Source organism: Hydra vulgaris, chromosome 08, assembly GCF_038396675.1.
Source record: "Hydra vulgaris chromosome 08, alternate assembly HydraT2T_AEP".
Taxonomy (NCBI): Eukaryota; Metazoa; Cnidaria; class Hydrozoa; order Anthoathecata; family Hydridae; genus Hydra; species Hydra vulgaris.
Genome location: NC_088927.1, coordinates 31,476,950 through 31,617,500, shown reverse-complemented (window position 1 = coordinate 31,617,500; position 140,551 = coordinate 31,476,950). Strand labels below are relative to the sequence as shown.

At 28.8% G+C, this 140,551-nt stretch overlaps 6 protein-coding genes, 1 long non-coding RNA gene and 2 other non-coding genes across 10 annotated transcripts in view; 5 read left to right on the top strand and 4 right to left on the bottom strand.

The window, feature by feature from the left end:
* The window catches only part of LOC100210037 (H(+)/Cl(-) exchange transporter 7), a 56,333-nt gene extending 54,034 nt beyond the window's left edge, over positions 1-2,299 (top strand). For both annotated transcript variants that reach the window (XM_065803416.1, XM_065803415.1), the window contains exons 21-23: positions 1,226-1,309; positions 1,398-1,478; positions 1,552-2,299. In XM_065803416.1, coding sequence (XP_065659488.1) covers positions 1,226-1,309; positions 1,398-1,478; positions 1,552-1,665 — 279 coding nt within the window. In that variant the 3' untranslated portion in view covers positions 1,666-2,299. The remainder of the gene's footprint in view (positions 1-1,225; positions 1,310-1,397; positions 1,479-1,551) is intronic.
* A 3,882-nt stretch (positions 2,300-6,181) lies between these two features.
* Positions 6,182-6,253, bottom strand: trnae-cuc (transfer RNA glutamic acid (anticodon CUC)). Its single transcript has one exon. It is a non-coding gene; the product is annotated as a tRNA-Glu (tRNA).
* Positions 6,254-15,007: 8,754 nt separating this feature from the next.
* On the bottom strand, positions 15,008-15,079 carry trnae-cuc (transfer RNA glutamic acid (anticodon CUC)). The gene has a single exon. It is a non-coding gene; the product is annotated as a tRNA-Glu (tRNA).
* Positions 15,080-23,408: 8,329 nt separating this feature from the next.
* On the bottom strand, positions 23,409-25,047 carry LOC100206582 (heat shock factor protein 2). The gene is made up of 2 exons (XM_065803414.1): positions 24,895-25,047; positions 23,409-24,680 (listed from the first exon to the last, which is right to left on the bottom strand). Exon 2 carries the CDS (start codon positions 24,633-24,635, stop codon positions 23,646-23,648), a length of 990 nt encoding a protein of 329 aa, XP_065659486.1. The 5' UTR covers positions 24,636-24,680; positions 24,895-25,047; the 3' UTR covers positions 23,409-23,645.
* Positions 25,048-33,018: 7,971 nt separating this feature from the next.
* On the top strand, positions 33,019-33,502 carry LOC136083250 (peroxynitrite isomerase THAP4-like). Its single transcript, XM_065802651.1, has 2 exons — positions 33,019-33,220; positions 33,366-33,502. The coding sequence occupies exons 1-2, from the start codon at positions 33,019-33,021 to the stop codon at positions 33,500-33,502; spliced, it is 339 nt and encodes a 112-aa protein (XP_065658723.1).
* A 407-nt stretch (positions 33,503-33,909) lies between these two features.
* Positions 33,910-34,668, top strand: LOC136083249 (uncharacterized). The gene has a single exon (XM_065802650.1). The coding sequence runs from the start codon at positions 33,910-33,912 to the stop codon at positions 34,666-34,668; it is 759 nt and encodes a 252-aa protein (XP_065658722.1).
* A 1,269-nt stretch (positions 34,669-35,937) lies between these two features.
* LOC136084291 (uncharacterized) lies at positions 35,938-36,614 on the bottom strand. The gene is made up of 3 exons (XR_010640455.1): positions 36,407-36,614; positions 36,156-36,265; positions 35,938-36,063 (listed from the first exon to the last, which is right to left on the bottom strand). It is a non-coding gene; the product is annotated as an uncharacterized LOC136084291 (long non-coding RNA).
* A 15,648-nt stretch (positions 36,615-52,262) lies between these two features.
* LOC136083756 (uncharacterized) lies at positions 52,263-53,926 on the top strand. The gene is made up of 2 exons (XM_065803413.1): positions 52,263-52,837; positions 53,366-53,926. Exons 1-2 carry the CDS (start codon positions 52,280-52,282, stop codon positions 53,840-53,842), a joined length of 1,035 nt encoding a protein of 344 aa, XP_065659485.1. The 5' UTR covers positions 52,263-52,279; the 3' UTR covers positions 53,843-53,926.
* Positions 53,927-54,453: 527 nt separating this feature from the next.
* Positions 54,454-116,508, top strand: LOC100206070 (tRNA-dihydrouridine(16/17) synthase [NAD(P)(+)]-like). The gene is made up of 13 exons (XM_065803412.1): positions 54,454-54,581; positions 55,525-55,787; positions 67,151-67,259; positions 75,266-75,316; positions 86,726-86,838; positions 92,698-92,884; positions 93,347-93,491; positions 96,279-96,375; positions 96,677-96,768; positions 96,886-97,013; positions 110,785-110,834; positions 115,884-115,959; positions 116,032-116,508. The coding sequence occupies exons 2-13, from the start codon at positions 55,551-55,553 to the stop codon at positions 116,187-116,189; spliced, it is 1,443 nt and encodes a 480-aa protein (XP_065659484.1). The 5' UTR covers positions 54,454-54,581; positions 55,525-55,550; the 3' UTR covers positions 116,190-116,508.
* The last annotated feature ends 24,043 nt before the right edge of the window (positions 116,509-140,551 follow it).

Here is a 140,551-nt window from a genome sequence, read left to right as displayed (position 1 = left end):
GATAATTGAAAAAATGTCACAAATGCTTAAGATGGTGGCATAAAAGATGCATCTCTATGTGAGTTTATGTTAAGATAAACTTTACTTGTGTTGACAAAAACTTTTATAAATATTCCAAGAACTACTTTTAAACTTTATTCAATATAATGATATATTGGAACTTTATATCCTTCTTTTACTTTCGAAATTTTTATTTCATATCTTCTTTCTTTTATCATCAAACTTTTTTATTTTATTAATAATTATTACATTGTTGTTGATTTTTGTTTTGAATTTTACTGTAAAATGGAAAATGAAATTTTTTGAACAACTAATAAAAATATAGTAACTTATCACTTTATAAACATATCAATTTTTATTTAAAAAAAATTTAGAAATAAATATTCTTTAGGAGGAAGTTTCTTTTTTGAGTGATATATTCTCATTTCATTGAAAAAAGATGTTTTAAAAATGTTTAAACAAGGCGGCTCTCAGCGCCCTCAACACACAATAAGATCTCATAAATTTGTTTTTTAACAAAAGTGATCAACCTCCTTGATTGTAATGGCTTTCTTGACCTTTGGGAGGGGAATACATTTAAAAAACAAAAAAAGACTGTTATAAACTTGGTGCATAACTATTGCTGTTTTGAATCAATCTGAGTTGTGATTTCCTTAAGTATGTCATATTTTAAAATCATTGTGACAATTTGTTGCACAATTTGTGCTAAAATGAAAGATTTTAGGTAATTTGAATGTTATTTAGTCAAGCTTGAATATATTCAGGATCAAAATTAAACTGAAAAAAAAGATATGTTTGCAATTTAAAAAATGAATTTTAAGAATTATCTAAATTGACCAGTATTGCATCTATACTATCTTGTTACATATCTTGTTTAAAATTAACAATAAGCTTCACGCTAAATTATTATACAAGGCCTTTTTATTATTCTCTTCGAAATCTAATTATAATTTGCTTAACTTGTTGAAGATAATTTGACCATTGCGAATCTGAAATTTAGGCATCAATACATTAAGGGGACTGAACTCTAAAATCATATGGATCGCCTAATTCACAGTAATGATGTATTTATTGATAATTTGAGCGTATGATTGGTCGGCTATTGATAATCTAAACGTATGATTGGTCGGTTATGACTTTATATTTTTACTATAGCTGTCTATATATGATTTTTTTTTAATTATTAAAATTTACTTTTAAGAAATTTTTTTCTTTTTCTTTTTAGAATATAAATATCTCTCAAAGAGAGCGTGACTGTTATATTGATTTACGATCTTTTATGAATCCGGCTCCTTATTCTATACAGGAGGTGATTTATTTTTTATTTTTAATCTGAATTTTTTTTTGATCGAAAATTTTTTATCGAAATTTAAAAAAAAAAATTTTCTTCTCTACAGAAATCATCATTAAACAGAGGTTTTCGACTGTTTCGCGCATTAGGCCTCAGACATTTGGTTGTTGTTAACGATAACAATCAGGTATCATTTTTATTTTTTGACTTTTAGAGTTTTTGAGATAAACATGAAACTGCAAAATTTTTATATTTAAAAGGTGATCGGCATTGTTACACGTAAAGATCTTGCAGGGTATTGCACTTGGGCTCTACGTGGTCAAGGAAATGAAGAACTTCTAGTCATGCGAAATCCTCACCAACAACCTGTTTAAAGAGTGTTGTTTCAAAAATGTTACACTTGAAGTATGTCCACATCTAATGATATGTGGATTGAAATAAAGTGCATTCAAAGCTTAATTTCGACGTTACATTGCATTATTATTTAGCACATTACTTGCATTATTAATCTCGCTCATTTCATTATTCATCTCGTTCACTTTATACATCAATATATCACATATCCATATTTAAATATATTTAATTTATAAAGAATATTGGGCTTATAGTTCTTTTTTAATTCTTTTTTTTATTTTTATCTTTTTTTATTTTACAAACGCACATTCTAATTAAACTGCGTGTTTATTAGTTTGCGCACACAAGCATTTTTAATCTAATTTTTTTGTTTTTATTTTGTATCTACTTTTTGTTGACAGTAGTTTTGTTCATTCCAGAGTTTAAATATTTTCTAAACAAAAATAGAAAAAAACTTGTGTTAACATACTGTAAAATGCTCCTCCATTTCAGCGTACCGTGAGCAAACAGCATCGTTTTATCTGTAATGCAGAATTTTAACCCCACTGACAGCTTTTTTATATATAACGGAAAAAAGACAGAATTTATCATTTATTTAGTTAAAAGATTACCAAATATTTTGTATTCTTTTTTAATAAAATTTTTTTATGTTTATTGTGCTTGTGTTTTTACATAAACAATGGCTCGCTAACTTCATTAAATAAGTTCTGTTCGTTACGAAACGGACTACAATAAAGTTTTTTGAATAGCGGATGTTTTTTCGTTTTGTTTTTAAAGTTCGAACTTTTTATCGAAGTTTAAAAGAATTTTTCGTTTATTTTATATAAAACAATCGAAAAAACTAAAGTATTTTTAATTCAAAATTTGTTTTTTTGAAAACAAGTAAACAATAACAGAAATTATTAATCAAATATAAAAAAAAAAATTTTAATAATTTTTCGCTTTTAAAAATATTTAATTTTGAAAAATTTAACTGTGTTATAAAAAAAATTCTCTTACTTGGCGGTACTGTTTGAATAAATTTTTCAAATTTTTGTAGCGTTTCGCATAGTAATACTAAAACTTGAATCTACTAATTTAATCTAAAAAAAACTTTCCAATAAGGGGAAATTGATTTCAGATGTCTTACTGAAACCTAAATTGTTTTCAATCGTCACTTCTTTGAGCTATATCAGCTTGGAGTAAATTACGGAGTACACAAACATTAGTTGAGGTTTTTGGTTTTTTAATTTAAAAAAGTTCTTCAAATTTTTTATTTTATTCAATGTTTGAAATTCGACTCAAATAACATCAAAATCAAATTCGACTCAAATCATCACAAATGACATCAAAAAGTATGCTTTTGATATGGAAAATATGCACAAAAGTACTAAATGGAAATTACAGGTTGAGATTGATCAAAAATGTTGTCCTTAAACAGAAGTAAATGTGAAGAAATAAGCTACAAAATCAAGTCACTTTTACCGAATGAAAATGCTAAAAAGGCTGCTGTAGTCAAATTAACGTTGCACAAAAATAGAATCAAATATTTTTTTTACCAAGAAAAGAAAATATAGAGTATTCAACTGCTGCCATGTTTTTTAAAACTTGATGCAGTTTTTGCCCTTTCCAAACATTCTGTATATGAAATAATTTACATGAGGTAACAACAGGATTTTATTTTTTGCACCCATGATATTAAAAAAAGATCTAGAAAGTTTCAACACATAGGGTAGACTAGGGTAATTCCATCCCCGGGGTAATTCCACCTCCTTAAAAAATGTGAAAATAATAAACTAAAAAACTTGAACCAGCTTTAATTCGTGTTTTTGATTGCCAACTTTCTGTTTCTCACAAAGTATATGCTTCCTGTATGCATACTGTTTTAGAATTTTGTTTACAAAACTTTTTGGAAATCCAAAATCATCTTGCCTCAAAATATCTCATTTCAACATATTCGTTGTATAGGTTGGTTTGGCGTTAAGTCATCCATATGTGCTTTAAAATATACTTTTAAAAATGTTTTCATATTCATAAATTCATAAATTTCATCATTTATTTTTTGGATGTGTTTAATCTGTATTTTTATTTCGTTTTACAAGTGCATTTAAGCTTGTAAAGAAATATTTTTCCATTCTTAAATGTGTTAACGGAAAACAACCTACTTCAGAAACCGCAAAACATTTGGAATATAGATGAGACTGGGATGCAGTTTGATTATTGCCCTGGAAAAATAGTTGCTAAACAAAGAGTTAAGTATCTACAATGTCGTCAATCAGGTAACCGGGAAACAATCAGAGTAATAGCTTGTGTCAATGCAATGGGTAACTCTTTCCCACCACATTTCATATTTATAGAAAAAACTACTCTCTCTCTCAAGTTTTTAATTTGAAAATGTCCCAGAAGAAAGTACATGGAGTGATTCAGACAGTGGTTGAAAAAGCAAGGCATTGCATTTCTATGGTTTACAAAAACATTTCTTTCCGGAAATTTGGATTTTTTTAAATGTATATAAATTTGTTTACTCTTACAATATAAAAAAGCTCTCGTTCTTTAACCAAAATTTATTTTTTTGGTTTTTACAGAAATTTCATTGCCTTTGACCCAATTGCCCCAAATGGGGCAAACTAGCACTGGCATTCTTACATATACTTTGTGTTTTTATAAATGTGTATGAACTTGTTTACTCTGATAATATGAAAAAGCACTTGTTCTTTAACTAAAGTTAATTTTTATTATTTTACAGAGCCTTAATTGTTCCCGACCCAATCGCCTCGATTCAGGGAATTAGACCTGAAATTTTTACAAATTTTTTTGATGTTTATAAATATAAATGAATTTGTTCACTCTAACAGTTTGAAAAATCTTTTTATCTTTAACTAAAGTTAATTTTACGGTTTTAACAGAGCTTTTTGTACACTTGGCCCAATTCGCCCAAAAATGGGAAGTGGGCTCTGTGTATTTTTACATATTTTCCTAATAATCATAAATAAAATAAATTTGTTCATTCTGAAAGTTTAAAAAAGCTCTTTTTTTTAACTAAAATTAATTTTTATTGTTTTTACAGAGCTTTGATTGTTCTTGGCTCAATTGCCCTGAATGGGGGAAATAAGCTCTAAGATTTTTACGTATTTTCTTGATATTTATAAATGCAAATGAATTTGTTCACTCTGACAGTTTGAAAAAGCTCTTTTTCTTTATCTAAAGTTAATTTTTACGGTTTTAACAAAGCTTTTATAGCTTTTGATCCAAATCCCCCAAATGGGGCAAACGAGCAGTGGGATCCTTACCTAGGGGCCCCTAATATGAGAATAATAATTCCTAAAACTGAGTGCTTTGATTCTTTAGTAAAAAAGAAAACAATAAAAATAACTTATCATAAAAACTTCAATGAAACTCTTTCTCATTGATGGCATTTGAAAAATAAATTTATTATCAAAATTTGATGCCATAAATTCTTAAGGAAAACTCAACAAATCTTGACGCAAAATAGGCGTTATTGAGCCCAACATAAATTGTCATAACTTGGAAACCAGTAATACAAATTTAAAAAACGAACTCATTCTGAAAACGTCTTTATTATCCGTGTACTTTAGTACTAATTATAGCCTGAGATAAAAATAATAGTAAAATCGTGTGAAGTGCCTAATTGTAGGCAATGCTAACATAAAATGAAAAAATGCTTTCTCAGGGATCCCCGCTAACATAACATGAAAAAATGCTTTCTCAGGAATCCTTTATGTATGTTTATGAATATTGTTATTTTCAGGACATTTTGGTTCAAATTTTGTTTTTAATTATTATTTATATCATTATTTATCATGTTTACATCATTTCATGTAAAAATTTATACCAAATTAAATAAAAATGCATTTAAAACTTTTTTTTTTAAATTGCCTTGATTTTGAACATATAAAAAATTTTTAAAAAATGTTGAATTTTTTTGATTTGTTTTTTAAAATTTTAATTTTATATTAACGGTTTGCTTAAATGTGTAAATAAAAGTAATTCTTGTACTATTTTCTTGTTTTTAATTTTATATAATAGTTTTTAAGCATTTTTTTGAAGTAGGGGGTGGAATAACCCCAGTTTACCCTACCATAAAGGACACGGGAGAAAATTCAAACCAAGTTTGGCACATTTTTGCTTAATTATATATAAAAACAAACTGCTACAATAAATAAAGAACTTTGGTTAGTAATTAATGCCCAGTGAAAAAAAAAGCGCTAGTTCCACATGGGTTCCCATGAATCCCACATAGAACCCACATAAAACCCATGTGAGACAAGCGACTTTTTTTTACTGGGTTCGGCGGACAAAACAAAAATTACGCAAATAATATTTTTCACGAATTATTATCCAATTAGGAGTTTTTTACCCTGTGATCAGGACTTTGATTAACAAGCAAAGACGAACAATGTCATCGACATTTAATTCGTAATGACTTTAAAAGTTTAAAACAAAAAAAAATTCCGACGAGACATCTGAAAAAGGTTTCTACGAGAGAATTCTGAATTCTCCCGTAAAGGTGTTGTAAATTCTCCCGTAAAAAGCATTCTCCCGTGCGGGGAATCGAACCCCGGCCACGGCGGTGAGAGCGCCGGATCCTAGCCACTAGACCACACGGGAATATACAGATGTAAAATCATTTTATAATATATAAATAAATTATTATAATTTAATAAGTATTGCATAGAGTATGTGATAAGTTTACTAATATAGATTTTTGTTTTACTAAATACTTTATCAATATATTTATGTTTTTTTTTTATGAGAAAATCTTTGGCAACAAAAGTTTTTTTTTTTTAAATTTAAAGTTGGACGATAAAGATTTAAAAAACAAAAAAAACAAGTTTTTAACAGAATAAAATAAATAGGTTTTATAAATTTTACATTACTACATTTGTCTTATAACTTTTTTGTAGAAGTGACGGATTAAAATCAAAGCGTCAAGGGCTTCTTCGCTCAATTTATTTCTTATTTTTACGGCAAATAATCCTATGACTTAAAAACCTCATTGAGTTTGTTATATTATTTAAAAAACCTTTTTAAAACGTTTAAAAACTTTTTTATGACTTTCAAGCATGGCACGGGTTCAAATAAATTCATCTTTCTTTTCGTAATTTTAAATTCAATCTTGTTAGCGGGTTAGCTTCACGCTCTGACTCTTGATTAAATGAAGAGAATTCTTCCTAAAGAGATTTTACGTTTTAAATTTTAATATATAATTTGCTGCAAATGCAACCCTTTGAATCTATGGATTTTCGTGACGATTGACCCTTTTTTGTATATATATATATATATATATATATATATATATATATATATATATATATATATATATATATATCACGGCCTACTTAATAACAGGCCTGAAAGACGCGCAAAAAAAAAAAAAAACTGTAGGCGGATATTTTGTAAACAAATATGTCGATTTAAACAATTTTGTAAACAAATAAGTTGAGTTAAAATTTAAAATTCGCTACACTAGCTGCTAAATTGCTTGTTTTCAAATTTTGAGAGCTGTTTATTTTAAAAACCTTTTACAATAAGATAACATTTTTTAATCGATTACTAAAAAAAACAACACTTTTCTTTAATAATATCTTTTCAAATTTCACAAACCCTACAACTTCACAAAACATATTTTACATACATTTACATTTCTGCTCCGCAATGATCATTTTTGTGACAATTTAAGTACTTTTAAAGCTGGTTCTTTTGTCGATCGAGGTGAGTAAAGCTTGCTATAGTTGTTAAATAATATGTTAGATAGTATTTTTCCATGAAACTTATCTATGTTTTCAAATCCATAAAATTCTGCTACCATCATTGTTATATTTATAAAACTTGTCCTACAAACTGATGACATGATGTGATGAAAAAATACATAGCAATAAATCACCCATTGACACATATTGTCTCCAGGTATCTTCAAGCCTCCTCTGTTGATTTCTTTAGTAAATTCTCCAAATTCGTTGTAATAGAACTGCGTATCATATTCATCTACATCATTTCTACTGATGTATCCTGCAATATAAACTAAAGCCATTTTTACAGACTTAGACAAGGCTAACTCCATATTTGAAAGATTATGAAACACATTGAAGGTATTGTCATCATTTAGCAAAAATCCACATTTCAAACAAGCATGTTCACAACATGTTTGAATTCCATCAAAATCTGTGTTTAAATCAAGGAGAAGCTTTGTTTTCTTAATGTTTACTTTTTGTAAAACTTGTTGAACATTAATAAAATATGTTCCACCAGAACCTTGACGTAGCTTACTGAACATTTTTTCAATGGGATCACTAGAAAAATTTCCTAGACATACATATTCGTGTGAAGTGCTGAGGAGATGCTTAGTTAACTCAACCAGTCCTCTACTCGTGTATGCAAGAGCAAGAGCAGTATCTTTGGTAAGTTGTTTTACTCTTTGTCCTTGTTTTTTAGGAACCATTTTTTCAAACATACTTGCTATATCAAGTAAAAAATCTAATCGTTGATCGTTAGGGTTATCAAAGACAGCCCTTTTTAAGTCTTTAGTTTTAACGTCTTCGAACTGACTTTTTACATTTAGGATTTTGAAAAAGTCTACAATTTTTTCTATAAAATCAACAGTTCCACCTGAATCCTGAATTTCTGGATGAATTTTTAATGCAGTTAACGTTTCAACACAAAAAATCTTAAGACATAAAGCAACATTCTGTCGTTCTATAGGTTTTGGACAGATAGAAATTTCATTAAGCTTTGATAGTTTCACAATAGAATTATTTTCTAACTCAACCAGCTTCTTCAAGTCAACCCACTTTGCAGTTTTTTCAAGGCCGCAGTCAGAATACTTTAACTCTTGCATTTTTTCAGTTAACCAATTGTTTCTGATAGATTTGATTAGATGTACATAATCATAGAGCAAAAAAATGTTTTCAGTTGTGCGCCATGGAGAAATCAAATTGAATTTTTTAAAGAATGATTGATTTACTTTATTATTATCACATAAAATTGCAACAGTAATGCCATTACATGAACGAATCAAATTTAACATATTTACAACTTGTTCATATTGAAAATCAGCACTTAAACGATACACTGGCAGTGCTTTGTACAAAAACCTCTTTCCTCCTAATAATGAGCAAATCATAAAACTCAAAACAGTGGTTGCAAAATGTTCTGGATTATTTACTGCTTTTCCAAATAAGTTACCTCCTTGATACGTTAGTTGTGGTTTTACATAAACTTCATCGATTATAATAATTACATTTTTTTGACGAGGATCTTCTAGTTGCATAAAATATTTGTTGAGGAAATCAAAATCCTCTAGCTTACTAACCTTAGATATAAGTTTACCAAGTGTTACAATACTTGGCATTTCATAGTCATCTCTAATACGACTGTAAAGAGATCTTGAAATTGAAAAATACTCAAAAGCCCTACTTAGAATTTCTGGAGAATATTTTTTATTACCAACAAATGTTAATGCATGCATGCTAACAACTTGTTGTAGGATAATGTTTTTTTTATGATCCATTTCAACGGAATGTAAATATCTAATAGCTTCTAAAATTTGTAAGAAAGATGTAATTTTATGTATTCGATTACTGCACAGTGGTATAATAGAGCATCTAGATCCAAAATGAAAACCTTCAAATCGCATATCAATTTTAACTTTTAAAAGAAACTGTGGAATAGCAGAGGTATCAATATAATCCTTACTTTGGATTATTAAACCATCATCCACTGTAAAAGATGTTACTGGAAATGGAATAACTTCTTTGCTTACTTTTAGGCAAAGATCATCAAAACAACTAATTTCATACAAATCCAAGTGAGCTGAAATTTCATCAGGTTTCATGTTACGCGTAGATGGTAGTGATTTTGTTGTTGTTCTTTTTGTTGGTGGAGGTGTAGGAATTTGACTTTGAAATACACAGATGAAAATAGTTGGTGGATTTAAGGGACGAATTTTACCATGAATTTGACAAGTTTCATAATTAACTGGCCAATGATTTTCACAAATGAATGTATTTGGACTATTTGGAATGTTTTCTCTTGGAATAGATCTAATCCATCTTTCTCTTTCTTGAGGATTACGGTTTTTGTTTGGTAATCGAAAAAGTTTAACTTTATGTTCTTTATCATAGTTTCCTCTACAACCAGTCACACAACATTTAAAAGGCATGATATAGTAATTTTTGTTTTGAAAGATTACTAAATACATAAAATACAAATAAAATAATATTGACTATCAAATAATTATAAGCAATTGATTTTAAATATATATTGTGTAGTATATCATATTATGTAAATACATTACTGCATTATATCTATATACATGACTGAATATATATATATATATATATATATATATATATATATATATATATATATATATATATATATATATATATATATATATATATATATATATATATATATATATATATATATATATATATATATATATATATATATATATATATATATATATATATATATATATATATATATAAACACTAAAAATATAACTAAAAAAACCACAAAACTTTCGCCATTTTTGTTTTGACAAACATCCGCCTACAGTTTTTTTTTTTTTTTGCGCGTCTTTCAGGCCTGTTATTAAGTAGGCCGTGATATATATATATATATATATATATATATATATATATATATATATATATATATATATATATATATATATATTTATATATATATATATATATATATATATATATATATATATAAATAAAAGTAAGATGAAAAAAAACAACTTTTTTACGGTACTTAAAGTTTCATGCCGTTTGCGGCACTCATCAGCCATATATTTAAATCAAGAAAAAACCGTTCAAAAATACAATTAAAAAACCGTTACAAAATTAAAAAAAACAATCGAATGAGTTCTGACGTCAAATAATAATAATAATAGTAATAATAATGACAATAATAATAATAATAAATATAATGATAATATGGAAAAACATCTTTTTTAATCGCCAGTGTCATATTGGGAAAGAAGGAATCTGTTTCTATGTCTACACTTAGAAACAATCACACTCCTTTTATTCAATAAATTAGTATTTTTATAATATAGAATTCATTTCTGTAATTTGTTTTGGATGATTAGATGTTTTTAATCCGTAGTTATAATAATCAATGGAAAAACACTCGAAATGTTATCGATTGGTTTAAGGCCATAAAAGATAAACACCTTTATAAATTTTTAGTTTTTGATATTATCGACTTCTACCCTTCTATCAGTGAACCACTTCTTAAAAACTCTATCAATTTTGCGAAGCAACACCTAACATTAAATAAAGAAAACATATCACTAATTTTTCATGCAAGAAAGTCTTTGCTTTTTTATAATGATCAAGTTTGGATAAAGCAATCAAGTGGTTTGTTTGATGTTTCCATGAGAGCGTTCGATGGTGCAGAGGTTTGTGAGCTGGTAGGAATATTTCTTCTTTTTCAAATTTCAAAATTTTATAACAAGCTTGAGGTTGGTTTATACCGTGACGATGGCTTGGCAGTTTTTAGTAATAAAAGCGGCCCTCAAATGGAAAAAATAAAAAAGCATATTGTCGAAATATTTAAATTCAATGGCTTACGGATTTCTATACAATATATATATCTGATAATACAATAATATATCTGATAATACATTAAATTACATCCATGCTGATTCAAATCACCCGCCGAATATATTAAAACAAATACCACGTTCGATTGAACTTAGATTGTCTACAAATTTATCAAACAAAGAAATATTTCAAAATCATCCAAAACAAATTACAGAAATGAATTCTATATTATAAAAATACTAATTTATTGAATAAAAGGAGTGTGATAGTTTCTAAGTGTAGACATAGAAACAGATTCCTTCTTTCCCAATATGACACTGGCGATTAAATAAGATGTTTTTCCATATTATCATTATATTTATTATTATTATTGTCATTATTATTACTATTATTATTATTTGACGTCAGAACTCATTCGATTGTTTTTTTTAATTTTGTAACGGTTTTTTAATTGTATTTTTGAACGGTTTTTTCTTGATTTAAATTATATGGCTGATGAGTGCCGCAAACTTCATGAAACTTTAAGTACCGTAAAAAAGTTGTTTTTTTCATCTTACTTTTTTATTTATTTTTTGATCTATTTTGTGATTATTTCACTTTATATTGATCACTCTCAAATCGAAAAAATTGATTACACAGGTCAACAAAAAAAAAAATTTTTTCTGGTGCCGAGCAAACAATTTGTTTTTTGTATAGCATTTCTCATTTTGATTTCAAATATGCAACTCTTTTTTTACCATCAGCTCAAGTTGTAAAGTTATTTAGGTTCAAATCTTAAGTATTTAGGGTAAAGTCCCTATTGTCAAAAAAAAAGTTATTCAAAAGTATATCAACCTGGGTCTCAAAAGAAGCGTATTTTCATAGAGATAATAGAAAACATAAATATTTTTTCTTAAAATTTATTGACAAAAAAAATATGTGAAAAAATGATAAAGACTCTTAAAAAATTTCAACAGAATGATATTCAGCAATAATACAAAAAATACTTATTTTTATTACAAATAAATAACATTTTTAAAATCTCTATGAACATACGCTTCTTTTGAGACCCAGGTTGACATACTTTTGAATAACTTTTTTTTTGACAATATTAGGGAGAAAAAAAATTTTTTTGTTGGCCTGTGTTATTTATACATAATCAAAACCTTTATTATCCATCAACACACTTGATTAAATACAAATAGATTAATTTTAGATTTCTGAATACAAATTCAAATACAAATATATACAAGTAGAATAGAATGGCAAGTAAGAACACGAAGCTGTTTAAATCATATAACAATTTCTTAGATCATTCTGTCAAGGGACAAAAAAGATTTCCCTTCTCAGTTCATTTACATGTGAAAATGCAGCATCATGTGATTTTTCCCTTCCCCCTCTGTTTCTTTTTTTTTCATTAATGAATTGTGATAATGCTCATATTATTTCAAATTTCTTTACTTTTCATAAACTGCTTTATTAACTAATTGGTATCTATTATCTGTTAAAAATAACTTTAAAGCTTCTAGCTTGTTATCATTTTTATGTATGTTCAATTTTTTTGTTTTGAGGTAGATCTGTGTATCATTTGTTTCTCGAAAGACTCCAACAATCCGAGAAAGCACAAAAACAAAAATGATTACCATGCGACCAACAGCAATTAACTTCACAAGTTAATTGCTTCACAGCATTTTTAATTTTTTTTAGTAATTTTTTATATAATACTAACTTCATTTCTCTTTACACTCCAATGTGTTTCCATTATGCGTTAACACTCTGGCTAGTAACGGAAGTCAAAACATCCCAGAGTTGAGTCAGGAAAAAGAAAAATGTAAATAACTGCTTTATAGTTCTAAAAATTTATCAGAATCTGCTAAATTTAGTGAATGGTTTGTACATGCGACAAATTCTACTTTGCCGTTGATATCTTTAACGCGCATCTGGACACCAGTTAGGTGACCAGATATCGCACCAATTAGGTGACCAGATAACATTATCGTATGCTTGTCCTCTACAATTTTTCATATCAATTCCATCACTTTCTAATTTTTCAAATATCATAGTTGAAATAGACTAAACATTTTTCTTTTTTGTGTCAGCGAAATCAACAAAAGATTTGACAACATACAGTTGGTGACAACATACAGTTTCCATTAATCCTAACGTAGCATAAAACTTGGCTGATATAATCCTCATGAGAAGTATCAAGGATGCTGTCAAACACCAATACTAAGTTTCTAATAACTGTTCAATAACTTTACTTATAAGTTTTTTCCCCAAAATTTCAATAAACTCGTTTTGAATGGTAGGTGACAAGTAAGATAAAGAATTTTTTCCCACTTTGATTCTTAGAATGTGTTCACGCAGTACGGGGTCATACTTTGCCAAAAAATGAACTATTTCTTAAAAATTTCCTCTATTTCTAGTAGTCTTGTTTTGATCTCATTTTAAAATCTATTTTGTAACCTTTACGAGAAAAATTTTCTTTGAGACAATTTTTCTTGAAAAGGTTGAAGAAAACATGCGCAATTTACGAAGTCACAGCAGTTGAAAATATAAATTGAAGATTTCGCGTTAAAATAGCTAGTTCGATGCTTTTTAAAACAAACATCAAATATTGTGTTATGGTATTTGGGTTGGGATGCGAATGAAATAAGTTTTAGAAATTTTAAAAATAAATTTTCCGCCTATAAAACAGTACCCCCGAAGGCAGCTCGCTACCACCGCTCCCCCCTTCCTACGCTACTGGAAAAAAATACATAGATCTTTTTAATACAATATTAATTAAATGGTATACTAAATAAAAGTATAAAAACAAGTCTTTTAACAAATATCCCTTAAAAATAAGTTTTTAACTTAATTTAGTGTCAAAATCGAAAAAAAAACATATCTCTTGGTATTTCCCAAAAAAAAAAAATACTAGTTTACCAAGCTTACGGAATTATAAATACATTTCAATCAAATACAAATACGAATTCAAAGATTTAAAAAATTTTTTAATCAAATATTTTTTTAATACAAATACGCTATTTTGGTTATAGCTACCCATAACTACCAAATAAAAAATACAAATGCGTATTTAACCCCAACCTTGTCCATCAAAAGTATCCCTAAAAGTCAAAGTTTTTCATTGATATTTATACATCTGAGGAATAAGCAGATATTGAATGGAGTATAGAATCTAAGATCTAAAATTGCTACTTTATCTTCTTTGCAACATAAAATCTCTGTCGCATTTTAATAAGATTACTCCATCGCGTTTTGCAATCGAAAATCTTTTTTTCCAAAGAACTATATAGTTTGAGGTTGAAGATAGTGATATTCTTGACCAAAGACTTTTTCACAGTTTTACGAAACTTAGCATCAGTTGCACCAATATCTGAAACAAGGTTTGAATCGCTGTTAGATATATCATATAAAACGGGTTTGACAAAGGTGGGTTTGTCAAAACTAATAGAAAAACAACTTCCTTCATTTTGAATCTTTTGCATTCCTTGTTCAATAATGATCCTTGACATTTGTGGACTATTTGTGGACTCGATAGATATAGGTGGCGACCTCATCCAAAGACGCAAAACCGAATCACTTATCCAAGGAACGCACTACCAAACGAAATTGTAAGTGCTATTAGTGTCAACTGCTCCAAAGCAAACTTAGATCAGTTATCACCAATACTACCATAGCGAATCATCTTCTGTGCTAGTTGTAAATGGATACGTCCATTAGTGTGTAATTTAACTATCTAAATTCGTCCCATTTGACCCATGGCAATGGGTTAGATGCATTTAAAAAAATAGCTGATAAATACTTTTTGGCGCAAAATTATCTCCCGTGCGGGGAATCGAACCCCGGCCACGGCGGTGAGAGCGCCGGATCCTAGCCACTAGACCACACGGGATACTAAAATCCTTAAAAACAAAGTTATATATTTTTAAAATACCAATATCAGTTTAGGACTGTTACCAATTATATATATTTTCATTGTTCATATACAGTTGTGGCCAAAAGTCTGTTGTATGCTCAAATATAACTGCATTTTGCGTCATTTTGCTGTTTTAAGCTAGTTGAAAGCCTAGAAATTAACCAAAAAGCTGTTTGTTTTATTGATTGAACTAATTGAGATTATCTTTTATTTTAAAAAATGAAATAGTTTTATTTCTTATTTGTTTACGTTGTGTTCTTTGTTTACTTTAGATCAATAATTTTATACCAAAAATGGAATTTTCACATAAAAAACGTGGTCAGATTGTTACATTAGTTAACTCGGGTTTAACACAAGCAGCTGTGGCACAACATCTTATTGTTTCCCAGCAAGTTGTGTTATTGACAATGAAACGTTGGCGAGAGACAGGTGATGTGAAATCAAAATGTCAAACCGGACGCTCTAAGGTTACAACTCCTGCTACAGTCAAGCGATAAAACAAACAAGAATCCAATGATATCATCCTTTGCCGTAGCAACTCAACTGCCACACAGAGTTAGTGCAAGAACCATTCGACGACATTTAAGTGACACTTTTAATCTAAAAGCGTACCAAACTGCACGAAAACCGCTGTTATCGAAGAAGAATGTTCGTGATAGATTACTTTTTTGCAGGAAATTCAAACATTACACTAGTGAAATGTGGAATGAAGTAATGTTTAGTGACGAAAGTAACATAAAGTTGTTTTCTGCAGCACCAAGATATGTTCGCCGTCCTGCCAATAAAAGATTTGATTCAAAGTTTTGCATTCGAAGTGTTAAACATTCACCATACTTGATGGTATGGGGCAGCTTCTCAGCGTCTGGCCGAGGCTCCCTCTACTTTCTTCCACAAAATACCACATGAGTGCACAGAAATATATTACCATACTGGATGAAAAGGTTTTGACAGTTATGCAGATTCACAACTGCAAACTGTTTATGCATGACAGTGCTCCCTGTCATCAAGCAGCTTTAGCGAAAAACTGGCTTCGGGATCATGGGGTTGAGGTTCTAGGTCCTTGGCCGGGGCAGAGCCCAGACCTTAACCCCATCGAAAACTTGTGGCATATAATGAAACTAAAGATTGACAAAGAGAAACCATCAAATTTAGATGAAGATGTTGATGTTTGTAAAAATCTCGTAAATTCTATGCCTGCGAGAATTGCTGAAGTAATTAATATAAGGGACAGTGTAGCAGATATTAGTGAGATGTAAAACTAAACTATATTACTGTTATGTAACTTTAAATAATGTTTTGATAAACTGTGAGGTGTGTTAGAGACACTGTCTCTATTTAAACTTTGAATTTGTTGAAAAAACACGAATACAACAGACTTTTGGCCGCGACTCTAAGTAACGAACGAAATAGAGGAAGAGGGATTTAAATTTTTTTGACACCTCTTGACAAAGGAAGGGAGGTGCTTGAGAAAAGTTGACGCCAAAAATGTTTTAAAAAAATAATTTCTCAAATTATTTAAAAAAAAAAAAAGAAAAATTTGATATTTTTTTTCCATTACAACTTTCTTTGGGGGAAGGGTAATCAAATGTTGACGTAATTGTAAGGTAATAAAAAGGGGAGGAGGGCGGTGATGTAAAAATTGCCAAAAAATTGTTGACATTTAATGGACAGCCCCATATTAAGCTAATTAACACTAAAAAGATCGCTAAACAAAAAAATTTCAATTAAGAAAAGAAAGTCTTTCAATTAAGAACTTTAATTAAGAAAACAAAGCCTTTCAATTAAATATTTCAATTAAGAATTAAGAGTTATTTAGTTTTAAGAGCTTTAGTTTGCCAATTATTATTGATAAAAATGAAACTACAAAATACATTTTTAAAGACAAAAAATTCTTAAAGAACTTTTAAAAAACGTACATACAGACAGAGCTGTGGCTAGGCTACACCACACCTTCAGATGGGGTGGGGGCAGCAATTTTTTAAATCTAATTAATAAAGTATTCCATGATCTAGGAACTCTAATGACAATAAAGAATTTGGAAGCCTAATATTTTTATTATGCTCATAGTTTTTTTTTAATTTGTTTTTTGTGATTAATTTTGTGTTTAAAAATGAAATTTGTGTCATTAAAATTGAGTAATAAAAATTGTGTAATTAAAACTGTGTAATTAAAGTTGTGTAATTGTGTAAAAAGTTGTGTAAAAAGTTGTGTAATTAAAAGTGTGTTTTTTGTGATTAATTTTGTTGCAAAATTTATTTTATATATTTGGAAATTTTAACATAAGAATTTGTTTGTCTGAAAAATATTATCTGTGTGATATTTCTAAAAAGTTGCTTAGTATGCATGAACCAACCTACATTTAAATGGTAATACCCGAGGCCCCTCGGGACGGCCCTGAGCATACCTTATTTGAAAAAACCTATATTGAAAATAGGAATAGTTTACAAAAAAATTTATAATAGTAATATTTCAGCACTTGTTTCGAAACTGCAACAAAGTTAATGTAAGCAGAAGCTATACATTAAATACCTAAAATCGAAATCAGAAAAATATTTACAAAATTATAAAACTTATAAAAACTTATTTTAAAAGCTTAGCAAAAATCCCCAAAATTTCTACTCAAACTTGTCGAATAAATGAAAGGACAACTCAAAACGCGTCTGGCAAGTCATGAAGAAAGTGCCTGGAGAACTTAAACCAAGTACAAATTCATTCCTAAATTTTATACAAGTAGACAACAATAATGACTCAAATGATATTGCATTTGAATTAAACAGGTTTTTCACCACATTCGGGACAAATTTAAGCAATAGTATTTCATAAATTAAAGATAAATCTGTTAATAAGTTTGGAAAAACGATAAGCTCTAACCTAAATTTTATTGAGTAAACTTTTAATGAATTTAAAGTTGAAATTAATTCATTAAAACGAAACAAAAGCAACTGGATATGATGATATTAACAAAAGTATTGTAATTCATTCCTACAATGTTACAAAAGATATTTTTTATAAAATCTTCGAGATTTTATAAAGAATATCTTTCATTCATTGCATTAGGGTCTTTTCCAGATAAACTAAAAATAGCAAAAATTACTCCAAGCTTTTATACTCAGTTTTTCGGGTTTTTTAAAAGTTTAGAAAAAGTTATGTATAACCGAATCTACTTCCCTCTTATTGAAAATAAAACACTAAACGAAAGCCAATGCGGTTTTAAAGAAAATAATTCAACCGAGCATGCAATTTTTTAACTTACGCGCAATATAACTAAATCTTTTACAGACTCTTATTTTACAGAAGTGTTGTTTATTGATTCATCCAAAGCATTTGATACCGTCAATCATTAAATCCTGTTAAAAAAGCTAATATCATATGGTATTAAAGATTCAATGTTGTTATAGTTCAAAAGTTATTTTATTAACCTTAACCAGTTTGTTTACAATAAATATTATATATCTCATCTATTAATGAATATAACATCTGGTGATCGACGAGGATCCACACTTGATTCACTCTTTTTTTTTTAAATATATAAATGATCTTCATAAATCATCAAACTCAACAACAATAAATTTTGGAGATGACAAATTTGTTTTTGTCTCACTCGTCATCGCCAGTGATATCGAGTCTCACTTGTAAGGAGTCTAATTAGAAGTTTATGAAGTAAAAAATATCAAAATCTTAGGAATAAAGTAAGGCCCTAACACTCATTATTTTTAGGGCATTGTAAATAGTACTGTACAGCTGTGTAAGTTTCAAAAAGAGGTCTGATTGTTCATTCAAACAAAAACTTAAAAAAATTATATAATTAATTGAAAATGTCTTAATTTATTTTTAATCGTTTTTTTTTTGTGTATATATATATATATATATATATATATATATATATATATATATACTACATCAATATAGACATTTTAAGTTGAATGTCATGGTAATGCAAAAATATTTGGCAAACTAATAAACCTGACAAGTTAAATGTCAACATGACAAGGAAATAACTGAAAACAAAATATATAAACCGCATCTTCTTGGGAGATTTTCTATTGAAACACCCTATAAAAGGGTGTTTATTATGGTGCATATAGGGTGTACACATAATAGTGTATACACTAGTATAGTGTTAAACAAATATTCATTGTATAAACCGTGTGTATACAATCGTTTATGTCACATTAATATTTTTCATGTTTAATACATATATATGTACTTATGCATTTTAACATGGGTACTTTAATAAAAAACATCGATATTTGAGTTTATAATCTTAATGTTTAGTTTAAATAAATTTGACAAGAGCTAAATGTTATTCAGAACATCAAAAAGGGACATGCTTCTGTTGCCTAAATAAGACAGAAAATCTATTTTACTTAAATCTATTTTATTTATTTTGAAGAAAAGTCAGAATTGATAAAGTTGGTGACACAGTTTGTGGATCATGGTTTTAATATAGAAATGAATTCTGGTATTAATTCTGGTTTTAAAAGTTTGTATTTAAAGAAGGCAAGTATAGTTACTAAGGTTTTATAAATTTGTAACGCACTTTTAAGCTTAACATAAAATTACTTAAAAGTTTGTAATTTTATAAACTTTATAGAAAGATTTAAGTATTAGTAAATCAGTGGATGTGTCCTGGAAAAAAAGTACATTTGTTTTACAAAAACTGGGAAGAATAGTTGTTGCAGATCGGTCATTGTGAGAATGTCCGATTTGCAGGATTGGGCGAGATACAAGAAGCCACAAAAAATTAAACCTACCAGTATTTATAAACGAAACGTTAATTGAACGTTAACAAAAAGTGGGGAAGGGTATCAGACATCCATGTCGACAGAGAGATAAAATTTGAAATCTACAGTAATTCATGCAATCGGAAGATTCAAAGATTTCCAAGAGAGTTGTACCTTCTGTATTAAAGGAATCGGTTGCAAAAGAGGGAAACAAAACACTAAATCTTACAAAAAGTACGTTTCATTTTAAACTTGGTTAAGTAAATTTTTAAGTTTACTTATTATTATAAAATTTATTTTCTGAATAGGTTGTATTTCAATGAAAGTAAATTTGTATCCAAAACAGGCACCACTGAAGGAAATTTCTACCAAGACGTCAACATAAAAAGGAAAACAGATCTCCCAATGACAGCTATAGATTGTATGATGACTGAGATTAGGAAAGGTATTTAGTCAAATACATAAAAATATTGACAAATCATTAAAGAAAAGCCTTTCTTTCTTGAAAATTATCACAATTATTATCACAATTATTATCACAATTAGACTATTTGATTTCAGTGCAGTTATAAGGTAGCCACTAAATAATTTAAACATTGCTTCAAGTATTATAAATATTCTCTCTTATAATATATCTTTTGAAAAATAGTTAGGTTCTTTAGGTTGCTAAAAAGAAGACTATTGAACTAATTTCAAAAGATATCGTGTATGTTCGTGAAACATGGAAACGACTAGAAGAAATAAGCATTAAAAGAGATCTGAATCCATTCCGTTGCATCATACAGGTTGGGAATCGAAGGTGGTCTAGGGTCTTTGAAAAGTTTAACGAACATTTTTGATCTAGAGTTTTTAGCAGACCACCAAATCTTTAAGCTCACTGGCGTCAATAAAGTACAAATTTTTGCCATTGCACGTGGCGTTCAAGAGAGCAATTACAACTTACAAAGATTAATTGAGATGACAAAATTAAATGAACTAAAATATTTATGTGGCAGCAGATCACAAGTTAATCACAAGTATGTTGGGTCTTCAGTAAGTATTTTATTAGAAACCATAATAATTAATTTATGTATAAGCATTTTAAATTTAAATAAAATTCATCAAAAATATTATTGAATTTTTATTTTTAGGGGCATGGCGGAAAGTTTGCCTGTTGCTATTGTGAAGGAACGAAGTTTATAAATGTGTTAATGGCTGATAAGTTTGCTAAAAACTATTTGCTTTTAAAACAGTTATTAGATATGGATGTTATGGAGAAGGGTATGATGGATCTAACTGTCACAAAGTCCTGTTACACCCCCCATTAAAACATTAAGGAAGTTTAGAACAGGTAGTTTTTATTTGAGGGTAAAATGTATACAAAAAAAACCCACCTATATCTAACTTTTAAATCTTTTCATTTAGCCACTAAGGGCTGTTTTGGAATGGAGCTTTTGCCAGATTTTGAGAATCACCGAAATTACTTTATCAGCCTGGGCTTGAAATTCCACTCAACACAAGCCCATCTTGCTTCTTTTATTGAAAGAAAACAATGACCCTTGGGTGTTTTCAGTGAACAAACCTCTGAGTCTGTACACTTAAACATAAATAAAATAATGAAGAGGTTTGCAACGTCAGAATTGAATAAATCACACGGAGAAAAATTGATGAAAATGACATTCACATACTCAAGTATGAGAATTTAGAGAGTCAATTCAAACATTTTCCAATAAAAAAAGAACAAGTATATGATATTTATATTTATATATTTAACTACATACAATAATAATAACTAATTAAATTTTTAATTCTTGCTAATTTGTTATTAAAGATGTATGTCAATTTTGTCTTACTATTTTTTGTTGATTATTAAGATATAAAACTTTCTGAAACTGTTATTTATTAAACATGAATAGATCAAAGTTACATTTACAATTGCACAAACTAATATGTTTGCAATGAATACTCATACTACACATACCAGTGCATACACCCTGCATACACACCATTTTAAACACTCTTTTGCAGGGTGTTTCACTAAAAAATCATATCAATATAAAAAATAAAAAATCATAAAAAAATCATAATATAAATAAATCATACATAAAACATAAAAAAATCATACATAAAACATACATAAAACATACAAAAATCATACATAAAAAATCATACAAAAAACATACAAAAATCATACATAAAACATACAAAAATCATACATAAAACATAAAAAAATCATAAATCGATAATAAAAATCAAAAAAAAAATCATCCTAAGACGATGCGGTTTTTATTTTGTATTCAGCTTAATCCTTGTCAGGTTGACATAGTCTAATAGTTTGCCAAATATATTTACATTACCATGATATTCAACCTAAAACGTCTATATTGATGCAGTGTGTGTGTTTATATATATATATATATATATATATATATATATATATATATATATATATATATATATTTAGTATATATATATATTTATTATATATATATATATATATATATATATATATATATATATATATATATTTAGTTTATAGAAATCCTTATCTTCTTTACTCAACCATTTGCTTTTCTACTAAGTCACATTAAACAGTACGTTTAAAAAAATTAAACTAAATAGTTTGCAATTAAGTTTTTTAAAATCCACAAATCCACCAATCCTCACTTTTCATTTTTTTGGCAATGAATTCAATAAGTCTAAAACGTCCAATGACGTGATATTTCTGAGGCAAGCAACTTTTCTTGTAAAATATTGTGCCCACAATTATAATATAGTATTTTAGATATAAAATTTAATAATTATCAAAAAAGTTCAAAATAAACCAACATATAAATTTTTCATTTTTAAATCAACTTTTGAAAACGCTTATTTAATAAGAAACATTTTTTGTCAATATTTACGGTTGACACCAATAAAAAACTTCTATTATATTTGTTCTAATGTTAGTCTACTAGACTAGTGATACTAAATCTCTGCTCAGAATCTAAAGGTTCATGGTTCATATACACACTACGCTTCTAAATATACCGCGCAAGGCTATGTTTAACAAGATCCGTGTTTCTAAGTTTAGGGCTGAAAGAAAAAGAGTTATAAATAAAATTTATAGAAAGAAAAAAAAAAGTTTAGTCTCCTTGAAGTTGTTTTTTTAGAGTCTTGGAGAGGTGATACTAATTTTATTTTTCAGCAAGAAAAATATAATTTTTTTTACAGCTTTAAAACTATTTACTAAAATTTAGTTAGCAGTTGTAAAGTATTTTCATGTAATATTAGTTCGAATGACACTTATTGTTTTCACAATAAATTACTTGAGACTGTATTATGGTTGATCAACCAATCAATATTATGGTTGATCAACCAATCAATATTATGGTTGATCAACCAATCAATATTATGGTTGATCAACCAATCAATATTATGGTTGATCAACCCATCAATATTATGGTTGATCAACCCATCAATATTATGAATGATCAATCTATATTATGGTTGATCAACCAATCAATATTATGGGCAATCGAAGGTACAACGTAGAAATAAGAAAGTTTTTTAAACATTAAATTTTTTTTATAAATAATAAATTACTACAACTTAATTATATAAATTATTATGTACATATCAATATTATAGTTGTTATTATGTACAAATGTATACAGGTTTAAAAAATTAGATTATTTTCATAACGAAAAAAAAATTATATATTGTAAAAGTTTGCAACAATAGTGTAATAAAATTTTAATAAGATTGCAACAAAATTGATAAAAACATTAAATACTACAACTAAAAGTACAACAGCTTGTAATTCAACCAAGTTCTCATTTAAATTTCTTAACCCCAGCCTAACTATACTTAATTTCCTGATTTTTAAAATAGGGTAATTCATCAGCGATTGATGTCTCGTTATGCGGTAGTTTCAAAGAAACATCAGCTAGTGTACTTAAAGCATCCCATTTTGTTTTAGAAGAAATAGATCGAGAGTATTTTAAACTCAGTAGAGACTGGACAACCTCTTTTTCTTCATTAAAGTTGCGATTAAGAAAGGCATATGTTAATTTTTCGTCAACAATAATATCAGCGCTAGTTAAATCCTGATTAGACACATCAGAAGAGCTACCAGAAATGGCATAGTCGTGCTCCTTGTATACCTTATGAAATACGCTTGTAGGTTTAACTGTAAAGCTATCGTTTAAAGTTTTTGTATAATTGAACTCTTTTTTTTTTTTGCAATTTTCTTCTAACAAAATATTTTTAATCGGTGTCTCAAAAAATATATCTTTAATTTCATGTTCGTTGTTGTAATAAGATGTATAAAAAGGAGCTTGTTGGTTTAAAAAATGATTTGATTTTACTGCTGACTCAATGCTTTTTTTAGAAAGAGTTTCGTGGCACGCTTGAGTGTTTTTTAATGTTATTCCAATATCAGAACGTCGTCTTGATGGTAAACATGTCCGATGTACAAGATGCATTAAGTCAGGTTGCTCCCTTCGAAAATAAAGATGTTCAAACTTCATATTCTTCATTGGGTCACATTTTCCATTACTTGGTATTTTACGAAAACCATACAAATTCAGTTGCCTAACAAACGATGTAAAGTTATTGGTTTTGAACATTTCTTCTTCGTTTTCAAGAATACTTTGCCTAAAAGACTCAATATCAGTGACAACAATATAGCAACCATCTTCAGACCAATGTATAGCGTGTCGATACTTTGGGTTGTTTAGAAGAAAACGAAGTTTAGAAACAAAAGGACTTAGTGGTTTATTTTTCTTGGAAAAATGGCGCAAGTGAAACGACAACAAGTTTTCTTTGTTATCGTTTAAATTTGACATAATGCATTCAGTTAAAAATAAGATGAAATTACTATGTTCTCACACCTAAAAGAAACTGTTTAGTTGAAAAAACCTGGTCATAAAAAATTTAGTCTACTCTACTCAGTTAATGTTGTTATCGCAATTTTTTTTCCGAAATAAAAGCAAAAATACGTCATTAAAAATATAAATAACAACAGCCCAATAAACTCAAAATTCAAATGAATAAGTTATAGTAAATAAAAAATGAATGCAAAGTTACTTTTAAAACTAAACTTACTTAAAGGAAACTTTTGTTTATTTTATACAGAAACTTTTAATCCATGAGCCATTAAATTTTGTTTGTTTAGAATAAAAACGAGAACCATATTTTGGAATATTATTTCGAAATTCGAAACAGTCACGGTTCGAATGCAAAATTTTTTAGGTAGTTTGATTGATCTTGCGTTTCATATATGTAAACAGTAATTTCTTTGTATAAAAAGGAATTGATTCGAATATTTTAGTAGTAAAAAAGATGCTAACCTTGAATTTTTATGCAGCTAACATTTTATGAGACTAAACGACTTGCGTTTTTGAATATTTAGTCAAAGTTCTTTAGATTAAAAGCAATATTTTTTTAAGAACATAGACACATAAAACCGAAGTATACATTCTTACCATTTCAGAAACTATGGCATAGTCAAACCAAAAAATTCACGAAAAACTTACGCCAAGAATGGGTTAACAACACGTTTTCTTTGAGCTTATTTATGATTTTATTATACAACTTTTTCTGACTCAGAATATATATCCTGTAAGTAATAAAAGTAAAGTATTTATTGTTTAGTGTGCGAACGGGAGTATTTTATAGATGTCAGCTCTGTGAATTGATCATATTTTGTATCATTTTTTCTAGGATAAATATGACGTACGCCGTTTTTTGCTTTTTTGTTGATGACCCTGCTTAAGTGCAACAACGATTCAAATCAGAACAATTTTATATGTTTTTTTAAATAAAGATAGATTGATCTTTTTAAGATGAGAGGAAAACGTTCCTTTTACACATTTTATTAAATAAATTAGAGCAATTCTTATTTCATCACTAGTAAAATACAATACACACTGCATCAAAAAGATTTTGATATGTGTGCATTAATTTACCAAAATTATCAACCCTATATTTTTATAAAATGAATAATAATTATTATCAAGTTCATCAAATATAAAAAAAAATATGGCTAAAGAATAACTTTAGTCATATTTTTTTAAATAATAAACTAACGCAGTTTTTCTCCTTTTTTTTCACCACATATATGTAAACCTGAATATTGATATTTTTTAACAACTTGGGGAGTAATTGATTGAATCTACAATTTTCTTGTTACTTCCCTCACTACCTTCCACATCCACAACAAATTATTTCTAAAACTGTACAAAACGAGCACCATATTTACTCAATATTGCCATTATGTAAATAAGTATTAGTCAAATTAAAAGACCTGATGCTTTCATAATTATAAATGCATACTCTATGTCCCCTATTAATTAGTCTGTTTTGGAAAAGTAACAACTCGGAATATTTATTGTTGATGATTCATTTCACTATGTTTCACATATCATTACATATGTGGTTGTTTAACATCAATATCAAATAATAATTCATCAAGCTTGTTGTTTGGCAAGTTGCATTAGTATATCAGCTAGACAGATGATAATATTTTCTTGTCAATTTACTTGATGCAGATTTTGCAGACTCTAATTCCTCAAATACCATATGAAAAGGGCTTGTTGATTGTTCTTTCTATAGCAAGTTTTCGGTTGCATTTGTTTTTGTCGAAAACTAGATTTTTCTTTTGTTTCCTTTCGGTCTCAGTTTGATCCAGATTAATGTATACTTTTTGAAAATTATTCAATGTCTTAAGCTTTATTTCAGCTTTCAAAACTTCTACTCGGTTTGTTTTGTTGGTTTATATACTTATATAATTATACTAAAACAGGACTGCTTAGTGCATCACTCCTGGGTTTGAAATGAAAAACTCTTTTGATTATATTTTTATTAACGATTATTTTTCTAAATAAATCATTAACCAATTTGAAGTCTTATTCTTTATAGATTTTAGTATCAATCTCCTTTCTCCTTTGTGACATTCCAAAGACAATAAGGGTGAAATGCAAGAAGGGAACTTGAGTCAAGTTCGACTTGAACTTTACATTGTAACCAATAGCGGCAGAGTATGGATCTTCCCCTCAAAAAATACTCTGCCGCTATTGGTTACAATGTAAAGTTCAATTCGAACTTGACTCAAGTTCGCTTCTTGCATTCCACCCTAAAATTACTTTCTCACTTCCCAATATCCTTATTAAAGATAAGAATTGCTATTATGCCTTGAAACTCTGGTTTGAACTAATCCTCTCTTCACAATTGAGGCCCAATTTTTCAAGTTACTTTTAGGTTTATTTTCTTTATCTAAAACAGCAAGACGATTAATCAGATTATTGTTGTTATATACATATATATATGTATATATATATATATATATATATATATATATATATATATATATATATATATATATATGTATATATGCATATATATATATATATATATATATATATATATATATATATATGTATGTATATGTATATATATACATATATATATATATATATATATATATATATATTTATATATGTATATATATATATATATATATATACATATATATGTATATATATATATGTATATATATATATTTATATATACATATATATATATATATATATATATATATATATATATATATATATATATATATATATATATATATATATATATACATATTTTATGTCAAAATTGCTTTGAAGAAAAAGCTAAAACTATCCTTTGAAACATAAAATAAATAAACAAGGAATGTTAAAATAATTAAATAAAACTTAAAAACATTTACATTATATTACTAAAAAAAATGTATTAAACTATAATATCATAAAATAATCTAATATTATTAATATTTCATATTATAAATATAAACTTTTAGAACAAAAGTGTTGTTATTACTTTTATCAATGCAATGAAAACTCAATAACCAATATATCTCACACAAAAAAAGTATTGTTTACAATATTGCAAAAAAATGCAAATAATAAAAATCAAATTCAAAGCAGAGACTTTGTAATTGAATTAAAAAAAAAAGTTTTTAAACATTAAAAGAGAAAAAAAATAAACACACTTATATATAAACAAATTACTAAAAGTCCATTACATATCATATCGAGGTATTTTGTGTATCCATATAAAAGTGTATTCAGCATTTATGTTTAATTTATGTTATGTTAAATAGAAAGATAAATAAGTGTTAGCTCAATTTCATTAGAGTCTCACAACTTTAAAAATTCTAATTGAGTCCCTAATAAATATAATGATAAATTAGGGTAAATATAAAAGTAAACACACCTAAGCTTTGTTAAGGTTTTATTGCTGCTTCCACCATACAACTCTTTAAATATTTGTATTTTTCACCAACCTTTAATTTGCCTAATAATCACAACTCCACAATAATCTGAAGTTACCTTTTTCACTCAATTGCTTTTTTATTGCGCGTGTTTGATAAAAAGTCTTCTTGTGAATATGGAGAAACAATGTTTTTTTTTATGTTTATGTCGCTAGATTACCTTTGTATGTACTTCTTGTAAGTTAGCGAACTGACATAAGTGCGAATCAGTTACAAAAACTAATGTCAGTTTTTGTAACTGGTTCGCACTTATGTCAGTTCGCACTCATGCCAATGTTAGCAAATTTATTCGGCGCACTTATGCCAGTTCGCACTTGTGCCAGTTTTTGAAACTGCTTCGGACTTATTCAGTTCACAATTATGGATTTCGCGCTTACTCCACCTCCCGAAATGTAACTGTTGCTTTTTCATATATTTTAGAGGAGCTATTCACATGCTAAATGAAACTGGACCAATATGGGCAAGGATTTTTTTTAGAATTAAAAAACCATGAAGTTAATCATAACAGATTGTAATTCAGTTCATTAGGAAGCACTAACACTTCCATAAACTTATAAACAGGTTTCAACTTTAGCTTTAACAAACCATTATTAACTATCTATTTAAAGGATTTATATTAAAACCAACTTGATTTGCGATATCTGATGCTCATTTTTGTTTTTCTAGACGCTTTTTTTAGAATTAGTAAAAGAGATGCTTTAGATAAATGTGAAATTGAAATAAATCCCATGCCGTGAAAGGTACCTTTCCTGTTTTAGAGTTATTATATAATGATTATCATTATCGGCAAAATTTTGTCTAAAACCTATTTTATTAGAGTATTTATCTGAATTAACATTATTGATTTCCATTGCGGATTGCTTGAATAGCAATACTTCGTCTGATAAAATACAAAATTTTGATAGATGACCATTTTGAGGCTAAAGACTTGTCTGTATCAACTCCTATCCCAAAAGGTATAGAAGCAATTATTGATCTTGGTCTAGATGCTTGTTCAATACAATGCCCAATTTCGACTACTTTTAGATCTGAAGATGTGATATGACCTAAAAATAGAAGAAGGCTGTCCGGCACCCATTTTTTTCCATACTCACGTTTTCTAACTTATTTAGTGAAGAGTACTCGTTTTTTCGTAAGATAATTCCCTTATATTGCTTTTTATAATCTTTGCTGCGGTGGAAATAATCTCAATGGGGTTATTGAATGATTTTAGAAAAATGAAGCCATATCTTTAAAGCAAGGAATGTTTGATTTACCGGGAGGTTTTCCATAATACAAATGTTCCTTGAACAATTCTTTTAATTGTTTTTTAAAGACGTGATTGTGTAGCAGGGATTACACTCACATAACTCTGACATTTTATGATGAACTTCTGCTAATGTATAAAGTTTTCCATCGGCTTCTTCTTCCAGTCACTTACATATTCGTTCAAAATTTCAGTCATCAATCTATCAGTTGGTCTAGCTCATTTTTTTTACTTAATTCGTTTACCCTAAAAGCAGTTATGCATGTTATGTGGTACATGCTTCTTCTGCTACAAGATCGTTGCAGTCTTCAAATCTTCCTTAAATTTCTTCTCCCCATATATCATTCCGTCTCCGACGGAATGATACATAAGAAGTAACTAAATTATCAAACTAAATATCTAACTAAATTATAAATAAATAACTAAATTATCAAACTAACTTATCAAAATATTTAACGGTAATTTACTGACTTTAGAAACAGTAATTTACTGACTTTAGAAACAGTAATTTACTGACTTTAGAAACAGTAGAGTATTTCTTTTCAGCTTTCTTGTTACATAAAAAAAAGTTATATTTTCAATTGAATACATAAAACGTTCTAAGTCATTTTAAAGTATACAAAAACGTTCTAAGTCATTTTTTTTAATATTTGACTTTTTGATGAAAATTTGTTCTTTGAAGACAGTTCCACCATTGTATAGTAAAACATTCTAAATCAGACCTCTCCGTACACGTTCAATAGAGAGCTGAAATATTGTCTGTAAACTAAAAGGTTTTTGGTCAATGACTTAGAAGGTTTTTGTTGGCAGCACTGAGAAAACCAGCTGTGTTCTGCTGGTAGCTTTCAGATGTTTTTAATCCAATTTTTGTTTTGTTTTGGTTACGAGTTTGAGGTTATTTGGGCTTATTTTATTATTCATGTAGTTTTCTCGCAGTGAACACAATGTTTCGATTTCAGATCTTTTTTATTCATTAAAAATAGTGCCTCGACAAAAATTCCTCGTTCAAATTATACTTTAAAAAACACCTCAAATATGCTCATAAAAAAACCGTTTAGACTATATTTATATTTCCACAAGGAAACTACGTCAGTCAAATCCGCCCTACGAGGTTTCTCCCACGCAATTTAATAATTAAATTGCGTGATGAATTGTAATTATTACAACTCATCTCGTTGTTTTAATGAAAAAGACTTATAATGGAAGAACCTAGTACTAGCAATGGAAGAAAGGTTAAAAATGAGTCTATGTGGAAAAGGAATGTTGGTAAAGAAGCTAGAGTGAAAGGTAAAGAGTACATTGACTACAAAGGAAGAACTGTACCTGCTACTACTGTTGGAACTGATTGCATGTGAGATTTGTATTGCAATTTTGATACCCAATTAGCCTTTTAATAATTTGTTTAGGTCTATCATACCATACCATGCAACATGTTTTCATAAAAACGTCTTAGACAAAACTAATCCAACACGTTCCATATCGTTCCATTTAATTGTCTGTAGGCCACTTATTGATGGGCTGATGGTCCAAACTTACAAGATGTCTCAAGTCGTTGATTGCATCGTCGAGTTTCCGCAAAATGTGTGCTACCCATTAGGTAATGTTTCAATAAAAAGAGTGAAACTGCAGGATACTAGGAAGCTAATGCAATATGTTCCGGATGAGTTCAATGGTTTTTATGATGAACTCATGAGCTGGCCAACAACCGACGAGACGAATGGCGGGGAAGAGGAACACGATGTCCAGTGAGGTGTCTGACAAAGGCTTTGTAATCGGTCCTTTTATACATTGTGTGATTTAACATGTGTAATAGTTTGAACTTTGATTTTTAATAGTTTTTTGTACAAAAAATGAATAAATATATAATAGACAAGCTTTTTGTTATTATCCTTAACAAATGTAAACAAAAAGGTTCTAAGTCAGACAACTTTAACTATGTATAACACATATATATATCACAAATTTTGATATATATTTTAACAAATCTAATATTTAAAGATGTCAAAAAGCACCCAGAATTTTTTTTGAATTTATTAAAGTAATAATTTTGGGTTTAATAAGTTTTTTCTCTTTCCCCGAAAAAATAGTTTTTATGACTTAGAACGTTTTTGTATACATCGAGTCAATTGAAACCTGCATCATTTGATCGTAACCATTTAGGTGGGATAGATATATAGCTTTGCCTGGAGTCAACAAATTTTCTTCTACAATTATGATGAACTAATACATTTCCGATGCGTTTTTTTACTCAAAAGTGCCTTGAGGTATCTGGAAAAAACTTATTTAAAATAACAAGTTCCAAAAACTCATTTTGCTTTTGGTTTTCAAATTATTAATTTATTAGTTAAATAAATTTTATTACCGCATTTATTTATTACGATAATATACTACTATCATATATGTATCATCATATATAGAGAGAGTTTATATTACCATCATATATATATAAAATTGTAAATACGATGTGGTTTCATTTGTTGTTAAAAATGCTATTATAACAGCAGCTTTTAAAAAAAATTATTATAATAAATAAAAGTTAATAGTATTTAAATGTAATGTAACAAGTTACTAAATATTTGTTTAAAATACATGTAAGTACATATTTACCTTTGCAAATCAATTAATTCTTTATCTTTAATTATTTTCACTAAAGCTGTGAGCCCCTTGCCGCACAGTTACCAATGCGTAACTCCATAAATACATTCTCCATTCTTAAAGTATATTTCAACAAAAATTGTTGATAAAAATAACAGTACACAAACAATTTCAGCAATATTTAACTTTACGATATTAAAAATGTAACTTTTTAAAAATTACTTTTCTTTAAACACTAAAAATACTTCATTGCGATGCAATCAAATTTTATCGAATCGTGAGACTTCACAATAAAAAAGTAAAAACGTTTTCCCAAGATAATTCGAAAGAAGTTAATTTTTTAAGCATGTTGTTTAAATAATTGCTATTGAGAATTCATTGATCTTTCCGATAATATATTAAGAGTTATTTTTGATAAAATTAATTTTTTACCTATGTGCCCTGTTTTATGCCCATATTTGTTTCCCGTGACCCAAATTACGGGGCTCTTTGGTAATTCTTGACATGATTTTGGATCTCTGTACCAAAGTTTAGCTTTATTAAATTTTTAATGGGTTATTCCTTATTTCCACTTTACTTTTCCATAAAGTAAGTAAATCAGATAAAATTTCTCTTAAATTACGAAATCTTATAATTAATAATACTTATATTAAAATGGAAACAAGCGTAAATTTTTTAGGAGTAAAACTGGATAAAAATTTACAGTGTTATTCACATATAAATAGCATTGAAACACCACTCTTAAAAAATATCGCAATAATATTTAAGGCTAGACTTTTTATAAACCTAACATCCCTTTACAGTTATTTGTCTTACTTTTATACTGTGAGGGCTAGTACTAGCCATACAAAACTAAAGAAATTTACAGCAAACAAAATCAGGCATGCAGAATAGTGTTTGGAACCTATAGATGAATTTCAATGTTTACATTTCCGTCGCATGCGCACTAGGTGGCAGGAATTCAAAAACCGATTTGCAAACAGTGAACGTTTATTGAACAAATATTTATGTAAATAATCTGCATTGTAACTTAATAAGATTAAAGTTTTTTAAAAACTCCTAAAATATAATGCCTGACAGTTGTTGTGCTGTAGGGTGTATGAATAAAAGGATAAAAGGCGATAAAAGCTTGAGTTTTTACCGAATTCCTTTTGGAAATACAGAAGAATCAAATAACAGAAGAGTTTTGTGGTTGCAAGCTTTAAAACGTGAAAACTGGTCAACAAGTATGATTGACAACGCAAGATTATGTAGTAAACATTTTATTTCAGGTAATTAATTAATTTTTTTGATAACTAGAAGTTTTTATAATGTTATTATTATCTTTGTTTCAAACAATGTTTGTATTTAATTTAACATAACTTCTTTTATTTTGATAAAACAAAAGAAGTTTGCATTTTTATTTTCTCTATTTAGGAAAAAAATCGTACAATCCTAATTTTCCTGATTATGTTCCATCTGTTTTTTTATACAGACAGCAATCTTTTTCAAAAAAACATCAAAGTATTGAAAGATTTGAAAGAAGCTGTAAAAGAACAAAAAAAAAATACTGAAGATAATTTATCTCAAACAAGAGCTGAAAATGAACAGATGCCAGTTAACATGGATGCAGTGACATCTGTTGACCCTTTCAAATTAAATCAAGGTAAATAAGTTGTAATTTAATTTTAAGAAGTTACTTGCGTTCTTTGATAAAATAAGTGGTTACATGTTTATTTTTTTAGAATCTCAGACTGATGATGTTAATTTTGTTGCTGAGCTACATTCCAAAGTCAAAACTTTGAGTAAAAACAATGTTGAATTAAAGATTACCTTAAACAAAGCCATAACATATGTTTCTCAGTATATTTCATTTGAAAAACTAAAAGATGATAATTCACTTTTATCTTTTTATACTGGTTTGCCAAATGCAAATTTATTTTTGTGGTATTTATCATTATTTAATGATTTTGTAAAACCAATGATAAATATACCAATGGAAGACCATTTATTGTTAATATTAATGAAAATCAAACTTGGATTTTTAAATAAAGACTTGAGCTTTAGATTTGGGTTTTCTGAGTCAACAGTTACTAGAATATATAGAACTTATCTTCCAATTATTGCTGAAAATGTAAAGTTTTTAATTGTTTGGCCAGAAAAGCATGTTTTGAGAAGATATTTGCCAACAAGTTTTCGCAAAAAGTTTTATAATTGCGTTGCAGTAATTGATTGTATGGAAATATTTATTGAAAGACCTTTTAGTCTTCATGCTCGAGCCCAAACTTGGTCAAATTATAAAAACAACAGCACTATTAAATATCTCATTGGTATAACTCCCTCAGGTGCTGTAAGTTTTTTATCACCTGGATGGGGTGGCAGAGTGTCAGATAAAGAAATTACAATTAAATCCGGATTTTTAGAAAAAATAACCCATGGGGATTGTGTACTTGCTGATAGAGGATTTACCCTTGTTGAAGAATTTGCTACACAGGGAGGGATTTTAAAATTACTAAAATTCACCAAAGGAAAAAAGCAAATGTCTTCTGCTGAAGTCGATGAATCACGTCAAATTGCACATGTAAGAATTTATGTTGAAAGGGTAATTGGACGGTTAAGAAAATTTCGAATTATTCAGAGCATTATCCCAATAACTCAAGTTGATTTACTTGACAATGTAATGGTAATGATAACATCATTAGTAAATATTAACAGTAGTGTTGTTACTCCAAGCTCATAGGAGTGAAAAACCTTTTTTTCTTAAAAAAATTTTATAAATATAATATATCCTTCAGTTTATTTGTATGCATTCCTTGCAGAACCATTTACCTTTAGGGGCATTTTTTATTTCAATACAACTGTAATGAAACCATCCTATTTTGCAGTTTTTTCCATCGCATCCAATCATTGGGGTAAAAATTGGGCGTTTGCAAATGCAGTATGTTTGATCGGTCAAAAGGTTATTTGGATCATTTTTTCTAGACACTATTTCAGGTAGTAAGAATTTAAAAAATATTGTTGTCAACTTTGTTTCCAGTTTTTCACAAAAAACCTTATCAATTGGAACATTAATTAACATTGTATCGTTTTCATTTTTACCTTCGGTCCAAATGTAAAAATGGCAGTATGTAGTATTAGTAACATACATTTCTTGCTGCACTTGAAAGTAATATTGTCAAAATTTACAGGAAAATCCGTATCAGTTTTCCAATTTTCTAACTCTTTTCTATATTTATATGGGCACTTAATTTCCACTACCCCTGAACCATGACAATCACAACACACCATACTATCAGGTGAAGCACCAAGGCATGGATTTTTGTGAAGAACATGCAATCCAGTTTCTGTAACAACTATATTTGTATGCGTTTTCGCGACTAGTTGCTTGTAAGAATTTATGGCTTTAGTCTCCATTTTTTTACCATAACTCGTAGGTTTTGTAATGATTTCTGTACTGTATTGCATCACTGTGTTTATAAACGACTTTGGGTATTTATCAACGTTTATGTTATAAGCAATTTTCGATAACGATGCGGTTATTCTACCTGCCCTGTGCAACTTCCAGATTCTGCTAGCGCTTTGAATCTTTGTAACTTGAAGTAAATTGCTGTTCATGTTAAAACTCTGAGTGATTTTGTACTCTTCGTATGATTCTGCGCAATATTTTGTTAAGGTGGAATATTCAAAATTAATTGCTGCAGGCAAATATAGTGAAGTAAGTGGTTCCGGCAAATTATATTCATTGTAACTGTCATCCTCTTCTGCAGTATCTGTATCACTACAATGTTCTTTGCTTTCATTTTTAATGTCTACAGACTGAAGAATAGCAGCATTCTTATACAATTTTTTGAGTTCTAACAACTTTTTTTTTTTACTATCTGAAGTTGGTATAGGATCCTTAAAGCTATAAGGTCTTTCATCCTGTGAGTTTTCATTGTCACTAATATTTGGAAGAGTTTCATGCTTCTTTGGTCGGGAAAAATTGATTTTTTTAAGTGTAGCTGGCGTTGCTGATTTACGCGATTTTTTCCAACTGCACAATTTGCTTGTGCAAGATATTTTATTTATACCAAGCTGTGCACATGCAACAAGCTTAAATAACAAAGCACCGATGTGACTACACACAGAGCCCAATCTATAATTTAAAAAAATATATGATCGATTCAACTTCTTAAAACACTTGTTTTGAGAAAAATTAGAATTAAATTATTTAACTAATGCGCTCACCCTGCCATGCATTTGCAATTTGCTGTTAAAATCCAGCCATTAACTTTATTTATTGCTACCCACACATCGTAACATTTCTGCTTCTTTCCTTGTCTTTGACTTGGAAGCACCTAAGACAAATTAAACGTCGATTAAATAAAAAAAAGATAAATCATATTACATTTCACTCAAAATGAATTTTATGGTTTTAACTTTTCAAACATTTTTTTTTTTGTCAGTTTCACTGTAGACTTTGTAATATGCAACGATACCTCAGATTTAATGAAACAAAATTGATTCTTTTCTTCAATTAAATTATAGTATACATCCTGAACATGCCCACAAATGTAAAAGTTGTACGATTCCAATGATTTATAGGCTTTCATTGAATCGTGTGTAAAGTTACTTGGCGAGTTAATAAGATAATTGTACATGTCACCCCATGTAATGTCGGGCATCATTGAAACGTCATTCTTCCAATTTACAAGTACCTAAGGGTCGGGAAGTAACATTCCACTTGACAAAGTTAATTTTTTTTTATATGCATCTTTATTCTTTTCTTCTAACGTTGAAAAGTATTCAGATTCACTCCACATTTTCTCTTGCGTGTTTTCTTTCTATCCTGCCAGTGTCCTTCGCGTCCGAAAAAATGTAAACGCGCTACGTCACTTTGAAATTCATCTATAGAATCCTTGCAAACCACTTTTATATGCGCTCGGTGCTTTAAATGTGTGTAAATTTAATTTACACCAAGTTTTTGAAAAGGTATTGTTCCTGAAAATCTTTCAAACTTATACTGATAAAGTATATTATAAGTATTAAACAAAGTTTTCAAATAACAACTTTGTTCTTTTTGTCACTTTTTGTTCTTCTCAATCAAATAAGCTCAATCAAATAAAAACAGATTTATTCATATCAATAAATTTCAAGTGATGATGTTAAAAACTCATCTTGGGATTATGTTAATTGTAAAATTTTATTATATTATAATTTTTTTTATTCAAGAGTTTTTCTTTATATTACATTTCTTAAACATTTTAGCAAATGTAAGCATTTTAATACTTCTTAATTATTTGTTATTTTGAGTTTTTTTATTATCTTAAGTTATTTCTGTTTTGTTTCTAATATATATTGTTATATATATTTGTATGTTACGGTTAAGCAGAATTTTTTTATATGGGGTTCGGCGGTGAGGCAAAACGTGCTTACTTCTTGCTCCAGCCATTAAGTTTATTTATATATAAATATATACAATGTAAACATTCTCGGCGAAATAAACTACACAAAAAAATTTATATTTATGTCGCGCCATCGGTAATGAAGAATCGACATTCAAAAAGCTTTTAGATAAGGATAACTCTGTCTTAGTACAAAAAAAATTTGCAATGTTTAGCTATAGAAATGTTCAAAATTAAAAATGATTCTAACGAAAGCTCACCAAGTGACATTATATTCGTTAATAAGAAAACGCTCAATACACGAAGTAATACTTACTTTAGTACCCCTCGAATTAAACTTAAAGAGTTTTTAAATATTATAAATTACACGCTCGACGTCATAGCTCTTTCAGAGACTTGGCATGATTTTGAAAATTCTCTTGAATTAAATTCTACTTTTAATTTGCCATCTTATAAAGTTATTAGTCAAACAAGAGGAAGCGGAAAAAAAGGTGGAGGGTTACGGCATTAAGTCTCAAAAATTCATGATTTTAAAGTAATAAACATACTATTCTTCTCAAACGATAATTATGAAAGCCTTTTCATTGAAATTATAAATAAAAAATTTCGAAATATTTTAATTGGATGCGTTTATCGTCCACCAAGTGGTAAAATCAAATCATTTCAAACTTTTATTCTTAAATTTACTGTCTTGTCAGCAATTAATAAGCCAACGCGAGTGTTGAAAAACTCGGCAACGGCAATAGACAATATTATAATTAATAATTACCTGGAAATTGAATTTGAAACCGGGATATTTATGACTGATTTAAGCATTCACTTTCCGATATTTATAAAAGTAAGAAATTTAAAAGCCATGTCTGATTGTGAACCAAAAGTTATAAATTTGAAATAACGCAATCTTAAAACAAGTAATACTAATGAATTATCAATTAGACTAAAACAAGAAACGTGGTCCAACGTATATAGATGTCATGACGCTAACGAAGCTTTTAATAATTTTTTTAGATATATTCCTTGATTGCTTTAATAAAACCTGTCCTCAAGAAAACATACAAATTAAGACAAAACCAGCTGCCAATCCGCGGATGGATAAATCACTGATAAAATGCTCAAAAAAGAAGCAAAAACTCTATCATAAATTAAAAAAAAGAAAAAAACACTGAAAAGAGATAAATCAAAAAATTATAAATATTTTTACCAAAATCTTATCAAAAAGACTAAAAATAAATACTGCAGTAATCAAATCATTAAATGCAATCCGATAATAAGAAAACGTGGTCCATCATTTATGAGATAATGGGAAGGAAAAAAAATAAATTCAACGTCTTTACCAAAAAGAATTAATATTAACAACACTTACATATTCGGTAAAAAACAAATCTCGGAAAAATTTAACAAATATTTTATAAATATTGGTCCTAATCTCGCAAAATAAAATAAGTTCAACATCTGATTCATTTAAAAACTACCTAAAACCCGCAACGCTATCACGTATGATAATGAATTCAACTATAAAGAATTCGAAGCATTTTCCTCTTTTAAAAAAGAAAGCACCAGGGTTTGATGAAATAACTAGCGATTTAGTTATCTTCAATAAAATCAGTCTAAGCAGACCTCTGATCCATATACGTAAGTTAAGTTCTAAATAACATCGGGGGTTTTCCCTGATGTACTTAAATTAGCAAAAGTAATTCCTATTTTTAAATGCAATGAACATTCAGACATAACCAATTATAGACCTATATCAATACTTTCTGTATTTTCAAAACTTTTTGAAGGTGTAATTTATAATAGAATCTATAATTACTTCACTAAAAACAAATTATTTTACCCAAACCAGTTTGGATTTCAAAAAACCTCTCAACAGAGCATGTAACCATTGAATTAGTAAATCAAATAACTGATGGGTTTAAACAAAACAAATTTTCTCTTGGAGTATTTATTGACTTATCAAAAGCTTTTGACACAATTGACCATTGCATCCTATTAGATAAACTAAAGTACTATGGCAGTGGTCAGCACCATATTTCCGAAGGGGCCCACTTGCAAAATTCTTATTTTAGTTGCGGCCCACAGCAATAAATAAATTATATATAAAATAGGTTATATTACCTATATAACAGAATATAGTATAGAATTAGATTATAGAACTAATAATTGTATCAATACAAAATACATACTTAAGAAAAAAAACACATAAAACACAATTAAAAATTTGGTGAGTATTTTGTTGTTGCAGCTAGCACAAGGTCATTCAAATGAGTGTCAGTCAGTCTTGTTCTGTAAACATTTTTTATTATTTTCATGGCTGAGAATGTTTGTTCGCATCGGTAACTAGTGCCATACATACAGATAAGTCTATTTGCATGTTTTTTAAGAACTGGAAAACGTTCCTTCATGACAACATGCCAGAAAATAATTAAATTTCCACCAAAAGTGCCATCTTCATCTTTTTTTGGTGCCTTTCTTCTCAACTCGTCGTCACATTGAAAGTTAATTAGTTCATCCTCTGCTTTTAAAATATCAGCTTCTTCAAAGTCCTTTAGAATACTAATATCATTCATATCAAAGTCAAATGGATAACACAAAAAAACCATATGCTTTTTTAAGTCTTCAAATTCATTAAATCTGTTTTCAAATTGATCATACAGAGCAGTCACTATTAATGAAAATGACGATAACATTTCCCTTGATGGTTGACATTCATTTAAAGTAGGAAAATGAGTACAACTACCAGATGCAAATTGAGTTTTGTACAAATTAAGTTTTGTCTTCATCACAGTGGTGTGGTTGATCAAATTACAAACCAGCACACGACGGCCTTGTAATCTCTTATTCAGAACATTGAATTGTGCTGTGATGTCGCAAAAGAAAGCCAGTTTACACATAAACTCTTCAATAGACATTGTAATGAATGAAAATTTTTGAGTTACCATGAACTGCAGTACACTCCCAAAATCTGTTAAGAATATTTCCTCTTGATAGCCACCTAACCTGCAAAAAAATAGACAAACATTTATTTTTGATTGTAATGGTAAATTATTTATTTTTTGTCTATATACCTCTGAATGAAGAAGAAGATCACCATGTTCATCTTCATTTTGTTCCATTAGCGCACGAAATAACGCCGTTTGAGTGCATTGGAACGTATATGATACGCAACTTCAGCACACAGTGCTTCCTGGTGTATCACACAGTGATATGACATAAATTTGTTAGGAAACTCACCACTATTTCTCAGCAAAGTAACAACCTCCTCGAACAACAAACTCCTCGAATTCTTTCAATCATAGCAGGAGCGCTATCTGTGACAACTGAAGATATTTTTTGAAGAAGCACTTTCCTATTTTTTAATATTTTGAACAATTTGTCATAAATGTCTTGTCCAGTTGTAGTTGTTTCCAGTGGTTCAATTCCAAGCAGTTCTTCAAATAAACAACAATTCGTAGTGATAAAACGTGCATAAACACAGAGTTGTGCTTTACCGACAAGGTCAGTAGACTCATCGAGAGCGATACTCACAAATTCAGCTTCTGACAGATTGTTTGACAATTGTTCATAAACATTAACAACCATTTTCTCAATTTTTCGAGTAACTGTACGCGCGGACAAGTGCATACTTTGAAATTTGTCATGAATTTTTTTATCATTCGGGAAAAGAAATTTTGATGCTTCAATCATGTATTCTTTGATTATTTCACCATCAGTAAATGGTTTCAGGTTTTTTGCTAATATCCATGACACCATATTAGAGGCACGAGTTTCACAATCAACACTGCAAGACATTTGTTGAAACAAATTTTTCCGTTTTTCTAAACAGCTTTTCAATGAGTCGTATTTTATTTTTCTGGTTGTTGAATCAAGAGGATATTTAGTATTGTACAATTCATGTTTTGATACGAAATGACGTTCAAGCTTGGTTCCTTTCAGTTCACTAACAGTCTCATTACATATTAAACATAGAGCATTGTTACTTGGTCCCTCAGTGAAGAAATAAATCAGCTCCCATTTTTCATTCCACTGATGTGCATAATTACGCTTCGCTTCATGTTTGCCTGGGATATCTTTGCAAGTTAATGTGTGTATGTATCAGAGTTGCAACTTCTGAGTAAAGCATCCAAACTCGATAACCGGTTACTCGATATTTGGTTATACTTGAGTTATTTTTGGTTATTCAATTTCCAAATATTGCGTCTTAAAAAACCGGTTATTTAAAACATTAAAGATTTGCCGACAATTTCTTTTATAATACTTATTTCGTAAAAAATCTAAACAATGTAGTATTTTTATTCAAGAAAAGTACGAAAAACATTCTAAAGACGATAACTTTTACCACTGGTATATTTGATATGAAATAGTTTTTACAGCGTTAAATTAATTAAATTGTTGTTTGAGTTACTTCATCGGAACAAATTCGAATGTTCTAATTATTTTTGACGTGCTTTTCGAATGTTTTTATTTTTGCAGAGTAATTTTTTAGCTTGATTTAACTTTTAAGTATAAGGATCTTATTAGAAGTCTTAAAGTGCTACAGTGTAAGAGTGCATTAAAATTATTTTTTTACTATGTCTAAAATGACAAGAGATGGTGTTAGGGTGTATTTTATAAGGAGGCTTTATAATTTTTACAGCCTGAAAAACAACTAAAAGGCCCACAACTACACTACTTTGTATATTATGCAGTTAGGTGGCTTGGGACCCACAAATGATGTAGCAAAGGCCCACAATTGGGCCGCGGCCCACAATTTGCCGACCTCTGTACTATGGTATAATTAATAAAACTTACAATTGGATTAAAAGTTATCTTACCAATAGAAAACAATACGTGTGTAATATACAATTTGGAGTTTTAAATGTTTTATGTAGAGTCCCGCAAAGATCTATCCTTGGTCCACTCCTATTTTTAATTTATATAAATGATTCTTGCAATGCATCTTTAAAACTTAATTCAGTCATGTTTGCTGATGATACAAATATATTTCTTATTAACAATGATATCAAGAAATTATGCTTAGATATGAATGTTAAACTAAATAAAGTAAATAATTGGTTTAGGGCTCTCACTTAACTCAGAGAAAACAAGCTATATATTATTCCATAAAAAAACAAGAAGAAAACCTTCCTCTTATGTTGCCTGACCTTATCTTAAATGATATCTTAATTAAAAAACAAGCCAGTTTAGATTCTTAGGAGTTTTTGTTGATGAGAATTTATCCTGGCTTCCTCAAATAAGATATATTCAATCTAAAATCACTAATATAATTGGTATGATGTATCGAGTTCGCTCATATATCAATAAACAAAGTCTCAAACTAATATATTTTGGACAAATTCGTTGTTTCATCAGCTATGCAAAGAAAACATAGGCGAGTACGCAACCATCAAAACTTAAAAAAATTTGTAGTCTACAAAAACATGCTAGCAGAATTATTTACTCTAAAAATAAGCGTGAACACGCGAAACCTATAATGAAAGATATGAAAATGATGGATGCTTTTGAAATAAATATCTATCAACATTTAATTTTTATGTATCGATTCAATAATAATCTCTCTCCAGTTTGAAATAAACATAAATAAAAAATATTATCAAAGAGCAAATATAAGTAACTCATATAAACTTCCTCAAAACTTTAATAAATATGCTGAATATAGAATTGCATATCGAGGACAAAATATATGGAATAGTTATCAAAAAGGATTCAAATGTATGGCCAAGTCATTAAGTTTATTTAAGTTTCCAACAAAAAAGAAAATTTTTAAAATTTGAGAATCATTTGTGCTTAAAGGGATCACCAAGTAATTTTAATTATTTTAGTATTTATTTTATTTGATCTTTTTTTGATTTACTGATTAGCGCAGCAGTTTTATGCCCATTAGAGTTTTTAATTCACGTTGCTATCTAGGACCATTAATTTGAAGCTTGATCCCAGCAGACATTTCTTTATCAACCAATATTATAAGTTTTGAGAAAAAAACTGGAATGTGTAAAGCAATTAAATACCCATGCAAAATATGTCATGAACAAAAAAAAAAAAAAAAAAAAAGCTATTATAATTAGATTAAATTTACATGTGGTAACATCATTTTTTTTATAGAGTTCAGTATTTTACTGTGACTTAGTTTATATAATATATTTATAAAATCTAACAATGTTAAATAAAGTTATATTTAAAAAAAAAATTGTTGATGTCCAATTCCAAAAAGATTCCAACAAAACAAGTTTTCACCACGCTAACTCAAAACAGACTTCAAAAAACAATGCACACAGTTTGTAGATTTTTGACCTAACCCCAACGAAAACACCCGGAAAAATCCTTTTGAGGGATGATATTACATACCAATAGGAGTTCATAGCAATAAATCTTAAAATCAGGGATTACCGTCCGTGGGACTTTTTTGCGTTTAAAGTTCTAAACTAGAGTGAAAGTTAGTTTTCTTTATTTTCCGAATTCAATAATTAGTTTTATAAAAAACTTTATAAAACAAAAAATGTTCTACATAAAATTCTAAACAACTCTTATCTCATTCATATTTTCCAAAATTTGATTAGTTTTCCTTGAAAAAACATTTTTCTATAAGTTCAAATATTCTTCTTCAACTTCATTGGGTTTGGCTCGTTCTCACTTGATTCTTTGACATTTTTGTTCTTACTTGTTACCTTTCCTTTAGTTCTAGAGGAAACTGAAAAAGCTTCGGATTATTCTTTGAAATCATTTTTGATCTGGGTTTTCCCCCAAATTTACGTTTTTTTTTAAGATGCAACTTAGCAATCTGTAGCTATAACTTACCATTGACTTGCTGAGACTAGATTTTTTTGCTATTGTATTCAATGACACAAGAGAGGAGATGCTTGGAATAATCAGGATTCTCTGGATTTCTTTTGTATCTGTCCCAGAAGGGCTCGAAATTTGAGTGAAGAGCCTCAGTTGCTTGTTCGCTGAAAAGTCCTAGTCCCATATTTTTTCTCTTGATGAACTGAGAAACATGATGAAAGACAGCATGTACTTTGGGAGTAATAGAGACTGGAAGATTTTTTTTTTTTTTTTTTTTTTTTTTAGTAAGTTTTTGTTTACATTTGACGTAATATATATAAATTACATATTTTTTTCAAATACAAACAAGGCTTCTAAAAGAAGATCAAATGATCTTATCGTCAGGAGCCTTTTACAAAACAGAGTACATAAAGTATTATAAAAACGCCTTTTTACAATAAGAGAACGTAAAAAATTAACATAAAAATATTAAAATAGTACTTAGATAAATAGAAACAAATTGTCAACAAGTATAAAACAAAGATTGAACATACATTTCAAAATTATTATATATCATAAGACAAATTAAAATATTCTAAGATATTTTCAATAGAGAGAATGAGATCTTTTAATTTAATTTTAAAAACAGAATAAGTTAGGGGTAAGCCGAAGTTAGGCAAAATAATTTTGTTCCAGAGATGAGCTGCACGATAAGTGATACAGAATTGATTGAACTTTGTTCGACAGAGTGGTTTATTTAAATAGTTATTATTCCTCATGTTAAACTTGCTTAGAGGTTTCAAAATAAAAAGGTCTTTAAAAATTAAAGGAGATAAATCATACTTCCACATATAAACAAAAGATAAATTTTTATATACGTTTAGTTTATAAACATTGAGGATTTTCATTTGATTGAAAAATATTGAGGAATTTGAGAACCGATCCGCAAAATTAATTACACGGATCGCATGTTTCTGACGGCGATGGAGACATTGTAACTTACTTTGATCAGTACTACCCCAGGCAATAATTCCATAACTTATATAACTATGAATAAAAGAATAATAAAGTTTAGTTAAATTATTTTTATCTAAATGAGTACGCGCCTTATATAGAATTCCAATACTTTTTGAAACTTTCGAGCAGACATAGTTAATATGATGTTTCCATGTGATGTTCTCGTCAATGAAAACCCCCAGGTATTTAGTTACAGAATCTCTTTTTATTTCATTATGGTCAATAAAAATTTTTGGTAAATTTTGGGGTAGAGAACGTTTTTTGGAGAGCGGGTGGAAAAAAATCCATTTTGTTTTGTTTACATTTAATGTTAATTTGTTACTTTTAAACCATTTAGATATGTTTTGAAGTTCTTTGTTCATAACGGAGAATAGTAGGTAGATGTCACTGTTAGATAGAAATAAGTTTATGTCATCAGCAAACATAATACTTAGAAGATTTGATGCTTTATGCAAGTCGTTGATATATATTAAGAACAAAAGAGGGCCTAAGATGGAACCTTGCGGAACACCACAGGAAACATTTAAAAACTGTGTATGATTAAGATCATTACAAGAAACAAATTGTTTTCTGTTGGATAAATAACTTTGAAACCATTTACTAACTCTTTCATTTATTCCGTAATAATTAAGTTTATAAAGTATTATAAGATTAACGTAGCTCTGTTTAAAGCTTTCAATTTTTGCTTCAAAATCAGGATCCAAAGTGGTTCCAAAACAAGATGTAACAACATCTTTGAACAGAGACAAAGTTTGAATAAATCCATCGGCCTGTTTGTAGTGCTTTTGCTCTGCAATTTGCTTCAAATGGCCCCCATTGAATGATTGAATAGAAAGGTGCAGTGTGGTTGGCCATTGCTTTGCATCTGGCCAAAGATCGCAGAGGTTTTTGAAGATCTCTTTGTTGACCACACCAAGAAGTAGATGAAGCTCCATAGGTGGGATGGCTTCCAGCACAAGCATGTCATCATGAAAATCAAGCAAGGGCAGATGAACAACATTTTTGAAATCTCTCGACTTGCGAATGTCACCGCCTGATTTCATGAACTCTGCGAATTGCTTCCGAATTTGACCGAAGGTTCTTGGATGGCCACATCTGATGAGGTTTGTGTTCTCTACCTCACACCAGCAGCAAGGGTGTTTGCTACTATGTGATTGAATTCCACAGAGAATGTTAGCAAGCTTCAAATCACAGGAAATAACCAAAGAGTCTAGCAAAGACTTCTCATGGATTTTGATGAGACCAAAAATCTGCTTGACATTCTGGTAAGTTTCCGGTGTGTCTTGAGAAAGAGCAACAAACATTTGCTGCTTGACACTTGTTGCTTTGGCTGAAAGTGGAGAAGTTAGTTTCATGTTTTTTTGAACAGGACTTTGTGGCTCCAACTCATTCTTTTCCAGTTCAATGTGAGTGAAACTGACCTTCAAAATTGATCCACCTCCATCTATTCCCAGCTTCAAGATGACTGAATCTCCCAAGTTTCGTGAAACTTGTACGTTGACACTGAGGTCAATGGGACTATGGCAGTGCACAACTTCCCTGGTCTGGTTGTCTTCTGACAGGTTCATACTGCTAATTGTAAAGTGGTCTGATACTTTTTGTCCTGCCTGAGCAAATTTCAGTTGAAAGTTGGGTTCTACCAACCGTAAAGGACTGATTTGATTCAAAGTGGAGCCAAGCTTTCGCATACCATTATTGGAGAGTCTAGTGTTTTGCTGAATGTGAACCATATCCTGAGTAGAAAGCGGGGTTTTGAACAGCTGTTGTGCTACTGATGCCCTATACTGATTCAAAGTGGAATGGCTTTGCCTCCAGCTTGTTGAGTTAGTTGAATTGTTTCATTAGGAGATGAATCTTTTGAAGCAATAACTGCTGAAGCTACTAGTTCTGCGCCCTTTCCATCAGCTTCAGCAATTTTTTTCAAATTTTCATGGCGAGTCCCGGTGTGCAGTTGTGAGGGAGTCCACGACCAATTAATGAAAGACATTTGGTGCATCTCTTTTCAACGCTCTGGTTTTCAGACTTGATTGATTTTTCAGAGGAGTCTTCTAGTTTGTTCAGAGGATGTTGCTCCTTTCCTCTCAGTTTACCTATTTGGCAGATCAAACAATCATAAATAATTGATGAGCGAGTTGAAGGCTTTTTTGAGATGTTCTGAAAGCGTTTTTGTCAAAATATGAATAAGATAAGAGTTGTTTAGAATTTTATGTAGAACATTTTTTGTTTTATAAAGTTTTTTGTAAAACTAATTATTGAATTCGGAAAATAAAGAAAACTAACTTTCACTCTAATTTAGAACTTTAAACGCAAAAAAGTCCCACAGACGGTAATCCCTGATTTTAAAATTTATTGCTATGAACTCCTATTGGTATGTAATATCATCCCTCAAAAGGATTTTTCCGGGTGTTTTCGTTGGGGTTAGGTCAAGAATCTACGAACTGAGTGCACAGAATTTTGTCAGTGTTCTTTGTGTCCCTACGTGTTAAAGTAATTTTCTACTTTCTTTAGGTTAAAACTAAAAAGAAAAAACTTGTTCTTTAGGTTAAAACTAAGAACAAAAAAATAGGTGCCAAAAATTTTTACATTTGGGGCAGGGACCCGTGACGTCAAACTTATTACAGTCAAAAAAAAAATTGTCGTAAATTTAAAAAATATTTATATTATACAAAAGAGCCATATACTGAAAACTTTTCCATCCCAAGATATAACACCTTACAGAGTATATTACAGACCCAGATTTTACAGAACGGCACAAGAAGACGAAATAAAATAGATTTTTTCGTTCTAATTTTGTTATATATCCAGATGAGTTTTACTTAGAGAAGTTTTGTGTATAAGTTTACAATTTCAAATGTAAATTTATGTTCAAAGCAATTATCTATTAAATATATCCATGAAGGATTGTTTTAATGGAATTTGAAGTTGTTTAATTCGTTTGATTTTTCATATTGACAAATGTCATTTTAAATGCTTTTTATTTAAAAGGTCAAAATTTAAATCTTTTTTTAAAAAAGGCTCGGGACTGTATTGGCATGTATAACACTATGGCATTACTTGTCAGAAGTGGTTTTTCTTTAAAGAAAAGTCATATCCCCCTCCCCCTTCCCTATTCAGGCAAAAAGTAGTTTGAAAGAATCCGTCTAGTAAAACAAAAGGTATTTAACCATTTTTACGACTTATTAGGTATAAATAAAACTATATTTTTTATAAAAAGATCATTTAAATAACAGAATGCAGAATTAGTGACAAGTAAAACTAGTAGAATTTGATATATATAAACTTATAAATACAAATATTAGTCTTCCATATTTGATATATAAACTTATAAATATAAATATTAGCCTTCTATATCGGTTGTATCAGATTTTATCTCCAACTTCTCGTCACTGCAACTGTGAACATCGATGTTTATAAACTCAGTGGATTTACACATATCCGTACAGACAAACTCGTTTTTACTACACTTGCATCTCTTTGTAGTGCAATCACCACTACATCCAAAAACATTCAATTCAATTAAACCCAATGGACCAGGAAGACAATCTGTTAATATTAGGTCAAGGAATTCACCATTCATCTCCCTGCCAAAGCCTTCAGGAGAAGGAAAATTTTGTAAAGACTTGTGAGATCTTCTTAAAACTAGACATACAAAGTGAGTTCTAAATATTTTGTATTTTAGAGCACTCATGGTAAATGGTAACTGCACAGCATCTTTTAGAAGAGAAACCACCTTAGCTTCACCAAGGTTGATATGTTATTGGGCATATTTTTAAATCCATATGTGTTGACTAAAATACGCTCAATAACTTGAAGAGTAACTTGCTTCGACAATGACTCAGTATCGTCTGACATCGGTAATGCATACAAAGTCTTGTCATCTGCAACCATAAATGCCTTCCACCATGTTAATTTGGATTTTCCATAGAAGCTGCCGGTCTCTTCGCATCCTTTTAACACATGGAAACCCAATAAACATTTGAACGTATGGAACCAAGCGCCTCAAACAATAATTTTTTGATACTGAAGTCGCGTTCTTCTGATCCTTTTGCAGTAAGTATATTGTTAGATATTCACAGAAAAATATTAGCAACAAAAGTATGTCTGTATCTGGGGAGAAAACGTTCTGAAAACGGATTGCATCTTACAATATCAATGGCATGGAGCACAATAAAAGTGTCCACCTCTTCGTAATCATGACTTAGCTACTTTATATCAAATTTGACGATTTTTGTAGCTTTTTATAATTCATATGAAATTGAAAAATATATTCTTTGACTTTATAGTGCATCATAAGTATACCTTGATTGGTTTATAGTTATGTCGCACTTAGTTTCTGCATTAGATAACAAATGCTTTAAAGACAGTCTTTTCATGTGAGTCTGTAAATTCTGGGCCTGTGTTTTATACATTCTTAAAAGAGCTATATCTTGGAAAGAAAACCTTTTCAGCATAAGATTTTTACACATTTTTTGTTCCAGTTGACTAGCTTTATTGTTTGAAACTAAAAAAATATTCTCCAAAACGACAATAGAAATGCCTTCATAACCCATGTAAAATAGTTTATCCTCAATAAAAGTAATAAATGAACTATCATTTTTGCAATCGCTCCCTTTTAGTTATTCTCTATAACTAAATTTTTTAATAAAATAAAAGTATAAAACTCATAAATAAAAATATAAAACCCATAAAATAGAAATAAAAATATAAAACTTATAAAATAAAAATAAAGATATAAAAAAATAAAAATAAAAATCTGAAAATCTAAAAATAAAACATAAAACATATATAAATATTCATTTAGTCTCAATCAAATACCCTCATTTTCATCATCTTGTAAAGTTTATATGGCTCTAAAACTTGTGGCATTGTTATTAAACCATGTAACAAGTAATAAATAAAAAATCAGGAAGAGTTCAGGAAGAACTCTTCCTAATGATCCAACTTGAAGTTTCACCATTGCTGGATCATCAGGAAGAGTTCAGGAAGAACTCTTCCTGATGATCCAGCAATGGTGAAACTTCAAGTTGAAGAATAAGTTAGATAAGTGTTTTTTACTAATTTATTATTGCTCTGTTCTTTAAGAACATTGAGCACTCTATTTGTAAAATACACTAACATAATTTACATTATTATTACTGTTATTTTATTATCATTATTATTATTTTGTTATTATTACTGTTATTTTACTATCATTATTAGAGGCGATTTTAGGGGTGTGTGTGGGGGTTAGGGGGAGGGGGTGTAACATCTCCCTAAGAAGGTGATTTTCCTGACATAGTCGGTGTTTTCACGAATTTAGTCGGCCAGTTGGGTTTATGACACAACTCAATCGGTTAAATTTTCGTTTTGAGGACCTTTTTTTTTTCTTTTTTTAAGAAGCCAGTCGGTACTTTTTGAGAATTTATCCCCCCCCCTCATTTTATTTGTAGAATCGCCTCTGATCATTACGATATTGTTATTATTATTTTTATTGTTATTAATATTAATATTATGCTATAAGTTATACCATTATAGGTCTTTACACATCATATATTTTGTCTTTACACATCATATATTTTGACTTTAATAATAACTGTATATATATATATATATATATATATATATATATATATATATATATTTATATATATATATATATATATATATTTATATATATATATATATATATATATATATTTATATATATATATATATATATATATATACAGTTATTATTAAAGTCAAAATATAATGATTTTGATTAAACCACACACTAAAAAAGTTGAACTACTTTAGTTTCTAAAAATAATCACAGTGGATATCAAATTCTGAAAAGTTTTGCAACAAAATAAGTTTTCACCACGCTAACTCAAAACAGACTTCAAAAAACGTGGCACAGGATTTTAGCTCAAATTCGGGGGTAGATACAAATTCGGGTCGATTACGACCCGCATTACGATTCCGCATATCTATATAGTTTGGAACGAAACTATAGTTATTTGCACCCTTAATTTAGGCCTTAAAAGTGTAATATTCAGTCTTAATACTATATTTGTTTACTTATTTGGGATATATTTTGCTAATAACTTACTGAGTGATAGACACAAACTGTTAATTGCTAATTGAATTAGCAACGAAAGCAGACTCAATTTGATCAGTTGATGTTGTGCTTTTTAAACTTTCATTCCTAAAAAATTTAAATTATATGCTACAATGTTAATAAGTAAAAGTGATTTTCAAAAAGCTAAGCAATTATCATTTTTAGGGAAAAAAAAAGCATAAATAAAAAATTATAAAATAGTTAACAACCTGGTCAACATAGGCCTAGCAAAATAACCAGTTGATACATTTATTCTTGTTGATTTACCAGACTGACAATCCAATAATGTCTTTTTTTGTGGAAATACTTGAGAATTATTTTTTAACAGTCAAGTATTTTTGCCTAAAGCAACTGCAACATGTACAGTATTAAAATTAATTGCCAAAAATCAAGTGCCTTTCACAGATATTAATCTTAGGTTTGGAATTAAATTCAAATTTAAATGTGGAAAAAAGATTTGGAAATTTGATGCTCAATCATATCGATTTTGAAACATAAGTTCAGCAGTTTTTTACTCTAATTATTGCAGATGCTTATTATTTTTATCTCCTTTATTCATTGCTAAATCCTACGAGATATGTTAACTTTATTTTGATAAGTTACTGCTGAAGTTATTTGTATACAAAAAGGTATCACCATTGATCAGCTGTTGATTAAGTTTATAACTGGTGTAGTTAAATGGGCTGAGTGAAATATAAGATTCTTTTTTTATTCAATAAACAGATGTTAGTATTGTCGCATTATCAAGCACATATAAGCTGTAGGTTTAGTATAAGTAACCAATAATAGTATAATTGAACTATTTTTTAACAATAAGAAAGAAAGGTCTTTAAAAACTTAAAAAATGATCAAGATACTGAGCTAATAAATTTAAATAAGAAGATTACTAGTTGTTATTTGCAAATTTATACATTTGATAATGCCTTACTTCAGCTCAGATCTGATGCAGATCAGTTTTTGCATTTTAGATAAAAAAGATGAAAAAATAGAAATTATAGATAATATATATATATATATATATATATATATATATATATATATATATATATATATATATATATATATATATATATATATATATATGCATTTGTGTGTATTTTTTTAGAAACAATTAAATGGCATTTTTAAAAAGAACTTCAAGACTGCATCTTTATAAATCATATTTCAAGTTAATGAGTCAGCAAAGAAATAAAGTAACTGCAAAAGATTTAAGAAAAGTCAATGAAAATATAGATGCAATAAATTTTATGGAGTATGTTGAAAATGAAAATACTGTTAACTTTAAAAATGTCAAGGTGATTACACCAAATAAATTTGAAAGCCATTTTCTAAATAGTTTTAAATTAAAATTTGTCAGCATAGATGAAGGCAATGCCAAGCCTGGAATTGAGTTGATAAGAAATGTTGCTGCTAATTATGACTATTGGATTATAAGAAAAAACCAATCAAATTTGCTATATTATCGTGTGGAACTCTTTTTGCAGCGCTTAAAATATTTGAAGTCAGTTGGACTTACTCCTCGCCAGAAGTTAAAACATATTCAGAAGTTTCCTCCCTTACTTTTATTTACCTTTACAGATAGTACATTTAATGGTAAATTGATATACCTGCGGGGGCTAATTCCTAAAGAACAAACTGATTACGTTCATTTTTTTTATCCAATAACAAGTGAGGTAAAAAATTTTTTTATCTAGTGACAAAAAAGCTTTGATGATGTTTATCTTTTTTATATAAACCCTTTTTTAATTCTTATATTTTAAATTTATTTACAATAGTGATAATGATGATAGTTATTGTAAATAAATTAAAAATTTATGATTGCTGAATAACATGAAATTGAAAGTTTCTTAAGAAGCTATTATTGTCATCATCATTATTGTCATCATTATCATTATCATATAGATTTGAATTACAAGCAATCATGAACAAGTTTTATAGTGAAATCAACTAAAAAAAATTTAAAATAGCTTTTAAAATATGCATGTGGTTTGTATCAAATTGCAATAAAAATATATTTTTTTAAATTTTCAATTAAAGAAAATAATTTCTTTTTTTTTTTATCTTAGAATATTTATTGTTATAGATTTAGTATTTAAAATTCGGGTATTTTTTGTTTCCATTAAAATGTAAATAGTTTAATAAGTTATGATGCATTTTTTGTGTGTACAAGAATTAAATGTTTTTTTTTTAATTATGTCTAGGTAACTCTCAATCGACAAGATATTGAACAACGTATAAAATCTGTGGAAGAACATTTAGAGATTCAGCAAATTTCTGCTCTTAGAGAATGTCTAAACATGCCATGTTTTTTTATGGAACCATCATTACTAGCAAATTTAGATCACCTTATTCTTCATAAGCACTCTATGCCCTGGAATTATTCTGTAGATAAATATACTTCAAATGTTTTACCTCCAATATGTAATTTGCCAGGACTTGGATTAACTTCAGATATTCATTTTAGCAATAAGGCTACAAATTCCACAATATCTCAATTGCCCTCATACTCGCTTGATCAGATTTTGTGTTATAAATATTCTCGTGACAATGGTGTAGGCACTCCAGAATGTCTTTCTACATTTTTAACAAAAGCTGAGCTAGAGGAGGAAAAAGATCGTACTGGCGGACAACCCGTCAAAGGAATACGGGGTTTTAATGTTCCAAAGAGACAATATTAACAATATTACTAAACTATTTATATATATTCCCAAAGCTTCAAGCTTTTATTTTTACTAAAAAAATGTGTTTATAAAATCTTTAAACGTCAGGTCATATCCCCTAAATTCCCAACTTTGAAAGCTCTAGGTATGGTTTGCATACCTATAAAGTATGATTTGTATATATATTTTTAGACCAACCATGTCATGGTTGAAATTTAATGTTCAATAATTAAATACTCAGCTATAATTCAAAAGTTTATTCAATACTAGTTATTTTTCTGAATTGCTGTAATATGGCATGTTAATGCCAACATAATTGAATTCAAAATCTATATTATATACAATAAATGAATATATATATGTGTGTGTGTGTGTGTGTGTGTGTGTGTGTGTGTGTGTGTGTGTGTTTGTTTGTGAGTGTGTGTGTATACACTAGGGTGGCTCTTAAAACAACATTTTTGTGAAATGTCTACTTTCCCCTCTCACAAATGTGTTTTATATAATAAAATAACAACAACCCATTAAGCACAAGATATGTTTAACATGTCTAAAATATGAATTAAGATGTTTTAATACATTTTTTGATGTATTAAACACATCGTAAAAGTTTTCTTTTTTAAATTATTTTTAGGAGTTGTCTTAAAAATTAGATGAGTCTTAAATATTATTATTATTAATATCAAACTACAACGACAAGTTATTAGAAATGGCTATATAAAGACCATATACGGCTATATAAAGACCATTTATAGTAGTTGTAAGTTTTCATTTTATTTTTCATTTGTCCTAATTGCTTGTAAAAATGTTTATTGTTTTTGAGTTTTGGCAGTTTATTGGCTGTTGATTCCATTTTTTGACTATCCTGTTTAAGAAGAAGTTGTCTTCTTTTGTTTGTATTTCTTCCAGTGTTGTAAGTCCAAGGCAACGGATTCTATCATTGAAGATAGGTTTTGCAAATATCATCCATTAAAAAATTTTTAAGTTAACTTGGGTTTATGCAATAAATTCTAAAATAACAATCTGTAAATGAATTTTTACATGATGTACTTTTAAAGATTTTTTTTTTTATAATTATAAATTTTTATATATATATTAGTCTTCTCTATTTAGCCAGTGCTTTCGCGCTCAAGTCTTTTCGCACTTGCAAAAACTTTGGCGAGCTCATAATATTTTTGTTCATTTGTTCAACTTTTATGAAAAATGCTTTTTTTACCAGTTTTTTTTTTGACAATAGTTAGTTGCAATGCATAACTTGATATTGTGCCCTTAATAAATTCATAGCTATCATTACTGTTAAGTCATTTTATCAAGTATTTATTTAAAGCATTCTTTCTGCTATTTATATTTTAATTTAGTTAGTAGAAAAAAATGAATTTATTAAATTGCTTGTGCTAACTTATAAATTAATATCCTGCCAGCGCTTTTTCGTGCACTGGCATCAAGTTTCAAATGGAGGAGACTGATATATCTATCTATCTATCTATCTATCTATCTATCTATCTATCTATCTATCTATCTATATATATATATATATATATATATATATATATATATATATATATATATATATATATATATATATATATATATATATATATATAATATTATAGAGTTTTATATCTGTGTAAGTTTCAAGAATTTCATGAAACTGCAAAATTGCTTTTTTTAATTTATTTTTAATTGCTATTAAACCTTTTTAGACTTTTTTAAATAAAAATTTTAAGAAATGTCAGAAGATGCAAGTGCTGCATACGAATTTTATGAAAAAGTTTTAGGTTCTCCTAAATATGTTCTTGCACCAATGGTAGAACAGTCAGAGTTAGCTTTTCGTTCTTTATGTCGAGAATATGGTGCTCAACTATGCTACACTCCAATGTGGCATGCTGCATTATTTGTTAATAATGAAAAATACAGAAAAGCAGCCATTGAAACAGCATTTCATGACAGACCGTTGTTGTTTCAGGTTAGTTAGTCAGTTTTTAGTTAAATTGTTTTTTTATTTTTCAGCTTTTGATTTTATATATGTTTAAAATTAGCCTAAATATTGAATATTACATTTTATATAAACACATGTAGCGGGCTACATGCCTATTTAGTAGCTATATTATAGGCCATGGGGTACATAGTAGCTCTGTAGTACCTATATAGCAGATAATGTAGTAGATACATAGTAGTTATGTATTGGGTGGGTAGCCCGTGGGCTATGTATTACCTATGTAATTAACATTCTTAATTCTTTTTAATTGGTTATCAGCACATGTAATGCAACTCTTAACTCAATTCGCAACTATTATTTAAGGCAAGATTATCTTTTTTTATTTCTTAATGAGGCATTCATCATTCCCAAACATGCTTTAAATATATATATAATATTTATAGTTTGTTTACAACAGCTTTCCATTATATGTTGGTAACAATAACTTTCCATTAGAAAGTTAAGTCATTATTTTTGGCGGCAACTTTAGGCAAATACTATTTTAAAATTAGGCATTAGTTTTATAATTATGTAACTTAGAAATTTATTTAAACTTGGCTATTTAATGGTTCTTAAATAAAAGTTGGTGTTATCTATATTGTGTATATCTAGGTTATGTTGTCTAGCTTTTTAATAATTATAAAGAAAACATATTATGTCCAATAATATTTAGTGTAATGTAATGTGAACTAACAAATATTTTATGCCTTGTAGTATTATGGTTAATTTCATTGCTAGAGCCTAGACCTCTTTTCTCTTTTAAATGCTACCAGAAGATTTTTTTATGTTATAATTTTTGCATTTACAAAACAAAAATAATTTTGAGTTTGAACATCAAAAACTCATTTAGTCTTTACACTATGAATACTTAAAAATCACACATTTAAGTAATTAATCTCCCAAAATTGACATTACTGATGTTTAAAAGAACAAAGGTTTAAAAGATAGTTGCTACTGATAGTTTTATTTAATACTATTAAATAAAACTATCAGTAGCAACTATCAATTATTTGGACTTTGAATCAATTTAAAAATTTTAAGTTTTTAGACTAGTTTAGATTAATTTTTTGTTTTGCAATGCATTCAAACAAAAAAAAATAATATTGTGTGTAAATTAGAAATTTATAAGATATTGCAGACTAATAAGTAGTTAATTGCAGTAATTCTATTAAAATTATTTCCTGAAAATAATAAAAATATTTCAATAAATTTACACTATAGATATTTAAAATTTCACTTAAAATTTCACAGTAGCATTACTAAACCATTTTTAAAATTATTCACAAATGTTTAATAATATAATATGATTTAAAGTATTTGAAAAAATTAAAAACATAATTTCATCACAACTTACATCAATCCACTTAGTAGATTAATATAATAATATCCGAAGTTGAACATTGAATAAACTAAAAGATTTTACTTGTTTTCGAAAATCTATTCTAGAATCTGCCAATGTTAATCAAAACTTAATAAAAAATATTGTCAAAATAAAATCAATTTTATAACTGGTGGTTCATTTATAATTAATTCAATTATTCAGCTAACTAGCCTACAATTATCTCAAACCATTAATTTAAATATTTCTTGTTAAATAAAAAATCATTTGGGAGACCATGCAAGAAACACAAAGAGATATCTTACTAAAGAAATAAAACTAAAAAAAAAAAAGAGGGGGGGGGGTATGGTTTGCTGTATGTGTCAAAGAAATGTTTATTAGGCAAAAAAATTAGCAAATGGAATAAGATATTTTATTCAGGAAAAAGTTAAACAAGTTGTATAAAATATGCCACTAGAGGGATTAACAGTAATGATAGCTATGAATTTATTAAGGGCACAATATCAAGTTATGCATTGCAACTAACTATTGTCAAAAGTAAAGTCATGGTTTTGTATTGCAAATGCTTTGACAGTGTGAGCAGCCAGAGTGAAAACAAACAGTAACAAATAAACAAAGTTTTCCATCCATAAAACAATAATAATGATCGCAATGATTCAATGTTTGATGAAAGTTTATTTTCTACTTGTGTAGTACCACTTAACTTGACCTATGGTGTTATGACGGTTCGGGAAAATTGATTGCCTTCTATGCGATTCTGAAAATCACTAAAAATTCAGTATACTGTAGAAATCAATAAAACATTAAGTTTTAAAAAAGAAAAAAAATACTTTGAAAAGCAAATTTATTAGCTTGAGTAGAGTGCAATGAATATTTATTTAGAAATAAGAAAACCAGAAGTTGAAAAGAAGCTTGTGATTGCAGTATGCTTTTGACTAAAGCTTACAATGAATGATGGAAAAGCAGTTAATGCAATATTTAAAAATAAATATGTTTTGTTTGAAATATGTTTTGTTTGGAAACTGCAAATATTTTTGTTCAAGTATGGTTATACATGCTAGTCATTAATGGTTTTACATACTAGTCACTTATGGTTATACATGCCAATCACTTATGGTTTTACATGTTAGCATCAGTGCATAAACTAAAAACTCATTTCATAGACAATATCTAGGTTTATGCTACTAATTGAAATGTACTCTGGAGACGTAAATGATGCTCTAAATAAAGATAACAAAAATATTTGCTAACAAAACAATTGCAAATTAGATTAAAAAGCTCCAATGGCATTTATTTGCTGCATTTAAGCAACCCAATCACTAGACAAAATGTAAACATAAGAAAATGGATTTAGAAAAACACTCAATCATTCTTTTTTTTTTCTGAAACTAAAAAGTAAAATAAAAATGATGCCATTGGTGATAAATATGCAAATAAAGGATGTAATGAGTTGGATGAGGATGGGCGTTTTAATGGGATAACCAACTCCTAACATATGTTGTGTTCATATTAAAGACATTGTTAAAAAAATGCTCATCACACTGAATGGCTCAGCTCTAATGCCACTGACCCTGCTGGCACTAAAGCCTATAACTTCTAATCTCTTACTCAGATAGTTAACTTTGTGACTTGTTTTCCTGACAACCCTAATCATTAACTTACCCTAATCATTAACTTACTACTACACTACTTACTACTTCCCTAAAGCTGACTGGGATTGACTGCTATTTATTATTGAAAAAAATTGATGTATAAAGGTGTTGTCAGATGCTAAGCTCCATTATTCTCAGTCCACTAAATCTCGCATCTTATCTCAGAAGTAAGGCTCTAGAGACTTTTGGAAAATCTTCAACAGCGTTGTTAACAAAAGCAAAATCTAACATTCCATCTCTCATTCATGGGACTGATCTTATTACCTCTCCCAAGGATAAGGCTGAACTATTTGACTCTTGAATCTTATGGCCATTCTCTTCCTTCCATTCCAATTAAACAGATTAACCTATTGCTAGACATTCAAATTACTCTAGCTTCTGTTGCTGAAGTCAAGATCCAGACAACATTCCTATTACAGTCTTACAAAATTGTTCTCTAGAACTCTCTTCAATTTTCTCTAAACTATTTAATAAGTGCTTGACTGAGTCTTGTTTTCCTGCCTGCTGGAAAATGCCATCTGTTGTTCCAATTTTCAAAAACTGTGGTAAACATTCTGAACCCTCCAATTATCTTCCAATCAGTCTTCGCTCTGTTATTAGCAAGGTCTTTGAGTCTTTGATAAACAAATTTCTCACATCTCATCTTGAGTCAATTAACTTGCTGTCAGTCAATCAATACGGTTTTCGATCCTCTCGCTCTAGGGCTGACTTGCTAGCTGCTGTGACTGAAAGATTTTATTGTGCATTAGATGGAAGCAGAGAGGCTAGGACTATTGCTCTTGACATATCTAAGGCTTTCGACAAAGTTTGGCATGTTGGTCTTCTCCATAAGCTTGTTTCATATGGCGTATCTGGGAAAGTTTTTGAGATGATCAAATCGTTTCCTTTTAATCGCTTTATTAAAGTCATCCTTGAAAGCCAACACTCTTCTTTATTTCCAGTAACTTCTGGGGTACCTCAAGGTTCTATACTTGGTCCTATTTCGTTTCTTATCTACATTAATGATCTTCTCAACAACCATACATCTAAAGTAGCTCTTTTTGCTGATGACTCAACTTTATGCTCCTGTCTTGACAAAAAGTCTTCTCTTTTCGATCGCTTAGAAAAGGCAGCCAATCTTGAATCTGATCTCACTTCTGTAACAGATTTGTGTTCGTAGGGCTTGTAAATTTTAACTGCTCTGAATATTTGAGGCAATAAGAAAAAATACAGAAGGAAAAAGATTTTTGCTGGTGAAGTCTGAAGCAGCTGCAATATAAGTCGCAATTTAGATAATCAATTCCTTAAGTCTTGCTATATATATATGTATATATATATATATATATATATATATATATATATATATATATATATATATATATATATATATATATTGTATTTTGATAAAGAGTTGGTATTAAAAATGATTTTGAATACCTTTAGTCTAGACGAGTTCCACAATGTCTAGATAAGTTCCACAATGATCATGAGGGAGGATCAATCCCTCCAAAATTGCATTGAAGACAACTACTGGCGTGAGCAACTTGGTTAAAGAGTCTTTTGTAATGGAATCAAACTCTGGCAATGAGTCAAAAGTTAATCAAAAGTATGTGAGCCTATGCTGTCAATAATGAATGCTTTCCAGGTCTTGATTTATAAATCACTCATCCTTGGCCTAAAAAAGCAAACTTCTTCAACATTTGTTATAGTTGCTTACAAAATAGACCATCCACTTGACTTGAATGAAGATTGTTTTGGGTTTGCATTAACTTGACTGGAACTGTGTGGATGTGTCTCTTTCCTTCAAACAATTTGCTCAGTTTTGGCATCAACCGAGTATATAAAGCACTTCTGCTAAGATGGTAGCCTCTCTTTTTGAGCTTGGCACCAAGCTCATTAAACGATTTGAGTCTCTTTATAAAGTAATTTAAAAATTGTAAGTAAATAAGTTTAGAGGCTAAAAAGTTGTAGTTAGGCCTAATATAATCCAATAAAATTTTTTTATTAGCTAAAGTTGTACTCTCACCCTATACACTTCAGATTGCCTTTTATCGTGGGCAGCAGATCCATGTTTAGCAAGTTGAATGATGATGCGCAATAGCTCAGATTGTTTTACTTCAATAGTAAGACAACCAATTCCATCATGTACACGTATATAATTAATTGTAATATGGTATCAATACGTATATAATTAATATGTAATATTATATATATATATATATATATATATATATATATATATATATATATATATATATATATATATATATATATATATATATACTATAGCATATTTATGTGAGCACTTGCTTACTTTTTATTGCTTATCTAAATCAATACGGCTTTTTTAGAAAAAGAAGAAGAAAATGAAGAATAATGAATGAAAAGATTGCTGCCCCTCCCAAACCATCAGTCAATGTAGCAGCACTCCACTGTGAGTCAGGCTATTTGTCAGTTGATGTATGTGCAGAAGCCCCCGGCAGCAGGCTATTTCAGTATGAAGTCACTCTGCTCACCTTAATCAGCAGTATATATATATATATATATATATATATATATATATATATATATATATATATATATATATATATATATATATATATATATATATATATATATATATATATATATATATGAATATATATATATATATATATATATAAATATATATATACGAAAATAAAGATAAATTTAAACAAATACAAACACAAATTTTTTTAAAACATATCGTTCCCTAACGTTAACTTCATAAATACACATGTTTACATGTGTTTTTATAAAGTTAATGCTAGGGAAAACAACACAGTTTTCCATGTTATTAAAACTAAAATAAAAAAAATTCTATTACCTGACATTCTGATGACCCCCCACCTTCTCCTTGTCCTTTTTTGTCCTATTATCTTGACCCTCTCCCCCCTCCCCTACTTATTAGCATGACATCTTTTATGGATGGCCCCTAATGTCAGTTTTGATAGAGCAACATTTGGATGAAACAAATACTTTAATGTGTGTTTTTTAAGTATTTATAGTAAAAAAGTTTCCTTTTTTTTCCAATAACGAAAGCATTAATATAATCAAAAATACTTTTAATAATGTGTTCAATAAATTATTAAAAAAAAAGTTAAGAAGTACTTTTATGAAACAAATCTTAACATTAAATCGAATTATTTTACAATTATTTATTATTTTACAATTAAATCAGTCTTATTTTTAAAAGCTTAAAAAGTTGTAAAGTTTGAACTCAAATATATATATATCATATATATTTGAGTTCAAACTTCAGGATATGTGGCCACAGCTGTTTTTTTAAGGCTATGTAGCCACAGCTGATTTTTTCAAGAACAATTAGTATTGTTTAGTAAATGTAAAAATTATAATATGAAATTTTCTGGTAGCATTTAAAACAAGGAAGAAGTTAAAATTTTGAAAAAACATCTAAAAAATACCAACTATTCTAAAACATTATGAATAAACTAAATATAATTATTTAACTAAACACATATTTTTTATAAACAATATGTTAATATGTTTAATTAAAAAAAAAATTCTAAAACGTTTTTTTAACTAAAATAAATTATGCAGTTGTTAAGGTAAACTATTTTAAAAAATACACGGAAACTTAACATTTTAAAAGTCATTTTAAAAGGTTTTAGTGAGCTTGTCTTTATATTTAGTAATTAAACCTAAACAGTTTTGATTAGAGTGAAGGACCTACCAAAAAACATTCTGTATTTATGGATTTGTACTTAACTATAGACATTTCTCCATAAGCGTTCTTTGTAAAAAGACAGTTCTGAAGCCTTTAAGCATTATCTGGGAGACCAATCTCTAGTTTGAATATTTGGCGTTGAGTACTGAAGAGCTGGTGAGCTGTTTAAGTAGTAGCCTGTTTACTGTAGAGACCCAGTGGTTTTTTTTTTCTGGTCAATGAAATATTTACAGTGATAAAATATGGCATAAACTTTTGGGATAGTACTGTAATTTGGCAACGCCAATTAGATGTTCTTGATTAGACATTAAAAATGGTCATATCAAGAATACCAAGACAAATTTTTGAAAATGTTGTTCCATCAACTCCAAGTTTGATCAAGTGATCAGAAAACACTTGAAGAAGGGTCTCTTTTGTCAGATTTGTCAGGCTCAAAGTTTTTCTATTAAAAACAGTCATTTTACTTGAGTAAATCATATTTTCTATTAACATTTCTGCTGCAGTTCATTAACCAATACATTATATTTAATGTTCTGTATATAAGAACAAGCTTTGCCCCTTTTTCTACTCCCATTTTGTTTCTTAACTTAAAATGAACAAGCCCAAAAGTAAAAAAAAAATTCCAGCTGGTGCGGTTAACAACCTTCAATATCCATGATAATATTACTGACCAAAGATTTTAGAGACTTTCACCATTCTGTGATACATTTTTTGAAACAGATTCACTATTCAAATAGCTTTTATCGAATGGAAGATATCTAGTTTTCAATATATTTTTTTTCAGTTGATAGAAATGATAGCATGTTTATCGCTCTTTAAAAATTTCAACAGTGTCACTTGTTTTTGTTCGAACTCTTTGCAACTTATCTAGAGCAACTCCAATTGGTTTTAATATTTTCAACAAATATTCTGCATTTTGCTTTATTTGTATGTCACTTACTTTTCTACCAATCGTGGGATACAAGTCTCTGTTTTTTTTTTAAATTGTAATAATGATGCAGTTATTGACATATTTTTCAAGTGAATCACATCCAAAATTTCAGTGAGTTTCAGAAGGAAGTGGAAATTTTGTTTCTCCTCTTTCTCTATAATTTGCTCCAGCTTGGTGATTATTTTGTATATTTTTTATTATCTGTGTAACATGCTTGCTCACATTTTAAGATGTTAAGATCATTCGCTAAAAGGTTTAACAAATGAGCAGCACACCCATAAGTTATTATTATATCTCCTTCAGATGATAATACTTATCGCATTGATTTCATATTAGCTGCATTGTCAGTCATAAAGTTTTTATGACTCCAAATTTATGTGTTACAGATTCTATTGCTTCTCTTGCCAATTGTGTAAGATATTCACCACTATGGGAATGACCAGAAGTACTAATTGTTTCTACTAAAATAGTAATATTATCTGCAATTACGGCGACACAAATTATTGGTTTGTTATGCACATTACTCCATCTATCTAAAGTCATTGCTACAGTTTTCCAATTCAATGCAATACTTTTTTCAATTTCTTCTGTGTAAACCTTATTAAATATTGCTCCTCCAATCTGAGTTCTATTAGGTAGAGTATATACAAGGAATAACCCTGATCTGTTTTGGTACCGCTATATATACAAATATATACAAGGAATATACAAATATATACAAGGAAATATGAACCCATATAAATATATATGGGTTGTGTTTATTTTCATATATATATATACATATATATATATATATATATATATATATATATATATATATATATATATATATATAAATATATATATATATGTATATATATATATATATATATATATATATATATATATATATATATATATATATATATATATATATATATATATATATATATATATATATATATATATATATGGGTTGTGTTTATTTTCCTGCTGAAAATTCCTGGTTTATTTTCCTGCTGAAAATTCCTGGTTTATTTTCCTGCTGAAAATTCCTGGTTTATTTTCCTGCTGAAAATTCAAAGTTGTTTAAAAAAAATTAGTTTAGTTTAAATTGATATTTTTTCGATTGGTTTAAACTATTTGGTTTAAACCAATTTGCTTTAAACCATTGGTTTAAACCATTTGGTTTAAACCTTTCAACCCTGTTTCCAAGGCTGTTGACTTTTGAGACAAAGTTTGGCTCAAAAAGTCTTTTGCTACTTGGTTAGTAGTTATAGTCAACTTGATAATGCCAGAATTGGATAAGCTGTGTTAAGTTGGAATTGAACTAGATCTTCAGTTAACATTCTTTGTACACTAAAAAGCTTTTGAGCATTTGATTTTTCTGTAACTAAACTTTGTCCAAAATTTTAACAAATTGTTTTTTAAAGCTAATTATTACTAAAATCTTTTAAATTACTGAAATACCTTACCTTGCGTAACTCTCAGTCCATCCTTTGGTTGTGAAATTTTAATGGTTCCTCTAGGTGTTGTATCCTTTTTTGTAATTAGCAACATCTTTAGCAACATCTTGAGTGTCAAGTAGCAGAAAAGTTTCTCCTCATGTTGCAATCATATGGCAAGCCCTTGTCCTAAGGGTTTGGCAGTCAGCACACCTTTTTTATGTTCCTTTTTTGTTAAATTTTATTGGTCTCTAATTGCCTTTTTTCAGTTAGCTCCTATTTGAAAAATCAAGCAGCTGCATCTTTGACCTCGTTTCAGATTAAATTTCATGGTAGAGAAATCTGTGAATGGTTGATTGACATGTCTTAATGTCTTGTCATGTCTTTAAGAACATTGCATCACAAATATTAATGTTTGTGTGATAGATTTAAGCAATTCTTTCTGTTTGATTGAATGATAGATGCATAGCATGCAATTTTCCTATTATCATCTATTATTACCTAGCTTGATTTGGCATTTTAAAATCATTTTTGTTTAGCTATATCAATAATGCTGTAAGTAACAAACTTTAGAAAATCCTAGTGTGTCGAAAATACCATTAAGGAAAATATGCTTTCGATCTATTGTGTATTAATTTAGATCCCTGAGATTATATAATGCACTGAAAGATGTAGCTTTGATAAAAAAATGTTGCTTTTTATAAAAAATGTTGCTTTATAAAAGTTTCAACTTCTACGCATTATAAAAAGTGGTTTTGATAGCTAAACACTGAATTTTATCAACAACAAGAAGAAGTAATATTTAATATTTTGCGTACATTTGTATAAATAAAGCAAAATACATTTTTAAATGCAAAAGTTTTAAATATCAAATACAAAAATGCAATCAAATACAAAAATGAAAAACCTTGTTTTTTTTTGGGATGTAATGGCTATATTTTTTAATTTTTGAAAACTGGAATGTTTTTATTTTCACTCTGTATAGGTGTCTTTCTTGGGTCATGACCTTGGTCAATCAGCCCAAAATAAGTAACACAAGGCATTATTCAGAGAAACTTCTGAAAAGTTAAATTTTTATATTTTATTAGCAGCAAGCAAATATGTTAACAATTCAAATTAAAGTTTGTTCTTTAACTTTCTGAAACTTCAATAAAAACATGCAATATTGTTGCATGCATTTATTGGCAATATCATTGCATTAATAAAAAATTAGTTGCAATCTTTTTAATTTTTTTATTGTTTCATTGGTTTAATCAGCTCCACCATTTTCATTCTTAATTTGTGTTTTTAGTCAAGTTTTTTTTATTTTTTATTTTGGTATTAAATATTATTTAACTATATATATAATGCCAAGTTTAAAATTATATTCTATTCAGTTTATTATAAAAATATGTTTGGCACTGCATCTTCCACCACCCTAAATCTTTTGAAGTCTGAAAAAGAGAATTCTCGTTGAATACTAATTAGAATAAACATGCTTCTGAAATAATATATAGAGTTAGTAACATTTTAGAATAGATGAAAAAGTCATTTATCAGTGAAGACAACAAAATATAGAAAAATTTATACACAGTGTATATCAGTCTGAATGTAAAATTTGCAACCCTAGCCTGTAATATTTAATCAAAACTGGGCATAAAATGCATTGAAAAAAGTTACAAAACAGCTGAACAACAGTGAATTAAGCAGTACCTCACTGTCTGAACCAATTCTCCTATGAAGATCACTTACAGCTTCATAATTTAGTCAGCCATGATAGCTTGTGTTAATTATCTTGAACAATTTTAAAATTTTAAATAAGATTGATATAGTTAACTGGCATGTCGAACTATTGACTGAAGAACCTAAGTATGGTCGCTATAAACACTTACGCAGAAAAATAACTGATAATTATGAATTGTCACAACTTTTTCACTAATAGAAAAGGAAATTTTTAGAACAATCTTCCCAATAATGTTGTTCAACATGCTTCAGCTTTTCAAAACATTACAATAGGTTTTTTGATAAAAATTTAACTATTAAATAAGTCATACAATGTAATCACCTGCTTACTCTGCAAATATCAGGGCTTGTATTTATGCACTTTTTTAGGCGTTACCTCTTTGCAGTAGACTGTACTATACATTATAATTTATTATAATATATAAAAAATATGAATACCATTACTATTTACAAAAATATAAATATATATTTTGGTGCTTAACATACAAATTTTGATTGTATATGCATAACATGATATACATATAATTAAGAATAATGTTAAATATTGTTAATTATTACTGTTAATTATTTTTCAAATGATTATTTTTGTTTACAGTTTTGCGCAAATGATCCACAAATTTTTGCAGAGGCTTGCGCATTGGCTGAACCATATTGTGATGGTGTGGATTTAAATTTGGGTTGTCCTCAAGTTATCGCTGCAAGAGGTCATTTTTTATTTTATTTAAGTCCTTTTAATTTTCAAAGTTTGTTTTTGTTATTTGACCTTTTATTTAAATATAAAACTTTTATTTAAACCTTGCTCATCAAGGTTTGTATTTTGGAATTAAAGAGTTGAGAAAGGGTTGTAACCACAAAAAGTAGCCACCTTGACTGTAGTGGCACTCGGTTTTAAGGAGGTGAATAACATTAGAGTAAATTATTATATAAAAACCCTATAGAACAGCTGTAATCTTTGATTAGTAATTCCTGAAACATATTTTGAAACAATATTGAGGGATGCAGCTCTCTGTTATAACTTGGTACAATGTTTGTCTACAGGCAAGATGGGCATACATCTTTTTAAAGCAAAATGTAGAAATATTTGCCACAGCAAATGTTTTACCACAGCAGAAACCATCATATAAATATATATATATATATATATATATATATATATATATATATATATATTTATATATACATATATATTTATATATATATGTATATATATATATATATATATATATATATATATATATATATATATATATATATATATATATATATAAACATGCACATTTATAAATTCATAAATAAACTCTTTTTTTTTTCAACAGTAAACTGAAAATTTTAATTTTAATCTATTTAAGGGGATGTTCTTGAATTATCTGAAATATATTTATAGATATATTTTTAAAAAGCTTAAATAAATTAATAATTTTAATAAATTTAATGAAAAAATATTTTTCTTCTCATCATTTTAAAATGATAAAGCATTAAAAACTTTTTATATCAAATTTAACGTGTCCAAACTTTGAAAAAATTAAATTGTTTTAGTAATTCTTAATTACAAGTTTGATGTCATATCTCTGTCACTTAACATAAGACAGAAAGTCCACTTAAATCAAATTCTAAGTATAGCTTGCTAACTTAAAGAGTAAACAGCCAATAACAACCTTCTAAAAACATATTCATTTTCTTTAAAAAGTCAAAGCGTTAGGAACTAACTAATAAAATATATTATTGAATTAAAAGCTCAATAATGGAAACAATATGTGCAAAATAATCAAAAATACTAAACATTCTTTGCATAGCCATTGCTTTAGGCCAGCTCCTATTTTTAATTTATGTAAATAACTTTGTGACAACTTTGTTGACACTTTGTAAAGTTCTATAGATTGGTTATTTTTCGAGGTTTTTCTGTGTGAAACAAAGTATTATCTTTTAAATAGAAACTCTTTTCTTACATGTCATGCTCATATTCTTTTTTATTTCAATGGTGAAAAGATACAGTTTTCACCGTTGAAATAAATTTTTATTATAAGCACCATTTTCTTTGACAATTGCAATTTGTAAAGAAAAAACTTCACCTTCACCTTCAATTTTTTGAGTTTGGTTTGTTCTTTTTCTCTTTGTTGTCTAGTTTGTTTTCAATGTTGCCTAAGTGGTTTTGAATATTTTCTAGTTTGTTTTCAATGTTGTCTAGTTTGTTTTCAATGTTGTCTAGTTTGTTTTCAATGTTGTCTAGTTTGTTTTCAATGTTGTCTAGTTTGTTTTCAATGTTGTCTAGTTTGTTTTCAATGTTACTCATTGCTTTTGTGCTAGAACTAATTAAATGATTATAAAGAAAGAAAGTGCTGAATATATTTAAAATATTTAACATAATTTTTAATTCATGAAATATTTATACAATTAAACATTATACAATCATATAACATATAAACATTATATATACAATTAAACATTATACAATGTTTGTACAAATTTATAAAACTACTAATTAATCTTTCAACGCAATAGCCATTTTTTAAAATTAAATTTTTATTATCCATATATCAAATCGATTGCAAAATTAGCATTTGCTAAGGTTTGCTAATGTGCTCACCACTTTCTCACTCTGGATTCTATTCATTATCTCTATAAATCTCAAATCCGTCCTTGTATGGAATACTGTTGCAGGTACAAAAATTATTCTATTAATACTTATCCTTTTACTGTGACTGTTCCTAAGTGATCTAAAAATTCTTATTTGTCTAGTTTTTTCCCTTGAACATTAGTTCTTTGGAATTCCCTTCCTTTATCTTGTTTTCCTGATTCATATAATTTGCAATATTTTAAGTTATCTTTCAATTGTTATCTTGCTCCATAAATTTCTTCTCTTCTCTTCCAGTAACTTCCAACTTTAATAGCGGTTGCTTGCAGCCTTGCTGGAAGTGAAGATGTTAGAAAAAGAAAAAAAAATTCGAAGTTGATCAACCTAAGCACAAATGTTTGCTTATAGTCAAAATCAATATTACCAACTCTATGTGTACATTTGTACAACTTGTACAAATGTGCAGCTCTATGTATACTAGAGAGGTGATAAATCATATTTACTTGATGATTTTACCAAGATTTACTTGGAGGGAGGTGATATTTCAGACACATAAAAATATTTCTAAACTATTTTTACGTAGTTATTTAACTGAGCTTTGTATAATTACTATCATTATCACTTGATACCATTATCAGGTTATTTTATATTGAGTAATTGTAGAGGGAGATAATAATTCAGACAGATCTAAAAGTATTTGTAAAATAATTTCATGTAAACTTATAACTAATAAGTTGTATAGTTGTATAGTTTCTATCACTGACACTCTTTCTTAAATAAGCTCCATTTTAAATATATTGTGTAGCAATGCTTTGAATTTCATTATTTTGTCTTTAAGGCAGTTGCAACAGTGTTTGTTAGGTCATATATGACCTGGATCATCTATATAGTATTTCATATTGATTTCATACCACATGTGGAAATTTACTTAAGCTACCTATTTGATGAATTAATGAAAGTTTGACAAAACATCACCAGTCACTCATATAAAGGAAAATGATAGCTTCTGCTGTGGTAAAACATTTGCTGTGGCAAATATTTCTACATTTTGCTTTAAAAAGATGTATGCCCATCTTACTTGTGGACAAACATTGTACAAAGTTATAACTCTCAACATTGTCAATCAGTTTTTTTCACTGTAATGTTATTTACCTCCTCAAAGCTGAGAGTGCCACTACAGTTAAAGAGGCTACTTTTTGTGGTTACAACCCTCTCTTAACTCTTTAATTCCAAAATACAAACCTTGATGAACAAGGTCCCAACACAGAAAAAAAAGTTGAACTGCCAGGAACTTGGTGAGGATGGTTCAAATGTTTCATATCTTTTTATGTCATTAACTTTAGATATAGTCTCTCCAATAGGGTCAGTAAAACATCTTTTAAATTAGTTTGGGGCATCCAGATCAACAATTTTATGCCTCAATGGTAGTTCATTACAATGCTACATATAAATGGACCAGAACAGTTTCCTCCCAACTAATTATTCAAGATTTAAAAGCAAACCTCCATCTTTTCCTAAACCTGTTATGAAGTTTTTAGAATCCCCTCCTATAACTTCTAAAGATTTCTGGTTTTACCTTGAAACCATAAAATTGTAAAGAGCAAGTGCTTTTTTATTGGCTGGTTTGCTTGGTCAGGTGGCTAAAACAGGATTTTAATAAGTAAGGTATCTTTTATCAGACTCCCCATTCACAGTTATATGTTATTTTTTTTATATCATAAATTTATATTTATTTTATTTAACTCCTTTTTTTTCTTTTTATCTACATGTAAAATTTATTTGTTAGAGATTTCTGTTTCAACAAGTTAAGTCTTTTCTTCTATCAATAAAGAAACTTTTAATAGGTTCTTTGTTGATTATTCTTCAGAAAAAATTCTTACTCATTTACTCCATTATTACTTCTCTTGCTCTTCTTACTTTCATAGGATCAACTACTAAATAAGACATATCAAATGTCAAATACTTTGCTTCAAAAAGATCTAAAAGAAAGGATGTAACCATAGCTGACATTGCTGCTTGTGAAATATCATATCTTATTGAAATTCTGCAGCATTTTTTTATCTTTGATACAATTAACTCAATATGTACTTTATCAATGAAACATTAATTTTTCAAACAACACTTTTTACATAATTCAATTTTACACTTAAACATATGATATCTAATAACTGATCCAGTTTTGATTCCCAAGAAAACACCTTTGTTTTAGAAGCTTTCTCATGTGCATTTTTTTTTAACAACTTCTGGAGGTTTAAAAAGAGCATTTGCTTTATTTCAGCTTGTAGCCAAGAGAAGACTCTTAATCAATAAGACTCTTAATGGATTAATATAATAAAAACAAAATGATTAACATTTTGCAAAAATCAGAATTTTAAGAAAAAAAAAAAAAAAAAAAAAAGTAAAAAGCTGTTTTTATGTATGTTTTATTTCATAATAAATTTTGCGTGTATCAAGATATTAATCGTTTAACATCTTCGTTTTTTTTATGTTAATTCAATTCGCTAAGGCCATGAAAACCACTACAGTTAGGGAGGCTATTAATATTGTGGTTGCAACCCTCTCTGTCCTGTCCGGAATAAGGGTTATAACCTTCTATTCAGGTAAAGGCTGCTGGGGGAGAATCAAGTTGAGTGTGATACTACCAGGGGCGTGGTGGGGATCAAACTCAGAACTTCTTGTTTATGAGGCGAAGGGTCTACCACTACACCACTACTGTAAAATCATCTCAGAATAACGTTTCTTGGATTAGGAGAATTTTTATCAATATACCTCCTTAAACACTTCTTGAAAAAAATTCCTTACTTCCACCTAAATAAATTAATAACTATGTTATCATGGAGAGTCTTGCATTTTTTCAGGCAGTCATAGTTAATTAATTACCTTAATAAGAAATTGATTTTAATACCGATTGCAAACAAAAAATTGACCCATTTTATATAGTATGCAGACCACGATAAACTCATAAAGCTATACTTTCGAACTCATAACAGACTAAAACTAACTTCAACTTCACCCCAAAGTATAGTATCAGGCCTTGTTAAGAAGCATTACTCAGTTATTTAGCAGTAAGTAATTGTTATAAAAAACATTTTCTCTGCAATTGTGAAATTATTATTATTATTTTTTTTGATAAAAAGTAGGTAGTTGAATAAATTTTTTTTCTACTTTCCATTATTAATAAATTTTTATTTTAAATTTATTTTGTTATATTTGAGTTGTATTTTTTATTAAATATTAATAAATTTAAATTTATTTTCTTCAATTTAATTTAAAATTTTTTACCTTCAAAATTTCCAAACTATGTTAAAGATTTTCTGTATCAAATTTAAGTTATTTTTTATGTTTGTTTTAAATTCAACTGTTTTGTTTATTTATTTATAGTTTCAAAATAATAATTTTTTTTCATCCCGTTACAAAAGTGCTAATAGACAAAATTTATAACAAAATTTATAAGTTTAATGTTTATAACTGTATATAAATGAATTACTAGATAAACCATAATCAAGACAAAGTAAAATAGATAATATTTTTTAGTAAACTTTATACAACTTTATAAAAAGGTTTTATTTTTAAGTTTTGAATTACTTCGTAACAAAAGTTTTTTCATTATAATTAATTTTTTTAGATTGATCATAGAACCAACGTCGATTAAAAATCGACAATTAACTAGTTTATGAATAGTTAGTGAATTTTTATTAAAATTAAAAAAAAAATTGTTGATAATTTTTTTTTTATTATTGGTAAAAAGTTCACCCAAAAACAATTGCCGCCTCATTTAAAAAAAAAAAATCTAAATTGTGAAAAAGCAAACATAAGACAATAATCTTGTGTTAAGAATTTTTTAAGAAATAGGAAGTTTTTTAAAATGATTAAATATATATTTTTACAAACAACATTTAAGTTTCTTTTATAATTTTTTAATAGCAATATTGTTTAATTTAAAGATATTTAGGCTTTGAATAATTTTTAATGTGGTTTCAAATTAAATTTATCTACAATGCGGTAAAAAATACGGAATTGTTGTAATTTACCTTCTGGCTATATATATATATATATATATATATATATATATATATATATATATATATATATATATATATATATATGTATATATATATATATATATATATATATATATATATATATATATATATATATAGAGTAAAGTTATATTTACTTGCGTTTTGCTTTTCCGTTGGGCAACAAAATCTCATAACAAGGCCTGTAATTTGATGTATTACAACATCAATTTTAGTAAATTTGTCTGAACTTTAAAAGACGTTGTTCAAACAATGAAAGTATGATAATTATTTGAAATTTTTTTAGACTTTCTTAGACTTTGCTAAAGCCTTTAACTGTTGCGCATAAGAGATTATTATTAAAACTACAATCGTAAAGTTCTTAAGAACGTTTAGTATGTTGATTTGAAGGTTTTCTAAGCAAACGAACACAAAGAGTAGTTCTTAGTGCAATCAGCTCTGAATGGAAAAAAAATTAATAAGGGATCAGTTATTGGACCACTTTTATTTGTCATCAAGCAGGCGGTGCAAAAATTATTTCAGTCATTAATACAGTTGAAGACTGTCGAACATTACAGCAAGACTTAAGTAAGCTGGTTGTATGTTTGCATGTTTGCATTGAGCAAAAAATGACTACTCAACTTCAATAAAGAAAAATGTAAAATTATGCATATCAGCAAAACCAACAAACTGTAATTATTCTAAAGTACACTTGATATGATTCAGCAAAATATTCCAGTTATGCAAGAAACCAAGCTAGAGAGAAATCTTGGTATTATGATATCAAAGGACCTCAAACCAAAAAAAAAACATCAACAAAATTGCAGCAAAAGCTAGTAGTAAGCTTGGTCAGATAAAGAACTCTTTTTGTCAATTAGATGAAAGTTCAATGAAATTATTTTATATGCCATTAGTTTTTCTACACTTGGAGTTTCAGCACCTATATGGAATCCATTTTACCAAAAGGACATTGATAGACTTGAAAGCATACAACATTACACAAATAACTAGTTTAAAGAGTAAACACTCTTAAAGCAGACTGAAAAGGTTTAACCTAACTACTTTAAAACAAGAAAAGCAAGAGGTGGTATGATTCAATATTATAAAATTTGTAAAAATTATGGATAAAGTAAAATAGAATCATCCTCCTACAATAACTAAGTGTCCAAAAAAAAGAAGGCATACACAGAAAATACAAAAGCAAAAGGTCATACACAGGTCATAAATACAAAAACAACTTTATTATTTAAACATATTTTTTTTCAATAATTTATTGCTTTATGACTGACTATATTTTTTTTTTCAAAAAAATATTTACAATAAATTTTCATAATAAATAATAATATATAGGAAAAACCTTATAGATTCATTAATTAGTAAGTATGACCTACCATTACGTTTATGCCTTATTAAATTAACAGTTTTATACACTTATAGAAAGTTTTATTCCTAGATTATTTGCGATTTCTTGATTAGATAAAAATAAATTTTTAAATTTTAATATGACCTGATGATACCCAAGCTCTAGTGTTTGACCAAAACAAGAATCTTTTAACTTTCACTAAAAACAAGGATCAAAAACAGTTTCTGCTTTGTTTTGTATAGAGACATTGCCAGATCTCCCCCTCAAGTGATGATTAATTGTGATGTGATTGTAAAGTGATGATTAATCACTATCAATTATTTAATTATTATATATAAATATTGAATTCATCAAAAGATTTTGATGAAGTAAAATAAACTTTGTTTTCAAAAGTTATAATAATTTCAAATATTAAAATATGAAAATAATTGATTGGAATTTTTACAGAAATTCTCTAATATTGTATGAAACAAGCCTTGCAGAATCTAAAATGGTAACATATATTTAAAAAAAAAATATTCGCAATTTAGTTTGCCACCTTTTCATTAAAAATGATATTTCAAAGATATCAAAAGTATTGTTTTTTGAAACTTTTTCATATTAGCCATTGTTAATAAATGCCTAATTTGGCAATTTTAAAGCATTGTCAATAATATTAAAACACCCTATTTTATCACTTGAAATGTTTTTTAATCTTTTGTTTTGTTTTACTCTTACAGCAAAAGTTTATAATAATTATAATTCTGCTTAGTTCAGGTCACTATGGTTCCTACCTGATGGAAGAGTTGGATCTTGTTGAAGAAATTGGTATTTATCTTTTAAATTTTTTTTTAAATCTATTTATTATAATTTAATTAAAAAGTAGAAAATGTAGAAAGGTATACTTAATGGTTGCATTATAAAAATAAATTAAAATTTGTATACCATGTTTGTACAAACATAAAAGGATGATAGATTTCACCTATTGTAGTAGGTGCTTCAGAAGTACAGTGATGTAAGTTAGCTGGCTAATGAAGGTAATAATGATGTAATAATTTAAAACGAAGTAATATATATTCAATTTTTTTTTTAATTTTTTTTTTAAAGGTTTAAAAGTATATAATCAGGTTGTATAAATATAAATTTTTTAACTTATAATTTTATAATTATAATATAAATATAAAAAAAGTATATATTTTAATAATTTTGTATTTATATATGTAATATATTTCCACCTAATGTTTTCTCATATAATTCAAAAAAAACTGTCATTGTTATCAGAAATAGATCAGGCTCTAGTTTTTGTCAAAAGTTCAGGCTTTTTTTTCCAAGAACTATATTCCATCTTCTTTTAAAAGATATGCACCAGTCTTTTTCTTGCCTGTCATCTTTGAATGGAGTATTTTTACCAGCTAATGTTACATGGGGTTTTACCATCAATTTAATATCTTCTCTATCTTGTGGAAAACCCCTATTAGCTAAGTACACCAGGGCTTCTACTAAAAGTTTTTCTTCTGTATTAATCAAACAAACCCACAATCGCTTCCCATTCTTTTGTCAATTCTTTGAATTTAATTGTGGGTTCTTCTGTATAATGCCCCATATGGAATTTCAGAAGGCTTTGATACCTTGTGTACTGAGTTGCCTGTTTTAACAAGTTGTATTACAGCTATTAATTTACAGTGATTGTATTTATAAAATGTCTTGCGTTGTTAATCATGAGGCAATTTGATAATTTTTTTCAGCAATATATTTTTTATGTAAAATGTTATAGAATTAAGTAAAGAAGGATATAAAAATCAGGTATAAAATACAATAGTTATGATTGGGATTAATATTTTACCCTGGTCATTTGGAGAAAAATTGTACTATGATCTTAACAGACAAATCTTTTTAAACATAAAATTTTTTATGTTTTTTAATAAATTACATATTAATTTATTTTCTTATGTTTTTTAATAAATTACATGCAAAAAAAAATAAAAAAATTATGTTCCAGGTTTTAACATTGTGAAAAAATAAATCGCCCCATGCATGCTAGTTTAATATATCCATAATACACATATTACCCCAGTTTACCCTATGACTTGGATAAACTTTGTGTAGTAGTGGGAGAGGTGAAAATTTTTGATATAAACTAATATATGACAATATGAATATATAATAACTAATATATGATGTAATATGTAATATATAAAAACTAATATATGATATAATATGTAATATATAAAAACTAATATATGATATAATATGTAATATATAAAAACTAATATATGATATAATATGTAATATATAATAAATAATATATGATATAATATGTAATATATAATAACTAATATATGATATAATATATTATATAATGGTATATGATGTAATATATGATGTAATATTTCTGTTATCAAGTAATAAAATATTTAAAAAAGGAATTTTCTCATACTTCCGCCAAAATTTGTACTAGTGTAGCAGCACATAAATCCCAAGAACTTTCTAAGGACTTTTTTTTTTTAAGTGGGTGTCACATTCAAGGGAGCATCTTGTATACACTTTTATCCTTTATTTTATATAATTTCCATTACTTTTTTTTTGGGATCAAATTTGGGTGCCCAAACCAGATGGGTTGATTGCTCCAGACTCAAAATTAAGTTTTTAGTTATTTATTTTAATTAAGTTTGTCTTCAACCAGTCTGTTTCATCAGATTCGGCCAACTCTAAGATAATTTGACCCAAAAAGTGAAAATACAAGATTAAGGTCAATTTTTTCAGACAAAGCCTAATTCTGGTTTGTAGTTGCTTCATGTCTTTTTCTTTCCAGTTACCCTAATACATTTTGCTTTTCAAAATAGTCCAAAAGTTTTAGATTGTGCAACACTTTGGTACGGCCGACAACTTTTTTGACAAAATTGATATTGTGAGTCTCATAGCAGTTGGTCACAGTTTTGGCATATGCGATGAGGCCAGGTCTGACTAAAATACATAATTACCATCGGCATGATAAACATTGATGAATGAACTAATCTTTGCTTAATACAATTCATTTCATAGATGGCTTTATTAACTGCAAGGCTGCTGGGGACAAAAAATGGCTCAGAAATACATTTGTCAGAAGTGGCCAGCCAGATGAGCAGTTTGGGTTCAAACTTCTGCTTTTTATGATATTTAACGCTCAGTGGAGTCTTGTCTCTTTAGTAGGTACTGTGTCCGTTAATTGTTGAGTGCAACATTGTGAAGTAAGACTTGTTGTCAGGAATGACAGATTTTTCTTGAAAATGGTGATAAAGACGATCAATGTCAGTCTTGGTTCGCTCATTCTCTTGTCAATCAGATATACCCTGTTTCATATAAGTTTTGATATCAGTGTACTTGGCAAGAGTTTTAATGATATGTGAATGACTGCATCCAAATTTTCAACTGGCTTGCCTCATCGATGCTGTGGTCAAATGTGGTTCTCAGACACTTGATCACCTTGGGGGTCATGATTTTGACCACATGACCACTTCCTTGCATTCTTTTGTGTCCAGAATCATTTTTAGCGCATTTGATTATATCATAGATAGTGCTTCTTGGAATTTGTTCAGGATTGAAGTGATCTACTTTGAACTTTTTACCTTGCAATTTATTATTCAAATAGAACTCATAAATCCGTTTTCTTATCTCTTCTTGCTTGGGCATCATTATTTTTTTAATTTTTCTTAATTATCTAAAAACAAGTTAATTAACTTATAGAGAATTAAATAAGGTCTAAAATGGATATAAGAAAGAAAAAAAAAAGTATACATATATACACACACATATATAGATGTATATAAATATATGTATGTGTATTAGACCAGTTCAAAAAAAAGTATTTTTGAACTGGTCTTTCTTTTTTATGCCTCTTGATTGCTCCAGATTCAAAATGTCTCATTATTTCCAAAAAACAAAAGTTAAATATAAAGTAATAAAAGTATTGTAAAAAACTTGTATTTACAATGTTTTTTATTACGGAAAAGTGGTCTAAAATGAGATGGGCCTAAGGTGAGATGGGCCCCTAGCAAATCTCTTGCTTGGACAATAATTATTACAAGTTTAACTATAGAATATTGTGCAGCTGACCATAAACATTTAAGAAAACCATCCATAGTTTTTTTCATTGTTAATTTTTGTCAAAAAGAACATTTGAAAGTATTACTTTTAAAATTTTATTGAGCTAAGTTTTTTTTAGTTAGACTATAATTCAAGTTATTGTCAATTTTTCTTTACTCAGAGTGTCAATTTTTAATGTGAATAATGAACAGAAGATTATGTATCATTTACAAATCAGTTATAGTCAAATTTGGTTAATAATCAGGTTTTTTTTTTTGTTTTTTTTTAAACATCTTCACTTCCAACAAGACTGCAAGCAACCACTAATTAAAGTTGGAAGTTACTGGAAGAGAAAAGATGAAGATTGTAGAGCAAGATAACGATTGACGAACGACTTAAAGGATTGCAAATTATATGAATCAGGAAAGCAAGATGAAGGAAACGAATTCCAAAGAACTGATGTTTGAGGAAAAAAACTAGACAAATAAGAGTTTTTGAAGCACTTAGGAACAGTCACAGAAAAAGGATGAGACTTAATTGAATGACAAGTAACACGAGAATGAATTTTAGCAGATGGCACAAGAGACGCTAGCTCTTTAGAGCAGTGCCCATTATAATATCTGTAGAAAAGAGAAAGAAAAGCAACATTACGAAGATGTGATAATGGTTGGAGATTGGCTGCAAGAGCAGGTCCAACTATGTTTACAATGCGTTTTTGCATCTTGTCTAAAAGAATAAGGGCATCATTAGAAAATCCGCCCCAGATAGGGCAACAGTATTCCATACAAGGCCGGATTTGAGATTTATAGAGATAAAGAATAGAATCTATCAAATCAAATCAGTTGCAACCTTAGCAGATGCTAAGTTGCTAACGATTTGATATATAGTTTCCAAGAAAGATCGGAAGTAAGAGTTAATCCTGGAAGATGAAGAGTAGATGACTCATCAAGTACATCACCCTTCATAAATGTAGGAAGATCTAACTTAATGAGATAACGATTGGCTGAAAAAAATTAAGTTTTATCTGTATTGAAGTTCACCAGCCACTGTGAGCCCCATGCTGTAACAGAAGTGAGATCCTTTTCAAGCTCAAATGCCCCCTCTAAGCAATCAATGAGTCTTTGTTTCTTATCACGACAAGAATAAATCGTAGTATCATCAGCAAACAATGCCACCTTAGATGTGAGAGTATCTGGAAGATCGTTAATGTAAATTAAAAAGAGTATAGGCCAAGAATAGAACCTTGAGGAACCCCTGAAGTTACAGAATAAGAAGAAGAGTGCTGTCCATTGAGGACAACTTTTATACTACGATTGGAAAGAAAGGATTCAAAAATCTTAAAGATGTTGCCAGATACACCATAATAAGAAAGCTTATGGAGAAGACCAGCATGCCAAACTTTATCAAAAGCTTTTGAAATATCAAGAGCGATGGCCTTAACCTCTCCACCTTTATTTAATGCACAATAAAACCTATCGGTTATTACTGTTAGTAATTCAGCTGTAGAACGAGAAGATTGAAATCCATATTGATGGTCAGAAAGTTATTAGATTCAAGGTGAGAAATTAAGTGTTTCTTAATTAAAGATTCAAAAACCTTGCTTATGATAGGAAGAAGACTAATGGGACGGTAATTAGACAAATCAGATCGCTCTCCAGAATTTTTAAAGATAGAGATAACAGATGCTGCTTTCCAGCAGGCTGGAAAACAAGACTCTGATAAGCACTTGTTGAATAGTTTTGGAAGTATAGACGACAGCTCTAGAAAACACTTCTGCAAGATAATAACAGGTATGTTGTCCGGGCCACAAGCTGTAGAATAGTTTAGGCAGGAAATCACTTTAGATACAGAAGCTGCAGTGATATGAATGTCAAGCAATGGATCAACCTGTTTGTTGGTAATATCAGGTAGAACGCAACTAGTGGAATCAAGAGATGATATTGATGAAAAGTTTTTAGCAAACAATTCAGCTTTGTCATTAGGTGAGGTGACAAAGTCTGAACCATACAAGATAGGTGGAATTAAAGATTTGCCCTTATTATTAATACTATTAAAGATTCTCCAGAAGTTGCCAGAGCCTAATTTTAGAGATGAGATACGAGATTTCATAACTTGAAAATAGCGGGCTTTGGCGTTAGACAAAACCTTTTTACAATAGTTTCTAGCAGTAATAAACAGACATCTGTTTTCTGGAGAATTGTTTTGCTAATAGATATGAAAGTAACAGTTTCGATTGGCAATCTTGGCAGCACAATGTGAGGAAAACCATAGAGGAGAGTGAGGCTTGACCTGGAATCGTCGAATGAGAACAAAAGATTCCATGCCAGCCTGAATCCACGAAGTTATGTAAGAAGCATATTTGTCGACAGGAAGACAAAAGATTTCTACCCAAGGGCCATCACGAAGAAAATCATGGAAAGAGTCCCAGTCAGCTGTAAGGTAGTTGTAAGAGGTACGATAATAGGGGGGTTCAGGTGATGAAGAAGAATGAGATATTAGTTTTAGAGAGATCAAACTGTGATCAGAAGCACCTAAGGTTGAATGTGGAGAAACTGAGCACTGACTAGGATCAGAAACAAGACATAAGTCGAGTAGAGAATGTAAATGATTTGGGTTGTCTGGAAAGCGAGTTGGAAAGTTGACTATTTGAGTTAGGGAAAAGTTGTGGGCTTTAGTGCCTGCAGAATCACTGACACTAGAGCCAAGCTATTCAGAGTCGTGAGCATTAAAGTCACTGACAACAACTATATTAGCTGATGGATAAAGAGAGAGGGCTTGGTCAATATGATCAAAAATTTTGTCAAAAAGAGTGCAGTCTTAAGATAAAGGAGAGCCATATAGAACAAAGAGAAAGGCGATGCAGTGAAATGGTGCTAAACAAAAGCACATAAAAGAATAGTCTGTGGATTCAAACTTAGTTTCACGACAAATGGGTGAATTCTTACGAATGTAAATGCCAAGACCAAACATGTGACTATTGGAGTCTTTATGAATTAAAGGAAGATAACCATCAACACTAAGATCGCAAGATGAGACAGCTGAACTCCAATTAGTCTCACAAAGAGGAAGTAGGTCTGGTGAACTTTGCAAGAGATAAGACTCAACAGAAGAAAAGTTACTTTGAAGACCACAAATATTAGTGAATGATACGTATAGAGAACTTGGTGATAATGATGGTTAAAACCTAGGCCGTAAAAAGGGCTCCAAATGTGGCCTCCGCCATGCACGTCAAAAGTACAAACAGGAACACCATCCATGCGCAACATGGCACTGTTAATACTTTGATATTTTTCAGCTGTTGATGGAGTCAGCCTTTCTGAGAACTACCACAGAGTTCGGAAAACCTGACTACTACCCGGCCTCAGAACCATAAAACTGAGTTTTAGAGCTGTACCCTCATTAGGAGATAATAGAATGAGTTGCCTAGTCAAAACAGAGGTATAAGCAAAACCCATGCATTGAGTCAAGAAGATCCAGCATTCAACATCCTAAACTGGAAACAATGTATTAAAAATACATCTGCGCCAGCCTAATAGATGAAGAAGGGGTGCAAGGCTGGCCAACAAATAGAATCTGTTTACCCTTTTAATTCTTTGCCTAGGAGGGCTTCTACAAGACAGAAGCCGGATGCATTTAACATCTGCCTAAGATGAGTTTTTTTATCAACACACCATCTCTAGCATTTACACAACCAAGAGCCCCAAGGCAGGGGGTGTTTTAAGTCAGAGTTGGCATCTCCTAGCCTTTGCCTAAAAAGGCGTATCGTACAAGGCAGCAGGACATGAAGCAGATTGTACTTGGTTACATGTTACCATAAGCAGGATAACCTGACCTGACATTAGCCCTGACTTAATGATTGTGAAGACTACTGCATTAAGTTATTAGATTCAATGACTTAATGTAGATGGAATGTTAGAGTGCTCGCCTAATATTTATCTAAGCAAAAATCTTTGAGGTTTATTGTCACCATGTCCCTGGTAGTACCTTGCTTAACTTGTTTCTCTCTGCAGCAGCCTTGTTTGTCATCCAGAAATTAACTTAAGGGGCCCATTTTAAGCTATTTTCACTGTAAAATGCGCTACTAGCATTTTTTGGCTCATGGACCCCTCAGGGGTCCATGAACCAAAAGTTATGAAACCCTGGTTAGGAGAAATCATGATACAATTTTTTTTACCAGTGTCTGTAAGTGCAGCTGAAGGATTAAAATAAAAAGAAGAATTAAGACTTAACAATGTACCAAATGCTTTTAATGCTAAATGTAATTTAAACTCTTCTGAAATAATTAAGGAATTTGCAAAGCTTAAAGCACAAAAATTTTATGTATATAAATATGGGGCTATAAGTAAAACAAGTTTTTTATTTTTGACTGCATTTTTCTTGACCAGGCCTCTATTTTTCCTAGTTTTCTTTATTTTTGATTGTTAATTACTCGTATTGTTTACAATGAAATAATTATTCTTTCAACAAAATAGCATAAAATTTAAAATGATCTTCCAGCATTTTTTTTTTTCACTTTTTTATTCTTTAAAGTATCCTTCTTTTGCTTTTATAACAGCAGCACATACACTGTGTATCCTTACAATCCATTTCTGCAATAATTCAATTGATATTTTATATCAACTTGTTTGAATGCCTAAAGGTGTTTACAAATAATTGGTTGCATTTTTCTTACATTCCTATTTTACTTGTCCCACAAACAAACTTGATTTGGTTTAAATCAGGTGACTGAGTAGGCTATTCCAAAGGTTTTAACTGTTTTTATTTTTTTTTCCTGCAATATAGTTGCCACATAATTTAGAAACGAATTTAAGATCATTATTTAGTTGAAAAACATATCCGCAACCCACAATTTTTGTTCAACATGGAAATGCATGTTTTTGAAGAATGTTGTATTATTATTTTATCAATGATGCCCTTAATAACACAAGTTTGTCAACTATATTTTCAGTCCTCAGACCATGATGGCTGAATGGAAATGCATGTTTTTTGATAATTTTGTGGTATGTTTTTTTATCCATAATGCCCTCAATTCACAAAAAATTATAAATTTTATTTCCAGCAAATCATCCTCAGACCATAACTGACCCTAACTCTTCATGCTGGACTGATGGAATCATGTATTGTTTTCCAATTTAACCATGGACATACTATTTGCAACTTCCTCAAACTTTGATTTGTAAGTAAACAAGATTTTGGTTCATTTTTCAATTGTCCAATCCTTATGATTTTTGTCCATCTCAATCTTTTAACTTTGTTTAGCTTGTGTAGTAATGGTTTATAGTTAAAATAATTTTTTCTTGAATGGAGTTAAGTTTTTTGCAAATTTAGGCAAGAAACAAAACATTGCAAAAACAAGGCAAAGAAAATTTCTTTTACTTTGAACAGAGACTGTCTTCATGATTCAAAATTGGTCCCAGGCTTTCCAGAATGACGATGACTCTGATTACAGTCAGTTTTAAGATTTCTTTGCTTTCATGAGTGTTTTTTGAGAACCGTTGGTTGTTTAAGCTGTTTTCCGTGTTGAATAACTTTCTATGTGTTATGTCACAATATCAGCTTGTTCTGCTTTTTTCACACTCAGTTCTGCTTTTTAACCCATTTTTCTTCAATTGAAACATAAAACATATACTTTTCTTCAAATTTCAATATTAGGACAATATAGTGCTCTTTAAATTATTTCAATGTGCATGACAATTATTATATAAACATTATCATATTTAACACAAACAATGTTTCAATTACCTTTCTTTATAAAAAAAATACGAACGAAAACCGTGGGGAAAAAAAAGTTAGTTAGCAAAATACATGTGAAGTATTCAATATTCCGATAAATAATATTGATAAATATACCCTCTATTTTATAAATTGGTGTGTGAATCTCTTTAAAAGACCAAATCAAATGCCTTAAAATAATGTTACACTTGTTTTGACTGGAACGAGTTTCAATTTTTGAAAAACTTATTTAGATTTAAAAAAATAAAACAAGTAAACCTAAACTTTTGACCTGTAGTATAGCATTTTACTATCTTTTCACAATTTTCTCTGCTTTTTAAGGTGCTGATTGTTTGACTCATTCTTGTGTCTGAAGAACTTATAAGGATTTTCAAGTTAGTAAAAAGAACTATAATACAGACTGACTATTGCCATTTGAAAAAAACTTTTTGTTCATTAAATTTTTTTTTTATCAATTAAATTAAATTTTTTTACCAATTAAAATTAGACAAACTTTTTTTTGCCCACGTAAATTAATTACATGGTCATTTCCAACAAAGTCTTTATATAAAAAATTGTGTATTTGTAAATAGTTTTTTTTTTTTGAAGCGTTTTTTTTCACTAATTTTTCTTTAACTTTTGACTTATTAAATCAAATCAAGAATTATTCTTTCAATTGATCCTGAGCTGACATGGCAAGTTTAAAATTTTGAATTAAAATTGCAAAATTCTTGAGGCATTTTTTTAAGTAAATTTATTTAGACAGTAATTGACTGCAAGATGTTGTTTACAGTTTAAGTGTTCAATGTCTTTGGATGAAATGCATGTATCCTTTACTTTAATGAGAACTAATCAAGAAAAAAATTTTTGATATTGATTGTATAGGAATATATATTATATTTCATTTTTGGTCAAGTTTTTACCTTAGACTAAAAAATTAAAAATTTCAAAAAATTTAAAGAAAATAAAAAATCCTTTTTTCATGATTATTTCACCTAGGAAACGAGAATCAGTCAGGTATACAATCTAGAAAAATGAGAATCAGGTATACAAAAATGGGAAGATTGTGTGGTAATGTTTAAGTTTAGGATTGTTCAATAGAGATAAAAATTCAACATATTCATCAAATCCAACACAACAATTCGCATCTAAAAAGAAAATTGTATACCTGTAAATATATTACATACCTGTAATGTATTTACATGTAATGTAAATATATTACATACCTGTAATATCACATACCTGTAAATAATTAAACTAGTTACATACCTCTGAAATGTCAATTGTTTACATACCAACAATTGTTTACATACCAATAATTGTTTACATACCAAAATTATTAACAAACTTGAATTACCTATTATTTTGTGTAATAAAAATTTTTCTAATAGTAGTATATCAAGATATTTAAAAATGAATTAATAAATTTATTTATTTAAATAAATATATTTATGTTAAATATAATTTTACTTTATGTTGAACTAGTTAAAATCTTTAACCAGCTTTAATGAAATAATAATAATAAATATTTGATCTACAAAATCCAATTGATAATGTGGTAGTGTTAATGTTCAGTCCTGAACTTTAACATTAAATTAATTAAATTAATGCAGTAGTGGTGTAGTGGTAGAGTGCTTACTTCATAAGCGAGAGGTTCCGAGTTTGATTCCTACCACGTCCCTGGTAGTACCGCACTCAACTTGTTTCTCCGCGCAGCGGCCTTGTTTGTCAAGGTTCGTGTTTCGGAGTTATAGAGTTGGGAGAGGGTTATAGCCACAAATAGCCTCCTCATCTGTAGTGGCTTTTTTGGCTTTGGGGAGGTGAATTATAAAAAAAAAAATTATATTATATAAATAATATTATCTTATTGTTATCATTATCATATTATATAAATAATATTATCAAAATATTTTTTGAGAATAAAAAGTGTTTGCTTTCATAAATACTGTTTGGTATTTGATAATTTCACCATCTTTTTAACATAGTTTTAGATGTCTAAACCTTAAAAACATGTTTGATTACATTGCTATTTTCGCCTAAATTGTTTTGAAAATATTCATCAATTTTTTATTTAAATATAACTGTTTTTTTGTTTTGAATTAGTTATGTATAATATTGTTTATTTGTTTTTGAATTAGTTATATATAATATTGGTTTTCTGTATTTTTAAATTATACATTTGTACACAAGAAAGTATTTGCAATTTTTTTTTTGTTAATATTATAAATGATAGCATAAGTTGTTTTTTACAAGGTGTTGGCAAACTTATAGAACAAACCAATCAGCTTGTTTCAAGTTTTGATTATGCTTTTGGAACAAAGTGTTGCTTATATTTAAATGATTTACCTGAAATTTGTATAATTATTTTCATTTAAATATCTTGAGGAATTTAGATTTTCAAAATTTATTTTGTTTACTACATTATAATGAAAATCTAATTTAATAATACTATTGTTAAATTAGTGAAAACAGCATGTGCTCGCATTACCAAACCAATAACCTGCAAGATACGTGTGTATGAATCTATTGAGAAAACTGTAACATATGCTAAAAGATTAGAGAGAGCTGGTGCCAAGGTAAGTTAGGTTATTTACTCTTTATAAAATAATTTTTTATATTTTTGTTTATATTGATACAGAAAAATAGTATAAATAGATTTACAAAAATATAAATAAAATCCTTCTTCCAAAAGTTGGTGATTAACAAAATTCAATTTTAAAAATAAGATTTAAAAGCCTCAGTGTACAAAAATCTACACTGGACTAGCAGAATGCAAGTAAAAAACAAGGTACACTTACCACAAATTATCCTTCAAAAACAAAATGTACCAAAAAGCAACCATCCTATCCAGCTATGTTTGGGATTTAATTAAGTTTAGAAATACCCCCACTTAGAAATACCCCTTAATACCCACTTTTGCCTGGTTTATTCTAAAATCTGTACTCCCTTACTAATACATTTCTAAAAAATGCCACTTTTGTCTAAACTAAAAACTTGCAATTGTTTCTTACTTGAACCAGCAGAACTGCTAAATAAACAATCTAAGTTCATATCAAAATGCCGTCATGGAAACAAGTATTTACTAGAAGATTACATAGCTAGTTACAAACCTAATTAACTAATAATATTCACTAATAGAAGTTCTGTCAAATATAAAAATTATTTTATTTAATTCCACAACTTATTTTACTTCATTTTCAAATTTAATTTATTAGAAACGTAAAACTTCAGTTAACAGTCTAATTAAGTTTAAATCACCTAAATTATAAATTTTTCCAATTTATAAACTCATTACTAATATATAACTAACACCTATATACCAACTACTAACAAATTATCGAAAACTTGCAAAACTGTATTTTATTATCAATAATATTCTAAGTATTGCCTATATGGTATTTCCATGTATACCTAAAAAATTTTGAAAATGTTGCCCTATATCTCCGATTTTGCTGATTTTTATACAGTTAAGAGTACTCAGTAAAATAAGAATTCCTTGAAAATTTTTTCTGGTTCCAAGAAGATCCTGAAATATGATCATTTTACTTTTAGCAGATAATGACTCTTGTTCCCTCAGAGTTGCAACGTTTATTTAGAGGTTTAAAGTTACATAACTTTAAAAACATTTGATCTTTTACTTTAAAATTTGTAACTGGCTATTTTTGGGGGTGACGAATCCAATAAAATGAAGTGTAAAAAATTATTATTAAGTACCTGTAATTATCAATTTAAATAAATTTAGGCAATTTTTCATATACCTATTTTTAATGCTTAAAATACCCATGTGGCCTTGATGATATCAAAAAAATATTACACATTCTATATTCATTGATCTTTCAAAAGATATAAAGAGATTGATCTGCAAGTGTACAGATTTTTATTGATAACAGGGCACGGTCCCCACTTTTTTGTAGCTGAATATTGCAATTGATTTTTCACTACTTTCCAGACTAGCTGGAGCTCTGAAAATTTTGGCATTTTTGTGGTGCCAATGAACGTGCATTTTAAAGTTGTTTTCAATGCCCAAGACACCAGGGCTGGGTCATGGGGCCTACTTTTTTGTAGAGATATTTTGTGATAGATTTTTCACTACTTTTCAACTAACTGGAGCTATGAAACTTGCAGCATTTGTGTAGTCCTAATGTATGTGTGTTAAAGTTATTTCCAGGGCAGATGACCAGAGAATTCATAAGGTTGCCCTCGGGGCCATGCCCCACTTTTATCAAAAAAAAAGTTTTATTAGCTTTTTTATTAAGTAAAGATAACTTTAAAAATACTGTCTTCGAAAATTATTATTATTATTTTTTTTGTTCCATTTGGTTTTTGAACATTCTGTATTCAATGATCTTTCTTAAAAGAAAGTACATTTTTTTAAAAGGTTTTTGATTTGCAAGTATATGGATTAAAAACAGTCATGTATCTAAAATAATGATTTTAACAGAATTTTACATTGTAAAACTTTTTGAATTGAATAGAAAATAGGCAGAATAACATTTATCTGTTAGTCAACAACAATTGAAGAATTAAAATTGGTGTTATCAGATGCAATATACAAGTTAACATCTTATTCCTACTTTGCAAAGTGTCAAGCAAGATACCTTAGTCAACAAAAATAAAAGTTGGGAAAAACTGCTGTATTAAAAGTTTATACAAAATTCTTTACAGAATGCTGTAAAACTACATGTTTGTGATTCAAGATGAAATCTAAAGTTACCATTGTTGCCAAAATCAATGTACGGTACACTCCATTGCCTTCTATTTGTTAAACAAAAATGACCAGCTTTAAGAAAAATTGTTTTGTTTCATGTTAGAAAATAACGAGCATGAAATTGGTTTTGTGTATGAAGTTCAATAGTTAGTTATTTTAAAGAAAACCATCTAATCAAATCATTTCAATCATCCTAATATTTCAAAGATTCTTTATTTTTTGGATGGTTGCGCTGCACAGTATAAAAACCACAAAAACCTATGCCAATATCTGTCTCCACCATCATGATTTTGATATTGATGATTTTGAATGAGTTGACATATTTTTCTACAAGTCATGGTAAGTCACCATGTGGTGGTATTGGTGGCACTGTAAAACGATTAACTGCAAATGCAAGTCTACAAAGTCCCATAAAGAACCAGATATTGAATTGTAATAAAATGTTTGACTACTGTACAAATAATATTTAAGGGATTATTTTTTTCAAGATTGAAAAAAAAAGACTGACAGAATTGCACACCACTCTGAAAAAACGTTTTCAGCTATGTAGAAGAATATCTGGAACTAGGAGCTATCATCAATTTAACCCAGAATCTATAGATACTATTAGCTTTAAACGAACAACTGAAGATTTTAATATAACAGGCATATTTTCTTTTTTCTGGTATTCAAAGTATTCAACCTAATCAGCAAGTTAATGTCAATACATAAAAATTTGGTGATTTTTTGTGTAAAAATCACCAAATTTTTATGATACTTTTCATTGGATTTGTATGATAAATGAAATTGACAATATTGAGCAAGATGCAGAGTTGTTACCAAGGCCAAAAGTAGCAAGGCCAAGGTCAAGCCACACGTTACAAGACCAATGCCAAGGACAAGGCCAAGGTCAAGAGATTTAAGGTCAAAGCCAAGATTAAGAGTTTCAAGGCTAAGGCCTACGCAAACATTTTCAAGACCAAAGACTTCCATTTTTGCCTTACTTTAATTATTAACCAATTACACAGGACTGCGTTTGAAATAAAATTTTCTGTTCCTAGGGGTTTCTTATGTAATTCCTAATGAAATGGCCTCCTAAACCCGAATATGACATTCATTTTGCTCAATCAGGTCAGGTGATTGAAATACAGCACACCTTTTTTTTTTTAAGACACCAACAATAGTCAGCTAACATGTTTATGTCCCAATGTCCTTGATATCTGGTCTCCATCGTTTTTATATCCTGGAGGAATCTTTCACTCTGTTCCTTGCTGTAATCTCCACAGTTTTCAGGAAAATAGTCAAGATTTGACTGGAGAAATGTATTTTCATTGACATGCGAGCTCCCAGTTTTTCGAAGCTTTTCATAAGAAAAGATTTATTCATAAAAAATCATTCCTTAGTAAGTTAAAATATATTTCTATTTCTTTCTAAAAATTACCCACAGGTGCTAAAGTATTTTCAAAGGAAAGCTTTATATTGACAAGAAAACTTAATAAGTATTTTACCTTAAGGTCACCACATATTAGCCAATTGTGGTTAGAGTACTTGATTGCATCAATCAATATTTTCATGTTTTTGTAGCTTTCTGTCAACTGAACTGAATGTCTAATAGATACAGATGCCATTTTATTGCCAATATGTAGACGTACTGCCTTTAGGCTTCTGCTAGAGGAATCAATAAAGAGCCTCCATTCTCTTGGTTGGTAAGGAAGGCCAAATGCCTCTATTAAGCCTTTTACATCATTGCAATATGCCAACAAGCTAGAAGAATCAACTTCAAAGAACCTTTTAAACTTTTCTTCTCTGTTTCTATACCAATAGAAGGTAGTTTCTTTGGAGAGGAGATTGCTCTCACTATGGCGAGTACCAAGAAGTTATGCATTCTCTTAAGAAAGACCAAGATCTTTGGTCAAGTCATTTAATTGACTTTGAATTAGTGGTCTTCGCAAAGTTATGCTAGGTGTTGGCTATACTTTAGATACTGTTTTTATACTAAATATACTTTAGATACTGTTTATAGATTTTTAATACACAACTGTCACCTGGGAATTGTAATAAAATGGACACTCAGCTTTATGTTATATGCGGTATAGAGCCCTAAGTCTATATCTTAAAAACTAGACCTGATTGAGAAATTTGAATCCTAGATTGGGATTTAGAAGGCAAATTTCATTGAGAATTACCTAAGAAAACCCTAGGGACATTTTTGATCCAGACCAGTGTTATTAACAAAACTGTAAGTAGCAAGTGCTTTGACAATAAAACCACATTTTGTAAAAATAGACCAAGGTTATGTGCAGAATTTAACGAAATCAATAAGAAAATGTTTTTTTTTTTGAGGCCAAGGCCAAAACAATCAAGGCCAAAACCAAAATTTTCAAGGCTAAGACCAAGACCAACAGTATCGAGGCCCAGGCCTCAATTTTTAGCCTTAAGGCAAGGGCCAGGCCAAGAACTAATAATTCTGGAAAGATGTTATGGAAACATTTATGCACCAGCACAGTCCTTTTAACAAACTTTTCTAGCTATCTAAAGCAGATGGGTGTTGGGTTCAAATTACCAACATAATTTGTATCATTGATGCACTTATAACAACAACTGGATGTATGTATACTTTGACCATTGACGCATCTAAGCAATCTTAACACAATCTTGACACTTAATATTTTTGTATTTTATTTTGTAAATAATTAAACAAAACGGAATAATTGCAAACCAAATAAATTTTTTGAAAACAATATTTTCAAAGTTATCTTAACTTTATTAAATGCAAAAATAAAATTTTTTTTTGAGAAAATAAGTGGGGCATGGCCCAAGTGCCCTTGGTCATGGACCTACTAGTTGTCTGCTCTGGAAACAATTTTAACAAGCGTTCATCAGGACTACACAAATGCTGCAAGTTTCAGAACTCCAGTTGGTCTGGAAGGCATTAAAAAATCACAAGATCCCACTACAAAAAATTGGGGCATTTGCTCCAGTCTCCTTAATAATTTGGGGCCCTAAAAACAATTTCATTAATTGCACATGCACATTAATTGACACTACAGAAATGTTAAAGTTTTCAGAGCTCCAGCTAGCCTGGAGGATAGTGAAAAATCAGTTGCAATATTATGCTACAAAAAAGTGGGGACCATGCCCCGTTATCCATATATATCCATATACTTGCTGATCAAAATCCTTTTTTGAAATTTTATGAAAGAACAATGAATATAAAATAATGTGTAATAATTTTTTTTTCATATCATCAAGGCTACATGGGTTTCTTGAACATTAAAAACAGGTATATGAAAAATTGCCTAAATTTATTTAAATTGATAATTACAGGTACTGAAGGTAAAAATAATTTTTTACACTTCTGATCATTTCCTTTTAATTTGTCACCCCCCGAAAATAGCCAGTTACAAATTTTTAAGTATAAAAATCAAATAATTTTAAAGTTACTTGCTTAATTGTCAGACAAACGTCATCGTCACTTTGTTGTTACTTGAAACCTCTAAATAAATGTTGCGATTCTGAGGGGTCTGGCCAATAATTGCTAAAAGTAAAACACTCATATTTCAAGATCTTTTTGAAACCAGAAGCTAAAATTTTCAAGGAATTCTTATTTTATTATCCACTCTCAACTGTATAAAAATCAGCTAAATCTGAGATGTATGGTGACATGACCTCGGTCATTTGACATGGAATTACCCTATATGCTAATGTACATGCTGTAAATCTTTTTATTTTATTTCTTTATTATTAGATTTTAACAGTTCATGGGCGGCGGCGTGACCAGAAAGGCCCAAAAACAGGTCTTGCCAGTTGGGATCATATAAAAGCAGTAAAAGAAAATGTCAAGATTCCTGTTTTTGCCAATGGAAACATACAATATCTTAGAGATGTAATAAAGTGTTTAGAGTACACTAAAGTGGATGGTATCATGAGTGCAGGTTTAAAAATATAAATTTAGTTTTTTCAAAAGCATTTTGCCTATATAGTAATTGTTAGCAATCCAAACCTCTATTTATTATTTTTTATTATTATTATTTATTATTATTATTTTTTAATGTATTTACCTCCCCAAAGGCCACTACAGTCAAGAAGTTTATTTTTGTTTTTTTTTAAATTGCTGTTACAACCATCGCTTAGCCTTTTAACTCCAAAACACCAACCTTGATAAACATAGAGAAACAAGTTGAGCTATTTTTAAGTTAATTTATTACAGAATTATACAATTTTATAAAAGTGTTGTTATAAAATTTTTTTATTTTTTTACTGTGCGCAAATTTTTCTAAATAAACAGTTAATTTACCTCTATTTTTGTATTCAATCATTATGTTTATCTTGTTTAAGTGTTTAATTTTTGGTTGTATTTTGTTTGAAAAATTAACTTCAGATTTTTGATTTAATAGAAGGTGCTTTATACAATCCTGCAATTTTCAGTGGGCGCCAACCACCTGCTTGGGAGATGGTAGATTCGTACTTGGCCTATGCTGAAAAGCATACACCACCAGTAGGATATATTCGTGGTCATCTATTTAGAATCTATTTGCACTGGTATTAATTTTGTTTTTAATTGTAATTATTATTTTCTATTAATATTTAATGTTGGTAATAATTTCTATGAGTTTATTGGTAAAAAAGTTTGATTAAAACTTTTTATAGTTTTCTTAAAATTTTTTCATCTTCCAAAAATGCTTTTGCATAATTAAAATGTTATAATAGTTTATCATTCTGGTCACTAAAATAACTTTTTTTTACAGGTCTTGAGACCTGATCATAAACAACAAAGCTGTATGTAGAGCTATTAACTTGTTTCTCCGCGCAGCGGCCTTGTTCGTCAAGGTTCGTGTTTCGGAGTTATAGAGTTGAGAGAGGGTTATAACCACAATTAAGTAGCCTCCTCATCTGTAGTGGCCTTCTGGGCCTTGGGGAGGTGAAATAACAAAAAAAAAAAAAACAAACTATTTTATAATTGTTATAGAAATAAAAACTTTCACACATGTACTCATAAAATAAAATGATGAAATTAGGTTTTTAAAATGAGCAAATAGTTTAAAAGTTCAGAATTTTAAATTCTCTCATGAAATAATTATGAAATTAGTTGTGAAATATTAATATATAAAACTTTAATATTTGACATAAATATTACTTTATGCTACACTAAATCCTTTATCTATCTGGTAATTTTATCTCTTATTAGTCTATAAATCTATTTATGAGCTGTGTTATGTTTTGGCACATAGTACAGGATCATAAGGATGGCACACAACTCAACCTTAGGATTTTTTAGGTATTAAAAGGTTTTATATGATCTTTTATGAGTTGTCTAAATGATCTAAAGGAAAATCTTACAAACGTAAATTGGCAAGATGTTCTCTTGTCACAAAGATGTATTGTTTTGATGCTATTTGAATACAATTTTTGCACAAATAATTATTATTTTGAATAAATAGTAGTTGTATAAATTAAATAAGTTAGTAAAAAGTATATAATTTTTTTCAAACACTAGTTACAGTAGGAAAAAAAACAAAAAAGAGCTACAAAAGCCAGAAGTTACACAGAAGTTGAAAGGAAAAAAACTGTAAATCGTATAAAAAATATGAAAATTCCAAAGCACTAGTGTCATTGAAAAAAATTATATAACACTTTTTTAAACATGAAGGAACAGTTACAATAAAAAGGTACAGCTTAGCTGAATGACAAGTCACAATTAAGTTTTGATTGATGGAACATGTGATCATAGCTTACTTGATCTAGCAGGTTTAACAACGATTACAATGTTGTTGGACTTGCTCTAGCTGCTAGTTTTTAACAATTTAGACTTCGTCTAAAAGTGGTAGGGCCCCATTAGAATAACCATTCTAAATATGACAATAGTCTGAAAAGATTTAAAGTAGAGGGCTCAGTAAGAACCTTTTTTCAACAATATCAACAGTTATAATTAATTATAATTATTATTAATAAATAATAATAGTTAAATAATAATTATATAAATTATAATCGGGATAATTATTAGTAATAAACAGTTGAGTTTTGTTTGGCTTAAAAATTAATTAATTTGTTGGCCATTTAATTGTTCACTTGGTTGCCTGTACTAAGCAATCAAGTGACCCCAAGCTAAAGTAGAGTTAAAGTGGAAAGTTAAGTTTAGAAACGGAGGCAGATGTGGTTTGGATTTGTAACAATGGAGTATCCTGTTTCTTTGAGATGACAAATGGCTTGTTATGCAGCCAGAATAATGCGAACCTAAAGCACTAACAGGGAAACCTGCCATGCACAACATGGCACTGGTAATGCCATGATATTTTACAGTTGTTGATGAAGTCAGCCTCTCTGAGTGCTACTGCAGAGTTTTGAAAATCTTACTACCTGTTAACCTCTGCTAACCAATAGTTTGAGTTTTAGAGTTGTTTTCTTATTAGGAGATAACAGGAAGATTTGGATTACAACTACTAAGGAGGCACAAACAATAACCCATGAAAAGTGTCAAGAATATCCAGCATTCATCATCCTAGGCAGAAATCAATTTAACACATGTTTATATCTATTCAAGCTTATAGATGAAGAGCAACAGAATATCTTGTTATGTCTTTGCCCTTGAGACTTTCTACAAGACAGTAATCAGATGCAGTTAATATCAGCTCTACTATGAGTTCCAAGGTAAAGAGTATTTTAAATCAGAGTTAACTTTTCTTGGCCATTGCTTTGTGTACTACTGCCTTGTAGAAATTGCAAAGCAAATTCTACAAGGCAGCAGTACACGAGGCTACTAGCAGGGTGTTCATGATGATTCTAAATCTCACATGACCTTATATGTAAAAGCAAATCAGGCAATGGTCAAAGTTATTGGTTAATTATGTTTACTTAATACTTTTAATACAGAAAGTTATTGGTAAAAAGTGAGAAATTAGACAAAAATTAAAAAAAGCTAATTGTTGGAACAGAAATTTATAAAAGCTTTCTTTTTTTTTCTTTCTTTTTTTGGGTTTTTTGTCATTATGTGAAAAAAATGTTTAACTGGATGAGAGTTCAAAAACTAATATTTTCGAATAGCAAATATTGAACTTAAAAAAAAAAAATTGTATAGTAATTTATCTTTATTTGACAGCAGTTAATCATATATTTTTAAATAACTTTTCAATCTTATATTCATCTAATTTCATTTTAAAGAAAGTTTATAAGTTATTTACTGTGACATTAATTCACTTTCCATTGTTTTCTAACATTTATATATTTTTAAATATATCGTCAGAATTCCATCATCAGATTTACATTAAAGTAAAAATAATTTTGAAAATGTTATATATATTTTGTTTTCTTTTTTTAATTTATTTTCTGTAGTTTAAGTAAATACCCAGATTTGCGAATCCCAATGGGTTTAGCGAGATCATTTGATGCCCTTAAAGAGGTATGCAAGCAAGTGAAGGAGCTGTGTTTAGTAAGTTTTGAGATTTTATAAAGTTTCTTTATAATGATTATAATATATGATTCATAATTATAATGGTTTGTGTTTTTATTTCTTTATTTTATTATCTGTTTCAGTTTATTCATTTTATTTTAACTGAATGAAAATGACCTCATCTTATCATTATGAGAATATTATCATCAAATGACCTCATCTCATCATTAACTGAATGAAAATGACCTCATGAAAATCACCTAAACTACAAGATTATAAAACTACTAAACTCTATTTTATTTTATAACTTAAAAAAATTTTTTTAACAAAATATTTGTAGAAAGATGCTGAAAAAGATATTGCAGAGGGAAAAGATTCAGAAGAACCAGATTGTCTTCCATATTGGAGATGTCAGCCTTATGTTCGACCACCGTATGTTATATTTACTGTGTTATTTATACTTATAAAATATTTTGTGTTTTAAATATTTATTATATATTTATATATACAATGTATATATAAATATATAATAAATATTGTGTTATATAGGATTAACATATTGGGAAAGCGAACTTCTGATGATGAGGAAAAGTTACCCAGGAATGATTATCCGTCAAAACGAAAACTTCTTCAAATAAAACACCAAGAAAATGGAGGAAAAGGATTATTTCGTAACCGTATGTTTTTTTAAAGTTCACTAAATATTTATTTACAGTTCCAGTTCATAGAGTACAACTTCTGTTAAATAAAATATTGCTGCATGATTAGCTTAAAAATTTACAAAAATTTAGTTTCTAGCTTATAATGTTTGTTATTTGTTGTTAGTTGCAAGTTAAAGGTTTCTAGTTGTTGTTAACTGTTGCAAGTTTTAAAAATCTTACTAAAAGATTTACATACATGTCACCAGTCACTGATTTTTTTTAAAGATTATCTTTGCCATAAATTTTCATCACTTTGATGTGTTGCTACTATTTTTTAATAATTCATTACTTGTTATGAGTTGGAATAAAATAATATTCTTTGTTACATAGCATCTAAAAATTAACATACACACATATTTAATTATAAAGTACATAAAAATATGTTCCTGTTTATGTTCTAATTATTAAAAAAGTTCTTATAAAATATCTTTATGGTTTATTTACAGTTAAGGATTTCAATAGTTGACTTGGCTTTATTGATAAAAGAAAATTTTTTTTAATATAGACTGCCAACATTTTCCAAAAATGGTTTTGAACTAGAAGGATACTCTAGGTTAAATGTTTAAAAAAAACCCCAGAGTTTGGTGTGTATAATATCAGCAAGCTTTTTTGGGGGGCAACCACAACAGCTTTAATACATAGAAGATATTTGTCTGCTTCATAGTAGTCTGCAAGCTGCATGTCAGTGACTTCTGGGTTTTGCTAAATAACAGTTGAGTGAGGATTTAAATAATACACAATAGCCATTAAAAGGATGTTGTCATCGTAATCCTAAAATAAACAAACAAACAAAAAAAATGATTAATGGTAAAAGATTGATAAAATGGCCATAACTATTAAATGGCTACATAAATTAATTTCATAAAATAAACTCTTTCTCAGTGAATAAACTCTTTCCAGATGAAACTTAAAATTGGAAAGTTAAATTATTCTCACCTTTCTCATTTCCATATCTTTATTTAACATAACAATTATAACTTTATTTAACACTACATTTATAAATGGACCAAAGTATATGAAATCACACAACGGGGAAAAAAAAATTTTTTTTAATAATATTTTACCAGTTAACACAACAATTGTATGAATTTTTAAGCTCGGATTTTAAAACCCTAAAGCATTATGTCACTTAATATATTATTCAGGCTAAATTGTGGATTTATATTGAGTTATTTAAACTATTGTGGTGGAGAAAAAAATATTTTGGCCGTATGAAATAGCTAAACTTAAAAAAATAAAATAAAAAGTATTTTTGTGCTATATAATGTAATTGAAAGGATGGCTTACACTATATATATATATATATATATATATATATATATATATATATATATATATATATATATATATATATATATATATATATATATATATATTTATGTATATATATATATATATGTATATATATATTCATATATATATATATATACACTATATATATATTTATATATATATATATACACTATATATATACACTATATATATATATATATATATATATATATATATATATATATATATATATATATATATATATATATATATATATATATATATATATATATATATATGTATATATATATTCATATATATATATATATACACTATATATATACATTATATATATATATATATATTTATATATATATATATATATATATATGTATATGTATATATATATATATATATATATATATATATATATATATATATATATGTATATATATATATGTATATATATATACACACACTATATATATACATGCATATATAAGTATATATATATATATACATATATACATGCATATATAAGTATATATATATATATACATATATATATATACATATATATACATGCATATATTAGTATATATATATATATATACATATATATACATGCATATATTAGTATATATATATATATATATATATATATATATATATATATATATATACACAATTATATACATATATATATATACATGCATATATAAGTATATATGTTTATATGCATACATACAGGAGTGCACAGTGGGTGGGAGATCCAGTTCGGTTTACCCCACGCATCACGTTTATGGGGCATCATCAGATAACAAAAAAAAATTATCAGTATGCCAAGAAAAAAATTAAAAACATCCAATAAGGAAATGAAAATTGTTTACTTAGTTACCTTCATCTATCAGATTACAGAGAGATTTCAAGCATTGTAGAATAATTTCTGATTACAGAGAGATTTCTAAATAGCATTGTAGAATAATTTCCTTCATCTGGTCTATGCCTGACATCAATTCGAAGTTAACAAACACTCAAAAATTATTCAGTTAAAGATCTTATACTTCTGTATCCAAATGATCGTAGTGAAAACAAGTTTGTTGATGAGTTCTTTTACTTTTCATCTGTTCGATGCCATCAACTGACACATGATCTGCCATTAGATCTTCTGAATAGCATTTATGGGAAGGGTTTTGATGGAATTTTCCCCCAGATATGCATCTGTCTTTGTATCTTTTTTACTTCCAGTATCTGTGGCTGAAGGCGAGAGATCCTTTAGCAAGTTAACTCTTGTCAAGTACTCTCTAAGAGCTACTGTGGGAAACGATCGGTTTAATGACTGTCTTATTAGGGTGGTTCAAAATTATAAATTCATTTCTCCACACGGCTGCCTTTGTTCCTATTAATATTTGCAATATTGTAGTCAAAATTTGAAGCAAATCTGATAATATTTAGGGGTTGCTATAAATTTTGACTTTTTGAACACTGATAAAAATTCAAAAAATTTAAGTTTGCACTATTATTTAATATCAAATTTAAAAATTAAAGAAACTAACAATTTAAATCAGGTAAATATGAATGCTTGCAAAGTGTCTAATGAATATAGATCATCTGATCAATTTTCATTAAAGTATTTTAATGTTTTGTAATTTTTAAACAAAAATGTAATATCAAGCAAGAATATTGTGAATATGTTGAAAAATTCCACATTCTGCGCTGTCATTAACAACTTCATTCTTTGGACTCTCTCTGCCAACTTCTGATATGATTCATTGTCTTCCCAATATTTAGGATCTTTTGAAATGAAGTTTTTGGCCTTTTCTCTACCTGTACTGCTCAACAACTCGAATAAACTATAGGTTCTCATAAGCACAAATGTCTCTAGTCTGTTGAAGTCGGTATTCTTGGAATACTCTCTTCAGTGCTAGAGTTATTTTTGGGCAGTTAACTACTATGGCCCTCTTTACATCCAGATCAACCCGACTATCAAAAAATGCCAGACCTATAAGATGTTCTGAGAAGAACCAAAGGTGTCGAGAAAATGCAGTAAAAGCTGCAACGGCGATTGTGCGGTTTGGATACTTTTGAAACTGTTTTAGCATTTGAGCATCATTAAACGGAGCATTTGCAGCCAGAGGAGCTTCGTGCCAAAAATGTCCATTAATTAATGCCACAAACAGTCAGAGTAAGCTGATCTTGAAATAGTACCATTTTCAGAGCATAGATGGCCTTTGACATCCATTGAGCATGATGCATTGCTCCTGGAGCGTGAAATATTATCTCAGTACCAACAGAGCCTCCCCCAAGGAAGACCAGACATAACCAAAGTAGTTCAAGATAATATTCTCTAGGTTGCTTTTCGTCGATGGCTTTGGTGTAGAATGCTACCATTTCTTTTTGAAGGACTTCCATATCTCCAATAAAGAGCTCATCTTTAGCTGGAGAAAATCTCGCTTGCTGAATATATGGCCACTTCTTTTGAAACTGTTTGAACAAGCCAACCTCAGGTCCCACTGTTCCACCAAAGAGAGCTGTAAAGACATTGCTCAGAACAACCTCCAGAACATGGTGGCGGCAACCAATGCTCACAACCAACTGCTTCCTTGATTAGAACACATGCTCCTTTGTGAATACCTGTGTTGGATGATGTTGTGTCAAAGACTAAACCCTGAAGTTTGTCTCGAATTTTCCAATCATCCAAGATCTTTAAGCAAGCTGCTGCTTGTTCCACTCCTGTTCCTCTTCCAATTTTTGGAACCGCTAGCAATTTCTCCAAACCATTTCCAGTTACAATCACTGAAACATGGTCCACAGTTTCTTTTGAACCAGTAATATCTGGAAGCAATTTCCCATCCCAGTGTAGAAGCAACGGAAATTCAATGGAAAAGATGTCTTTGTCATTCTGAGTAATGTGTTTACGTGTAGACATTCAAGATCTCCTGATTGTACTTTGAGACAGAATTAAGTCTGCAAGAGGATGTCCTAGTGCTTTAACCACTGAAGCAATAACTAACATAGCTTTGCGATCTGGAAGGTTAACTCTGTCCAAAGCTCAAGCAACTTCTGGGCTTGATACAGACGCTTTGGCTTTGGTGTAAAAGAAATAGATTGCAATGCAGAAGACAGAATCTCAAAACTCGGGTCATCATTGCTGTCTTGACTGTCTTCTGAGCTGCTGATGTTGGCTGAGACAGGTCCACTGGAGTCTTGCTGTTTTAATAACCTAGCATCAAATGCTTGATCTCGAGCTCTCTTTCTGGCTTCCTTTGCCAGTAGGTTCATATCAACTCCGGCCATGCTGCAGCTGGTAACATCTTCTCGCTGCATTGCAAGAAATTGCCTATCTTCAGCAATGGTTATTGTCTCGATTGCGGTTTTAGTTGTCAAGTCAAAAAGCTCATAAAGTGTGTCCTTGAACATCTGTTCTTTAATTCTACAGCTTTCTAGGTCTGTAGCTCGATTCTTTTTTAGAAGCTGATAGGAATCATATTCCGAAGTTTTCTTTCACCAGAATCAATTCTTTGTGTTGGGATTCTTGCCTTATTCCACACAACAATCAGCTTTTGAATTGTATGATGAATGCTCTCCTTTATTGTGAGATGGTCTTCCAAATGATGAAAGAGGAGGCAGCGGAGGACATCTCCATTTGTTGCCAATCTTGATGATGAGAGCTGCTTAGATGCCTTCCCAATGAGTCATACCTCTGCAGAGCTTTTTGTAGTAACTGCCATAAGTGGTGATGAATCTGTTGATATAAGAATATTAAGTATCAGAAAATAAAAATATTTATTACCAGAAAAAAAAAAAATAATCATTATAAATTGTTTATTGAAATACTGCAGACATGTGCCTGTTACAAATTGGGCACCAAATTATAGACAACTAAAAAATATTAGATATATAAGTGAATTCATATAGCATCAGCTTTTCAGCAAGCATTAATTTATTTACCAGTGTTGAGATAGATGTTCAATTATGCAAAAATTACAGAAAAATTTGTGTAAATTCTTAAAAATTGATGCAATCATAGCGACCTCTAAAACTCAAAAAAATGTCAAAACGTCAAAAAAATGATGCAATCATAGCGACCTCTAAAACTGTTCAGATTGGTCCAATTTTTTGTATGGTTATTCTCTAAGCATAGTCGAACAAAATTAGGCTTGTGGAGAGAGTGTAGACATATTTTGAATTTTTACCACACAAATCTGGACCACCCTACTGTCTTATCCTTTCAATGGAAACAGATCTTGCGAAGGAAGTTATTTACAATGCTGTAACTTCCAACTCTGCTGCTAGAAAAACTTATAAAGTCTTGGTATAACATCAGAAAAACTTGGTGGTGAATCCAGAAATGTTTTTTTTTTTCGTTGTGTTTAATTGCTTTATTCGTGAACTGTCTTAAATACAGAATTTTAAAAATATTTTGTGAATACTAGAAGTAATAGCTTTATTTTTCTTATGATTTTTATTTTTGTAGTGGTTAGGGGGGGACATCCAGTAAATTTTTTAATAATACACCCCATGCATCATGAAGTTTCTGTGCGCCCCTGCATACATATATATATATATATATATATATATATATATATATATATATATATATATATATATATATATATATATATATATATATATATATATATATATATATATATATATATATATTAGGGTGTCCCGTTTTCAGGATCACATTTTATTTTGACTGCTCCTAGCATTTTTCTGCTGCGTATATGTGAGAAAATGAGATCTGTAAAGTTTTAGAGCTCTAACTTTATTTTTGTGACTACACAAGCCACTTTAAGTTTCAAAAATCATGATTTTTGGGTTAAAAAAGCCTATTTTTACAGTGCTTGTGTAGTCACAGTTTGAAAGATACAAGCTAATCTTATTTTGAACCATGTACTATTAACCCTTATTAGTTAGAAAAAAATTGGGAGCAGTTTGAATAATACCATTAGTTAGGTTTGAAGCGAGTTAAAGGATATGCTGTTAACACAATTTACCCATTTTTATGCGGTTTGACGCGGTTGACAAAATCAAACAAAATACTGATCTAATCATTATAAAATGGGTCTAAATGGATTTCCAAACCTTTTTCACACCTAATTAGACCAACAAAAATCCAAAATTGGTTGAAAAATGTTAAAGTTATGTATATTTTTCCAAAATGTTTATTCCTGAAGTGACAAGATTTGAAACATGTAAAAATGCCTATAATATTGCATGTTATATAAATTAGGGAGGGGGAGGAGTGGAGGAATACTACAATCTAAATGTGGTGAGCAAATTCTGACCTGGGGATTTGGGGAGGGGGGTTATTTGGAACAATGGATTTCCTTGGCAAGGGGTGGGGCCTGGGGGTTAGTTGCAACGGTAGTCCTTCAGTTAAGCGGCGTAAAGTAAAGTTATTATTTTGCTTTCTTGCATTGTCTTAAAAACGTCTGAAATGTTTTAAAAGCAAAATAATTTTATTTTACGTCACTTAACTGAAGGATTACCAAAAGTGCTTCAAAGTAGTGATAGAACACTATTATTGGAACTTTGAGAAACTTTATCTTTTTAAGTGAAAGAACACTTTATAATTCTGTAAGTGATAGGACACTTTTATCAACTTCTGTCTATTATAGTTGTTATTTGACTCCAGTGCAGAGAGTAAACTTATTTGAACAGAATGGCTAAAACCAGAAAAAAGAAAGAAATATTTCTTCTTAAGAGTATAAGTGACAAGTTGAATGACAATCAACTCCCTTCTAACAAAGAAATTTTGGATTATTATTTTTTTTTAAAGTCTGAAAATCCTAAGATCAAAGATAACACCCTTCTCTGCTGTGGGTTCTCTCATGATTTTAAGCTCATTTGTGAGGAAAGTTGTCAGTGTTGGTTAAAAAGGTCACTGCTAGTTATGAAAAAGCTGAAATTCCAACATCCAGAGTGGACAAAGTACAGAAGAAAATGAGTGAATTGCTAGCCAAGCAAAAAAAATTGATTTCTCTTCAAAAAAGGCAAAACACTAAAGAAGGAGAAAAGAGAATAATTTTCACTTCACTTTTAAAACACTTCACTTCAAACCTGAAAACGGGACACCCTAATATATATATATATATATATATATATATATATATATATATAAATATATATATATATATATATATATACATATATATATATATATACATATATATATATATATACATATATATATATATATACATATATATATATATATATATATATATATATATATATATATATATATATATATATATATATATATATATATATAAATAAATATATATATATATATATATATATAAATATATATATATATATATATATATATACATATATATATATATACATATATATATATATATACATATATATATATATATACATATATATATATATATATACTTTATGTAATTAAATGAATAAAAACAACTAAGTAGTGGGACTTAAAGTTTCATGCCCGAAGGCAATCATCAGCCGTGAATACAAACAAAAAACGTCAAAAAACCGTTCAAAAAACTTAAAATTAAATACCGTAGAACGGATTCAGGCGTGATAAACAAATCTGAGTAAAAACAAAACAAGAAGCCGTTATAGTTTACTAGTCTCTTGTGTCAAATAAAGAGAGCAAGAATTTCTTTGAATGTCGACACTGGGATACAATTTCATTCTTTTTGTTTAGTAAATTTGTTCCACTATGTGATAAAATTACATATTTTTCATAGAGACAGAGGTGGCATATTTTTGTTGTAAGATTATAGGGTCTGCAACGTTTAATTATTCTCCACGTTAAGATAGGCTTTATGTTTTGATCTTTTAAGCTCCATACTTCCTTTAAAAGTTCAGTGTCGTTTCTGTATTTAACTGAAGCAAAGGATTTTAGATGATTAGCGTATCTTAATTTAAATGATGTGTGACTAATACCAAAATATACTTTTTTTGTTACCTTCATTATTAATTGTAGCTTGGTAAACAATATTGTTGAACAAACACTGTTTGTTTAATGGACAAATTGATTTATTTACACAGTTGCATTGCTTGGTTTGTATTTGCTTGTTGTTGTGCAATATTTTATGATTATGTGAGTTGATTATTGATTTCAGGTTAAGCATGCAGCTGTAACTAATCTTGATAGAATTTTGATTAAATATTTTATGAAGCTTGTGGCCTGGTGGAAAATGAAAATCTATAAGAGCCAGAAAACAGTTACCTATTTTTGTTTGGACATTTACACTGTACGGAGGGTTGTACCAAATTATATTTCATTTGCAATGTTTTTTTTGTGCTTGGATTAGTTGTGGTTGGTAGATAAGCTTTGGGTTATGTCCTGATATTTTAAGGGCTTCTTCATATTGTGGAGTAGAATTCATGAAAGTAGTTTTGTTTAATGACATGGAAGATAATCTTTGTTCGATATTGCGGGGGATTGCTTTAATTATGCTCGGAGGGTGGTTAGAGTTAGTGTGGATATACCTTAGTTGGTTGTCAGGTTTGCAGTAAGGTTGGAATGAGTTGTTATCTAGATTTAACGTAACATCAAGATAGTTTACAATTTTTATATTAGCTTGGATGGTGATGAGTAGATCGTTACTTTTAAAGATACTTGTTATATGCTTTTTAATTTTTTCCATTTGCTGACTGTTTTTGTTGTTAAATACGGCAAGGCCGTCATCACGATATAATCCAAAATCTTCCTTATTATAATGCTGTGAAATTTGAAATAGTAAAAAAATTCCCACTTCAGCACCATCAAATGCCCCCATTGTGACATCGAACAATCCTCCTCTTTTTTTGATCCACGCCGTCTCGTTATTGAAAATTAGGGATTTTCTTGCATGTTTTATTAATGCTTTATCTTCGCTTTTTATAATGACATGATGTTCAGCAAAAATCAAAGCATTGTTTAAAGTGTTTTGGTTTATTGATGGATAAAAATCCTTTACATCAAAAACTAAAAACTTGTGTAAATGTTTACTGCCGATTTTTTGATTTTTATATATATATATATATATATATATATATATATATATATATATATATATATGTATAGAGATGCAAAAAAACGTGTTTTTTTGCTATCGTGTTTTTTTCACCCAAAAAAACGTGTTTTTTTGGGGTTTTTTTGGAGTTTTTTTGGTTTTTACAGATCCTTTTAGTGTTTTTTTTTACTTACTTTTAACTTTTTTAAATGTTTTCAACTTATCTAAAATGTTTCTATTTAGTTTTGTTTGAGTATTTTAGATTCTATATTAGATTATATTAAAATTAATTTATTAAAGCATAAACAGAGTTCACAAAAGAGTTAAACTAATGATTTTTTTATTGCTAAAATGGTTAACAAACTATTTGTTCTTTTCATAATTTGAATTCAAAAATTGATAAGAAACAATTCTATTTTGAGTTTTTTTTAATCTAAAACAACATTCTTGGTCAAGTGACTCAAATTCTTGTTCAGGTGACTCTTCATCCGAAACATTTATTGATTCGTGAGATTTATCAGAAATATTTATTAGTTCTTTAGGCAGAATTGGTTATTGCGTTGCACAGATATCCATTGCTTCAAGTTTGAAATTTTGCGATACAACCACTAATTTTGCTGCTCTTTCATTTGTTAATCTGTTACTTTTGGTACTGTGAATATTTGCATAACTGCTAAAACTTCTTTTGCAAGCAGCACTTGTAGCAGAAAGCTGAAGAAATGAGATTGGGACATGACAGTGTCATCATTTAAAAATTTGTGTTTGACTTCAACTGGACATTTTCTACATTTCTTAATATGCAAGGCCATTCGTATTTCACTTTTCGACATAACATCATTGCAAAAAGAACATTGAACTCTTTCTGCTTTACTCACCTGGCTTGCTGGCTTAAATAAAATGCTCACAGATGTTTTTTTTCTACCCCCAGTGAGGCCACAGACTACTCTATTATTACTACTCATTAGTATGTTCTAATCAAACAATTAAATGATGTGACTATTTTGATTAGAAAACTTTTTAATTAATGCTTACAATACCTTATAATGGCTATAAAATAATTTCATAATTCAGTAATATTATTAAAAAACTACTAATAATAATTGTATCACTGAAAATTTACTTTATTAAAAATTATGATAAACTGGTACATTAAGTATTTTCAAAACAACAATATATCATCATTAATAATCTTATGTTTCAAAACTATTAACATAAAGGTATAAAATTAAAAAATAAAAATACTACAACACACTTATGCAATATTATTTATAACATGATTGAAAATACTATTTCCGCTTTCTAAAATTAAATGTTGACAAATTTAATTTATTTGCAATTGCAAAAATAAAACTAAAAAACAAAAAGCATAAAATAAAATAGCAAAATTAAAAAAAAAATTAAAACTATGCAAAACTTATACAATACATATAAATTCTGCATTGCAGTGTTACTTCATTTATAAATTAAAAACTTCATTTGTAAATTATAAAGTTCTCATTCATTCTACAAATTCTTATAATTAGTTTTCATTCATTCTTTTGAAAAATTTGTTTTTAACGTTAAGGAAATATAGTTTTAAACTCAAAAAACATATCTACATAAAAAAACAAACAAAAAAAGACCCTTTACTTATGATGTCTTTGTGTTTTATAAGAAAAATGTTTCTTTAAAAAATTTTTTTAATTTTATTTTAGCTTAATATAAGTAAGTTATTGAAGAAAAACTATTAAAGTTATTTGATGAACATTTGAAGAACTTGTAAAACAAGACAGTTAAATAGGAGAATGACAAAGTCTTTTAATAAATATCTCCTAAAAACACACTGTTGAGGTGATATTTATTTAAATGTTAAAGTTCAAGGTGTTAAAGTAGTTAGTTAAAAAAATACACAAAAAAAAAAAGGAGGGGGGATCTGCTACTTGAAGAACTTTAGGCAATTCTAATAAAATCATATGTTAAATAAAAGAATGAAAACTCTCCTTTAATAAATAACACCTAAAAACAAATTTTTAAAATTATTTCAGTGCTTAAAATAAGAAAAAGAGTAATTTAAAAAAACAACCAAAAAAACCAAAAAATGAAGCAGTTTGTTTTTTTGGCAAAAAAAACGGGTTTTTTTGCAAAAAAACAAGAACCAAAAAAACGATTCACATCTCTATATATGTATATATATATATATATATATATATATATATATATATATATATATATATATATGTGTGTGTGTGTGTGTGTGTGTGTGTGTGTATATATACATGTGCATATATATTTATATATGCACACACACACACATATATATATGCAAACTATGTTAGTCTATTTAAACTATGTTAGTTTATTTGCTGTTTCCTGATGATCCTACTTCCTACTTCGGCTTCCAGATGATCCGACTGAAGGAGAAACTGCAGTTCTTTTTATTAATTTATATTTGATTTACACACATATATAATTTCATTCAAATATTTGTTACTAACAATACTAGTAATTTAATTTTCTGACTTATTGATCTAGAAAATTGTATTCAACAAAATACCATATTATTTAACAAAATATGTGGTAATATTTATTGGTATTTAGTATATATTAAAAATTTTATTGAAAATGTTGGCAAATATATCTTTTAAAAGTAAAAGTCGATATACTATTTGAAATATCATTTTAAAAGTATGATAATAAAATTATACATAATAAAATATAAACTCAATGAAAACATTTCTTTTCTTTAACCATTGACAAAAAAAAAACTAACCATCTAAAGAACAACGTTGTGTATTAGAATCCAGCTCATGCAGCATCTCATCTTCATTAATTTCTATTCGCTCTCTTGTACACACAATAGTTGCATTTGTGTTCAACTTAGCATTAGCTAACAAAAAATATTTAATAATTATAATACTCAAACTATATATAGGGAATAATTCCCTATTAACTACAGAATATATTACATTATAAAATAAATTGTGATAGTGTTGTATCAGGTCAAACAATTATACTCTTAGGAATATTAGATGTAAATAACATTATTTACATCTAATATTCCTAAAAGTATAACTGTTAAACCTGATACAATATAGTACAATGTTAATAAACAATATAGTACAATAATAAACAATATAGTACAATGTTAGTAGACACGTTTTGACTACGTGTAAATTGCGTTTTATAGATAGCTTTTTTTACAGGCATTATTTATTAATGTGTATATAAAAATCAGGCATTTTTAATTTAATTTTTTACTTACTTTAGTCATAAATTAAATAATTTATTTTACCATAGGAATTTAATTTGAGCTAATTGAATATTTTTTTAGCTATGTGCAAATTACCTATAAAACACTATTTGCACATAGTTAAAAAAGTGTTTATTAAGATTGTACTATATTGCATGCGATATAAATTGGGCAAATGTCTTATTAGTAATAAGACATTTGGCCAATATATATGGTAATAATATTACCACAATAAAACGTTAAACTCTAAAATGCGTCTGAAAATGTTTATGAATAAGTTTATGTTTATGGTGTAAAACTGCTGTTGGCCACTTTTGTTAAAAAAGATTTAAATTAACTCTACACCATCTAATATTGACACACTTTTATATAAAGCTGCTTAACAAAACATTTTGAAACAGCTTCTGCGTTATTTTGTGACACACCGTTTTGTAAGCAGCTTTACAGTGTAAACACTGTAAAGCTGCTTACAAAACTTTTCGTAACTTTATCGGTATTTTGTAACTTTATCGGTTACACGGAGTTTTACTCTGTGTAACCGATAAAGCTTACACCGTTTTATGAAAAACACCGTTTTCTAAAACGGTGTAAAACTGAAATTATAATTTTGTAAAAAGGTGTAAAGCAGCTTTACACAGTTTTAAACCGTTCACACCAAAACGGTGTAAATTTAAACTTATTGCTTAAATAACTTTCAAAAAGCACCGTTTGAAGAACACCAAAACAGTGTAATTTTACACCTTTTGATTAAGAGTGTACACACGAAAGATTAATTTTTAATAAAACGGTGTAAAATAACACCTTTTTATATTCACTACACCCTTTCAAAAAGGTGTAAAAATCAAGTATTATGAAGTTTTTCATCTTTTACACCTTTTAATGAAACGGTGTAAAATGGCTTTACATCGTTTTACACTGTTTTATTAAAAGGTGTAAAAGAAAAAAACGTCACAATACTTGATTTTTACACTTTTTTATAGCGGTGTAGTGAATAAAAAAAGGTATTAACTTACACTGTTTTATTAAAAATTAACCTTCAGAGTGTATAATTACACCAAAATGGTGTAAATTTAACCTTTTTGATTAAATAAGTTTCAAAAAATACTGTTTGATGTTATATTAACACGAAAATGGTGTAATTTTACACCTTTTAATTAAGAGTGTAAGTAACATTTAAATAATAATTATATAATAATATATCAATAAATATTTTTATTGTAATAGTAAACTTAATAGTAGCTATTTTATTTATTTCTAGTTGCACGTAATAAATGGCCATTGTGTAAAACGTGTGGCAAAAACCCATGGGTAAGTTTTAAGTTTTATTAACTTTGGAATTAAAATAATGACTTCAATTTGAAGTCAAACCTGAAATTTAAAAGTTAATGATGTGGTAGCTAAGCCCTTGTCTTCTGTGCAAGAGGTCCTATTGACTCCAAATGTATTCCAAGTAGTACCTGAAATGTATTTCAATTAGTACTTGGAATACATTCCAAATACTACTTGCATATATGTATATATAAATATATATATAAATATAAATATATATATATATATATATATATATATATATATATATATATATATATATATATATATATATATGTATATATATATATATATATATATATATATATATATATATATATATATATTTATATATATATTTATATATACATATATACATACAGTATCGGACAAAACATGGTGGACAAAGTCAAATTTAGAACAAAAGTTGATCAAAAACTAAAAAAATAATAGTAAAACAATTGTACATATTAATTTTTAAATAGTTTATTATGTTCTTAACAAAATTTAAAACGTTTGAACCATAATAAGAATCACAAAAAAAATTTATAACACATTTTTCTCAACAAACTACATTTTTCTTTGGACAAAACAAAATGGACAAATCAAAATGATGGTTTTTTTAAAAGATTTCATTGTCTTTATTCAATTTTGTTTTCATTTTTATCATAACAGTACTCTAAAATAATAAAATAGATTTTGGAATGTCTGACCAATTATTTTTTCAATTAAACTAAAAACAGATATAACTCGTAAAAAATTGCAATTTGAAATGGCTTACAACAAATTAGGAAGTGTTTTATGTGAAAATATTATTAAAGATTTTAAAAGCGGAAAACGTCAAGCTGAAATTTGTAGAAAATATTTTATAGCTAAAGCGACTGTAAGCAAAACTGTCAAATCATTTGGATCTTGTGACTGCTATAAACAAACCATCGGGGTGGACGTCCAAGAAAAACATCACAAAGACTAGATCGAAGAATTGTTAAAGAGCTTAAAAAAGATCCATTTTTGTCATCCACAAAATTAACTGAAAAACTTGAACTACAAATCTCCAATCGCACTGCGCGACGAAAAGCTAACGAAGCAAAATTATTTTCTCGAATGCCTGCCAAGAAACTAAGTTCTTTTAAAAATAGAAAGCTAAGACTTGCGTTTGCCAAAGCATACCAAAATTAGACTGTAGACTAGTGGAAAAACATACTTTTTAGCGATGAATCAAAATATAATCTTTTTGGAAACGATGGCAAGAAGCGAGTCTGGAGACCAAAGAACACCAGATACAATACTAAATATACCAAGAAGAATGTTAAGCATGGAATATCTGCTATGGTTTGGGGATGTTTCTCAGTACTAGGAACTCGTTCTATTCACAAAATTAATGGAATTATGGACCGCTGTGAACAATGATATAATGGAAGATGTTATGTTATCACATGCTCAATGGGAGATGCATCTTAAATGAATTTATCAATAAGACAATAAACCCAAACATACGTCAAAAATTGTAAAACATTGGCTCAAGGACAAGAATATCACCATATTGGAGTGGCCTGCACAAAGCCCTGATCTGAATCCCATAAAAAATTTCTGGGAAATAATTGACAATAAGATTGAGCAAATGTGAAGACCAGAGAGGAATTACTTGAACAATTCGAGAAGGCCTAGCAAGAGATTGATATGAGATTTGTTGACTCATTAATTGCGTCTACGCCTCGAAGAATGAAAGCAGTAATTGAAAGCAAAGGAGGTCCTACCAAATATTAAGTTAATTTTTGAATTTTTTTAAAAAAAATATGAAGTTAATTCTTGAAATTTTTTGAATGTCCACCTTGCTTTGTTCATAGAAAAATGTAGTTTGTTAAGGAAAATGTGTTGTAAAACTTTTTTGGTGATTTTTAGTATGATTCAAAAGTTTTAAATTTTTTTAACAACATAATAATCTACTTAAAAATACGTACAATCGTTTTATCACTTTTTTTCATTTTATTATCAACTTTTGTTTTAAGTTTGAGTTTGTCCACTATTTTATATATATATATATATATATATATATATATATATATATATATATATATATATATATATATATATATATATATATATATATATATATATATATATATATATATATATATATATATATATATATATATATATATATATAGATAGATAGATAGATAGATAGATAGATAGATAGATAGATAGATAGATAGATAGATAGATAGATAGATAGATAGATAGATAGATAGATATAAAAGACCACTTGTAAGACGTATTTACAATTTTTTTCTGAAGTAATTTTTTTAAAGCGTACTAAAGTTTAATAAAATATAAGAAAAGTTGAAAGAATGTATTATTTTGAATAAATAAACAAAATTGATGAGGAAACATTAGGGATTTGTTTGTTTACATATTAAAAAGATGTGTCATAACAACTACATCCAAAGCAGGATATTCGAAGAATGGTGTTACAGAAATCAGAGAAACTGGCTCCCTTGAAGATAGAAAGAAAAGTGGTAGACTTTCTAAGCTAACAAAAGATAATAAATATTTAAAAACCCTATCTTTAAGAAATACAAAAAAAGTATCAACCGAGCTGGCAAAAGACAGTAACACAGCAACTGGGAAAAATGTCAGCTCTTCTTTTATTCGACGGCACCTACTTAAATCGGGATTAAGAGGGTGTGTTGCAATTCGAAAACCATTATTACGGTGTGGCAATATAGAAGAACGACTTAAATATGCAAAACAACACAAAGATTGGGCCCAGGAAATGTTAAATCGGGTTCTGTACACCGATAAGTCCAAATCGAAATTTTTGGAACGAAAAGACGCCAATATGTTTGAAGAAGAATTAAAGAAGCCCATCAGCCCGGGTGTTTAAACCCTACTATTAAACACAGAGGAGGCTCTTTGCAAGTTTGGGGCTGTTTATCTTCATCTGGAGTAGCTGATTTGATCAAAATAAGGGGGCAACTCATCGGGGAACGTTATGTGGAGACGATGAACGTTCAGAACGTCCAAAAACTGCCACTACCGATGAAAACATCGCCAAAGTTCACCAAATGGTTCTAGACGATCGCCGAATTAAAGTGGGAGAGATAGCAGAGGTTATGAACATATCAAAAGAACCTGTTTGTCATATATTGCATGAAAATTTAGGCATGAGAAAGCCGTCCGCGCGTTGGGTGCGGCGTTTGCTCGTGTTGGATCAAAAACGTGTTTGAATGAACATTTCCAACGCTCTTTGGCGCTGTTTAGGCGCAATAAATCCAAGTTTTGGCGACGATTAATTACTGTAGATGAAACTTGGATACACCATTATACGCCCGAAACAAAAATACAGTCCAAACAGTGGGTTGCAAATGGGGAACTGGCTCCAAAAAAAATAAAAACTGTTTTTTCGGCTGGAAAAGTGATGGTAACTGTTTTTTGGGATAGTTGTGGAGTTATTTTAGTCGATTATCTTCAAAAAGAAAAAACCATTACAGGAGCATACTACGCATCATTGCTTGACAAGCTAAAGGAACAACTGGCGGAAAAACGGCCACATTTGCAGAAAAAGAAAATCCTGTTTCACCAAGACAACGCACCGTCTCACACCTCAGCGGTTGCCATGGTGAAAATCTACGAATTACGGTTTGAACTGCTTGACCATCCGCCTTACTAACCAGATCTGGCCCCAAGCGACTTCTTTTTGTTCCCTCATTTAAAAATTGCGCTCGGAGGTCAGAGATTTTCATCAAATGAAGAGGCAATCACCTTCGTGAACAATTATTTTGCAGAGAAAATCGCTGAGTACTATTTGGACGGGTTACAGAGATGGGAGCATCGCTGGGAAAAGTGTGTAGAGTTAAAAGGAGATTGTGTTGAAAAATAAAAAATAAAATTTCGAAAAAATTTCTTTTATCTTTGTTAGGTCTGAAACTTTTCAGACCCTCGTAATATGTTTTTAAATACTTAAAAATATTATACACAGAAATGTTGATGCAATACAATAAAACAACAATTATAATATGTTTTTAAATATTTAAATTTGTATACGAGTTTAAACTTTTAAAATCGTTTTTCTCTCAACTGTCTAAAATGAGCATACGATATTTTATAATTAACCCATCGTTATGTTTAATCAAGTACTATCATAATTTTATGAAAATAACGAGAAGATAAAATTATTAATATCAAATACAGACCAGAGGTTAACAATCAAACCGATACCATATCAAGTTTTTTTTTGTTTTTTTTTCAAATCCAGGGTTTTTAATACTCTTTAGTTTGTAAACAGCACCTTTTCTTATGTTGCATTACTGTTTGATAATTATTCTTTTTGTATGCTGAAAAAAATCTAAGGAAATTGCAACAACGAAAAATTTTTCTGGAGCTACTAGAAGAGTATGTTTTTGAACTAAATTAAGCTGAACTGTGCTATGGGAGAAAATAACATGTTTGAGATGACAGGTTCTGCATTTTATTTCTTTTAGCAAATTTTTTTTTTTTGAGGAAACTACAGGGAATTTTGATTTACTCTATTTCTTGTGCAGACATGAAAAAGCTTATGTTTGCACAAGAAGGAAAAATGATGGAGAAACAGCTTGAACAGCATTTTGAACTGTAGACAAGTTTTATGGCAGTTTTTATGTTTTCGAATCAGTTGAAACAGTATTCTTAAAAAAAGCATTCACCTTTTTTTAAACTCGACTTTTTTTTTGTCTTACTTAAACTTTTATTTGTCACAACAATTAATGAGTAGCCTCGACTGTAATGAGTAGCTTCGATTGTAATGAGTAGCCTCGACTGTAATGAGTAGCCTCGACTGTAATTAGTAGCCTCGACTGTAACATTCGTATCACGTATCTGTTTTTATCGTTTTATTATTATCTTGATAAGTAAAATTATAAAAATGTTTAAAAACCATTAGTTCACTTTAATTAGTATAAAATAACCTAGTAACACTTTAGTGTTTAATGTTTACTTAATGAATTTTAAATGTGAAAGAAAAAAAAATATTTTTATTAGGTTTTAATTTTTACAAATTATTTAAAATAGGGACAAAAATGTGAATACAATCGTTGCCGAAAATGTTGTAAAGATATAGCAGCTGTGGAATTTCTCAATTGCAAAGGTATTTTAAATTTTTGCTTAATTTTTTTGGTAAATTAATACTCAGCCTAAGTTTTTTGTTTTATTGTTCCAGGTCACAAATGGCGTTTCCAAATAATCACTGACGCGGTAGAAAATCCGAAGGCAACAGTTATTAAATCAAACGATCAAGATGTTACGGGAACCATTGAATTAAGCGAAGAATTAAATTCTGATAAAAAAAATATTGAATCAGTTTTAGACGCACCTTAGATTAATCGAACTAAGTAATGATCAAAATCAATGTGTGCATAAAAATTGAATTCAAGAGATGTCAAATGGTTTGAATCATGGTGTGAAAAATAATTAGAATCAAGTTGCAGCCATGGAAACTAAGAAGAGTTTTACAATTATTCGCTTCAATGGTTTAATTATTCCAAATGATTTGCATATGTATTATTAATTACTCAATTGAAATAAAAACAAGACATACACTAAGAATAAGACAAATACAATCAACAAGACGAATTAATAACAATCAATTAATAACAATCAATAAACAAGGTTTAAAGATCTGATATAGTAATAAAAATTTCAAAGCATCCAAGTTCTAACTCCAACTAAAAATTTATGTTTAAAGATTTTTTTTATTAAATCTTTAAATATTTTTAAAAATAAAAATAGGATCCTAAAGCAAAAAGTTCCATTAGACTTCTAAGTAAAATTTTAAGGTGGTCCTACACTACACGGTTTGTAGATTTGGGGTCCTAATATCAATGAAATACCCTATGGAAACCCTTTTAAAGGGTGATAGTGCATGTCATATGGAACACAAAAGGAGTGATTTGAATGTTTTACTACGAAATACCCATACATTTAGGCTATGAGTAGCCCAAAAAGTTTGTCGAAAAAAAATTTTTTTTGCATTTTTCTTACAAAACACAACATATTAGCCTGTAAAATTCAAACCAATATTCTTTAATTAATTTATTTTCTAAGTGAGTTTGTTTTCAAGTTCTGTTACAACCTTGGATTTACATTAATGGATTACAGAGAAAAGGCATGTTCTGAAGAAAATTTTCTTTTCTGAAAAAAATTAAATTCTCTTGCTGTTGTAGTCAATGACACATTTTAAAAGGTGACTGGCATAATCTGGGTGCAATGGATCTCTCTTAAATCTCTCCCAGTGAGATTTGAAGTTGGAATGTAGAGCTTCTGTTGCCTGCTCACTAAAGAGGCCGAGTCCAATTTGTTTCATCTTGATGAACTGTGGCACGTGGTAAAACGCTGCATGCACTTTGGGAGTTACAAAAATAGGAAGGTTGGTGTAGCTAAGTTTGAACTGTTCAATCTTGGATTCATAGTCAGGGTCCAGGCTTTTTCCAAAGCACGAAGTGACCACTGTCTTGAATAGTGTAAGTGTTTGAATGAAGCCAAGAGCTGGACTGAAACCTTCTTTTCTGAAAGCTGTTGAAGCTTATCCAGACCTCTTAGAAGCTTCATGCAATCGTTCCCATTGAAATGCCCCCCCCCCCCCATGGTAAGGCTGGATAGGAATATGAAGTGATGGAGGCCATTCCTTGGCCACACAAAGATTTTTAAAGATGTGGTTCACAACTCCAAGTAATAAGTGGAGCTCCATTAGTGGAATAGCCTCAAGGACAAACTTGTCATCTTGAAATTCAATCAAAGGTACATGAATGACATTTTTGAATTCCTTCGACTTTCTTGAATCTCCTCCTGCCTGGATGTATTCAGAATGCTGTCTTCTGATCTGGCCAAAAGTCCGAAGTTGTCCACAATTTTCAAGACCTGGAGATGCAACATCACACCAACAACAAAGGTGCTTGCTACTGTGAGACTGAATGCCACAAAGAATGTTGGTCAGCTTTAGGTCACAACCAAAGAACCTGTTTGGCATTTTTCTTTGACTTGAATGAGGTCGAAAATAGCCTTCACATTCTGGTAACTCTCAGGAGTGTTTTGTGACAGTGCTATCAGCATCTGCTGCTTAACACTCGTTTTTTTGGTTGATGCTGGTGCCATCAGCTTGAATGTCTTCTGTACTGAGTTGTGTGGAGGAGTCTCATCTTCTTCCAACACAATGTGAGTGAAGCTCACTTTTAGAAATGATCCACCACCATCAATCCCGAGTTTTAAAATGGAAGATTCTGATAGTTTTCGTGATGCTCTGAAAACATCGCTGAAACTGCTGAGGCTCTGGCAGTGCACAATTTGACAAGTTTGACCATTCTCTGCCAATCTGATGTTGCTGACCATGAACTGATCATTAAGTTTCTGACCTGCTAGAGCAAACTTCAAAGGAAAACTTGGCTCCACCAATCTAATTAGGCTGATTTGATTTAGGGCTGAACCTAGTTTTCGCATGCTATTGTTTGAAAGTCCTGTATTTTGCTGAATTTGAACCATATTTTCTGTTGTGAGTGGTTCTTTGAATAGCTGCTGAACCGATGACGGACTTTTAAAAACAATAAAATAACATCCATTAGGAAAAAAAATATTTATTCTTGCAATGAGAATGATTTAAAGTAAAATTAGGTTGATGAAATAAAATTGAAGCAGGGTAATTAATTAAGAGATGAATTTTCAATAAAAGCAGTTGCAATTAGCATTTTAATTAATATAAAAGCATTCTTGTTTCTTTTTCTCATAATTAATTATTACAGATCATAAATCAAATGTTTGTGAATCAACATTTTGAGTGCTTTTAGTTTAGCATAATGATACTATGATAGTTAACTAGACAATAGAAGTAATTACCTCTCCTCAATGACAAAAGTTTTCCACAAGGCTGACTGAGTCTAATAGTGCCATTTGGAGATGCGTTTTTGGATGCTAAGACTGCTGCAGCCACTTGCTCTGCACCTACGGGATCATCTGTGGCCATTCTTCTCAGGTTTTCATGGCGAGTTCCAATGGTGCAGTTGTGAAGAAGTCCTCGGCCAATAATTGACAAGCACTTTGTGCAGCGCTTTTTAGAACTCTAAGAAGTTTGCTTTGGAATTTTTTCCTCGGATTCTTTGACTTTGTCAAACGGATACTTCTCCTTTCCTTTGATCTTGGCAATTTGGCATAAAAGGCACTCACAAACTGACGAAACTCTGGTTATAGGTTTGATAGAAATTGACTTAAAGTCAAAAAGTTTAGGCACATGATTGATTTTTCCAGCACAAAATTTTCCAATTTGAGATCTGCATGAAACACAAGTAGCCAAAGGCACTCTTTCATCACTGAAATCTAAGTCTGTTTGAATCAGTTGAAGAATTTTCAACTTATAGTTTTCAGTCAACTCTTGGTCACCCTTTTTCATGCATGTAACACGAACAGATTTTCTGCAATCTTCATGAGTTTTTGCAAATGTAGGCATCTTTAAATTTATTTAAAAAGTGCTCACTGTGTTTACATTTTGCTTTCTTCTTTGAATAATTACTGCCATTTCCCGAAAAAATTATTGGCCGGTAATTTTTCAACCGAGGGGCAAAGTTCGAACTTGAGAATTTATCTTGATACATCGGAACAGCAATAAGATGCATATTTGGATAAAAGCTTTTAAAATAAAAAAGTTTTTTTTTTATGCATTAAATTTTATATTATATTATATATATTGTTTCATATTGTATATATATTGTTTCATATTATATATATTGTTTAGACAAAGCATGTCTTGTAGCATTTTAAGCACTTAAATAGATCGCATTATGGTATGCAAAAGCTTATAAACTTCTTGACCAAAATTATGCTTTGGATGTTAATGAGGGATTTCAAAACCCTTTATTTTGGGCTCCCATAGGCATGCACTATCACCCCTTAAAAGGATTTTCATAGGGTATTTCATTGATATTAGGACCCCAAATCTACAAACCGTGACTAATAAAACCAAAATTTTAAAAATGCATTCATATTTTATGATTTTTATACAAGATATAGTATTTAAAGCGCAGTAAATTAAAATTTTTTTTGGGGTCAAAATTATGGGTCAAATTATGGGTAAATTATGGGTCAAAATTATGGGTCTCTGACCCTAAATATGGATTACGTGCTGCGATAAAAATCCTGTGAACTAATAATGGTATGACCATGAAATTTTCACAACTTTTTAATATCAGATGATTACACTCACCCTGCCAAATTCAAATAATTTAACAAATTATTTAAACTTTTTTAAGAAAACTAGTTAAAGGCCTAATTAATAGCCCCAAAAAAGCTAAGAACCTAGACCTTTTTTAGGAACCAGTTTACTAAGATGAATTATTTTGGCAAGGTGAATGTACATATATATAATGAAAAAATCCTGAAAATTTCACACAATCAGACAAACCAATTACAAGACATTTATCGCAGCGCGAAAGAAACTCATATATTGAGAAAACAATATATGTTAAGATTTTTAATTTAAAAAATTTTAAAATATATATATAAAAGTCAGAAAATTATTGCAAAACAATAAGCCTAAGTTTTTCACAGCATTATTGAAAACACAGAAAAAAAGAAAAATGTGAAAACTCTAATATTTGAAAAACGTTTAACCAAAATCAAATTATTTAATCAATAATAAATAGCTAAATTTTTTTTAACTGCGTTAAAATAAATTTAATTAAAACAACAAAAAAACAAAAATCTAAAACACTCCTGCTTCATAAGACTTACATTTACTATATTAGTAAAACCTTTTTGTTGTGCATGAAACTGATTTGTTTTATGCTTTGTCTTGTTTGTTTTATGGAGTCAAGCGATTTTTCTTTTACATCATCTTTTTTTTTTTTCTTGGTCTGTCTGGTACAGTACTGAGTAGCAAGTGTAATTGATGTAGCATTTAAATATGTCCAATATTACAGAAATACCATTATTAATGAAATTACTGCTGATGAAATACTTATTTCTATAGTGGTACAACCAACAAAAACTTCTTTAGGATAACGCTTCAAATTTTCATAAAGATCTGCATCGTTATCTTTTCTTGATTCCCACACGCATTGCATATTAAAAAAAACCCTGATAGTTAATACATTTACCTGAGTCACTAGCAATAACAATGACAAAACCATTAAATGAATGACCGCTTTTTTGCCAAGATCCATCATAGAAAATAACTACATCAGCTAGCATTAATATTAAGGTGGTCCTATACTGAAAAAATCGATTTTATAAAAATGACATATTCTTGAAACCCAAACATTTTATATTCCAAATATAAAAAAATCATTATAGCAAATGATTTTTATATATTTGGAAAGTTGACAATGAATTTAGACAGTTTTAACATTAAAAGTACTAGAATGATGTATTTTTCTTGCTTTCATTATAACGAGAAATTAAAAATCTATTTTTCTCGTAAACAAACTAATTTCTCTTTACTAAAATAAACTTTTCTTTTTTCATGAACTCTTTGTATATATAAATACAAATAATACATTTTCTCTTCCATAAATCACCTTTTAACACATGTTAACATTAATTTAACACTAAAGTAATCCACAAAAATGTACATTAAAAAACCGCTTAAACATAGCAAAAATAATAATAAACTAATAAAAAAAAACTATTAAAAGAAAATCAAATATTCATCATATAATGCTCCATAACTTTCCACAACAACATTCAAAGTGCTATTTAAAATAGGTTTTTACAAGATTTAAATGATTCAAAATCTTAAACGCTTCTTTCCGCGTCGCACAGTGACTCAAAACAACTTAAAAATGGTAATAAACCCCTCACAACTTTTCTATAAGTTAAGTGCCCTTTTTTAAATAATATTAAATTACAATAATTTTTTATTTCAAAAGTATAAATAATTTTTTTCATAAATCTTTTATTTTGTATTTTATAGTAAAAAGAAGTGAAAAATTTGATATTATTTTAAAAGAAATCTAAAAAATGTGAGATTTTTATGTAACTAAAATAAAGAATTTTTAATTTAAATAAAACTGTATATTTATTTTGAAAATAATCTTTTGGCTCTATATATTTCAAATTTACTAAAAAGAAAAAAAAGTCTGATTTTTTTGTTTAAATTTAAAAGACTTTTCTAAAAAAAAAAAATAACAAGTAATTGTATTTTTTTGGCTTATATATCAACTAAAAAAATGTTCCACCGAGTTCCAAAAATGTATATTTTTTTTCTAGTTAATTAACATTTCTACTTTTAAAATATAAAGGGATTACTGCGGTCTCCTGCGGTATTGGAAGTTATTAAAGAAATACAAATGTTGATTAACACTTAAAAACCTTGTTTTCCGCCATTTTTGAAAGTATTTTGTTATATCAAACAAATGAAAATGGCGGGAAACTTAAATTTTAATTTTTTACTTGTATTACTTGCTCTAATATAGTTTTTAAATCATAAATATTAAATATAGTTTTAAAAACTATATTTAATATTTATGATTTAAAAAACTGAAGAAAAATACTGAAGAAATTTGCAAAGAAAACTTAAATAAAGTAAAGGTTGCTTTAGTTATATTTATTTCAAAGGTGAAGAAAAAACTAAAACAATGTGGACAAAGTTATGATACATTTATACAAAAAGAAAATCGTTGGCTTCAAAGAAATATTATAAACAATAAAAATAGCCATTTTGGCTCTGGAAGGCCCCATAAAAAATGGAGTATTCTTGGAGAGCGAAGCAAAAGAAAAAAATAAAAGAACTAGCCACTGAACATCTTGAAGCTTTATTTTTTGCTTCGGCAAAAAGTGCAAATGCTGCTGGAGAAAAAATAAGAAGCTTCTAATTTAAAAAACAATATATCTAATGTTTTGGAGATAGAAAAAGTTGATGAAACTTTGGATAAAACCTTTCCCATCAATATGAGTGTAAAGGAAGCTCTTGCATTAAAAATGAACACTGATCTCAGCGATAAACAATATCAAATGATCAGAAACTCAGCTCTTGTACACAATGTACATATTTATCCTACCTTGATATTTTTGTGGAAAAATTGAAATGCTATCCTGAGAATATACATTTTTCTAAAATTTCTGTAAAGTGTACTCTTCAAAGCATGTTAGATCACACTGTGAGTAGAATAACTGAAATGATTGCAATATAAAAAAGAGAGTCCAATTTTATCCAGAGAAGAAGAATCACGTATAGTGAGTTTGTACGACTCGTAGGTTTTGCCTCCTACTGTACATAAACTGCTACTGCATAGTTCTTCTATATGACTTAAATTACCTTTGCCAATCGGGGTATATTCGGAAGATACACTGGAGAGTTTAAATAAACAGATAAGAAATTCTAGACTTAAACACACGGCAAAAATATCAAGGTTAAACACAATGATGAATCAAATGCACTACCTTCTAGTAAGATCAGATCCAAAAGTATCAATTATATATTTTAGAAAACATAAGAGCTATTAAGGAAAACCGTTACCAGATGAAGTTGTTGAATTAATTGCAATGTAAGTAATAAAATAAATGTAATAAAATACAGTTTTTTTCTCTATGTATCAACATACTTTAAAAACTGTTTTTATAAAAATATCAAGTAGAGTAATATATCAAGATAACGTGTTTGTCTTGAAGATTCTAAAACTTGAAGAAAATTTTTTTTTGTATGCGTATAGCCTTAAACGCGCGTAAGCGCGCATTTTACGTGTCGAAGCTGCTCGTAATTAACTATGCTGATCGTTTTACACATACAAAATCTAGTTTTACTGAAATGAAAATTATTAAATTTATTTGAACTTAATGTATTTAAAGTTTTATGTTTTGTATATTTAAGGAGAAATAAATTATCCCGCTTTTAATAATGTTTTTTAACTCAAACCTAACAACAAATACGATATGAGAAACATAGATTTTTTAACTGAACCGTTTTTTGATCTACAAACTGTCTTTCACCTTTTTAAGCTTAATCTAAAAAAATGTACTTTTTCACTTATACTCAGATACTTCTAATATTTTGAAAATTCAACTTGGATTTTATTACTTTTTTTAATTTTTAATTTTTACTAGTATGTTATACTTGTCTTTATTTTGCTTGCTTGTATTTTATAAGGTTCAGACGACAAGATCTTGTGATCTTCTTTCAGATCCCTATGTTTAATTGTTAGTTGTTTATGTATGTGCGCATCTACATATTTGTAGGTGTATATATGAAATTATTTATATATGTAAGTAGTATAAACAACGGGTTCTAGCTCATAAAAAAAGTGCATTTTCAAAAAAAGTGCATGAGCTAGAAAGTATGGTATTATTTAAAACTAGCATGACATTGTGTTAATTTAATAATTAGTTCAACAAAGAAATAATAATTATAAGGTGAAATCTACGCGTAAATGTAATATAGCTAAGCTATAGCTCATCGATTTCACAACTGAAATAAAGGCATAATAGTAAAGTATACCTACTAAATAAATAATTTTACAGACTTATCAATTCTTTCTTATTAACCCATGAGTCGAACGACTCCGGATAACCATACCACTTTACTAATGATTTGTTTTTGAGTTTACGAATAACTTTTTCAATTTTAAATATGTTTTAATCAGTTTTTTGCATTTCTTGTTCATAAAAAGTACCTTGCATTTCTTCACTATTATCGTCAGTTATTTTATGCGCTGGTGGATCTGTGAACTGAATCCTAGACACTGTAAAAACTTCTTCAGTCCATCTCGGTGTGTATCCTTTTTTAAACGTTCCCTTCTTTTTAACCATCCTAACTCTATCACCAATTGAAAACTTTGCTTTCACGGACTCTGGTCCTACATTTCCATTTAGATTTAACCAAACAATATTTTCATTCTTTTTATTGCTAGCTGCAACTTGTGTCATTATAATTGAAGAATACTTTGTATTGTTGTATTTATTTACCATTTCATCTAAATCGTCAATATATTTTCTAGTAGAATTAGCTGATAAGTACTTCAACATTTTATCTTTCATTGTTCTATTCCGACGTTCAACTACACAACTTTTTTCTTCATTTTCAGTTGAATATAACTCAACATCTAACGCTTTAACATGCTTATTATAAAATTCTGAGCCTTTATCTACCCATATTTTTCGACACTTTCTTTCTTTATAGATTTTATTTAAAGCATTAGCAATATCAACTCCAGTTTTACTCTTCAATGGAACAATCCATCCATACTTCGAAAAAACATCTATCACCATTAATAAGTATTTTATACCGTCATTGAATTTGGAAAAAGATTGCATGTCAACTGAATCAGCAGCCCATATTTCATCGATTCCATTTACAATAACTTTTCTTTTTCTGAAATGATTTACAACTGGTCTATGAAGTTCGTTTGCAAGTTTATCAGTCAATTTCAATTCTTTATCCTTGTCTTTTTTACTGATTGTTGGTAGTTTATTTCAACACCTAGCCCTTTACTTTAGATGATATAATAGGTTTTATAACACCTTGTTCAATTCCTTTACGTATTGTCGGATTTTTTATAGCATCCATTTCTTCGATCATAATTTTATCAGCTAAATTTCTTTTTGCAGTATCTTCAAAGTATTTATAAGCAAGATTGTAATGGAAAGCTGCATTATCAACTCTATCTACAGCCTTACTCCATTCTTTATATACTTCAGTAGAAGTTAATCGTTCATCTAAATTAGTACCAGGACCTATAAAGTTCATACCAGGTAAATGCATTTCACCTGGAAACTTTGAACATGGTAGTTTTATTTTACTTGTTGCTGAATTTATTGAGCCAACTAAATCACCTCCTGTTTTTGCTGATATAAATTTAGTTTTTGTTGTTCTACAAATAGCACAAGTTCCACGATGCATATTTCTTTTGTTTTTACTCACAACGTTTTGTAAGTTTAGTGTATCTGTTTTGTTTCTATATTTGACACAGTACATTTTTATATATATAGAAAAATGAAAATCTTAAAGATATAAAATAAATATTATAGATTTGTCATGAAATGCAAGTAACAATAAGAGATCTAATAATAAGTTTCCTAAGGGTATAAGAGGAATTATTGTTGGAAAGTCGAGTTTTGGAAAATCTACTTTATTATTGAGTTTACTTTTGAGACCTAGTTGATTAAACTATAATAATTTACAAGTTTTTGTAAAATCTCTTTTTCAAACAGAATACAAAATATTAAAACAATCTTTTGAAAAAAAATTACCAAAAGAAATTATTCTTAAACTATTTAAGTTAAAAAAAACAAAATAGAAAAATTAAATGCAAACCTTGAGCTTATAATTGAAGACATTTCAAAAAAATTAAATGAGAAAACAGATATGGAGTGCAAGTTTTTTGAAACAGCTGAAGATGTGCCAGATCCTCAAGATCTTGATATACATAAGAATAATTTGATGATATTTGATGATTTACAATTAACAAAGCAAAATAAGTGTGAAAAATATTATATAAGATGAAGACATAGTAATGTAGATTGTTTCTATCTTGCACTAAATTATTTTATGCTACCTAGGCAAATTATACGAGAAAATGCACATTTTATTTATTTATTTCCACAAGATTCAAAGAATTTGAATCACATTTATAATAATCATGTTTCAAGTGATATGCCAAAAGATGAGTTTAAAATTTTTTGTAAGAAAGCTTGGTCAGAGCCTCATGGATTTGTTATTATAGATCTATCTTCTAAAAGAGATTATGGAAAATATAGAAGTGGATTAAGTTGATTTCATATACCAACTTGTTAATTTTAAAAATTACCAAAAAAAAGAAAATATTATCTTCTATATAAAATAACAAAAATGACTTGCATAAATATAAGCGGAAATAGCAATATTATAAAAACTACGTTTGCGCCTGTTATTTCACTTAAAGAAGATAAAGAATATGAATTGGCTATGGTTAGTTTAGAGATATATTACAGTTTTCCTAATATTGGTTCTTCAAACAACAATACTAGATATAGCACAGATAATACAGCAACTTGGAAGGATATAAACATTCTAGAAGGATGTTATGAGATTACAGATATAAATGATTTTATTGTATTTGCTATGACTAAAAATGGTAGTAATGCCGCAGGAGTTGCAAATATTTCAATTGAAGCAAATAATAATACATTAAAAACAGTTTTAAATATTGCATCTGGTTTTACAGTTGATTTTACAACTCCAAACTCAATTAGATCTGTTTTAGGTTTTAATAGTCAAGTATTTTCATCTGGTTCATATCAATCAACTAATATTGTAAACATATTGAGCGTTAACAGTAGAAGAGTAACAAGTGATATAATAGGAGCATCATATGTAAATGGAGGAACAGATAACGTTATATATTCATTTTATCCAACTGTAGGTCGAGGATTTAAAATTATTCAAGAGCCATATAACTTAACTTTTTTACCAGTAACACTAAGAAAAATATCAAAAATGGAAACGAAAGTGATTGATCAAAATGGGAATCCTTTAAATTTACGGGGAGAAGAATATTAGATTTTATATAAAAAAAGTAAAATAAATTTTTAGAAAAAATACCAAAAAATTATTTTTCGTAATATAAAATGAGTAAATATACTAATATTAAAATAAATGTATAGCAAGGGCAATTAGAAAAACTTAAAAAAGCAATTTAAGATGGTTATGGAGCTAGTATTAAGCATATGAAAAAGATACGGGTGTAATAATTAATTTAAGTAAAACACAACTAATACACAATTCTCAAATAAAGGAAGGATTTATTGGTGCACTTTTTCCTTTACTTGGTACAGCTGGAAAATTTTTATTATCAAGCGTTGCTTCAGCATTTGCAACAGGTTTATTAAAAGGAGTAGGTTCAGCAGCTGGATCAACTATGGTTGATAAAATTGCTGGAAGGGGTATTGTGTACTTATTAGGTTATGTAGGTGATGGATTGTACTTACGTAGTGGAAATGGAAACACATCAACAGGATCAGGTTTATTATTAGGACCAAATTCACCATTTGCTAATATTCCATTTTTGAATATGATTCTGTGGTTTCTCGAAATTTTTCTATATTGCATATAAAAAGAACTGTCAAGAAATAATCCTCCATTGCATAAATTTATAAAAAAATATACACAAGATGAACCTATAAAAATACTTATTCATTCTAAGGTGCACAAAGATTTAGAGCACCCTTTAATATTAATAAATGAGAATAAATATAAAATATTTGCACAACACGATATTACAATAAAATTTCTATCACATCAATATATTCTTTTAAAGTTTTAATAATACATTAAAGCAAAATTTAATCTTAATAAAATATCATTGTTTATACCACATGTGCTACCAGCAGATGCAGAAAGGTTTAAACTTTTTAATCAAGTCGCATCAAAAACGAACATTCCTGTATGTTATCGTTAGCGTCATTGTGATACTATATCTGTTCAACAATCTACTAGATTTTATTGGAACGTGTGCACAAGGATAGGTACTGAAAGACAAAGATACGTTATTGTTGCATTTCAAACAAATAAAAGTGGAGACCAAAATGCAAATCCTTCAATATTTTATCATTTTGACTTGTCAAATATCTACATTTCTCTTAACTCTGAAAGATATCCTGCTGTTGATTATAATTTATTATTCCCAAAATCAGCAATTTTCAAGACCTTATAGAGATGCAGCCGTTTTTAATGAAAAATTTTATGAAATGAATGAATTGATCACACACAACAATATAACTCCTTCTGACTATAAAGATTTATACCAAATTTTTTTTTTTTGTTGCTAGTAAACAATCAGAAAAATTATTATCATTATTTGTTCGGTACAAATAAAAGTTACAGCAACATTTAATACAACTGTTCTAGTAGGTACTGAAGTATTTGCAGTTACAATATCTGATAAAATGTTACAACTGCAATCAGACGGAAGAAATTTTTATTCTGTATATTAAATTTTTTGAAAATTAAATTTTTTTGAAAATTAATTAAATTTTTTTTCTTTATATATTAAAAGAATGAAATACACAAAGAAAAGTTTAAAAAACTTATTAGAAGAAAATAATATTTCATAAACATCTGACAATATAGCTTCATTCCTAATGATTGCTATAGATAATGGGTTGTTAAATAAAGAATCAATTATGACGAAAGTGAAAGAAGTAAATGATAAAAGACCATTTGGCAGACCTAGAATACATCCAGTGAAACAAATGAGAAAAAACAATCAAGCCTTTTTCACGATGTATTCATCGTGAAAAACGAGAAAAAATTATAGATCCAAAATATGAAAGATTAAGAACAATAAAGAAAAAACGAGTCACTGATAAATTAACAAACATGGAAACTGAAGAAATTAAAATATATAAATCATTATATAGTGCTATGCGTGAGACTAAACATGGATGGAGATATCTTGAATTACGTGATGGAAAAGTTGATAATGGATTTAACATTGAAATATTAAAAACTGAAAATTCTGAAAAAGATGCTTATAATAAATGAATAATTAAAATCTTGTCATATAAAAAGTGGAAAATAAAAATATCACAGAATACGATATAACTAAAGAATTATCTAACGATTATTTACCTTTTTCAAATAAAGCAGTTAAAATTGAAAAAGATGGTGAGTTTAAAATAGAAAGAGTTATAAAACATTCTTATAGAATTAGAGGGTGGAAACGTATAGAATGTTTACATGTGCTTTGTAAATATTTTTAATAAATAAAATCTTGTCATATAAAAAATCGAAAATATACTTGATGAGCCTATTCCAGATATGGCATCTTCAGAAATTTTAACTCTTACACCTTTTGTATACAGAACATTGACAATTACAAAAGAGCAGGAGATTGCAAAATATCGAAATATTAATTATTATTGTAGAATACGAGGATTTGGATATATTTAAAAATCAGAAATAATACATGACAAGATTTTTTTGTTTAAATTATTTAAAGAAAATGAAAATAAAAAAAAAATGCTTGTTATATAAAAATGGAAAATAAAAATGTCAGAGAATTACAACAAATCGCAAAAGAGCGAAAAATTAAATATTATTATAGAATGAAAAAAAGAGAATTATTAGAAGCGTTAGTGCACACACCTGTTGAGCACACACCTGTTGTGCAAACACTTGTTGTGCAAACACCTGTTGTGCAAACACCTGTTTTGCAAACGCCTGTTGTGCAAACACAAACGCAATCTACAGCAGTTAGTAACACACCAATTGAACAAAGACCATCGCAATCTACAGCAGGTTGGCTAAAAAGTAAATTTTATTCTATTGCAGATTGGGTTGTGTCAAACGTACCTAATCCAATTAAGAACACAGTCAATCAAAAAGTCAACTCTTTAAAAAATTTATACAATAAATTAGTTATAAATAAAGTTGAACCTGAAAATAAAGTTAAAGAAATAAATCCAATAAAATTTAAGTTAAATCAATCATCTATTAAAAATGTGACAAAACAATTTAAAGCTAAAGGTATAGAAGGTTACGATGCTTTATTATTCATAAATGCTGCTAAAAAAAGTGCGATTAAAATAATAAATGAAAATAGAAATTCAAAGGTTTATATAGCTCTCACTTGTGTAATGGAGCGTACTTTTATTCTAACAGAAGGGACTATAATCAAATCTGCTATATTTAGAACTAATAATACAGTTGTATTAAAATTAACAGATTTGAATGAGTAATATGAAGTGCTTAGCATAAAAGTTTGGAATCATTATCATCTTTTCAACAGGTAGGATCAGGTTGGCGGTTTGTTTCTGTTCAAAAGATGGAAATAAATATTATCGAGTATAATCCTATTGAGGCTAAATCATATATTCTACTTGATATAAATTTAGCAACTAAAAAAGCAACAATTAACATAAAAAATGAAGATAATCAATGTTTCAAGTGGTGTATTGCAAGAGCATTAAATCTTAAAGATAATCATCCTGAAAGAGTAGATCTTAAAAATCAAGCAGAAAAAATAAACTGAGATAAAATTGAATTTCCATTATCATTTAACCAAAGCACACAATTTGAGAATAATAATCAAGATATCAGTGTAAATGTATTTATGAAAACTCAGAAGTTCATATTTTGCGTGTGTCAAAGAATAATGATCGTAAACATTTAATATATTTACTATAAATCTCAAATAGTGAAACTAATCACTCTTGTTTAATTAAAAGTTTGAGCAGATTACTATCTTCACAATCATCTAAGAATAAATGTACTATACACTATTGTAGAAATTGCTTATTAGGATTTAATTCTGAAGAATCATTATCTAATCATAAAACGTTTCCGTTTGTAGTATATGCTGACTTTGAAAGTTTTGTCAAACCAATTGACACTTGTGAACCAAATCCGAATGAATCGTATACTAAACAATATCAAAAACATATTCCAAGTTCATTCTGTTATTATATTAAATGTTTTGACGAAAGGATTTATCAAAGCAGTCCAGTTACATTTACTTCAACTAATGAAACAGATGATGTTGCACAAATTTTTGTTGACAGCTTAGAAAAAGATATTAAGAAAATTTATGGCATGATTAAATTTTCAAAAAAGATGATATTTACTGATGAAAACAAGCATGATCTTAATGCAGCAATATCATGCCACATTTGTATAAAAAAAATTTGAAAAATGATAAAGTACGTGACCACTGTCATATTACTGGAAAATATAGAGGTGCTGCTCATTAAGATTGTAATTTAAATTATAAAATTCCAGGATTCTTTCCAGTACTTCACAATTTATCTGGTAATGATTGTCACTTGTTTGTAAAGAAATTATCGGGAGGAAATTTGAGTTATATACCAAAATCATTTTTTTCAAGATTAAACGTTGAAGGAATAAATCGAAATTAAACGGTGAAGGAAGTGATAATAATTACTCGCATGCGCAAAATGTATGGAAAGAGTTTAATTGCAAAGCATTTAGAGATTATCATGATTTATACAACGTTTCAGATGTGCTTTTACTAGCTGACGTCTTTGAAAATCTTAGAGATCTTTGTATTAATAATTATGATTTAGATCCTGCTTGGTACTATACAGCACCAAGATAAGCTTGGGATGCGACATTGAAGATGTCAAAAATAGAATTAGAATTGCTGAGTGATTACGCTATATTACTAATGATAAACAAAAGTATAAGAGGTGGAATTAGTATGGTATCTAATAGATTTGGAACTTCTAATAATAAGTATACGGGTGATGCGTATGATCAAAGCAAACCATCAACCTATATACAGTATCTAGATGCTAATAACTTGAATGGATGGGCAATGAGTAAACCGCTTCCTACACATGTTTTTAAATGGATGAATGAAATCGAGTTAACAAACTGGAAATCAATTCTATGTATACTAGAAGTAGATTTAGATTATCCTGAATACCTACATGACGAACATAATGATAATCCGCTCGCACCTAAAAGAATAACTATTGATGGTGTTGAAAAATTAGTTCCTAATTTAGATAATAAGAAAAATTATGTCATTCATTATGAAAATCCTAAATTGTATGAAAGATTAGGATTAAAGATTACAAAAACTCATAGAGGAATAAAGTTTCAAGAAAGAGCATGGTTAAGTGAATACATTAAAAAAAATACAGATCTAAGAACTAAAGCAACCAATAAGTTTGAAAGAGATTTTTTTTAACTCATGAACAATTCATTTTTTGGAAAAACAATGGAGAATATTAAAAACAGAGTTGATATTAGATTAGTAACAGACAGAAATGATGCTATTAAATTAGCACCAAAACCTAACTTTGAAAGTAGAACAATTGTTGATGAAAACTTAATAGCAATACATATAAAAAGAACAAAATTAAAATATACTAAACCAATTTACTTAGGAATGTGTATATTAGATTTGAGCAAAACTCTAATGTACGAATTTCACAATGATTACATAAAGAGTAAATATGCTGATAGAGTAAAACTATTATTCACAGATACAGATTCTTTAGCATACGAAATAAAAACGGAAGACATTTATGCGGATATAGCTAATGATATTGAAATCAAATTTGATACAAGTGAATTTGATGAGAATCATCCTGCAATTAAAAAAATAGGTTTTAAAGTTGGAGCTAATAATAAAGTATTAGGAATGTTTAAAGATGAATCAAAAGGAGCACAAATTGAAGAATTTGTAGGACTTAGATCCAAGTTGTGTTCTTACAAAGTACACGGAGTAGAGAAGAACAAATGTAAAGGAGTAAAGACAAATGTTGTTAAAAAATATATAACACGCGAAGATTACAAAGATTGTTTATTAAAAAATAGAGACTATGATAGGAGAATGAATGAAATAATATCCAATTTACATGATAATTTTAAATTTACATCATAATATCAAATAATGTCAAATTTTCACAGAAGATGTAAATAAAGTATCAACAGAAGATTGCCACCTAATAGCATTAAGAGCAAAAAGTTATGTTAGAGTTGAATTCCTACAAAGTACACGGAAAAGATAACAAAAATGTAAGGGAGTTAAGAAATGATATAAGGCAAATGTTGTTAAAAAAGAACATGAACCATAAAGATTGCAAAGATTGTTTATTAAATAATGGAGATCATGTTAGGAAAATGAATTTAATAAGATTCTATTTACATGAAATTTACACAGAAGTAGTAAATAAAGTAGCATTAAGCGCAGAAGATGATATAAGAATTATTTTAGAAGATGGTATACACACATTAGGATATGGACACTACAAACTAAAAGAAAATAAGTTATTGGCCAAAGAGCCAAAATAGGTCAAATAGGTCATAGAGCCCAAATATTTCAAAGAGCCCATATAGGGTAAATAGGTCAAAGAGCCCAAATATTTCAAAGAGCCCATATAGGGTAAATAGGTCAAAGAGCCCAAATAAGTCAAAGAGCCCAAAAAGCTCAAATAGGTCAAAGGGCCCAAATGGGTCAAAGAGCCCAAAAATATAAATATATATAAACAAAAATGGAAAATAATCATAAACTTATCAATGTTGAAGGAATAATTTTACTAAATGAACCACTAACAAATTTTCAATTGATCAAAGCAGCAAAAAAATTAAAAATATAACATTTTAAAGGTGTATTTGTAAGAGATGAATTACCTAAAAATACACCAAAAAAAATAGAATGTGGGATATTAAATACATGAGATTCATGTACGCAGGGATTTCATTGAGTTTGCTGGCACAAAGACGGAGATAAAAAAATAAGTTTTGACTCTTATGGACTACCACCACCTTGTTTGTTATTGTTGAGATAGAGTTCAATTTGGAAATACCTCATTCTGTGAACACTTGTGTTTATATGTTTTAAAAAAACTATATGAAGGACATGATTTTCAGAATATTATTAAAAATCTATGGTAATTTTTTTTGTATTGTATATAAAAAAAAAAATGGCTGTTGATAAATTCGGACGCACTACTGATTCAACTACAAAACAAGTAACAAATGGATTAACATCAACTCAAGCTAATAATTTGTAAATTAAGAGGGATGGGCTAAATAATGCAATTAGTAATATTGACATGAATAAAAACATCTTAAGCAGAACCTACAAACCCAAGTGATGCTGCTACAAAAAATTATGTTGATAAAATAATAACTTCTTCTAACAGTTTAGAAATAATACCAAATTCAAGTTTAACATGCCTTGGAGCAAAATCACAGACTCTTCAACCACATACAGGTGCTACTGGACCATCAGTATATAGTATAACCTTTAATAATAGCTCTGGTATTCTTAGAAAACTATGGTTAGCACTTTCAGGAACTGCACCAAGTGGTGGAACTGTACCAGGTAGCGTATTTATTAAAATATATGCATATAATAGACTCTGCATAGGAGATTATTCTAATACTACAGATGCTACTGGAATAGATACTATAGGTTAAGCCAGTGATTTTTTGTTTTCTCTACTTGGAGGACCATTTTATTATAACTCTTAAGAAGGTTGTAATAGGTTTAATGCTAGTTCGATGGGAGGATACTTTACATTTGATTTAACAACAATCTAGCAAATGAACTTTACAATAATACTGGTAATCCAGTTCTATATTGGATACAACCTTTTGTTTCAAGAAATCCATCATTAATGATGGATTTTTGATCATTAATGATGGATTGAATAGTAATTACCAAAATCCATCATTAATGATGGATTGAATGGTAATTACCACCATATATTTCACTTCTTAAATTATACTCAGCAATATTTAGATATACAAACACAATTTATGGTAATGAATATATATTAATGAACAATGCAGGAAATGGGAATGGTGTTTATTTAAAATATATTAGAATGCATGTTATTGGCAAATCTGGAGATTGGTGGGAATCAAGAGTACGCATGTACGATGCATTCAATTCTCCTGTACATACTAACAGTATGATACAACCTTGGACGCCATATCACTATGGTAATTATTCAGTATTTCCTGGATTTGATGTTAATAGTATGTGTATATTCTGTTCATCTGGATTAGAAGATTTTTATCTTTCTTCATGGAATGGTGATAATATTACATCATTTAGTAATACAGAATCTGGACTATTGTATCAATTAAATGCAACAATTGGTTCTACAACAACTATTTCATTTTACAGAAAATTTAATCAATCCGATTCTAAGCCTAGTGTTGGTAGTGGAAGAAGATTAGTAGTTACATTATACTCTGGAGATGCACAAGTTGGATAATCTGGAAGTTTTGCTGCTATAATAGGTTTACTTTACTATTATGCGTAGATTTCAGTTGTGAAATCGATGAGTTATAGCTACAGCTATATTACATTTACGCGTAGATTTCACCTTATAATTATTATTTCTTTGTTAGACTAATAATTAAATTAACACAATGCTATGCTAGTTGAAGAGCCCATAATATACATGTTGAAAAATGGTGGAAATGTATCATACTTTCTAGCACACACACTTTTTTTGAAAATGTTTGAAATAATACCATGCTTTCTAGCTCACACACTTTTTTTTGAAAACTTTTTTTATGAACTAGAACTTGCACTTTTTTTATGAGCTAGAACCCGTTGTTTATACTACTTTATTTTCTAGTATGTTATACTTGTCTTTATTTTGCTTGCTTGTATTTTATAAGGTTCTTGATAAGATTTTGTGATCTTCGTTCAGATCCTTATGTTTAATTGCTAGTAGTTATGTATGTGCGCATCTACATATTTGTCGGTGTATATATGAAATTATTTATATATGTATATATGTGAGTGTTTTTCTTATTTTAATTATGCTGATATTGGAATTTGTTTAATTGTAACACCATTTATACGGCATATATACGGCATATATTCTACTGTGACATTTTAATGTCAGCAAAATTAAAAAAATAATAATAATAAATTAAAACAGGATGTAATTGATGCAGAGGCAGTAAATTCTTTAAAAGTATTTTTATTATGCAACTTTGACTGCAACAATGTCAATTATCAGCATATGAAAGCCTGGTGTTGCTTTCCTTCATTAATATTAAACTTTTTATGTATAAGTTTCATTGATTATTGTAATAAATAAAAATCTAATATCTTTTTGTTTTCATCTGGAATCCTGCTAGATGGAAAATCTTGCTTTAGAAGCTTTTGGAAACTAGATGTTCAGCTTAGATTTCCACTATAAAACTAATTGTAAAACAACCACGGGAAATTACTGCTGCTCTACTGTTGCTTTAAATTCAACCAAAATATCGACCCATGATGAGCAGATGACTTTTGTTCGGGATGAAGCAGAATTTTTTGCAAAGCGATCGACAATAAATATCTTCCATAGAGGCAAAACTTTAGACTTTCTCAGACAAATATACTCAAAGGGTCTATATATAGACCCTTTGAGTATATTTGGCTGAGAAAGCCTAAAGTGTTTCCCCTAGTGAAAAATGAAGACTATTAAAAACTATAAAGATAGGCTATAGACTATTTTTCAATCTTCTTTTTTTAGTTTTATTTAGGTGCCCCAAGAAGTTCTTACAGTTCTATCACAGAGTACCGCGGATGTGATGAGGCCGTATACACTTATAATCGGATGCGATAAGACCGTATAATCTATATACACTTTAATTCGAATTTTTTAACGCAATGCCAATACCTGTTTCAGAATGTGAACGACCTTTAAGTAAATTAAAATTAGTTTTAAATAATGATTGTTGGACTTCTATAAAACAAGAGAGTCCGATAGACTCATGTTAAAAATGAATTGAACACAGCTTTATCATAAGATAGCATAATAGTAATAATAACTTTTGCTAGTAAAAAAGCAAGAGACGATTGTTTTCAATATTAATTTCAAAGAATCTACTTATTAATCTTAATCAGTGAATGTGTTGCATAAGTGTTATTTAATTCAGATAATTTCATCCAGATAAGGTCCAAATTTTCTATTATTATTGTTTTATGTTTTTAATCTAAAAATATGCAATATAAAAATTTTTAATATAAATGGCATCAGGCATCATTGGATTTCATCCAGTATGAAATCACTGGATTTCATCCAGTATGAAATCACTGGATTTCATCCAGTATGAAATCGAACCATCAGGTTCAAGCAGCTACAAGTAAAGCACAAATAATCTTATGTTTAGTAAGAAAAAGCTTTACTTATCTTGATACTGAAATGGTAAGGCAATACACATTGCTGGTTAAACCACACCTGGAACTCGCAGTTCCAGTGTGGAGTCCCGGTAATAAAAACGATATCAATGACCTAGAAAAAATTCAAAGACGAGCAACAAAGCTAGCACCTGAACTAAAAAATCTAAGTTATGCTGAGAGATTGGCAAAGTTTGGTCTCACAACTCTGGAAACAAGACGTTTCCAAGAGTTGTGAAAGAGAAGTACAAGAGGTGATCTTATTGAGTTTTTCAAAATGACAACTGGGATTGATAAGATATTGTGGTATAAAGAGCTTCATAAAGCTTCTTCCCAAAGTCTAAGAGGTCATTCAATGAAATTTGAAAGAGAATTTGCAAAAACAAGCCTGAGAAACAATTTTTTATGCTTTATCTGAAAAAGTGGTTTCTGCAATGACAGTAAATTCTTTTAAAGCTAAACTAGATAAGCATTTCGTCCCCTCAGTATTATCTTGTTCTATCTACAAATTTTTTTTTTTGCAAAAACCAATTTTTATTATTTAAAAAAGTATAATGTATTATTTCCACTTATCAATAAATTATTACCTTCTCTGCTTCGTCAAGATTTATTCAATTTGACTTTGTTCTAATTACAATTTTACGTATTTTGTTAGTTTTATCTTATTCTATTTCACTTTTTTAAAACATTTTAGTATTATAATGTTCTAATGCCCAAATCTGCAAATCAATGTTGTAGCGCAAGTCACGTGACTTTATTTTGATATTTTCAAAACGTCGTCAAGTAAGTTTATTTACAAAAGAAACAGTTGACTTTGAATTACTTAATACCGACTCGTAAGTAGTTTCTATTACTATGGTAATTTTAAAATTTGAAAATAAAAAGGAAAATTTTATTTTTCCGATAATTGGATTCCATTTTATGTTCTTTTAACGATAAAATAGTCAACTATTATATCGTGCATTATCAACTATTATATAAATATCGTGCATTAAAGGGTTAAAATAACTTAAGACTAGCTCTCATACGCAGTACTAGTAGTTAACTAATTATAAATCTATATGTTTAACTATATATATATATAACTATATGTATAACTATATATATTGTGCAAAGTCTTTAAGTAAGACTAAATTCTTTATATTATTTATTTCCTAACTGTAAAAAAATAACTTATATTACCCTGCTAATTACGATGCTTATGAAATTCCAATTGTCATTAATTTTTGATTTTTTTTTAATATTATGTTGTTTTTAAATGTAGCTAAAGTTTATACTTTTTATTTCTACAGTGTCGATTCAAGTTTCCACAATAATCTACTACATACGGATTTAGAAATAGTTGTGCCAATAGAGCAACTCTCGACAAAAAAAAAAGTTGGACGTAAAAGAACCAGAAATCCAGATAGCTGGAAATGCCATGTCAATAAAAAAAGGCGTCAAGCTGGCCAGGAGTATAAAAGCAGGAATAAAGTGATAATAGAAAGAGAGAGATCAATAATGAGAAGGACTGTACTAACTGTAAATTTAAATGCCACATTTATTTTCCGCAAGAGCAACGGGAGTTACTATTTAACAAGTTTTGGGGACTCAATGATGACCTCAAAGCACACTTTTATAGTGAAAATACAACACGTATTGTGAAAAAAACTAAACGAACACTTGCAATTTCATCGAGGCGGCAATACTCATTTGCCTACTTTTTTCACCTGGCAGGGATTCCCATTAGAGTTTGCAAACCTTTCTTTTTAAACACTCTTGACATAAGCCAACAAAGAACTTCATATTTTTATAAACAATTCCAAACAGATACAAACACGCGTACCCCAAGAAAACAAGGTAAACATACAAAAAAGAAAATTCCTGACGCGGTCAGAGATGGCGTTAGGAAACACATATATAGTATTCCGGTTATAGACTCGCACTATTGCCGTGCTAATACAAATAGAAAATACTTTGAGTCTGAATTGTCTATTAGTCGACTGTATGAGCTTTACCAAGACTTTTATCAGCAAAAACGATTTCAACCGGCTAAAAAGCACTTATACTCTGAAACTTTTTTAACTGAGTTCAATATTTCTTTCCAGCAAAGAAAAAAAGATAGGTGTGATAAGTGTGAAATTTTTAAAATCAAAAGTGCTGAAGGTATTTTAAGTGATTGTGAACGGGCTCAGCATCTAAGTCATATTGAAAAAATCTGGTCTGAAAGCCAATCTGGCAGAGCCGGAAATGATTCGGCATCTGCAATCTTACGAATTTTAGAATCTGTGCTTACCACCCATCCACAACTTAAGAACCTCATTTTATGGTCAGATTCTTGCGTTCCGCAAAATAGAAACAGTATTATGAGCACGGCAATAAAGCATTTTTTAAATGCTCATCCTGATGTTGAATCTATCACTCAAAAGTTTTCTGCAAGCGGACATGGCTGTGTTCAAGAGGTTGATGCGGTTCATAGCAGCATTGACCAAAAATTAAAAAAAACTGAGGTATACAGTCCACTGGGTCTGATCAGAATACTAAAGTCTGTTAGGCGACAGAAACCTTTCAATATCCTGCAGATGAAAGATGTTGATTTTTTAAATATTCAAGCTGGAGCTAAAAGCTACAACTTTACAAAAGTGCCCTTTACTCAAGTAAAGCAATTAAAATACTATTCCAATCATCCTTTTACTGTTTCATTTAAAACAAAACATGCAGACGGCTTCACCTCAGTTTTTGCAGGTGCCCAATCATTAAGAAAAAAGAAATCTACAGCATATCCCATAACTGCACCAAAACTGTCAATTCAGACCAAAAAAAGCCACTTACTTTCAAAAGAAAAGAATGAAGATATTAAAAGAATGATGCCCTACATGCCTGAGATTGATAGAAATTATATGGCAACTCTTTGTGTTTAGTAATTCATGTGCATCTCCCATGTACTTTTCTTAATTATTTTTATGTCTTAATATAATTGTTTCATGAAAAAAAAATGTTTTACTTGAACACAACCAAATAATGTCTAAAACAGGGGTGGATCCAGGTCATTGTCCTAGGGGGGAGGGGGTTATATGACCAAAAAAATTTTGTGATTTCTATCAATAATATTTTGAAGATTGATAATTCCTAAGAAGGGAGGGA

What these genes read in the sequence shown, in the direction of transcription:
- LOC100206582 (XM_065803414.1), bottom strand. Translation starts at nt 24,635, where the DNA reads ATGTCAAATTTAAACGATAACAAAGAAAACTTGTTGTCGTTTCACTTG.
- LOC136083250 (XM_065802651.1), top strand. Translation starts at nt 33,019, where the DNA reads ATGCCTGACAGTTGTTGTGCTGTAGGGTGTATGAATAAAAGGATAAAA. An exon ending in TAGTAAACATTTTATTTCAG is followed by an intron (nt 33,221 to 33,365) that starts GTAATTAATTAA and finishes TTCTCTATTTAG; the next exon opens with GAAAAAAATCGTACAATCCT.
- LOC136083249 (XM_065802650.1), top strand. Translation starts at nt 33,910, where the DNA reads ATGATAAATATACCAATGGAAGACCATTTATTGTTAATATTAATGAAA.
- LOC136083756 (XM_065803413.1), top strand. Translation starts at nt 52,280, where the DNA reads ATGGCATTTTTAAAAAGAACTTCAAGACTGCATCTTTATAAATCATAT. An exon ending in TTTATCCAATAACAAGTGAG is followed by an intron (nt 52,838 to 53,365) that starts GTAAAAAATTTT and finishes AATTATGTCTAG; the next exon opens with GTAACTCTCAATCGACAAGA.
- LOC100206070 (XM_065803412.1), top strand. Translation starts at nt 55,551, where the DNA reads ATGTCAGAAGATGCAAGTGCTGCATACGAATTTTATGAAAAAGTTTTA. An exon ending in TAGAGAGAGCTGGTGCCAAG is followed by an intron (nt 86,839 to 92,697) that starts GTAAGTTAGGTT and finishes CTTTATTATTAG; the next exon opens with ATTTTAACAGTTCATGGGCG. An exon ending in GGAATTTCTCAATTGCAAAG is followed by an intron (nt 115,960 to 116,031) that starts GTATTTTAAATT and finishes TTATTGTTCCAG; the next exon opens with GTCACAAATGGCGTTTCCAA.